Below are 144,179 nucleotides of genomic sequence, written 5' to 3'. Positions count from 1 at the left end.
GGGTTATTATTGTGGTAGCTGCTTCAGACTGCGGTTATTTATGTCTGACTTTACTTCTTCTAAAGTTACAAAACAGATGGGGAAAATATAACGTGTTTATACTATATATTATCTTGTCAGCGTTTTATGCTAAATATTATCTTGTCAGCAGAGTTTAGGGAATAGAAGTTTCATTAAAGGAAGTAGATACATTGGATACATGAAAGAAGGCATATCTATATTTGTATCAGTAATGGAAAAGTACTGGCATTTAGTATACAGTATGCTAAAGTATAAAAAACAGGTTTACTGTCCACTACAAAGGCCCACAAATCCAAAATATAGATATATTGGGTTTCCACTACATCACGGTGCGGAATTCCACAGTGGAATTCCGCACCGTGAGCCCTGAGCTATTAGGTTCAATAGAATCTAATAGCTGCGGGCAACGCAGCGGATTTCCGCCGCAAATTACGCGGCGGAAATCCGTTCGTGGGAAGGAGGCCTAAGAATCCGGTTCACCAGAACAGTCTCTTGCCTGTACACCAGGTCTGTAATAAAAATACTTTTCCCCTTTTAGATGGCCTTGTAGCAGTACTTGTCAGCACTTAACTGCTTACCTGGTAACCAGGTTTATTTACATCCAGAAGACCTCCACTAAGGTCAGAGGGCAGGAGGGCGCAAGGCAGCAGTCTGTTCCAAGCAACTGAGCAAAATCAGTACACCAATTCTGAGTTACCACTTATAGGGCAAATATATCTCTGTGCACAGTTTTTTCAGAACATACTCCAAATCACTCTTCTCATCACAACCATCTCCCTGTTCTGAATGCCTTCTGATTTTCAAAAACACCTCGCATTACTTCTGATCCTCCGGCGCTTGTTTCACGTGTGTTGAAGTATCGGAAGGTGTTTTCCATTGATTTAAATGGGAAACATCATATCGCCCACATGTGCACGTTGCATGGCATGCAGTATTTGACTGTTTCATTGAAAACAATGGGCAATGCACTCAAAGGAACACGAAAACATAGGACATGCAACAATTTTTTCCTGGTAGCATAACTGTAAGAAAAAAATCGCTCAAGTGTATGACTCCATACAGAAGAATAAATCAGAAACAAAAGAAAATTAACCAGCGCTCCGGTGTTACGGAAAAGAACAGATCATCCAGGTGAATAAGAGGAGTTCGTGTAATAACGGATATTACTTACTTCGCAGGGGTGCTAATGATTAAGCACCCCTGAATCCAAGATGGCATATAGGATTCAAAAGATGTGTACGAAAAATTCTTTTATTGCGACGCGTTTCGGCCGTAATCTCGGCCTTTCTCAAGCATAAAAAACACATACAACATACCTGCATTATATAGTCTCATGAGGCAGTACAATATACACAACAACTTCCCCCAGAAACTCTGTTAGTTTAATCACTATAGCAATGGGGATCTTATGGGGCAAATTGCTAATAGAACACCACGGCCCAACGCTATCATTGTAAAATCCCCCCCTCCCCCCAACGAGTTACCATAACAACCGGAATACGCTGGGAGGTTATCATGTGCTCACGGGACTATCACGTGCCGAACGCCGACTCTTTAAGATCTATGGGTTACCATAACAACTGGTACACAACGAGATGAACCGCTGAGGATCATCACGTGTCCAGCGTTACCTCACTAAAGCCCCCCCCCTCACCCTTGTGTCATCTAGATTACGCAAACACTGCGGGACGGAGCACCTTGTCTTTATATAAACGTCACCGGGGAATTACCATGGCAACGGTAACGCCACAAGATGGAGCGTCTTACCTCCACCGTGAAGGTTGTTGGAGACACGCTTGTTTACCTCCTCAGCGGCAGCAGGCAACCAGTTTCTGAGACCCCGTGGGTATTGTACTCATGTTCTTGATCCTGGTGGTGCTTGCTGTGTTTGTGACGTGACTATAGCACCATGACCATGTGATAGGTGCATATATTATAGCTACCCCCTATAGATAACATCACAGGGCGAGAGCAAAACTCTGGCATTATTTTAACCCCACAATAATATACAGAGGAACTTCTTAATTTATATATCATTCAGCCCACATCCCCCGGGAGTAATATATAAACAAGCTGACTACCTAACATATGAGCTAATATATATATATATATATTCTATTAAAGGACAATTAACTTAGATTTGCTGATGCATTATCCATTCCATGTTTTTTATTTTACCCATTGTAACACCATCTGTGCAGGTCATGCAATTATGTGTCCATTACCTGCACTATATAATGCAGGTATGTTGTATGTGTTTTTTATGCTTGAGAAAGGCCGAGATTACGGCCGAAACGCGTCGCAATAAAATAATTTTTCGTACACATCTTTTGAATCCTATATGCCATCTTGGATTCAGGGGTGCTTAATCATTAGCACCCCTGTCTAGTAAGTAATATCCGTTATTACACGAACTCCTCTTATTCACCTGGATGATCTGTTCTTTTCTGTAACACCGGAGCGCTGGTTAATTTTCTTTTGTTTCTGATTTGTTCTTTATCCCGCGGTGTTTTCTTCACCGCTGGGAGTAACCAAGCTGCTCTCATCAAGATGTCTTTTGGGACCGATGCAAGGAACTATCATTGTGGATTGATACGCTATCTCGGACATTGACGCACGGGCGCCTTCATAACGGGCCCGGCGTCACGGGGTGAGTCATCTTCAATTTTTTAAATATTTTTTTACCATATTTTCATTATATTGTTATATATACTCTCTCTTGACAACTATTCCCCATCCATTTATTGGAGCGCTATCCATTTTTTACTTCCATACAGAAGAATGGAATTCATATTCATGCGAGTTTTGTGCATCTTGCAATGTGCAAAACTCATGTGAGATTCCCACTCATGGGAATGTAGCCTAACTGTATCAGTTTTATCTTGTAAAAAGGTCATCACAGAGGTGAACTTTTATTAATCTTGTAAATTAATAACACAAAGACAATACAAATAATGGCACAGTCTTTCCAAGAACTGTGCAATGCAGATGTTGCATGATCAGGGCATGATCAGGAATACTGTGCCATAATGAATGCAAGAATTATAAAAGCAACATCAGAATTAAAAAAATAAATTAGAAATATTTTGTATAGTGGGGGTTGAGAGCTAAAATGAATGAGGAAGAAAGGTGGAGTTGACTTTATCAGAGTGGATTGGAACTGCCCTTATAGGGTCATGAAGGAATTTGCTTTTCCTGAAAATCTATTTGCTGCCTGTTTTTCAATTATAGGCAAAATTGTCTCATTTTTTTTGCGTTTTGTTACCCTACTGCTGTAAATTTTAAAACTATGTAACTATGTTCTTCTACTACATTTTATATTTTATTGTCCGGTCATTTCACCATTCACAAGGTTTCCATGACAGCAATATTAAAATGTTGTAAAGATTCCTTTAATTGCTATAAATATTTTACCATTTTGTGCTTAATGTACTTGTTACAAAATATTGAGGAGCCCTGTCACCTGTTAAAGGAGATGTCCCGCGCCGAAACGGGTTTTTTTTTTTTTAACCCCCCCCCCCGTTCGGCGCGAGACAACCCCGATGCAGGGGTTAAAAAAACCACCCGCACAGCGCTTACCTGAATCCCGGCGGTCCGGCGTCTTCATACTCACCTGCTGAAGATGGCCGCCGGGATCCTCCGTCTTCGTGGACCGCAGCTCTTCTGTGCGGTCCACTGCCGATTCCAGCCTCCTGATTGGCTGGAATCGGCACGTGACGGGGCGGAGCTACACGGAGCCGCTCTCTGGCACGAGCGGCTCCATAGAAGACTGCTGAAGACCCGGACTGCGCAAGCGCGGCTAATTTGGCCATCGGAGGCCAAAAATTAGTCGGCACCATGGAGACGAGGACGCTAGCAACGGAGCAGGTAAGTATAAAACTTTTTATAACTTCTGTATGGCTCATAATTAATGCACAATGTACATTACAAAGTGCATTAATATGGCCATACAGAAGTGTATAGACCCACTTGCTGCCTCGGGACATCTCCTTTAAATACTGGACTGTGTTTGAAAACCTATTTGTGGTGGGACTGTCTAGTTTGTTGAATGTTGGACCAAATATAATTTTGATTTCATAATATTGGTACGTCTAATAGGCTTTGTAAACTGACAAGAAATTGTTTGTTTTTTTTACAACAGTTTCTTTAAATTTCTGTGCCCCCAGGTACTGGATGAGTGATATGATGATGCAGAGTGGGAATTAGGCAGAGGGGATTGCCTATTATTAGGCAGCCGCCAAGAGAATAAAGTTCCACAGAGTAGCGTAAGTAGGTGTAGTGATATAGCAGTTATTGCTTCGGGCAGAAGGGAACATGCTTGAATTCATGAATGGGTGTGAGTGAGAGCTTCCCCTGATTGGTCCCTGCGCTGAGCCAATCAGAGGCAGCACTCACTCACCCATTCATGAATTCATGAATGGGTGTGAGTGAGAGCTGCCTCTGATTGGTGAGGCTGGGACCAATCAGAGGCAGCTCATTCAGCAGGCGGGGATTTTAAATCCCCAGCTGCTGAATACTACTCAGAGCAGTTCAGGAGAACTGCCGGCCAGACGCGGCTGAACTCCGGCTTCAGCGGAAAGGTGAGTATACATCTTTTTTTTTTTTACACATTTTAGGATGATTTTCAGGTAAGGGCTTATATTTTTAAGCCCTTCCCCAAAAATTCATCCCGCGCTCGCTGGCAGCCCATTGCTTTCAATGGAGCCGGCTGTATTGCCGGCTCCATTGAATTTAATGGGCTAACATCGTTCTTCTCTGCCACAGCTGTTACAGCTGTAGCAGAGGAGAACGATCTTTATGCTGACAGTGCGGGGGGGGGGGGGGGGGGGTCTCACTCTTGCCACTATTGTGGCTCAATAGTGAGACCTCGGAGCCCGAAATGCAGCCCTGCATGTTGCTCCTCGTCTGCCCTATCCATTTCTGTGTTTTTTACATGACTTTGGTGATTTGCTAAGATTTTCACAAATGAAAACCTTAGCGGAGCACCAGTCATATACAAAAATGCTCGAGTCGCCCATTGACTTCAATGGGGTTCGTTACTCGAAATGAACTCTCGAGCATCACTGAAAGTTCGACTCGAGTAACGAGCACTCGAGCATTTTGGTGCTCACTCATCTCTAATACTAGTACTTTATTTATGAGTTAAATTGCATTAACTAAACTAATTACCTTTTATGAAATAAAAAAAACTATACTATATTAGTATTAAAAGTATGATAAAAATTAACCTTTGTGTTTAACAAAAAAAACTTGGAAAGACACCCAGCTTTCCTGTTCACAAACTATCCCAGTTATTCCTGGATTATTTAAGGTAGCTTCCCCAACTGCAAGTAGTCTGAGCAAAAGATTACTAGTGTTCAAAGAAAACGAATTCCTGTAATTTGCATGCTACTCAGTTTAGACCCTGCCTGTGTACCCAGTATTCATGGACTTTGCCTATCCTGACCTCAACCTGTTTTCTGATGTATTATATTGCATGAACCTCATCTGCTCTGACCTTGGCCTAATATATCCTCATACCTCCCAACATTTTTTGATGGCCAAAGAGGGTCACCTGTGGTTCACTTTGTGGCAGATCCATTTTTGCACTGTATGATGGAATAATATGCAAACTCACATCTCAGATACAGAAAAGAACCATGCAGATAGTTTATGGAGCAATATGGAAAGTTTATTAATGCAAATCTGTTTCCATGATCAAAAAGAGGTATATTTAAGAACCAAAGTGGGACAAAGGGACTTGGATCAAAGATAGGGACTGTCCATCCAAAAGAGGGACACTTGGGAGGTATGCATTCTTGGCTGTTCCTCTGGTACAATGCCCAGTGCCTTTTGGCCCACCTTTGTTAGCTGTCACTGCACTGAGACTACATCTGGGGAAATGACCTGGGATTCTTTGCAGCTAAAAGCAGATCCCTCTTAAGGAGTTGCCCAAAGCCAAATCAGTTAGTGACATAGTGAGTCCACACTCAATGCATTCTACTCTGCATACTTGCTCTTTAACTCACACACGTCTGTGTCCCCTCTCCACGCTCCTCCAGACTTTTGTCCACAGTACTACTGAGGAAGACCGCTATTGCCTCAAAACACATCTACTGTATGCTGGCATTACAAATAAAGGAAGAAGTCAGATCAAAATCTTGAGAATTTGTGCATTTTAATACAATTATCAGGTTGTGCCATATTCACAGTGATTTTTTGGCTTCTACATTAATGAATTGAGACCTCTCACTGGACTACTAAAGCTCCCCTTGGGGGTTCAAATCTTTGCACTCAATCATGTGTCAGATAACTACAGTTTATATCAATCTGTTTAGCGCATCTTGCTCTATAACCTGATGCTTGCATAAAGGACAACAACGTGACATGTTCAAGCTGAGCCATGTGACACCCGCTAGAACATATGCTACCAGTACATCATCATCACGCGGTTCTATTTTGAACCGTGTCAAATTGAAAATAATGATAATTTAGAGATTATTTTTTAATATGTTTAAGATGTTAATCTATGGGATGAACCTACACTGTGATTTTTGTCCTCTTTGAAGATCTAGATGAGTGACAGGCGTGAAATTATTTAATTTTAAAGAATTGTTTGTTGCTTGAGAAAGTGCATGAAACTGTATGTTCAAACTTAAAAAAGGCAAATGAATATCATAGCTTCAATATATTATAGTGCATGGCAGAGCGGTATACCCAATTCCTGTACATAGGCTCATGAAGTCCCATCAGCTCAATAGTACTGAGATGTAGGCTGTATGGTACCATACTAAACACCATATTACATAGCTTTTTATAAACCTAGCATCATAAGTAGAAGTGACTGACCCCCGTAGCAAAGTTTTGAATGCTACCCTCCCCAGAACATTTATTAGCTCCATATGAGTTACTGTGTTGGCAACCTTGCAGACCCACTAAAAATAAAAAATATACAACTCCCAGCATGGTCTGACAATTGTTTATCTTCAGACTAGATCTACATTGTACCACTACATAAGAGACACCAAATTAATGTGGTTGTCCAGATGAAAACTACTGTTGGCCTATGCTTAGGATAAGTAATCTTTCGTAGATTGCTAGCGGTCCATCATCAAGGATCTGCTATTCTCTGGGTTGGAATGCTCATGCATTGAGTTGATTTCTGCAGGAAGCAGAAAGCTCCATTTCCACTGCAGACTTAAAGAAAAATCAATTCAGACCCCAGACCAGACTTCTCCACTTCTTTACCATTTTTTGTTCCTGATTTAGGGCCCTTTTAGACTGAACAATTATCATATAACCCCTTAAGGACTAAGCTGTTTTGTACCTTAAGGACCAGACACTTTTTAGGGATTTTACCCATGTGGTGGTTTTCCTGCCCTATTTTTTTTTCCTTTAGCTATCAAAATTATTTCTGCTGTGTTTTGTTTTCCATGACATATAGGGCTATTTTTTAATATCTTTTTCACTGACTTTTTTTCCCGTTTTTTAGTTTTATTGTGGGTAAAAAGCTAAAAAAAAGATTTTTTTACATTTCTAGTTATTTTTTTTAATTAGTATATTTACACTAAAATAAAGTATGGGAACATATTCCTCATTTTGTTTCGGACGTTTTAATATATAATATGTATGGTTTTGGATTACAGGACGCTTATAGCGACGTTTTAGTTTGGCATCGGTTTGGGGTATTTTCTTTCTTATGTATGTATTGTTGTTTTATTCTGGAATTTTGTCTTACTCATGTATGTAATTATGTTTTTTTACTATCTATGTCCCCCATGATGTCATGTAAGACCTCTGGGGGGCATTCACATGTTTTTTAAAAATTTTTTATTTGACACTTTCCCACTGTAGCTGGGGCATTCATAGGCGCCCCAGTTACAGGGGAAAACAACCCCTGGAGTGACATTAGTCACTGGCAGAGCTGGCCAGGGTCTAGTATGGCCCTCCAGCTCTTCTGTAGCAGGGGACCCTAGCAGTCACGTGCCCCCCCCCCCCCTCCAGCTCCCGGAGTGAAAGTTACACTCTACTGTAAGGCGTTAAATACTCTCCTGCCTTCTCCTCCAGGTTATCAGCTGTCACTTAAAGCTGATAACTTTAAGATTGTATGGAGAAATACTACGAAAGCCAGCATACAATATGTGCAACCTATTAAACTGTACAGGCGCCCACTAAATGTTGCAAATGGACATTTTAAAAACATCAGAACTAGAGATGAGCGAGCGCACTCGTCCGAGCTTGATGCTCGTTCGAGTATTAGGGTGTTCTCTAGTATAATTTATAAACCGCTGCTAATTATAATAAACATAATTAATCCAGTCAACATTTTATTTACCATAATGATCAGAAAAATGGACTCGAATCTAGCTTTAACGTGGTCTCTAAGTTTTTTAAAAACTCGTCAGGTACCCCCCTTGGCTGTCCTATGACGTCAATGTACACATGTAGATCAAAACTACCACCAGGAGCCTCTCTTCTCACTCTAGTGTACTGTTACAATACTAGTGTGCACAGGTACGCACGGCGTGGGACTCCTTGATCTTCACCCACACCAATGTCCTTCCTGGAGATGGCCCTGAAGGTGGACAGGTCCAGGCCGCCAACACTGACCCTACACTACCTAGTTACAAGACTGGAAGGAACCGCCGTACCTATGCAGAAAACAAGGATAGACCAATATGACAAGAAAACCACAAAACACAGCAGAGTTGGATCGAGATAAAGTAACTATTGTGGGTAACCTCATTATCCTCAATGCTGTCTGTCAGGATGTGGAGGAGCATAAGGGCTTCACTAAGGCACACTCCTCTGTCCAATTACCTTCCAGGCGGGTCCTCCACCTCATGTCTCCACAAAGCCAGTAAACGTCTCCTAAGGACTGGACCTGATTCTACTTCCATTCCCCTCCTACTGTACCGTAGGAAGAGCAATACCCGTTAGTGAGTTCCTCAAAAATCTCCCTCCACCCTGCCCATTTGTCTGGCAGGTGTAGTTTCCAGGGTAGTCAGTAATACTCTCTCCGGTGCAAAACACTTAAGTAGTTATAGAGTATTCCGTCTTCCACTTCTCCCTTTTTAGCGTGCCACTAAGTCTCTCCACCTTTCCACTACTCTAAGGATGGTAGAGTGTGTAAAAGGCCAGGGATACACCCAGAGCAGACATGATGTCACATTATTTCACCTATGAAGTGTGTACCTTCGTTTGACTCATTCACTTCCGGTACCCTGTATCTGCAGATTACCTCATTCATGAGCTTCTGTGTGGTTACCTGCTCATTTACCTTAGTATCAGGGTGGGCCTCCAACCTGAAAAAGACTCCAACAACAACAAGCACATATTCATACTCCCCAACAGGAGTGAGCTGAATGTTGTCAAATTGGCGTCCAGGCAAGTGTTGTATGGCCACCTTACTTCTGTCCTGACTCGCATATGGCAAAGATCATGCAAACTGGACAAATGATGCAGCAGCTACAGAGAACCCAGGTGTCACTCATTCTCGTTCAGTGTCGACGTCATTGCTGCTTTGATTCTGTGTACCTGTTGGGCCATCATGGGGGACAGGGACCTCTGTAGGCAAGTTCTGCTGACTGTTCGCCATACGCCATCCTGTTCTGTTGCTCCCATCTTTTAGCCCATTTTGCTTTCCTTCCTCGTTGGCTTGTAACTGTAAAGTCCTTGGCATATCAATGTCCAAAGTTTTATCAATGTCCAAAGTTTTATCAATGTCCAAAGTTTTATCAATGTCCAAAGTTTTATCAATGTCCAAAGTTTTATCAATGTCCAAAGTTTTATCAATGTCCAAAGTTTTATCAATGTCCAAAGTTTTTTTTATCACTAACTCATGCTGTCAGTATCTTTTCTTCTTTCTTCCATGGCTTGAGGGCTGCTGCCTTTGCTGTGCTGTCGGCGAGGGTGTCGTCTCTCGCTTCTCCATTATAGGAATCGGTGTGAGCTCTCCATTGCCAGGTAGTAGTAGTAGGGTTTCCATGAGACTCTGTACCGCTGCACCATTCTTAATTGGCTGTCCTACTGAGATAAGAAGCTGTCTGGCCTTCCATATTGGGCCGTAATCATGAGCTACGCCAAATGCATACCAGGAGTCAGTGTAAAGGGTTGCCGTCTTACCTTCTACCACTCTACACGCCTCAGTGAGGGCCTTCGGTTCCGCTTCTTGCACAGAGGCATGCGGAGGCAGAGCTTCTGCGTTTAGGACATCTTGTTGTGTAACCTCTGCATATCTGGTTTGGAGTCATCAATCCTCACCCTGGTACCATCTACAAAAAAAAAAACTCAAAATATGCATCATTAACAGTGGGTTCTAATAACAGTTTTTTATCAGAATCTTGTTGCAAAGAATTTAAAAATGTAAAAAATAGCTGATCTGCCATATTCAGATCACCTATGCCTCCCCTCCCCCATTTGAACCGGAATACCTGATTAAAAGAAGAGTAGCCAGGTTCAAGGTAGTACAACATCGGAAAGAAATATTGGGGGAGGCATGGAAAGAGCACATTGTAGCCGGATCTAATAGGCCAGAGATAAGTGCCAATACCAACTTAGAAGATTTGTCAACCATTGCCTGTACTGCTGCCACCGCACAAACACAAAAGGGAGCTCCTCGAGTCACTGGATCCAACCTCATGGAGTAGTATCTCAGTGGCCGTGGTTGTCCTCCGTGCTTTTGTGTCAATACTGTCGTATGGGCGGCAGTATGAAACAAGGCCCAGAAAGGTGCAGAGTTTGGCAACGGATGTAGGTACAGGTATTGGCTGGACAGCAGCCTTTTGTTCCTCTGTCAGATGTCTATTTCCCTGGCTAAACAATGATCCAGGAGAACAACCTTTCTTGCAGAACTGGAGTTTGTCTTTGGAGGCCTCCATGCCTTACAGCCATTTTCTGCAAGGGAAATTAACAGTGAAATTGTGGCCGGTCGGCAGTTTTTCCAAAGCATCAGCACACAGCACCTAACATGTGTGGCTGACCCTTCACCCCTTTTTTTTTCTTCTTTTCACTAAGGGGATACTGTTTGACCCAGGAGTGGGTATCCGGGTCTCATATATATTATCATGGTGGGTACATTCAGATGTATTATGATTAGAGATGAGCGAACACCAAAATGTTCGGGTGTTTGTTATTCGGAACGAACTTCCCGCGATGCTCGAGGGTTCGTTTCGAACAACGAACCCCATTGAAGTCAATGGGCGACCAGAGCATTTTTGTATTTCGCCGATGCTCGCTAAGGTTTTCATGTGTGAAAATCTGGGCAATTCAAGAAAGTGATGGGAATGACACAGAAACGGATAGGGCAGGCGAGGGGCTACATGTTGGGCTGCATCTCAAGTTCACAGGTCCCACTATTAAGCCACAATACCGGCAAGAGTGCCCCCCCCCTCCCAACAACTTTTACTTCTGAAAAGCCCTCATTAGCATGGCATACCTTTGCTAAGCACCACACTACCTCCAACAAAGCACAATCACTGCCTGCATGACACTCCACTGACACTTCTCCTGGGTTACATGCTGCCCAACCGCACCCCCTCCCCCCCACAGCGCACACCAAAGTGTCCCTGGGCAGCCTTCAGCTGCCCTCATGCCACACCACGCTCATGTCTATTTAGAATTGCGTCTGCCATGACGAGGGACCGCAGGCACACACTGCAGAGGTTGGCACGGCTAGGCAGCGACCCTCTTTAAAAGTGGCGGAGCGATAGCCCACAATGCTGTACAGAAGCAATGAGAAATAGAATCCTGTGCCACCGCCATCAGGAGCTGCACACGTGGGCATAGCAATGGGGAACCTATGTGCCACACACTATTCATTCTGTCAAGGTGTCTGCATGCCCCAGTCAGACCGCGGTTTTTTATAAATAGTCACAGGCAGGTACAACTCCGCAATGGGAATTCCGTGTGCACCCACAGCATGGGTGGCTCCCCGGAACCCACCCGCTGTACATAAATGTATCCCATTGCAGTGCCCTGGGAAGCAGAGCTAACGTCAGATGAAATGCAGGTGGGCTTCGGCCCACACTGCATGCCCCAGTCAGACTGGGGTTCTTTAGAAGTGGACACAGATGCATTTACAACTCCCTGTGGACCCACAGCATGGGTAGCTCCCTGGAACCCACCGGCGGTACATAAAAATATCCCATTGCATTGCCCATCACAGCTGAGGTAATAATGTCATGTTTAATGCAGGTGGGCTTCGGTCCACACTGCATGCCCCAGTCAGACTGGGGTTCTTTAGAAGTGGACACAGATGCATTGACAACTCCCTGTGGACCCACAGCATGGGTGGCTCCCTGGAACCCACCGGCAGTACATAAAAATATCCCATTGCATTGCCCATCACAGCTGAGGTAATAATGTCATGTTTAATGCAGGTGGGCTTCGGTCCACACTGCATGCCCCAGTCAGACTGGGGTTCTTTAGAAGTGGACACAGATGCATTTACAACTCTCTGTGGACCCACAGCATGGGTGGGTGCCAGGAAGCCACCGGCGGTACATAAATATATCCCATTGCAGTGCCCAACACAGCTGATGTAACATCAGCTGTAATGCAGGTGGGCTAAAAATTAATTTGGTTACACTGTAGGCGAGGGCCCCCAAAAATTGGTGTACCAACAGTACTAATGTACATCAGAAAAATTGCCTATGCCCAACCAAGAGGGCAGGTGAAACCCATTAAATCCCTATTGTGAAGTCCCTGTTGACCCACAGCATGGGTGGCTCCCTGGAACCCACCGGCGGTACACAGAAATATCCCATTGCATTGCCCAACACAGCTGAGGTAGTAATGTCGTGCTTAATGCAGGTGGGCTTCGGCCCACACTGCATGCCCCAGTCTGACTGGGGTTCTTTATAAGTGTACAGATGTAGTAAAAACTCCGTGTGCACCTACAGCATGGGTGGGTGCCAGGAAGCCACCGGCGGTACATAGAAATATCCCATTGCATTGCCCAACACAGCTGAGGTAGTAATGTTGTGCTTAACCCTTTCCAATCCAATTTGTATATGGTTTTCCTAGGGGGCTTACTCTTTTTCTGCCGTTATACAACGGCGCTATATGCTGGCTAAAGCCAGTACTGCATGAGCTGACACGTAGGATAGGCTCCGACAGCAGAGAGGCTGGCAATATACAGTAAGAGAACCCCGACGGACGTCTACCAACAACGGAGCTGTACAGCCTTAAACCCTAATGTCTTCACAGGTCACACAGTGGACTGGAAAGGGTTAATGCAGGTGGGTTTCGGCCCACACTGCATGCCCCAGTCAGACTGGGTTTCTTTATAAGTGGAAACAGATGCATTTATAATTCCCTGTGGACCCACAGCATGGGTGGGTGCCAGGAAGCCACCGGCGGTACATAGAAATATCCCATTGCATTGCCCAACACAGCTGAGGTAGTAATGTCGTGCGTAATACAGGTGGGCTTCGGCCCACACTGCATGCCCCAGTCTGACTGGGGTTCTTTACAAGTGGACACATGTAGGTTAAACTCCCTGTGGACCCACTGCCTGGGTGGGTGCCAGGAAGCCACCGGCGGTACATAGAAATATCCCATTGCATTGCCCAACACAGCTGAGGTAGTAATGTCGTGCGTAATACAGGTGGGCTTCGGCCCACACTGCATGCCCCAGTCAGACTGGGGTTCTTTAGAAGTGGACACATGTATTAAAAACTCCGTGTGCACCTACAGCATGGGTGGCTCCCTGGAACCCACCGGCGGTACATAAAAATATCCCATTGCATTGCCCAACACAGCTGAGGTAACGTCAGCTGTAATGCAGGTGGGCTAAAAATTAATTTGATTACACTGTAGGCGAGGGCCCACAAAAATTGCTGTATCAACAGTACTAATGTACATCCCAAAAATTGGCCATGGCCAGCCAAGAGGGCAGGTGAAACCCATTAACCGCTTTGGTTAATGTGGCTTAAGTGGTAACTAGGCCTGGAGGCAGCCCAGTGTAACGAAAAATTGGTTCAAGTTAAAGTTCCAACGCTTTTAAGCGCATTGAAACTTATAAAAATTGTTCAGAAAAATTATTTGAGTGAGCCTTGTGGCCCTAAGAAAAATTGCCCGTTCAGCGTGATTACGTGAGGTTTCAGGAGGAGGAGCAGGAGGAGGAGGAGGAATATTAGACACAGATTGATGAAGCAGAAATGTCCCCGTTTTGGATGGTGAGAGAGAACGTAGCTTCCATCCGCGGGTGCAGCCTACGTATTGCTTACGTATCGCTGCTGTCCGCTGGTGGAGAACAGAAGTCTGGCGAAATCCAGCCTTTGTTCATCTTGATGAGTGTTAGCCTGTCGGCACTGTCAGTTGACAAGCGGCTACGCTTATCTGTGATGATTCCCCCAGCCGCACTAAACACCCTCTCCGACAAGACGCTAGCCGCAGGACAAGCAAGCACCTCCAGGGCATACAGCGCTAGTTCAGGCCACGTGTCCAGCTTCGACATCCAGTAGTTGTAGGGGGCAGAGGCGTCACCAAGGATGGTCGTGCGATCCGCTACGTACTCCCTCACCATCCTTTTACAGTGCTCCCGCCGACTCAGCCGTGACTGGGGAGCGGTGACACAGTCTTGGTGGGGAGCCATAAAGCTGGCCAGGCCCTTAAAGACTGTTGCACTGCCTGGGATGTACATGCTGCTCGATCTACGCACATCCCCTGCTACCTTGCCCTCGGTACTGCGCCTTCTGCCACTAGCGCTGTCGGCTGGGAATTTTACCATCAGCTTGTCCGCAAGGGTCCTGTGGTATAGCAACACTCTCGAACCCCTTTCCTCTTCGGGAATCAGAGTGGGCAGGTTCTCCCTATACCGTGGATCGAGCAGTGTGTACACCCAGTAATCCGTCGTGGCCAGAATGCGTGCAACGCGAGGGTCACGAGAAAGGCATCCTAACATGAAGTCAGCCATGTGTGCCAGGGTACCTGTACGCAACACATGGCTGTCTTCACTAGGAAGATCACTTTCAGGATCCTCCTCCTCCTCCTCCTCCTCCTCAGGCCATACACGCTGAAAGGATGACAGGCAATCAGCCGGTGTACCGTCAGCAGCGGCTCAAGCTGTCTCTTCCCCCTCCTCCTCATCCTCCTCATGCTCCTCCTCCTCCTGTACGCGCTGAGAAATAGACAGGAGGGTGCCCTGACTATCCAGCGGTATACTGTCTTCCCCCGCCCCCGTTTCCGAGCGCAAAGCAGCTGCCTTTATGGTTTGCAGGGAATTTCTCAAGATGCATAGCAGAGGAATGGTGACGCTAATGATTGTAGCATCGCCGCTCACCACCTGGGTAGACTCCTCAAAATTACCAAGGACATGGCAGATGTCTGCCAACCAGGCCCACTCTTCTGAAAGGAATTGAGGAGGCTGACTCCCACTGCGCTGCCCATGTTGGAGTTGGTATTCGACTATAGCTCTACGTTGTTCATAGAGCCTGGCCAACATGTGGAGCGTAGAGTTCCACCGTGTGGGCACGTCGCACAGCAGTCGGTACACTGGCAGCTTAAAGTGATGTTGCAGGGTGCGCAGGGTGGCAGCGTCCGTGTGGGACTTGCGAAAATGTGCACAGAGCCGGCGCGCCTTTACGAGCAGGTCTGACAAGCGTGGGTAGCTTTTCAGAAAGCGCTGAACCACCAAATTAAAGACGTGGGCCAGGCATGGCACGTGCGTGAGGCTGCCGAGCTGCAGAGCCGCCACCAGGTTACGGCCGTTGTCACACACGACCATGCCCGGTTGGAGGCTCAGCGGCGCAAGCCAGCGGTCGGTCTGCTGTGTCAGACCCTGCAGCAGTTCGTGGGCCGTGTGCCTCTTATCGCCTAAGCTGAGTAGTTTCAGCACGGCCTGCTGACGCTTGCCCACCGCTGTGCTGCCACACCGCGTGACACCGACTGCTGGCGACATGCTGCTGCTAACACATCTTGATTGCGAGACAGAGGAGGAGGAGGAGGAGGGTGCTTTAGTGGAGGAAGCATACACCTCCGCAGATACCACCACCGAGCTGGGGCCCGCAATTCTGGGGGTGGGTAGGACGTGAGCGGTCCCAGGCTCTGACTCTGTCCCAGCCTCCACTAAATTCACCCAATGTGCCGTCAGGGAGATGTAGTGGCCCTGCCCGCCTGTGCTTGTCCACGTGTCCGTAGTTAAGTGGACCGTGGCAGTAACCGCGTTGGTGAGGGCGCGTACAATGTTGCGGGAGACGTGGTCGTGCAGGGCTGGGACGGCACATCGGGAAAAGTAGTGGCGACTGGGAACTGAGTAGCGCGGGGCCGCCGCCTCCATGATACTTTTGAAGGACTCCGTTTCCACAACCCTATACGGCAGCATCTCAAGGCTGATGAATTTTGCTATGCGGACGGTTAACGTTTGAGCGTGCGGGTGCGTGGCGGCGTACTTGCGCTTGCGCTCCAACAGTTGCGCAAGCGACGGCTGGACGGTGCGCTGAACTACACTGCTGGATGGGGCCGAGGACAGCGGAGGTGAGGGTGTGGGTGCAGGCCAGGAGACGGTAGTGCCTGTGTCCTGAGAGGGGGGTTGCATCTCAGTGGCAGGTTGGGGCACAGGGGGAGAGGCAGGGGTGCAAACCGGAGGCGCTGAACGGCCTTCGTCCCACCTTGCGGGGTGCTTGGCCATCATATGTCTGCGCATGGTGGTGGTGGTGAGGCTGTTGGTGTTGGCTCCCCGGCTGAGCTTTGCGCGACAAAGGTTGCACACCACTGTTCGTCGGTCGTCAGGCGTCTCTGTGAAAAACTGCCAGACCTTAGAGCACCTCGGCCTCTGCAGGGTGGCATGACGCGAGGGGGCGCTTTGGGAAACACTTGGTGGATTATTCGGTCTGGCCCTGCCTCTACCCCTGGCCACCGCACTGCCTCTTGCAACCTGCCCTGCTGATGCCCTTGACTCCCCCTCTGAAGACCTGTCCTCCTGAGTAAGCGTTGCACACCAGGTGGGGTCAGTCACCTCATCGTCCTGCTGCTCTTCCTCCGAATCCTCTGTGCGCTGCTCCCTCGGACTTACTGCCCTTACTACTACCTCACTGCAAGACAACTGTGTCTGATCGTCATCGTCCTCCTCACCCACAGAAAGTTGTTGAGACAGTTGGCGGAAGTCCCCAGCCTCTTCCCCCGGACCCCGGGAACTTTCGAATGGTTGGGCATCAGTGACGATAAACTCCTCTGGTGGGAGAGGAACCGCTGCTGCCCAATCTAAGCAGGGGCCCGAGAACAGTTCCTGGGAGTGCTCCCGCTCCTGAGCAGGTGTTATTGTAGTGGAGTGAGGAGGCTGGGAGGAAGGAGGAGCAGCAGACAGAGGATTCGGATTGGCAGCAGTGGACGGCGCAGAAATGCGGGTAGACGATAGGTTGCTCGAAGCACTTTCTGCCATCCAGGACAGGACCTGCTCACACTGCTCATTTTCTAATAACCGTCTCCCGCGTGGATTCATTAATTGGGCGATGAATGTGGGGACGCCAGAAACGTGCCTCTCTCCTAATCGCGCAGCAGTCGGCTGCGACACACCTGGATCAGGAGCTTGGCCTGTGCCCACACCCTGACTTGGCCCTCCGCGTCCTCGGCCGCGTCCACGTCCTCTAGGCCTACCCCTACCCCTCAGCATGCTGTATTACCAGTGATTTGATTTCACAGGCAGGAAATAAATTGGCGCAAGACTGCAGGCCAAATATAATTTTTTCCCTTTTTTGAAAACGAAAGGCCCCACTGCCTCTAGTGAATGAATAATCTAAGTTTAATAACTGTGCTGTTTTCCTGCTAATGTGTCACAGAACGTGAGGGTAGCAGAGTTATTAACTGTGGCAGAGCAGGTATTTTTTTTCCCAATTAAGTAAAGCAAATGGCGAAGCCAGGAGTAAAACGTAGCTGGGTGCGTATGATTTTTAAAGGTGTCACACGCAGCCGACACGTGTCCACCGGCGTTAGGACGGACAGAGGCCGGACAAATAGAATTATTTTCCGTTTTTTGGCACCAAAAGGCAGCACTGCGTATATTCTATGAACATGAGAAGTTTAATAACTGTGCTGTGTCCCTGCTAATATGTCACAGAACGTGAGGGTAGCAGAGTTATTAACTGTGGCAGAGCAGGTATTTTTTTTCCCAATTAAGGAAAGCAAATGGCGAAGCCAGGAGTAAAACGTAGCTGGGTGCGTATGATTTTTAAAGGTGTCACACGCAGCCGACACGTGTCCACCGCCCTTAGGACGGACAGAGGCCGGACAAATAGAATTATTTTCCGTTTTTTGGCACCAAAAGGCAGCACTGCGTATATTCTATGAACATGAGAAGTTTAATAACTGTGCTGTGTCCCTGCTAATGTGTCACAGAACGTGAGGGTAGCAGAGTTATTAACTGTGGCAGAGCAGGTTTTTTTTTTCCCAATTAAGGAAAGCAAATGGCGAAGCCAGGAGTAAAACGTAGCTGAGTGCGTATGATTTTTAAAGGTGTCACACGCAGCCGACACATGTCCACCGCCCTTAGGACGGACAGAGGCCGGACAAATAGAATTATTTTCCGTTTTTTGGCACCAAAAGGCAGCACTGCGTATATTCTATGAACATGAGAAGTTTAATAACTGTGCTGTGTCCCTGCTAATGTGTCACAGAACGTGAGGGTAGCAGAGTTATTAACTGTGGCAGAGCAGGTATTTTTTTTCCCAATTAAGGAAAGCAAATGGCGAAGCCAGGAGTAAAACGTAGCTGGGTGCGTATGATTTTTAAAGGTGTCACACGCAGCCGACACGTGTCCACCGCCCTTAGGACGGACAGAGGCCGGACAAATAGAATTATTTTCCGTTTTTTGGCACCAAAAGGCAGCACTGCGTATATTCTATGAACATGAGAAGTTTAATAACTGTGCTGTGTCCCTGCTAATGTGTCACAGAACGTGAGGGTAGCAGAGTTATTAACTGTGGCAGAGCAGGTATTTTTTTTCCCAATTAAGGAAAGCAAATGGCGAAGCCAGGAGTAAAACGTAGCTGGGTGCGTATGATTTTTAAAGGTGTCACACGCAGCCGACACGTGTCCACCGCCCTTAGGACGGACAGAGGCCGGACAAATAGAATTATTTTCCGTTTTTTGGCACCAAAAGGCAGCACTGCGTATATTCTATGAACATGAGAAGTTTAATAACTGTGCTGTGTCCCTGCTAATGTGTCACAGAACGTGAGGGTAGCAGAGTTATTAACTGTGGCAGAGCAGGTATTTTTTTTCCCAATTAAGGAAAGCAAATGGCGAAGCCAGGAGTAAAACGTAGCTGAGTGCGTATGATTTTTAAAGGTGTCACACGCAGCCGACACGTGTCCACCGCCCTTAGGACGGACAGAGGCCGGACAAATAGAATTATTTTCACTTGTTTTACAAGCAAAAGGCAGCACTGCATATATTCAATGAATAATAACTGTGTTGTGGCCCTGCTTATACAATTCTTTCCCTGCAGTATCAATGGAGGGTGCAATGCTCTGCAGAAGCGATTTTGAGAAGCAAAAAAAAAATGCAGCACAGCTAACAGCAGCCTGGACAGTACTGCACACGGATAAATATGGCCCTAGAAAGGACCGTTGAGGTTCTTGAAGGCTACACTCACTCCTAACACTCTCCCTGCCTATGCAGCACTTCTGTCCCTAATGCCAGGTGCAACGGTCTGCAGAGGCGATTTTGAGAAAAAAAAAATTGCCACTGCTAACAGCAGCCAACACACAGCTATCAGTGGCCCTAATAAGGACCTTTGGGGGGTCTTGAAGCCTACACTAACTACCAATTCTTTCCCTACAGCAGCTCCGGTACAAACAGCACTGTCCCTCATCTAACTCACACGGCATCTGAGGCGAACCGCGGGAGGGGCCGACTTTTATGTTCGGGTGACACCTGATCTTCCCAGCCACTCACAGCAGGGGGGTGGTATAGGGCTTGAACGTCACAGGGGGAAGTTGTAATGCCTTCCCTGTCTTTCAATTGGCCAGAAAAGCGCGCTAACGTCTCAGGGAAGGAAGTGAAAATAACCAGAACACCGCATGGTGTTCGTTACGAATAACGAACATCCCGAACACCCTAATATTCGCACGAATATCAAGCTCGGAAGAACACGTTCGCTCATCTCTAATTATGATGGATCCATTTGTAAAATATCAGTGCCAATAACAGAGACATGCCTTCCATCCGGGCAGCCATATTTAAAATGTGATATTCTTTAAGAGAATTCATTATTAATTTAATCTGATCCTGCCTGCAATGTCTCATCAAATTTGAGACAGGAGAAAAAAACAAAACTTTTCCTGGCTATCTATGATTCTCACCCCCTCCTTGGACAAGAGACCCATTACGTATTCTTGCATCATCTAGCTCCACCCCTCTGAATTTGGCTGATCACTTGCTTCCCCATTTTCTCATTCAACGTTTGCAGTCCTCGGATACACATCACAACCAAATAAAGTCTTATGCATCACACAATTTACATTTTACAAATTACGGGTCAACCTGCCCCATCCCTCCTGTGGATACCAGGCCTTATCGTTACCTGCTTGTTTCCCATTCTTTGGCTTCTCTGCTTAACTTAGATCTACCTCTTGCTCTCTGTAATGTATTTATTTTTATACTGTCTGCAAATTTATCTTCGTTATCGGCACCAGTAACTTCCTCTTTTTAAAATCTCTCCCTCCCGTGACAGCCCCTCCCTTCTCTAACACAGAATGGAAGAGACAGATAAACAGGATTATAAGGTAGAATGTGGCTAATTTTACTTTTACAACAGTTTTGTCCCAGACTGCTGAGTGACTGAGATATTATTCTATTTCCTTATTTACTGAACTGTTATGTTGAACGCTGGGTTCTTTGGCATGCGTTGGTATCGACGCCATTCCAGCCCGCCTTCTCTCCCTCTGAGTGACATTCAGGGAAATTCTAACGTCTAATGTATGTCCCGCCCTAGAGTCTCTAGCATTTCTGTCGCTACACAGTTTAATAATCTACCCTCAGACAGAGGGATCCACTCATGAACGTTCAAACGATAAACAAATAAGTGTGGATAGTAACCCTCAACCAGTGGACCATAGTCACACCGGTGAGCGGGGTAGGGGTTATAAACGGGGCAAGACATGGAGGTGGGACGTACACACAAATAGACAGAACACCAGTACGGCTGGCTTAGTCTCACTGCCCCTCGGGATCCTGTCTGGTAGTTTCCTTCCTCCTAGGTCTATTACCAGACTTTTCCGAAGTGGCGATACCTGTCCAGATGTTTGACAGTTCCCTTACTCTTAGGTTTTGTAACCAAACCTCACCCGAGCAGAGACGCCTCTACAGGGTCTCCCCCCCCCCATCCTTAGGGCAACTTACTGACCTCGCCAATCGACCAGTACTCTCAAGACAACAGGCATGCAAACATTCCTTTTATATCTTATGACAGGTTCTATTGAGTGGTCGAGACTTAAAATACCTGTCGTGCGGATCCAAAGCGATCGGCCTTGACACGGCACATAGGCAAGCTTGGAGTCAGCCACACAGGTATAGATAATTAATTTATCTTACTGTGTTCTGATGATTTGTTGGGCCCGCCAAGTCCAAGGTTGCCTATGTCCACGCCTTTTTTACGATTGTCTCTAGATCCTATCGACCACTCCCCGTACTGGCCACCAACTGTTGTGGATTTCCTTTTGCGTCCAACAACTTACTCAATTAGGAATGTTTACACCCTTCCAGATTAATTATGAATTGATTATGCGCATAAGAAGATTTCACACTGACACAGGTTCAGCATGCATAAACTTCCTCCATTCTGCTTTATTGTTGGGCGCACAGCTTCTTTTAAAGAGTTTAACATATCTGCCCATCTGGGCAGGTCAAAGATTACATAGATACAACGTATTGTTTAATTATTGGATAAGCATCTTGAAATTCTTCCATCCTCCGGTCATCTGTGATTGGCCATCATGTGGTAGCAGGACGAGATGAGTGGGTTGTCTTGGACCCACGTGTGGTTCCTCCGATATGATTGGATATTACAGCTTGAACTATTAATTGCATAAATTTACCGTGTTATTTGCATAAGTTTCCAGTAAAACTGCTTGGGTTATTATTGTGGTAGCTGCTTCAGACTGCGGTTATTTATGTCTGACTTTACTTCTTCTAAAGTTACAAAACAGATGGGGAAAATATAACGTGTTTATACTATATATTATCTTGTCAGCGTTTTATGCTAAATATTATCTTGTCAGCAGAGTTTAGGGAATAGAAGTTTCATTAAAGGAAGTAGATACATTGGATACATGAAAGAAGGCATATCTATATTTGTATCAGTAATGGAAAAGTACTGGCATTTAGTATACAGTATGCTAAAGTATAAAAAACAGGTTTACTGTCCACTACAAAGGCCCACAAATCCAAAATATAGATATATTGGGTTTCCACTACATCACGGTGCGGAATTCCACAGTGGAATTCCGCACCGTGAGCCCTGAGCTATTAGGTTCAATAGAATCTAATAGCTGCGGGCAACGCAGCGGATTTCCGCCGCAACTTACGCGGCGGAAATCTGTTCGTGGGAAGGAGGCCTAAGGATCCGGTTCACCAGAACAGTCTCTTGCCTGTACACCAGGTCTGTAATAAAAATACTTTTCCCCTTTTAGATGGCCTTGTAGCAGTACTTGTCAGCACTTAACTGCTTACCTGGTAACCAGGTTTATTTACATCCAGAAGACCTCCACTAAGGTCAGAGGGCAGGAGGGCGCAAGGCAGCAGTCTGTTCCAAGCAACTGAGCAAAATCAGTACACCAATTCTGAGTTACCACTTATAGGGCAAATATATCTCTGTGCACAGTTTTTTCAGAACATACTCCAAATCACTCTTCTCATCACAACCATCTCCCTATTCTGAATGCCTTCTGATTTTCAAAAACACCTCGCATTACTTCTGATCCTCCGGCGCTGGTTTCATGTGTGTTGAAGTATCGGAAGGTGTTTTCCATTGATTTAAATGGGAAACATCATATCGCCCACATGTGCACGTTGCATGGCATGCAGTATTTGACTGTTTCATTGAAAACAATGGGCAATGCACTCAAAGGAACACGAAAACATAGGACATGCAACAATTTTTTCCTGGTAGCATAACTGTAAGGAAAAAAATCGCTCAAGTGTATGACTCCATACAGAAGAATGGAATTCATATTCATGCGAGTTTTGTGCATCTTGCAATGTGCAAAACTCATGTGAGATTCCCACTCATGGGAATGTAGCCTAACTGTATCAGTTTTATCTTGTAAAAAGGTCATCACAGAGGTGAACTTTTATTAATCTTGTAAATTAATAACACAAAGACAATACAAATAATGGCACAGTCTTTCCAAGAACTGTGCAATGCAGATGTTGCATGATCAGGGCATGATCAGGAATACTGTGCCATAATGAATGCAAGAATTATAAAAGCAACATCAGAATTAAAAAAATAAATTAGAAATATTTTGTATAGTGGGGGTTGAGAGCTAAAATGAATGAGGAAGAAAGGTGGAGTTGACTTTATCAGAGTGGATTGGAACTGCCCTTATAGGGTCATGAAGGAATTTGCTTTTCCTGAAAATCTATTTGCTGCCTGTTTTTCAATTATAGGCAAAATTGTCTCATTTTTTTTGCGTTTTGTTACCCTACTGCTGTAAATTTTAAAACTATGTAACTATGTTCTTCTACTACATTTTATATTTTATTGTCCGGTCATTTCACCATTCACAAGGTTTCCATGACAGCAATATTAAAATGTTGTAAAGATTCCTTTAATTGCTATAAATATTTTACCATTTTGTGCTTAATGTACTTGTTACAAGATATTGAGGAGCCCTGTCACCTGTTAAATACTGGACTGTGTTTGAAAACCTATTTGTGGTAGGACTGTCTAGTTTGTTGAATGTTGGACCAAATATAATTTTGATTTCATAATATTGGTACCTCTAATAGGCTTTGTAAACTGACAAGAAATTGTTGTTTTTTTTTACAACAGTTTCTTTAAATTTCTGTGCCCCCAGGTACTGGATGAGTGATATGATGATGCAGAGTGGGAATTAGGCAGAGGGGACTGCCTGTTATTAGGCAGCCGCCAAGAGAATAAAGTTCCACAGAGTAGCGTAAGTAGGTGTAGTGATATAGCAGTTATTGCTTCGGGCAGAACGGAACATGCTTGTCTCCCGAGTGTTGCCAGAATTTTCTACGGCCATCTTCACTGACTCAGTATATCTGATTGAGGGCTGAAAGACTAAGCATTATAACTGAGCAATAATTAACCTGTCTGTAATAAAGAGCCTTGCACTATCTATCACGCACGTCCAGCACCAGGTGACCCTGACATCTTACTGTGAGACAGTTACGGTGTTCCTTCATGCAAAATAAAAGTTGACACGTTTAAGCAAAGATGTGGTCCATCCAAGGGGATGTTACAACTCGCTGTCAGATTCCAACGAATTCCAAGGAAGTGATATGGAAAAGAGAGGTATTGAGGAGCAAATCTAAGCAAGGCTCTTTTCATATTCATATGGCATTTAGTCCAGTTCTTCTCAAACTGTGAGAAGCTCTCTAGTTGTTGGCAAGGGGCAACTGGGGATGCAGTGTCAATGTCTCACAGAAACCTTATTTGACCTTATGTGAGACATATTACATAGAATAGAATATACAAAACTATTTAGAAAATGCAAATAACATGAAAATGCAAAAACACATACACACACCGCCCTTATCAACCTAAAACAATGTCATAGCTACTTTACTTCTTTCACTCTAAATATAAATATATTGTAAATGACTAAAACATAATAGGGAACACATACTAGTTAGAGATGAGCGAGCATACTCGTCCGAGCTTGATGCTCGTTCGAGTATTAGGGTGCTCGAGATGCTCGTTACTCGAGACGAGCACCACGCGGTACTCGTCTCGATTAAACGAGCACTGACCATTGAATTCAATGGAGCCGGCAATACAGCCGGCTATCTCAGGTTGAATTTTCGGGAATGGCTTAAAAATATAAGCCCGTACCTGAAAATCATCCTAAAATGTGTAAAAATAAAAAAATAAAAATTATGTCAGCATAAAGATCGTTCTCCTCTACCATAGGTGTAACAGCTGTGGCAGAGAAGAACAATGTTAGCCCATCGAATTCAATGGAGTCGGCAATACAGCCGGCTCCATTGAAAGCAATGGGCTGCCGGCGAGCGCCGGATTAATTTTCGGGAAGGGCTTAAAAATATAAGCCCTTACCTGAAAATCATCCTAAAATGTGTAAAAATAAAAAAAAAAATGTATACTCACCTTTCCGCTGAAGCCGGAGTTCAGCCACGTCTGGCCGGCAGTTCTCCTGAACTGCTCTGAGTAGTATTCAGCAGCCGGGGATTTAAAATCCCCGCCTGCTGAATGGGCTGTCTCTGATTGGTCACAGCCTCACCAATCAGAGGCAGCTCTCACTCACACCCATTCATGAATTCATGAATGGGTGTGAGTGAGAGCTTCCCCTGATTGGTCCCTGCGCTGAGCCAATCAGAGGCAGCACTCACTCACCCATTCATGAATTCATGAATGGGTGTGAGTGAGAGCTGCCTCTGATTGGTGAGGCTGGGACCACTCAGAGGCAGCTCATTCAGCAGGCGGGGATTTTAAATCCCCAGCTGCTGAATACTACTCAGAGCAGTTCAGGAGAACTGCCGGCCAGACGCGGCTGAACTCCGGCTTCAGCGGAAAGGTGAGTATACATCTTTTTTTTTTTTACACATTTTAGGATGATTTTCAGGTAAGGGCTTATATTTTTAAGCCCTTCCCGAAAATTCATCCCGCGCTCGCTGGCAGCCCATTGCTTTCAATGGAGCCGGCTGTATTGCCGGCTCCATTGAATTTAATGGGCTAACATCGTTCTTCTCTGCCACAGCTGTTACAGCTGTAGCAGAGGAGAACGATCTTTATGCTGACAGTGCGGGGGGGGGGGGTCTCACTCTTGCCACTATTGTGGCTTAATAGTGAGACCTCGGAGCCCGAAATGCAGCCCTGCATGTTGCTCCTCGTCTGCCCTATCCATTTCTGTGTTTTTTACATGACTTTGGTGATTTGCTAAGATTTTCACAAATGAAAACCTTAGCGGAGCACCAGTCATATACAAAAATGCTCAAGTCGCCCATTGACTTCAATGGGGTTCGTTACTCGAAACGAACTCTCGAGCATCACTGAAAGTTCGACTCGAGTAACGAGCACTCGAGCATTTTGGTGCTCACTCATCACTAATACTAGTACTTTATTTATGAGTTAAATTGCATTAACTAAACTAATTACCTTTTATGAAATAAAAAAAACTATACTATATTAGTATTAAAAGTATGATAAAAATTAACCTTTGTGTTTAACAAAAAAAACTTGGAAAGACACCCAGCTTTCCTGTTCACAAACTATCCCAGTTATTCCTGGATTATTTAAGGTAGCTTCCCCAACTGCAAGTAGTCTGAGCAAAAGATTACTAGTGTTCAAAGAAAACGAATTCCTGTAATTTGCATGCTACTCAGTTTAGACCCTGCCTGTGTACCCAGTATTCATGGACTTTGCCTATCCTGACCTCAACCTGTTTTCTGATGTATTATATTGCATGAACCTCATCTGCTCTGACCTTGGCCTAATATATCCTCATACCTCCCAACATTTTTTGATGGCCAAAGAGGGTCACCTGTGGTTCACTTTGTGGCAGATCCATTTTTGCACTGTATGATGGAATAATATGCAAACTCACATCTCAGATACAGAAAAGAACCATGCAGATAGTTTATGGAGCAATATGGAAAGTTTATTAATGCAAATCTGTGTCCATGATCAAAAAGAGGTATATTTAAGAACCAAAGTGGGACAAAGGGACTTGGATCAAAGATAGGGACTGTCCATCCAAAAGAGGGACACTTGGGAGGTATGCATTCTTGGCTGTTCCTCTGGTACAATGCCCAGTGCCTTTTGGCCCACCTTTGTTAGCTGTCACTGCACTGAGACTACATCTGGGGAAATGACCTGGGATTCTTTGCAGCTAAAAGCAGATCCCTCTTAAGGAGTTGCCCAAAGCCAAATCAGTTAGTGACATAGTGAGTCCACACTCAATGCATTCTACTCTGTATACTTGCTCTTTAACTCACACACGTCTGTGTCCCCTCTCCACGCTCCTCCACACCTTTGTCCACAGTACTACTGAGGAAGACCGCTATTGCCTCAAAACACATCTACTGTATGCTGGCATTACAAATAAAGGAAGAAGTCAGATCAAAATCTTGAGAATTTGTGCATTTTAATACAATTATCAGGTTGTGCCATATTCACAGTGATTTTTTGGCTTCTACATTAATGAATTGAGACCTCTCACTGGACTACTAAGGCTCCCCTTGGGGGTTCAAATCTTTGCACTCAATCATGTGTCAGATAACTACAGTTTATATCAATCTGTTTAGCGCATCTTGCTCTATAACCTGATGCTTGCATAAAGGACAACAACGTGACATGTTCAAGCTGAGCCATGTGACACCCGCTAGAACATATGCTACCAGTACATCATCATCACGCGGTTCTATTTTGAACCGTGTCAAATTGAAAATAATTATAATTTAGAGATTATTTTTTAATATGTTTAAGATGTTAATCTATGGGAAGAACCTACAATGTGATTTTTGTCCTCTTTGAAGATCTAGATGAGTGACAGGCGTGAAATTATTTAATTTTAAAGAATTGTTTGTTGCTTGAGAAAGTGCATGAAACTGTATGTTCAAACTTAAAAAAGGCAAATGAATATCATAGCTTCAATATATTATAGTGCATGGCAGAGCGGTATACCCAATTCCTGTACATAGGCTCATGAAGTCCCATCAGCTCAATAGTACTGAGATGTAGGCTGTATGGTACCATACTAAACACCATATTACATAGCTTTTTATAAACCTAGCATCATAAGTAGAAGTGACTGACCCCCGTAGCAAAGTTTTGAATGCTACCCTCCCCAGAACATTTATTAGCTCCATATGAGTTACTGTGTTGGCAACCTTGCAGACCCACTAAAAATAAAAAATATACAACTCCCAGCATGGTCTGACAATTGTTTATCTTCAGACTAGATCTACATTGTACCACTACATAAGAGACACCAAATTAATGTGGTTGTCCAGATGAAAACTACTGTTGGCCTATGCTTAGGATAAGTAATCTTTCGTAGATTGCTAGCGGTCCATCATCAAGGATCTGCTATTCTCTGGGTTGGAATGCTCATGCATTGAGTTGATTTCTGCAGGAAGCAGAAAGCTCCATTTCCACTGCAGACTTAAAGAAAAATCAATTCAGACCCCAGACCAGACTTCTCCACTTCTTTACCATTTTTTGTTCCTGATTTAGGGCCCTTTTAGACTGAACAATTATATAACCCCTTAAGGACTAAGCTGTTTTGTACCTTAAGGACCAGACACTTTTTAGGGATTTTACCCATGTGGTGGTTTTCCTGCCCTATTTTTTTTTCCTTTAGCTATCAAAATTATTTCTGCTGTGTTTTGTTTTCCATGACATATAGGGCTATTTTTTAATATCTTTTTCACTGACTTTTTTTCCTGTTTTTTAGTTTTATTGTGGGTAAAAAGCTAAAAAAAAGATTTTTTTACATTTCTAGTTATTTTTTTTAATTAGTATATTTACACTAAAATAAAGTATGGGAACATATTCCTCATTTTGTTTCGGACGTTTTAATATATAATATGTATGGTTTTGGATTACAGGACGCTTATAGCGACGTTTTAGTTTGGCATCGGTTTGGGGTATTTTCTTTCTTATGTATGTATTGTTGTTTTATTCTGGAATTTTGTCTTACTCATGTATGTAATTATGTTTTTTACTATCTATGTCCCCCATGATGTCATGTAAGACCTCTGGGGGGCATTCACATGTTTTTTAAAATTTTATTATTTGACATTTCCCACTGTAGCTGGGGCATTCATAGGCGCCCCAGTTACAGGGGAAAACAACCCCTGGAGTGACATTAGTCACTGGCAGAGCTGGCCAGGGTCTAGTATGACCCTCCAGCTCTGCTGTAGCAGGGGACCCTGGCAGTCACGTGCCCCCCCCCCCCCACCCCTCCCCCCTCTCCAGCTCCCGGAGTGAAAGTTACACTCTACTGTAAGGCGTTAAATACTCTCCTGCCTTCTCCTCCAGGTTATCAGCTGTCACTTAAAGCTGATAACTTTAAGATTGTATGGAGAAATACTACGAAAGCCAGCATACAATATGTGCAACCTATTAAACTGTACAGGCGCCCACTAAATGTTGCAAATGGACATTTTAAAAACATCAGAACTAGAGATGAGCGAGCGCACTCGTCCGAGCTTGATGCTCGTTCGAGTATTAGGGTGTTCGAGATGCTCGTTACTCGAGGCGAGCACCACGCGGCACTCGACTCCATTACATTTCCTTCCCTGAGAAATTTGCACCCTTTTCTGGCCAATAGAAAGACAGGGAAGGCATTACAACTTTCTCCTGTGACGTTCCAGCCCTATCCCACCCCCCTGCAGTGAGTGGCTGTCGAGATCAAGTGACCCCCGAGTATTTAAATCTGCCCCGCCCGCGGCTCGCCACAGACACACGCTAAGAGAGATGAGGGACAGTGCTGCTGATGCTACTGCTGCTATAAGGACAGTGTTAGCATCTTCAAGAACTACAACGACCCTTCTTACGGCCACAGCTCACCTAGTGCATTACTGTTGTGGCTGCTGTGAGCAGTTTTGGACAATTTATTTTTTTTTATGTATATCGGGCGTGCAGGCTGTAGCGTTCCCAGGCTGCAGTCTGTACTTCAGTATAGGGGCAGTATTGGTCAGGCAGGGACAGTGGTAGTGTAGAATCCTGTCTACAAGTACCCCAACGGTTCTTCTTAGGGCAGCCTGCGACCGTGTGCATTGAACTCCGTGGTTGCTGGGTGTTGTAGTACCTGTAGTGGGTGCTGTGATCACTTTTGCACTAATTTTTTTTTAATGTATATCGGGCGTGCAGGCTGTAGCGTTCTCAGGCTGCAGTCTGTACTTCAGTATAGGGGCACTATTCGTCAGGCAGGGACAGTGGTAGTGTAGAATGCTGTCTACAAGTACCCCAACGGTTCTTCTTAGGGCAACCTGCGACTGTGTGCATTGAACTCCGTGGTTGCTGGAAGTTGTAGTACCTGTAGTGGCTGCTGTGATCACTTTTGCACCGATTTTTTTTTAATGTATATCGGGCGTGCAGGCTGTAGCGTTCTCAGGCTGCAGTTTGTACTTCAGTATAGGGGCACTATTCATCAGGCAGGGACAGTGGTAGTGTAGAATCCTGTCTACAAGTACCCCAATGGTTCTTCTTAGGGCAACCTGCGACCGTGTGCATTGAACTCCGTGGTTGCTGGGAGATGTAGTACCTCTGCATTGCACTGCCTAGCCTGTGTGCAGCCTTCATTTAGAAATATTTTTCTGTCCGCACTTCGTGTAGCGTCACTTCAGTCTGCCTCTGTACGCCAAGAAACCGCACATTTTCTACAACACTCTGTTATACGTGTGCTGTCTCAGACACTCACGGTCTGCCCGACGCCCATAGATTGAAAGCGCAATACACACTGCCTAGCCTCAGGCTGCATTGCAGAGTAAAATAAGGAGATTAAAGGGGTTGTCCCGCGGCAGCAAGTGGGTCTATACACTTCTGTATGGCCATATTAATGCACTTTGTAATGTACATTGTGCATTAATTATGAGCCATACAGAAGTTATAAAAAGTTTTTCACTTACCTGTTCCGTTGCTGGCGTCCTCGTCTCCATGGTTGCCGTCTAATTTTCGCCATCTAAAATGGTCGAATGGCCAAATTAGACGCGCTTGTGCAGTCCGGGTCTTCTGTTTTTCTGAATGGGGCTCCATGTAGCTCCGTGTAGCTCCGCCCCGTCACGTGCCGATTCCAGCCAATCAGGAGGCTGGAATTGGCAATGGACCGCACAGAAGAGCTGCGGTCCACGGAGGAAGAAGATCCCGGTGGCCATCTTCACCTGTAAGTATAGAAGTCACCGGAGCGCGGGGATTCAGGTAAGCGCTGAGCGGTTTTTTTTTAAAGTCCCTGCATCGGGGTTGTCTCGCTCCGAACGAGGGGGGGGGGGGGGTTGAAAAAAAAAAAAACCGTTTCGGCGCGGGAAAACCCCTTTTAAAAAAAATTTCCTTTTTACGGCTAACGGTTACCCAGTGCCTGTACCTGCGTGGCCTGTGGGACTTTACGTCCATCCAAACTGCATAGTTCACAGCCTAGCCTGCATGCAGCCATCCTTATAATTTATCTCTGCCTTCATTTAGCGTCATATTACCGCTGGCAGCCAGCAACTGCGCGGCAATAATTCACAAACATTTTTACACCGCTCTGTCTCTGCTCGATTCTTAATCCAGCATGTTAAGGGGTAGGGGTAGGGGCAGAGGACGTGGACGCGGTCGAGGATGCGGAGTCCCAAGTGAGGGTGTGGGTATAGGCCGAGTTCCTGGTCCAGATGAATCGCAGCCGGCTGCGGGAGTAGGAGAGAGGACAGTTTCTAGGGTCCCCAGCTTCATATCGCAATTTTTGGGTCCACGACGTAGACCTTTATTAAAAACCGAGCAGTGTGAGCAGGTCCTGTCGTGGATGGCAGAAAGTGCATTCCACAATCTATCGACCACGCTGTCTTCTACGCCGTCCACTGCTGCAACTCTGAATCCTCTGGCTGCTGCTCCTTCTTCCTCCCAGCCTCCTCACTCCATGAAAATGACACATTCTGAGGAGCAGGCAGACTCCCAGGAACTGTTCTCGGGCCCCTGCCCAGATTGCGCAGCGATGGTTCCTCTCCCACCAGAGGAGTTTGTCGTGACCGATGCCCAACCTTTGGAAAGTTCCCGGGGTCTGGGGGATGAGGCTGGGGACTTCCGGCAACTGTCTCAAGAGCTTTCAGTGGGTGAGGAGGACGATGACAATGAGACACAGTTGTCTATCAGTGAGGTAGTAATAAGGGGAGTAAGTCCGAGGGAGGAGCGCACAGAGGATTCGGAGGAAGAGCCGCTGGATGATGAGGTGACTGACCCCACCTGGTGTGATAAGCCAATTGAGGACTGGTCTTCAGAGGGGGAGGCAATGGCAGCCGCAGGATAGGTTGGAAGAGGCAGTGGGGTGGCCAGGGGTAGAGGCAGGGCACGAGCGAATAATCCACCAGCTGTTTCCCAAAGCACCCCCTCGCGCCAAGCCACCGTGCAGAGGCCAAGGTGCTCTAAGGTGTGGCAGTTTTTCACGGAGATGCCGGACGACCGACGAACAGTGATGTGCAACCTTTGTCGCGCCAAGATCAGCCGGGGAGCCACCACTACCAGCCTCACCACCACCAGCATGCACAGGCATATGATGGCCAAGCACCCCACAAGGTGGGACGAAGGCCGTTCACCGCCTCCAGCTTGCGCCACTGCCTCTCCCCCTGGGCCCCAACCTGCCACTGAGATCCAACCCCCCTCTCAGGACACAGGCACGACCGTCTCCTGGCCTGGACCCACACCCTCACCTCCGCTGTCCTCGGCCCCATCCAGCAATGTCTCTCAACGCAGCGTCCAGCTGTCGCTAAGAGAATCGTTGGAGCGAAAGCGCAAATACGCCGCCATGCACCCGCACGCTCACGCTTTAAATGTCCACATAGCCAAATTGATCAGCCTGGAGATGCTCCCCTACAGGCTGGTGCAAACTGAAGCGTTCAAAAATATGATGGCGGCGGCAGCCCCGCACTACTCTGTCCCCAGTCGCCACTATTTTTCACGGTGTGCCATTCCAGCCCTGCACGACCACGTCTCACGCAACATCGTACGCACCCTCAACTCTGTTACTGCCAAGGTCCACTTTACTACGGACACCTGGACAAGCACAGGCGGGCAGGGCCACTATATCTCCCTGACGGCACATTGGGTGAATTTAGTGGAGGCTGGGACTGAGTCAGAATCTAGGACCGCTCATATACTACCCACCCCCAGAATTGCGGGCCCCAGATTGGTGCTGGTATCTGCGGCGGTGTATGCCACCTCCACTAAACCTTTCTCCTCCTCCTCCTCCAATGCAACCTCTACCTCTCAATCAAGACTTGTCACCAGCAGCACGTCGCCAGCAGTCGGTGTCGCGCGGCGCGGCAGCACAGCGGTGGGCAAGTGTCAGCAGGCCGTGCTGAAACTACTCAGCTTAGGAGAGAAGAGGCACACGGCCCACGAACTGTTGCACAGTCTGCCAGAGCAGACCGACCGCTGGCTTTCGCCACTGAGCCTCCAACCGAGCATGGTCGTGTGTGACAACGGCCGTAAGCTCGTGGCGGCTCTGCAGCTCCGCAGCCTCACGCATGTGCCATGCCTGGCCCACGTCTTTAATTTGGTGGTTCAGCGGTTTCTGAAAGGCTACCCACACTTGTCAGACCTCCTCGGCAAGGTGCGCCGGGTCAGCACACATTTCCGCAAGTCCAACACGGACGCTGCCACCCTGCGCACCCTGCAACATTGGTTTAATCTGCCAGTGCACCGACTGCTTTGCGTGGTGCCCACACGGTGGAACTCTACGCTTCACATGTTGTCCCGGCTGTATGAGCAGCGTAGAGCTATAGTGGAATACCAACTCCAACATCGGCGGCGAAGTGGGAGTCAGCCTCCTCAATTCTTTACAGAGGAGTGGGCCTGGATGGCAGATATCTGCCAGGTCCTTGGAAACTTTGAGGAGTCCACCCTGATGGTGAGCAGCAATGCTGCAATCATTAGCGTCACCATTCCCCTGCTATGCCTGTTGAGAAGTTCCCTGCAAAGCATAAAGGCTGATGCTTTGTAGGGAAGAAACGGAGGCGGGGGAAGACAGTATGTCGCTGGATAGTCAGAGCACCCTCATGTCTATATCTCAGCGCGTTGAGGAGGAGGAGGAGGAAGGGGAGGAGCCTGAGGAGGAAGAGACAGCTGGGCCCACTGCAGAGGGTGCCCATGCAGCTTGCCTCTCATCCATTCAGCGTGTATGGCCTGAGGAGGAGGAGGAGGATACTCAAAGTGATCGTCCTAGTGAGGACAGCCATATGTTGCGTACAGGTACCCCGGAACCCATGCCTGACTTTATGTTAGCATGCCTTTCTCGTGACCCTCATTTTAGACGCATTCTGGCCACTACGGATTACTGGGTGTACACACTGCTTGACCCACGATATAGGGAGAACCTTTCCACTTTCATTCCCGAAGAGGAAAGGGGTTTGACCCATCTGACAGTGCTTATGGCAGAAGGCGCAGTTCCGAGGGCCACGTAGAAGGGGAGACGTGGAGATCAGGCAGCATGTTCAGCGCAGGCCGGGAAACACTCTCCAAGGCCTTTGCCAGCTTTATGGCTCTCCAGCAAGACTGTCTCACACCTCCCCAGTTTAGGCTGAGTCGGAGGGAGCACTGTAAGTAGATGGTGAGGGAGTACGCAGCCGATCGTACCACCGTCCTTCGTGACGCCTCTGCTCCGTACAACTACTGGGTGTCAAAGCTGGACACGTGGCCCAAACTCGCACTGCATGCCCTGGAGGTGTTGGCGTGCCCTGCGGCTAGCGTCTTGTCAGAGAGGGTGTTTAGTGCAGCTGGGGGAATCATCACGGACAAGCATACCCGCCTGTCAACTGACAGCGCCGACAGGCTTACACTCATAAAGATGAACAAAGCCTGGATTTCCCCAGACTTCTCTTCTCCACCAGCGGACAGCAGCGCTACCTAAAGAACTTTGTCAATCTGTGTATGGTATTCGTCCTCCTCCTCCAGCTCCTCCTCCTGAAACCTCTCGTAATCACAGCGAATGGCAATTTTTCTGTGGGCCAAAAGGCTCATATAACTTTTCTAAATAATATTTATCAGTTTCAATTCTCATTAAAGCATTGAAACTTCCACCTGAACCAATTGTTTTTTAGACTGGGCTGCCTCCAGGCCTAGTTAAAAATTAAGCCACAGTACGCTAAGCGATTAATGGGTTTCACCTGCCCTCTGTGTTGGGCATGGGCAATTTTTCTGGGGTACATTTGTACTGTCGGTACAACAATTTTTTGGGCCCTCGCCTACAATGTAATCCAAGTAATTTTGATGGGCTTCGCCTGCACTCATGGTACACCACTGTGTCTGGGGTTGGCCTACACATTTGCTACAGAAATGTAACTCTGTTCTGCCCACCTATACTTCTGCCACAGTAATGCTACAGGGGTCTGACTATACTTCAGCAACAGAAATGTTACTTCGGTCTGCCAATACTTCTGCACCTGAAATGTTACCTTGGTTGGTGTATACTGTTACTACTCTAATTCTACTAATACTGGGCTCTGCCCATAATGCTTCAACGGAAATGTTACTGGGGCAGGTCTATACTGCTATAACAGAAATGTAACTAATAGTGACCTTTGCCCATACTGCTTCTACGTTACTGTTGCTGGGGCCTGTCTATACTCCTACTAATGAAATCTTACCAATACTATGCTCTCGCTACACTGCTGCCAGGGAAATGTGAATCTGCTGCTTTGTCTCTACTGCTTCTGCGTTGCTGTTGCTGGGGCCTGTCTACACTCCTACTACTGATGTCGTACCAATACTACGCTCTCCCTACACTGCTGCCAGGGAAATGTGAATCTGCTGCTTTGTCTCTACTGCTTCTACGTTACTGTTGCTGGGGCCTGTCTATACTCCTACTACTGAAATCTTACCAATACTATGCTCTCCCTACACTGCTGCCAGGGACATGTTTTTCTGCTGCTTTGCCCATACTGCTTCTACGTTACTGTTGCTGGGGTCTGTCTATACTGATACTACTGAAATGTTACTGGGGTCTGTGTATACTGCTGCAAATGAAATGTTAGTGGGGTCTGTCCTCACTGCTGCCAATGAAATGTTACAGGGGTTTGTGCATACTCTTACCGCTGAAATGTTACTAATTCTCGGCTCTGCCTATACTGCTGCTACTGCAATGTTACAGGGTAGTGGAAACGGAGGCTTCCCAAAGACATGGTGGTGGCGAGGCCACGCTACTAAGTTCCACAGGCGCGACAACTTTTCAGCGACGTGGTCACTGGGAAGGTGCATATAACCACGGACACGGGGACAGGACACGTACTGCCTCGAAAACTTTCACGTCCTCCTCCTCCAACTATGAAAACATTCTTGGCCGAAGCCCACCTGTATTTAATCTGACGTTAGCTCTGCTGTCCAGGGCACTGCAATGGGGTATATTTATGTACCGCCGGTGGCTTCCTGGGACCCACCCATGCTGTCGGTCCACACGGAGTTGTACTGCATGTGTCTACTTATAAAGAAACACAGTCTGACTGGGGCATGCAGTGTGGGCCGAAGCCCACCTGCATTAAATCTGATGTTACCTCAGCTGTGCTGGGCACTGCAATGGGGTATATTTATGCACTGCCGGTGGGTTCCAGGGAGCCACCCATGCTGTGGGTCCACAGGGACTTCACATAGGGGATTTGTATCTGCCTGTGTCTATGTATTAAAAACCCCGGTCAGGTTGGGGCATGCAGTGTGGTCCGAAGCCCACCTGTATTTAATCTGACGTTACCTCAGCTGTGCTGGGCAATGCAAAGGAATTCATTTATGTACCGCCGGTGGCTTCCAGGGAGCCACCCATGCTGTCGGTCCACACGGAGTTGTAACTGCATGTGTCTACTTATAAAGAACCCCAGTCTGACTGGGGCATGCAGTGTGGGCCGAAGCCCACCTGCATAAAATCTGACGTTACCTCAGCTGTGCTGGACACTGCAATGGGATATATTTATGTACCGCCAGTGGGTTCCAGGGAGCCACCCATGCTGGGGGTGCACACGGAATTCCCATTGCGGAGTTGTACCTGCCTGTGACTATTTATAAAAAACCCTGGTCTGACTGGGGCATGCAGTGTGGGCCGAAGCCCACCTGTATTTAATCTGATGTTAGCTCTGCTGTCAGAGGCACTGCATTAGGACAAACTACAGGAGCAATACAGCGCTAATGAGACGTGCACAGCTACGCCTCTGCAGTGTGTGTCTCCGGTTCCTCCTCATGGCTGACCCACTTATAAATAGAAATGAGGGTGGTGTGGCTGTGAGGCCAGCGTGTAGCATGAGGGCAGCTGAAGGCTGTGCAGGGACACTTTGGTGTGCGCTGTGGACACTGGGTCATGCGTGGGGGTTGGGCAACATGTAACCCAGGAGAAGAGGCAGGGGTGTGTCCCGCAGGCAGTGCTTGTGCTTAGTTGTAGGTAGTGTGGTGCTTAGCTAGTGTGCCTTCCTAATGAGGGTTTGTCCGAAGTAAAAATTGTTAGGGGGGGGGGGCGCTATTGTGGCTGAATAGTGGGACCTGGGAACCTGAAATGCAGCCCAGAATGTTGCCCCTCGCCTGCCCTATCCGTTTCTGTGTCGTTTCCATAACTTTCTTGGGTTTTGCAGATTTTCACCAATGAAAACCTTAGCAGAGCATGGCTGATATACAAAAATGCTAGAGTCGCCCATTGACTTCAATGGGGTTCGTTACTCAAAACGAACCCTCGAGCATCGCGGAAAGTTCGACTCGAGCAACGAGCACCCGAGCATTTTGGTGCTCGCTCATCTGTAATCAGAACTTATCTAGATATGTAATAAATATAGTCACTTATACTCTCACCCAGTACTATAATATAGAACTAGGACATTATGGTCCCAGTTGTTGTGTAACTGCAAAATTTCCCACACTGCCAAGTTTATTATTGTCTCTCTTTGTATTCATTTTGTTGCCTATCACTTTATGGACTCTGTTCAAGTTAATAGGGGTTGTAAAACAATTATACAGAAGTCAGCACCACAGTATTTCTGCTTTATATGGTATCCTATAGGTTTTGTTTCATTTTAATTGCCGGAGGGGTAATACTGCAGAAGGCATCTTCAGTTCTAAAGGCCATCTTCACACTGTGTGCTCAGCTGTTTTCATAAGTTGCACACATAGTGGAGAGAGACACATACATGCATGGCAACCTCTCCATACATTGCAGTCTAGGTATGGTGGCCACCTCACCAGGTTTGAACAGGCTTGGAGGAACCACTTCTAGAGATTGGTGTGGGTCCCAGAATCTAACAATTGTACAATGTCAGAAGGATAAAGAAAAATGTGAACCTTGGCCTGAAAAACATGTGAATATTACAGAGGATAATTTGTAATGGGTTGGCTACTTTTGCAGTCAATAATGTATTGTTTCATGCTGTTTTTAGGTCTACTGTTCTTTTTGTATTCGTATTATTTCTTTAAAGGGGTTGTCTCGCGCCGAAACGTTTTTTTTTTTTCCATAGGCCCCCCGTTCGGTGCAGGACAACCCCAAAGGATGTGTTAAAAAAAAAAAATTTATTACTTACCCGAAACCCCGCTCTGCGACGTCTTCCTTCTGCCTTCTTCTTCCTTCACCAAGATGGCCGCCGGGATCTTCACCCACGATGCACCGCGGGTCTTCTCCCATGGTGCACCGTGGGCTCTGTGCGGTCCATTGTCGATTCCAGCCTCCTGATTGGCTGGAATCGGCACACGTGACGGGGCGGAGCTACGAGGACCAGCTCTCCGGCACGAGTGGCCCCATTCACCAGGAAGAAGACCGCACAGCGCAAGCGCGTCTAAAAAAGCAAGAAGACATCAGAATTAGACGGATCCATGGCAACGGGGACACTAGCAACGGAGCAGGTAAGTGAATAACTTCTGTATGGCTCATATTTAATGCACGATATATATTACAAAGTGCATTAATATGACCATACAGAAGTGTATAACCCCACTTGCTGCCGCGAGACAACCCCTTTAAGGGTCTTGCTTGCCAGGTGGATGAAAAGGAGTGCTGGCTCTAGTTATTTCTTGAGACATAGCAAGATGGTGCAATCCTATAAAAAAGCCCACACAGAATTCATGCTGTGTGTGACGCAGCTAAAATTTACTCAACTAAGCAGAAGGGAGATGTATGGTGCCATGGATTGCCATGGATACATACTGAAGCCAAAGTACACTGACCTGTCTAAAAATATTAGCAGTGATCAGAGTTGTGATGAGCAGAAGGATGAAGGAACTGCAGTCCAGAAAAACAACATCAGAGAAGACTGTCCAAATTCAAGGCAGCTTACTGAGAGGCTGCCCTCATAATATTGAAGCCTGGCGCTGGACCACTGGAGCATGGTGATATCAATGCCAAAGATTTTACTAGCTGCCGTGCCAAATCCAAATTAAAGTTCTGTTGCAAGTTGTTAAAGACTTATGATGTGGCCACTACTTCTGAGATTTTTAGTAGCATAATGCCTCACGTAGCTACACTGCCAACATAGGTCCATCAGGTTGATGGCTAACCAGACCTGACACCTCATGAGCAATGCCTATCCCTGAATGCTTTCAATAGATTAAAAAAGAATGGTGCAAATCTAAAGCTGGTTTATTCGTACATAAATTGATAAACAAAAGCCATAATAACATAAAAAATAGAAGAACTCTTCAAGTTTTGATTCCACCTTTACAGATGTTCGATGTTGGCCCAGAATGGTGCAATACTAAGCTGATTTATTCATACATGAATTGACATAAAACAGTCAGATTGACATGAAAAGAGAGAAGAACTCTTCAGGTTTTTAATGCACCTTACAGATGTTCCATTCTTGGCATCATTAATGACACGGTAGATGACAAGTCAGTAGTTCTGTTCTGCCCAGACACGTCGGCACTACAGATGAGCGAGCACCAAAATGCTCGGGTGCTTGTTACTCGAGACGAATTTTTCGCGATGCTCGAGGGTTCGTTTCGAGTAACGAACCCCATTGAAGTCAATGGGCGACTCGAGCATTTTTGTATATCGCCGATGCTCGCTAAGGTTTTCATTTGTGAAAATCTGGGCAATTCAAGAAAGTGATGGGAACGACACAGAAACGGATAGGGCAGGTGAGGGGCTACATGTTGGGCTGCATCTCAAGTTCCCAGGTCCCACTATTAAGCCACAATAGCAGCAAGAGTGGGCCCCCCCCCAACAACTTTAACATCTGAAAAGCCCTCATTAGCAATGCATACCTTAGCTAAGCACCACACTACCTCCAACAAAGCACAATCACTGCCTGCATGACACTCCGCTGCCACTTCTCCTGTGTTACATGCTGCCCAAACCCCCCCCCCCCCACGACCCAGTGTCCACAGCGCACACCAAACTGTCCCTGCCCAGCCTTCAGCTGCCCTCATGGCACGCCACCCTCATCTCTATTTATAAGTGCGTCTGCCAGAGGAAAAGCAGGCACACACTGCAGAGGGTTGGCACGGCTAGGCAGCGACCCTCTTTAAAAGGGGCAGGGCGATAGCCCACAATGCTGTACAGAAGCAATGAGAAATGCAATCCTGTGCCACCTCCATCTGGAGCTGCACACGTGGGCATAGCAATGGGGAACCTATGTGCCACACACTATTCATTCTGTCAAGGTGTCTGCATGCCCCAGTCAGACCGCGGTTTTTTATATATAGTCACAGGCAGGTACAACTCCGCAATGGGAATTCCGTGTGCACCCACAGCATGGGTGGCTCCCTGGAACCCACCGGCGGTACATAAAAATATCCCATTGCATTGCCCATCACAGCTGAGGTAGTAATGTCATGTTTAATGCAGGTGGGCTTCGGCCCACACTGCATGCCCCAGTCAGACTGGGGTTCTTTAGAAGTGGACACATGCAGTTACAACTCCCTGTGGACCCACAGCATGGGTGGGTGCCAGGAAGCCACCGGCGGTACATAAATAAATCCCATTGCATTGCCCATCACAGCTGAGGTAGTAATGTCATGTTTAATGCAGGTGGGCTTCGGCCCACACTGCATGCCCCAGTCAGACTGGGGTTCTTTAGAAGTAGAAACAGATGCATTTACAACTCCCTGTGGACCCACAGCATGGGTGGCTCCCTGGAACCCACCGGCGGTACATAAATATATCCCATTGCATTGCCCATCACAGCTGAGGTAGTAATGTCATGTTTAATGCAGGTGGGCTTCGGCGCACACTGCATGCCCCAGTCAGACTGGGGTTCTTTAGAAGTGGAAACAGATGCATTTACAACTCCCTGTGGACCCACAGCATGGGTGGGTGCCAGGAAGCCACCGGCGGTACATAAATATATCCCATTGCATTGCCCAACACAGCTGAGGTAGTAATGTCATGTTTAATGCAGGTGGGCTTCGGCCCACACTGCATGCCCCAGTCAGACTGGGGTTCTTTAGAAGTGGACACATATAGTTACAACTCCCTGTGGACCCACAGCATGGGTGGCTCCCTGGAACCCACCGGCGGTACATAAAAATATCCCATTGCATTGCCCAACACAGCGGATGTAACGTCAGCTGTAATGCAGGTGGGCTAAAAATTAATTTGATTACACTGTAGGCGAGGGCCCACAAAAATTGCTGTATCAACAGTACTAATGTACATCAGAAAAATTGGCTATGGCCAACCAAGAGGGCAGGTGAAACCCATTAATCGCTTTGGTTAATGTGGCTTAATTGTTAACTAGGCCAGGAGGCAGCCCAGTTAAAATAAAAATTGGTGGAGGTGAAAGTTTCAACGCTTTAATGAGCATTGAAACGTATAAGAATTGTTTAGAAAAATTATATGACTGAGCCTTGTGGGCCTAAGAAAAATTGCCCGTTCGGCGTGATTATGTGAGGTTTCAGGAGGAGGAGCAGGAGGAGGAATATTATACACAAATTGATGAAGCGAAAAGGTCCCCGTTTTTGATGGGGATACAGAACGATGCTTCCATCCGCGGGTGCAGCCTACCTATTGCTTAGGTATCGCTGCTGTCCGCTGGTGGAGAAGAGAAGTCTGGGGAAATCCAGGCTTTGTTCATCTTGATGAGTGTTAGCCTGTCGGCACTGTCGGTTGACAGGCGGGTACGCTTATCTGTGATGATTCCCCCAGCCGCACTAAACACCCTCTCTGACAAGACGCTAGCCGCAGGACAAGCAAGCACCTCCAGGGCATACAGCGCGAGTTCAGGCCACGTGTCCAGCTTCGACACCCAGTAGTTGTAGGGGGCAGAGGCGTCACGGAGGACGGTCGTGCGATCGGCTACGTACTCCCTCACCATCCTTTTACAGTGCTCCCGCCGACTCAGCCGTGACTGGGGAGCGGTGACACAGTCTTGCTGGGGAGCCATAAAGCTGTCAAGGGCCTTAAAGAGTGTTGGCCTGCCTGTGCTGTACATGCTGCCTGATCTCTGCGCCTCCCCTGCTACCTGGCCCTCGGAACTGCGCCTTCGGCCACTAGCGCTGTCAGATGGGAATTTTACCATCAGTTTGTCCGCCAGGGTCCTGTGCTATAGCAACACTCTCGAACCCCTTTCCTCTTCGGGTATGAGAGTGGAAAGGTTCTCCTTATACCGTGGGTCGAGCAGTGTGTACACCCAGTAATTCGTAGTGGCCAGAATGCGTGTAACGCGAGGGTCACGAGAAAGGCATCCTAACATGAAGTCAGCCATGTGTGCCAGGGTACCTGTACGCAACACATGGCTGTCCTCACTAGGAAGATCACTTTCAGGATCCTCCTCCTCCTCCTCCTCCTCCTCAGGCCATACACGCTGAAAGGATGACAGGCCAGCAGCATGTGTACCCTCACCAGTGGGCCAAGCTGTCTCTTCCCCCTCCTCCTCATCTTCCTCCTCCTCCTCACCGCGCTGAGATATAGACAGGAGGGTGCTCTGACTATCCAGCGACATACTGTCTTCCCCCGGCTCTGTTTCCGAGCGCAAAGCGTCTGCCTTTATGCTTTGCAGGGAACTTCTCAAGAGGCATAGCAGAGGAATGGTGACGCTAATGATTGCAGCATCGCCGCTCACCACCTGGGTAGACTCCTCAAAGTTTCGAAGGACCTGGCAGATGTCTGCCAACCAGGCCCACTCTTCTGAAAAAAATTGAGGAGGCTGACTCCCACTGCGCCGCCCATGTTGGAGTTGGTATTCCACTATAGCTCTACGCTGCTCATAGAGCCTGGCCAACATCTGGAGCATAGAGTTCCACCGTGTGGGCACGTCGCACAGCAGTCGGTGCACTGGCAGATTAAACCGATGTTGCAGGGTGTGCAGGGTGGCAGCGTCCGTGTGGGACTTGCGGAAATGTGCGCAGAGCCGGCGCACCTTTCCGAGCAGGTCTGACAAGCGTGGGTAGCTTTTCAGAAAGCGCTGAACCACCAAATTAAAGACGTGGGCCAGGCATGGCACGTGCGTGAGGATGCCGAGCTGCAGAGCCGCCACCAGGTTACGGCCGTTGTCACACACGACCATGCTCGGTTGGAGGCTCAGCGGCGCAAGCCAGCGGTCGGTCTGCTCTGTCAGACCCTGCAGCAGTTCGTGGGCCGTGTGCCTCCTATCTCCTAAGCTGAGTAGTTTCAGCACGGCCTGCTGACGCTTGCCCACCGCTGTGCTGCCACGACGCGCGACACCGACTGCTGCCGACGTGCTGCTGCTGCTGACACATCTTGATTGCGAGACAGAGGTTGCGTTGGAGGAGGAGGAGGAGGGTGGTTTAGTGGAGGAAGCATACACCGCCGCAGATACCACCACCGAGCTGTGGCCCGCAATTCTGGGGGTGGGTAGGACGTGAGCGGTCCCAGGCTCTGACTCTGTCCCAGCCTCCACTAAATTCACCCAATGTGCCGTCAGGGAGATATAGTGGCCCTGCCCGCCTGTGCTTGTCCACGTGTCCGTTGTTAAGTGGACCTTGGCAGTAACCGCGTTGGTGAGGGCGCGTACAATGTTTCGGGAGACGTGGTCGTGCAGGGCTGGGACGGTACATCGGGAAAAGTAGTGGCGACTGGGAACTGAGTAGCTCGGGCCGCCGCCGCTATCATACTTTTGAAAGTCTCCGTTTCCACAACCCTATACGGCAGCATCTCCAGGCTGATAAATTTGGCTATGTGCACGTTTAACGCTTGAGCGTGCGGGTGCGTGGAGGCGTACTTGCGCTTGCGCTCAAACACTTGTGCTAGCGACGGCTGGACGCTGCGCTGACAGACATTGCTGGATGGGGCCGAGGACAGCGGAGGTGAGGGTGTGGGTGCAGGCCAGGAGACGGTAGTGCCTGTGTCCTCAGAGCGGGGTTGGATCTCAGTGGCAGGTTGGGGCACAGGGGGAGAGGCAGCGGTGCAAACCGGAGGCGGTGAACGGCCTTCTTCCCACCTTGTGGGGTGCTTGGCCATCATATGCCTGCGCATGCTGGTGGTGGTGAGGCTGGTGGTGGCTCCCCGGCTGATCTTGGCGCGACAAAGGTTGCACACCACTGTTCGTCGGTCGTCTGCACTCTCAGTGAAAAACTGCCAGACCTTTGAGCACCTCGGCCTCTGCAGGGTGGCATGGCGCGAGGGGGCGCTTTGGGAAACAGTTGGTGGATTATTCGGTCTGGCCCTGCCTCTACCCCTGGCCACCGCACTGCCTCTTGTAACCTGCCCTGCTGCTGCCATTGCCTCCCCCTCTGAAGACCTGTCCTCAGTAGGCGTAGCAAACCAGGTGGGGTCAGTCACCTCATCGTCCACCTGCTGCTCTTCCTCAGAATCCTCGGTGCGCTCCTCCCTCGGATTTAATGCCCTTACTACTACCTCACTGATAGACAACTGTGTCTCATCGTCATCGGCCTCCTCACCCACTGAAAGGTCTTGAGACAGTTGCCGGAAGTCCCCAGCCTCATCCCCCGGACCCCGGGAACTTTCCAATGGTTGGGCATCAGTGACGATAAACTCCTCTGGTGGGAGAGGAACCACTGCTGCCCAATCTGAGCAGGGGCCCGAGAACAGTTCCTGGGAGTCTTCCCGCTCCTCAGAATGTCTCATTTTCATGGAGTGAGGAGGCTGGGAGGAAGGAGGAAGGAGGAGCATCAGCCAGTGGATTCTGAGTTGCAGCAGTGGACAGCGCAGAACTCTGGGTGGACGATAGGTTGCTGGAAGCACTTTCTGCCATCCACGACAGGACCTGCTCACACTGCTCATTTTCTAATAAAGGTCTACCGCGTGGACCCATTAAATGTGCTATGAATGTGGGGACGCCAGAAACGTGCCTCTCTCCTAATCCCGCAGCAGTCGGCTGCGATACACCTGCATCAGAAGCTCGGCCTGTGCCCACACCCGGACTAGGGCCTCCGCGTCCTCGGCCGCGCCCACGTCCTCTAGGCCTACCCCTACCCCTCAGCATTCTGTATTACCAGGAATGCAGAAACACAACACTGTAATTAAATGTGCCGCTTATTGGCCTGTGGTTTGAGGCTGAGTTCGCTTACGGAACGCCAGGAAATAATTTGGCGCAAGCCTGCTGTAACACTTAGCTGGCTGCATATTTATTTGGAGAAATTTTACCCCCAGCAGACACGGACCCAGAACACTGAGCAGAGTGACAGGCAGGCCAAATAGATTTTTTGCAAATCTTTTTTTGCAAAAGGACCACTGCGTATATTCAATCTATAAGATGTCTTCTGGCCCTGCCTACACAATTCTGTCCCTGGACTGTGTGACGGAACTGCAGTGTTGCACTGTTATTAAGTGCAACAGAGCGGTGATTTCAGAGCCAGGAAATAATTTGGCACAAGCCTACTGTAACACTTAGCTGGCTGCGTATTTATTTGGAGAAATTTTACCCCCAGCAGAAACGGACCCAGAACACTGAGCAGAGTGACAGGCAGGCCAAATAGATTTTTTTCAAATCTTTTTTTGCAAAAGGACCACTGCGTATATTCAATCTATAAGATGTCTTCTGGCCCTGCCTACACAATTCTGTCCCTGGACTGTGTGACGGAACTGCAGTGTTGCACTGTTATTAAGTGCAACAGAGCGGTGATTTCAGAGCCAGGAAATAATTTGGCGCAAGCCTGCTGTAACACTTAGCTGTCTGCGTATTTTTTTGGAGAAATTTTACCCCCAGCAGACACGGACCCAGAACACTGAGCAGAGTGACAGGCAGGCCAAATAGATGTTTTTCAAATCTTTTTTTGCAAAAGGACCGCTGCGTATATTCAATCTATAAGATGTCTTCTGGCCTTGCCTACACAATTCTATCCCTGTAGTAGTACTGCAGGGCGCAATGCTCTGCACGGCCGATATACCAAAAAAAAAAAAAAAGTGCAACACTGCTAACAGCAGCCTCCACACTACTGCACACGGTTAGATGTGGCCCTAAGAAGGACCGTTGGGGTTCTTGAAGCCTACACTAACTCCTAACACTCTCCCTGCCTAACCACCACTTCTGTCCCTGTAGTATTACTGCAGGGCGCAATGCTCTGCACGGCCGATATAGCAAAAAAAAAAAAAAGTGCAACACTGCTAACAGCAGCCTCCACAGTACTGCACACGGTTAGATGTGGCCCTAAGAAGGACCGTTGGGGTTCTTGAAGCCTACACTAACTCCTAACACTCTCCCTACAGCAGCTCCAGCACGATAGCACTTTCCCTCAGCTAAGTCACAACGCATCTGAGGCGAGCCGTGGGAGGGGCCGATTTTTATACTCGGGTGACACCTGATCTCCCCAGCCACTCACTGCAGGGGGGTGGTATAGGGCTTAAACGTCGCAGGGGGAAGTTGTAATGCCTTCCCTGTCTTTCAATTGGCCAGAAAAGCGCGCTAACGTCTCAGAGAGGAAAGTGAAAGTAACTCGAACATCGCGTGGTACTCGTTACGAGTAACGAGCATCTCGAACACGCTAATACTCGAACGAGTATCAAGCTCGGACGAGTACGTTCGCTCATCTCTAGTCGGCACATATCCTTTGTTATAAATCCCACTGCAGCAGAGATATGCTGTTTTAGGTTGTCTAGTGTTCAAGTCACAAACCCATAAAAGAATTTGGGAATATAAATTGATAACTTTTGACACGCTGAATACTGGGTTAAATTATTCCCCAGGATTTATGTGTGAATGGGAGGTGTGAGACATTTATTGCACAGATAAGACTGCTGGCCTGGTGAAAACCCCCATCAACAGTAATTCAGGGACCATAAATTTATAATCCCTTATCAGTGTCTAGTTAAAAATGTTTGTGTACCTCTTGTAGCATTCCTGGCCTGACGACACCCCCCCCCCCCCAACAGTAATTCAGGGACCATAAAACTTTCACTCCGCTATCAATTTGTTTTCTGTTGCAGAATTTCTTTTAAATGCAAACCAATCACATCCATGTACGTACCTTGTCATAAGTATGTATGTTATAAGTGTGTATAAATATTCATGCCTCTTCAGATCTATTCCATTTTTAGCCTGACGAAGAGCCCGAGAGGTTCGCAAGCTTGCTATTACATCATGTATTTTTGTTAGCCATTAAAAGGTATCATATCTACAAGATCATGTGGTTTCTCTTGCTGGGAACATTTTGCTCTACTGGCTAACACTGAACACTGTACCAAATCTTTGTTCTCGTGTCACCAACAGCACACAGAAAAGAACATCTGTAAGGTGCATTAAAAACTTTAAAATTTGCATCTTTTCATGTCCTTCTGGCTGTTTTATCATGTTGTTTATGTATGAATAAATCAGTTTTACTTTTTGACCAATCTTTTCGAATCACACTGTAGAAGAGATTGAATTTCTTTTATAATGTCTTCCTCCTGGTCTGTCTGGATGAAATTAGCTAACTCTACATGTTTGTCTCTTCTGATGTTGCTTGCCAGTTGTCCTTTTGGCATTATTACTTAGACTGGTAATGACCTTAGAGTGAGTTGACATTGGCACTTAAAGGTTGGTTAATAGTTTGCAAATTTTGATGGATACATGAATGAGGTGAACTCTATAAGTTCATTAGAAGCAGTTTAAAAATGTTCCAAAATCTCATCTAAACATGAAGTGTTAGCTCTTTTTCTAAAAAAAAAATCTGCACAATATTATGTAAAAGAATTTATGCAATAATCAAAATCTAGAAAGAATTAGGAAACAAGAAATTCAGCAAAACAGTTAACAAGAAATATTTCTGTTTATAAATGAGGTCCAAAATTCTTTGTTGATGAATATGTGACTCTAAATTTGCATTCAGTTTTTTATACAGATGTCTAAAGCTATGCAGCCAGCCTTGCTGATCGGAGGACGTAACAGGTGATCTTTAAAGGGTGTGCACCATAATAGGCTTTTATTCCCTATGCATGGGATAGGTGATAAAAGTGTGATTGATGGGGGTATCAGTGCTAAGACTGCTGCTGATCCTGAGGGGGTCCTGTGTCTCGACCCTTGCAATCACTGCAAGCTTGCTGCACTCACCTGCAGTGATGTCGCCAGAAACACACACATTGCAGTGGCCCAGGATGGTATCGCAGGTACAGTTCCTATTCACTTAATTGGGAACTTTGCCTGCAATACCATCGTAGGCCATAACTGTGTACAGAGCTGTGTGTTTCTCGTAACACATCGACCCAATGCGACATAGTGATCAGCTGATCAGAACACTGCCAATCAGCTATTTATAACATACCGGGGATCGTTTATCAATACTTTGGTCCTGGAAAACCCATTTAACTCTGCTGAGCTCTAATTGCTATACAGATATGTTAAGACATTAACTGTCACTCTGGTGATTTTTTTTCATTCCATATGTAACTAGTGGCCCAATATATATAAGGCAGCTAGTATTACCTTGGTTAGTTATTCCTTTCTATCTGAAACTCCTGGCCTCCTTCTCTTCAGGTGGACCATGTGATCTCAATTCTGGCCAGCTCAGATTTACATGGGTTTATATATTCTCAAATTAGTTTTGCAGTCAGCATAATATCAGTGTGGTTATATTACATGGTCCATACCAATAGAGGGGTACACAGAAATTCCTATCATAGTTAGAGCTGATGATTAGAGGCTCCTGTCACACAGTTATAATGAAGGAGATCACAGCTCATTCTTCTTACTATATGATTATGGTCCGTAGCTTATTTAAGTTAATACACAATGTAATGGCAGCATTCTCCCTTAAATGGTACAGTCTCTAGCTGCTTATGTAATGCTGTGCTGATGCATCTTAGGACTGATAGTACAGTATAGCAAAAATGAGCTGTGAGAAATGTCAGCATCAAGACAATGTCTGATAAGTATCAGACAGAAGGTTACACTGCATGGAAGTGATTGCAATGTAAAGTGTAATATTTAGGTGAGGGGGCCAGGGATTGAAAAATATGTTTTCACTGGAGTGGCCCTTTAACAAGCATAGAATTTTGGACCTAAAATTAAAGTCATAAAAGCTACAGATTCACTTTAAGATTCTGCACTGTGTTCCAGGATCTTAATGATGTGTTAATTACAAATACCAAATGCACCTATTTATTTGGGCGTATTTTTGCATAATTTCAGTTCATGATAATGACTTGAATCTAAAAATGATCATACATTGGTTGCAATTATGTCTTGAAAATATTAAAATGTTTAGAGTTTTTGTAAAACATGAATCATATAAGCCATTTGCTTATTGATTTTTGATATCACCAGATGATTATAGGAGGACTACAGTACCACATGTACAAAATAAAATTCTATGGTGTTCACTTAAAAATAGAAAGCAATTTTTAAAGGAAACTCCAGGTAAAACTAATACACCATGTGATACCTAGTACTGTACTTGGCTTTAAGGGAACCTATCACCTCCAAACAGCACCATAAACTAAGTAGTCTAAAAGTGTCAGATTTTCAGACCACATGTGAACCTCACTGGCGGACAGTGTGGGAATAGTTAAAGTGGGTGAGTATAGAAATTACATCCCCCAGCGCCCTGTCACCTGTATGAACAGCCCAAAAACTTAATTTATGGTGTTCTTCAGAGGGGCCAGGTTCTCTATATGTTGAAACACTACCACAGAATTAAGCCATGCTTTGCAACATCAAACCCTGCACTAGATATAACATGAAAGACTAGTTTTACTTCTTAGCAGTACTTGAAGTTGTAGTACCAAAGCCTGTAACTTTTCTGTTCTGCGTTCTAATGACAACACTCGCTTCTTACATTCCATTGGCTGAGGTATATTATGGGGACACGTAACCATCTATATCAATATCCATTAGAGATGAGCGAACCTACTCGGCCACGCCCCTTTTTCACCCGAGCGCCGCGATTTTCGAGTACTTCCGTACTCGGGCAAAAAGATTCGGGGGGTGAACAGGGAATGCAGAAGACAAGTAGGACCGCTAGTTTTCTGTTTACAGCTCTTTTCTTCTCAGACAGATCAGCTGGTATACAGCTGAGCGCGGTATGCAGAAGATAAGTGGGTCCGCTTGTCTTCTACATACAGCTGTTGTCGTCTTAAAGCCCTCAGCTGGTATACAGCTGAACGCTCTGAGCAGGGTATGCAGAACACAGCTAGAGTGCTGTCTTCTTCACGCTTCGGCTGTGTTCTCCGAGCGGGAAAACAGCTGAAACAATAGTATCAGCAGTATCCTGCTAAGAACTCAGCGCGTGGCACTAACAAGGCTTATCATTTTCTTTCAGCTTGCTGGAAGAGAACGATGAACGACTCGTTAACAAAAACTGCACGATGTCCGTGCAGTTAGACCCAACGATTCTCTCTAAAAAGACAGCTTTGAGCGATTTTTTAAGTGAGAATCGTTGGATCTAAATGGGCCTCCCACAAGATCAGCACAGTCATCTACTGCTGCCATCACTCTTATTATCCGGTTGGTTGTAGTGTTTTTCTGGATCACTACCTCCTACAAGATCAGAACACTCATCTGCTGCAGATAGTACATCCATGATCTTGTTGGCTATCTAGCGTTTGTTTCCTCCAAATAGATGACACTTCCCCATCAAATATAGCACTCTTGTCACTAACATGTTGACATCTACTGTTTCAACAGGTTACTGCTTCCCACATGACCAGTGTCTTTATCTGCTGCTGCTGTCATCATATTCATGATCTGAGTGGCTACAGAGTGTTCTGTCTTTAACGATTGAATGACACTTCAAAGTCACATGTATTCCCTGGTTTCACTAACATAGTGGTGAAAGGAGTCACTGCCTTCTACAAGATGCTGTCATTACTTCAGTGATATGATTGGCTGCATTGAGTTCAGTCTCCACAACTTATCTGACACATTTCTGTCACAGGCAGCCCTGTTTCCAGTAATATATTGACATCTTGAAACAAGTCACTGCCTGCCACAAGATTATCACACTCATTTTTTGCTGCTGCCATAATTAAAGAGTCCTCCTCCCTCTGTATGAGTAGAATAGTGGTCAAGCATATGCATTGCCACTCCCTTCATCTCTATGGGCCAGCTAAAGATGGCTGAGTGTTGTATTGTGCTGACAACAGAAAAAGTGTAAAGCAGCACAACTTCCAAGTATTCCTAGCAAACTACGATATACCTTTGATATCCTGGTTTGGCAGGAGGAATATCCTGAAGTCCTACTTTTTACCAACAATTCTATACAGGATCAGGATGCTACCAATATATCTCCCCCTAGCTTCTTTAAAGCTCTGATTTTGGCGTCTACGGGATACGTTTGGAGGTACAGGAGGCCGAGACTGCCTTACAGTCTAATGACAAGAAGGAGACTCAAGGGTGGAATGGACCTCCCGAATATACTAGACTACTATCGAGCCTCACAATTGGGCTATTGGATGAACTTGACACATCCGATAAGGGACACCTTATTATATAAATTGGCCACAGCCCATGGCCACAGCGGATCAAGAGAGGATCTGTGGTATCCCAAAAAAAGTAGATACAGAGCAAGAGACTTTAACCCCCTATTAAGAGGCCCCTGTGAAGTATGGGACAGCTTAAAAGAAAACTTAGCTCCCAAACCTTCCCCAGCCACCCCTCTGAGTCTGCTCCATAGACTGCTGGATCACTCACTGGACCCAGTCTCCACCTCGGTGTGGAGGAAATTTAAAGATCTAACAGTAGGAGATCTGCAGGTCCTGGGCCATCTACCGATACAGGAGATAAGTTCATTACTCCCCAACTGGACCCCCTCTTTCCTTCTCCGAGCTACAATTGAAAAAACCATAGAGGAATTCCTCAGGATACACAAATCAACTAGACCCAGGACTCCTTTTGAGTGCTCATTAGCGGACCCAAACTCCAGAACTAGAAAAATTTCTAACTTGCGTCTACAGTTTTCTATACCCCAACGCTCATCCAAACCATCCTTTATGATTTCCTGGGAAAAAGAATTGGGAATATCCCTGTCTCAGAGAGACGTTAAGAACACATTAACCACCTCCTATGGCCTCTCTCCATGTGTCCTAGCCCAGGAATCCCATTACAAGCTCTTAATTAGGTGGTATAGAACCCCGCAGTGGCTCCATGCATACAGGTTGGCATCGCACAACAAATGTTGGAAATGTCACGCCGAAGTAGGCTCCTACCTCCACATTTGGTGGACATTTGAGAAGCTGATGCCCTTCTGGAGGGGAGTGGGTGAGGTGCTGGGAAGAATCAAACAAAATTTTACACTCACACCAGAGATAGTGTTCCTATGGAAAACGTCTCCGGAATTCAACCCGCGAAAAGATATACTGATAGCCTGTCTGACAGATGCGGCCAAGGCTTTGATCCCCTTGCACTGGCGGAGCGAGGCACTTCCCTCCCTATCCCAATGGAAGGTAAAAGTAGATATGATCTACAACCTTGAGGAGCTGGCAAGCTGGCATAAGAAAGCGTACGATAAGTTTCTAAAAACTTGGTATCCCTGGCGCAGCCTGAGGCTTATGGACGTTCTACAGCAGTAAGTAGTGCCTCTCCAGTTGGATCTGCCTGGATCACTCTACTCCCTCCCCACCCGTTCCCGTGCCCTCCTTCCCTTTCTTCCCTTTCCCCCTCCTCCCGCCTCTCCTTTCTTGCTTTCTATTCTTTATTCTACAAGGGTGATGACACTTTCCCCAGATGGAACAAGGGCGGGACGCGGCTCTTTCCGCTCTCCGCCCATAAAGAGCGGATAGTCTGTAGTGTCAAGCCCTATGTTTGTTCCTGTTTTATCACAGTACGACGATGATCCGCGTTCATCCTACTACACAGTGGAATTGTATGTGCTGCCTAGCCTTGTATAGGCCCTGTCATATGTGATTCATCCTATTCCTTTCTTCCTTTTTGTATCACAAATACCTGAATAAAAACTGATTTGAAAAAAAAAAAAAAAAGTATTCCTCTTTCAAAGCTTAAAAAGCATCCTTTATTAAATAACCCACATGCTAAAAAAGCACGACGTTTAAACTGTGGTTGTATTATGCTGTCTTCTTTATGCAAGAGTATTTAAAGGGGTTCTTCTGACTTACCCAATATTTATCTAAAAAGCGCCACCCCCCATGTGTAAAAATAACAAATCAGCAGATACTCACCTTTTCCGACTCCCCTCTGTGTCCAGTGCTGCCACTTTGAGTTTCCCCTGTGATGTATTATCTACAAGCTGCAGCAGCCTGCACATGATATTTCATAAGCTGCTGTAGCCCATGACAGAGCTCAGCAAGCACCTGTGATGTCCCGTACACAGGCTGCTGCAGTCTGTAAACGTTCTATCAGTGAAAAGACCTAAAACGAGGGTGCTAGACACAGCGGGGAACCATGAGAGGTGAATAGCATCGGATTTGATTTTTTTTGCATAGACTCTTGATATAAAAATTTATTAAATTGGACAATCCCTCTAATATCACATGTTTTTTTTATGGCTATCACAGTACAGCAAAATATATGCTATAGTAACCACAAACCCATGGGCCATTGTGTGTAGAACTAAAGATGGAGGATAGGACATGAAGATGAATGCTTGAAGAGCTTTGAGCATTTCTCTCAATGGGACCCAAATACTTCTTATGGCAGTCTTGTCTATATTGGAGGTCAGTGCAGTAACGTAGCAATTGGGGTTGCAGGGGTTGAAATTGCACTGGGCCCATAAGCTACAAGGGCCCAGGACCTCCTTCACCACTAAGATTGCTGGGCTTCACTCCAGAGTTATAGCAGGCTTTTTATCTGTTTTTACAACTTGTGACTTGAAGTGAATGCCATAAACAATGACATAAAAGCTTTCCATAGACTGAACTTTCCTGTGTGGAAGACTCACACGAACTAACAAATGACAGTATACAGTCTATGGATAGAAACAAATATACAAACCTACATACTTACACTAGGAGCAAAACATGAATTTGATAAATGACCCCTGTGTTCTAAGAAGGACACAAACATTGAATATGTGCAGTGTTTGTTTTGCCAAGCCAGACAATTACTAATACATTAACGTCTGTGGCCGGGGAATTGTCAGCAAGATCCATTAAGATTAGTTTGCCCTGTCAAAAAAGACTGAATCCCCATGACCTCATTAAGACAACAATGGCAAATGTGTGCTACTTTCTCTTGTTGACATAGTGATTCAAATGAAAATACCTGATTCCAAATCAAATTATCAATTATAACACTTAATGTCTGTGAAGGGTGTGCCAACAAGTAACCGCAGGTTGAAAAGATCTTTTTAGCCGGAACATCGTGTTTGTGTGCCAAGGACTCCGTTTCCACAACCCTATACGGCAGCATCTCCAGGCTGATAAATTTGGCTATGTGCACGTTTAACGCTTGAGCGTGCGGGTGCGTGGCGGCGTACTTGCGCTTGCGCTCAAACACTTGCGCTAGCGACGGCTGGACGCTGCGCTGACAGACATTGCTGGATGGGGCCGAGGACAGCGGAGGTGAGGGTGTGGGTGCAGGCCAGGAGACGGTAGTGCCTGTGTCCTGAGAGCGGGGTTGGATCTCAGTGGCAGGTTGGGGCACAGGGGAAGAGGCAGCGGTGCAAACCGGAGGCGGTGAACGGCCTTCTTCCCACCTTGTGGGGTGCTTGGCCCTCATATGCCTGCGCATGCTGGTGGTGGTGAGGCTGGTGGTGGCTCCTCGGCTGATCTTGGCGCGACAAAGGTTGCACACCACTGTTCGTCGGTCGTCTGCACTCTCAGTGAAAAACTGCCAGACCTTTGAGCACCTCGCCCTCTGCAGGGTGGCATGTCGCGAGGGGGCGCTTTGGGAAACAGTTGGTGGATTATTCGATCTGGCCCTGCCTCTACCCCTGGCCACCGCATTGCCTCTTGCAACCTGCCCTGCTGCTGCCATTGCCTCCCCCTCTGAAGACCTGTCCTTAGTAGGCGTAGCAAACCAGGTGGGGTCAGTCACCTCATCGTCCTCCTGCTGCTCTTCCTCAGAATCCTCGGTGCGCTCCTCCCTCGGACTTAATGCCCTTACTACTACCTCACTGATAGACAACTGTGTCTCATCGTCATCGGCCTCCTCACCCACTGAAAGGTCTTGAGACAGTTGCCGGAAGTCCCCAGCCTCATCCCCCGGACCCCGGGAACTTTCCAATGGTTGGGCATCAGTGACGATAAACTCCTCTGGTGGGAGAGGAACCACTGCTGCCCAATCTGAGCAGGGGCCCGAGAACAGTTCCTGGGAGTCTGCCCGCTCCTCAGAATGTCTCATTTTCATGGAGTGAGGAGGCTGGGAGGAAGGAGGAGCAGCAGCCAGAGGATTCTGAGTTGCAGCAGTGGACAGCGCAGAACTCTGGGTGGACGATAGGTTGCTGGAAGCACTTTCTGCCATCCACGACAGGACCTGCTCACACTGCTCATTTTTTAATAAAGGTCTACCGCGTGGACCCATTAAATGTGCTATGAATGTGGGGACGCCAGAAACGTGCCTCTCTCCTAATCCCGCAGCAGTCGGCTGCGATACACCTGCATCAGAAGCTCGGCCTGTGCCCACACCCGGACTAGGGCCTCCGCGTCCTCGGCCGCGCCCACGTCCTCTAGGCCTACCCCTACCCCTCAGCATGCTGTATTACCAGGAATGCAGAAACACAACACTGTAATTAAATGTGCCGCTTATTGGCCTGTGGTTTGAGGCTGAGTTCGCTTACGGAACGCCAGGAAATAATTTGGCGCAAGCCTGCTGTAACACTTAGCTGGCTGCATATTTATTTGGAGAAATTTTACCCCCAGCAGACACGGACCCAGAACACTGAGCAGAGTGACAGGCAGGCCAAATAGATTTTTTTCAAATCTTTTTTTGCAAAAGGACCACTGCGTATATTCAATCTATAAGATGTCTTCTGGCCCTGCCTACACAATTCTGTCCCTGGACTGTGTGACGGAACTGCAGTGTTGCACTGTTATTAAGTGCAACAGAGCGGTGATTTCAGAGCCAGGAAATAATTTGGCGCAAGCCTGCTGTAACACTTAGCTGGCTGCGTATTTATTTGGAGAAATTTTACCCCCAGCAGACACGGACCCAGAACACTGAGCAGAGTGACTGGCAGGCCAAATAGATTTTTTTCAAATCTTTTTTTGCAAAAGGACCACTGCGTATATTCAATCTATAAGATGTCTTCTGGCCCTGCCTACACAATTCTATCCCTGTAGTATTACTGCAGGGCGCAATGCTCTGCATGGCCGATATACCAAAAAAAAAAAATGTGCAACACTGCTAACAGCAGCCTCCACACTACTGCACACGGTTAGATGTGGCCCTAAGAAGGACCGTTGGGGTTCTTGAAGCCTACACTAACTCCTAACACTCTCCCTACAGCAGCTCCAGCACGATAGCACTTTCCCTCAGCTAAGTCACAACGCATCTGAGGCGAGCCGCGGGAGGGGCCGATTTTTATACTCGGGTGACACCTGATCTCCCCAGCCACTCACTGCAGGGAGGTGGTATAGGGCTTAAACGTCGCAGGGGGAAGTTGTAATGCCTTCCCTGTCTTTCAATTGGCCAGAAAAGCGCGCTAACGTCTCAGAGAGGAAAGTGAAAGTAACTCGAACATCGCGTGGTACTCGTTACGAGTAACGAGCATCTCGAACACGCTAATACTCGAACGAGTATCAAGCTCGGACGAGTACGTTCGCTCATCTCTAGTCGGCACATATCCTTTGTTATAAATCCCACTGCAGCAGAGATATGCTGTTTTAGGTTGTCTAGTGTTCAAGTCACAAACCCATAAAAGAATTTGGGAATATAAATTGATAACTTTTGACACGCTGAATACTGGGTTAAATTATTCCCCAGGATTTATGTGTGAATGGGAGGTGTGAGACATTTATTGCACAGATAAGACTGCTGGCCTGGTGAAAACCCCCATCAACAGTAATTCAGGGACCATAAATTTATAATCCCTTATCAGTGTCTAGTTAAAAATGTTTGTGTACCTCTTGTAGCATTCCTGGCCTGACGACCCCCCCCCAACAGTAATTCAGGGACCATAAAACTTTCACTCCGCTATCAATTTGTTTTCTGTTGCAGAATTTCTTTTAAATGCAAACCAATCACATCCATGTCCGTACCTTGTCATAAGTATGTATGTTATAAGTGTGTATAAATATTCATGCCTCTTCAGATCTATTCCATTTTTAGCCTGACGAAGAGCCCGAGAGGTTCGCAAGCTTGCTATTACATCATGTATTTTTGTTAGCCATTAAAAGGTATCATATCTACAAGATCATGTGGTTTCTCTTGCTGGGAACATTTTGCTCTACTGGCTAACACTGAACACTGTACCAAATCTTTGTTCTCGTGTCACCAACAGCACACAGAAAAGAACATCTGTAAGGTGCATTAAAAACTTTAAAATTTGCATCTTTTCATGTCATTCTGGCTGTTTTATCATGTTGTTTATGTATGAATAAATCAGTTTTACTTTTAAACCAATCTTTTCGAATCACACTGTAGAAGAGATTGAATTTCTTTTATAATGTCTTCCTCCTGGTCTGTCTGGATGAAATTAGCTAACTCTACATGTTTGTCTCTTCTGATGTTGCTTGCCAGTTGTCCTTTTGGCATTATTACTTAGACTGGTAATGACCTTAGAGTGAGTTGACATTGGCACTTAAAGGTTGGTTAATAGTTTGCAAATTTTGATGGATACATGAATGAGGTGAACTCTATAAGTTCATTAGAAGCAGTTTAAAAATGTTCCAAAATCTCATCTAAACATGAAGTGTTAGCTCTTTTTCTAAAAAAAAAATCTGCACAATATTATGTAAAAGAATTTATGCAATAATCAAAATCTAGAAAGAATTAGGAAACAAGAAATTCAGCAAAACAGTTAACAAGAAATATTTCTGTTTATAAATGAGGTCCAAAATTCTTTATTGATGAATATGTGACTCTAAATTTGCATTCAGTTTTTTATACAGATGTCTAAAGCTATGCAGCCAGCCTTGCTGATCGGAGGACGTAACAGGTGATCTTTAAAGGGTGTGCACCATAATAGGCTTTTATTCCCTATGCATGGGATAGGTGAAAAAAATGTGATTGATGGGGGTATCAGTGCTAAGACTGCTGCTGATCCTGAGGGGGTCCTGTGTCTCGACCCTTGCAATCACTGCAAGCTTGCTGCACTCACCTGCAGTGATGTCGCCAGAAACACACACATTGCAGTGGCCCAGGATGGTATCGCAGGTACAGTTCCTATTCACTTAATTGGGAACTTTGCCTGCAATACCATCGTAGGCCATAACTGTGTACAGAGCTGTGTGTTTCTCGTAACACATCGACCCAATGCGACATAGTGATCAGCTGATCAGAACACTGCCAATCAGCTATTTATAACATACCGGGGATCGTTTATCAATACTTTGGTCCTGGAAAACCCATTTAACTCTGCTGAGCTCTAATTGCTATACAGATATGTTAAGACATTAACTGTCACTCTGGTGATTTTTTTTCATTCCATATGTAACTAGTGGCCCAATATATATAAGGCAGCTAGTATTACCTTGGTTAGTTATTCCTTTCTATCTGAAACTCCTGGCCTCCTTCTCTTCAGGTGGACCATGTGATCTCAATTCTGGCCAGCTCAGATTTACATGGGTTTATATATTCTCAAATTAGTTTTGCAGTCAGCATAATATCAGTGTGGTTATATTACATGGTCCATACCAATAGAGGGGTACACAGAAATTCCTATCATAGTTAGAGCTGATGATTAGAGGCTCCTGTCACACAGTTATAATGAAGGAGATCACAGCTCATTCTTCTTACTATATGATTATGGTCCGTAGCTTATTTAAGTTAATACACAATGTAATGGCAGCATTCTCCCTTAAATGGTACAGTCTCTAGCTGCTTATGTAATGCTGTGCTGATGCATCTTAGGACTGATAGTACAGTATAGCAAAAATGAGCTGTGAGAAATGTCAGCATCAAGACAATGTCTGATAAGTATCAGACAGAAGGTTACACTGCATGGAACTGACTGCAATGTAAAGTGTAATATTTAGGTGAGGGGGGCCAGGGATTGAAAAATATGTTTTCACTGGAGTGGCCCTTTAACAAGCATAGAATTTTGGACCTAAAATTAAAGTCATAAAAGCTACAGATTCACTTTAAGATTCTGCACTGTGTTCCAGGATCTTAATGATGTTTTAATTACAAATACCAAATGCACCTATTTATTTGGGCGTATTTTTGCATAATTTCAGTTCATGATAATGACTTGAATCTAAAAATGATCATACATTGGTTGCAATTATGTCTTGAAAATATTAAAATGTTTAGAGTTTTTGTAAAACATGAATCATATAAGCCATTTGCTTATTGATTTTTGATATCACCAGATGATTATAGGAGGACTACAGTACCACATGTACAAAATAAAATTCTATGGTGTTCACTTAAAAATAGAAAGCAATTTTTAAAGGAAACTCCAGGTAAAACTAATACACCATGTGATACCTAGTACTGTACTTGGCTTTAAGGGAACCTATCACCTCCAAACAGCACCATAAACTAAGTAGTCTAAAAGTGTCAGATTTTCAGACCACATGTGAACCTCACTGGCGGACAGTGTGGGAATAGTTAAAGTGGGTGAGTATAGAAATTACATCCCCCAGCGCCCTGTCACCTGTATGAACAGCCCAAAAACTTAATTTATGGTGTTCTTCAGAGGGGCCAGGTTCTCTATATGTTGAAACACTACCACAGAATTAAGCCATGCTTTGCAACATCAAACCCTGCACTAGATATAACATGAAAGACTAGTTTTACTTCTTAGCAGTACTTGAAGTTGTAGTACCAAAGCCTGTAACTTTTCTGTTCTGCGTTCTAATGACAACACTCGCTTCTTACATTCCATTGGCTGAGGTATATTATGGGGACACGTAACCATCTATATCAATATCCATTAGAGATGAGCGAACCTACTCGGCCACGCCCCTTTTTCACCCGAGCGCCGCGATTTTCGAGTACTTCCGTACTCGGGCAAAAAGATTCGGGGGGCGCCGTGGGTGAGTTGCAGCGGGGAGTGGGGGGAGAGGGAGAGAGAGAGAGGGCTCCCCGCTGCTACCCCCCACTCCACCACAGCTCCCCCCGCCCCCCGGCGCCCCCCGAATCTTTTCACCCGAGTATGGAAGTACTCGAAAATCGCGGTGCTCGATCGAGTAATTACTCGAAACGAGTATACTCGCTCATCTCTAATATCCATACATCACCATTCATTTAATTAAGGATGCAGATATTGATGCTGACATGGATACATATATTGGAGCTGATTTACTTAGACCGCTGTTTCACACATCAGTCTAAGTAAATCCTGTGCCCAGTTAAAACGTACAAGCTTCTTAATACATCAGTAGATTCAAACCTACATCAGCTCCAATCAGGAGTGGGTTTGTTGCTATAAACAATGCCAGTTTCTGGTATAGATTATAGAAAGCGTGATGGGCAATGTGCGGCCACACCCCATAGAGCCAAGGGGTCCATGCACAGCATAAATTACCTAAAGGTCACAGTTTTTGCTTCTGTGCCAAAATTGTACCTTTTAGATGTGGCTTTCTTGTTATTTAAAACTGGAGTGGATATTAATTAATTTTTTGGGGAAAATGGTCTAAAATAGGTAGAAAATTGTTTTTTCTTCATTTTCTGACTTTATGTTTTAAGGTAGTTTGTTCCCTTCCCAAATATGAATCCACTAGTTTTCCTTTGTATAACAACATTACACATGTGTAAATTGTACAGAATATTTTTGAGAACATGTTATAGATAAGAAACTTAGACATGTTCCCCAGATAAGTTGACTGAAAGTCGGCAACGGCTGAACGGATAAATCATCATCATATCTATCTTATATTCTCAGCGGGGTATAAAGCAAATCTTGTAAGGTCGTGGAAGATTTCCCAAACCACTGCTCTCAGGAGTAATGTCAATGTCCTTGTGGTCCACAATAGGCTTTACACTGAAGTTCTGGAGTAAGGTGGTAAAGAAAATGAACAGCTCCATCAGAGCGAGACCCTCTCCAATGCAAACACGTTTCCCTAGAAAAGGACCATGACAGTTACTTTACATATCATAAATATCATCTGCATTTACTTATTTTATTCATCCTTCATTAGTATACAGGTATATTCTTCATCTATCTATCTATGAAAGGCAATACTGTGTACTCAACAGTAAAATACACGCAAAATAATTCTGTGAACAAGCTGGATTGTTTCTTCACCATTGTCCATACAATGTTTCATTCCTGGCTTAGGGCTGTCTTCTAATATTTACATTTTCAAGTGAATTACATCAGTAATTGCACATAACTAAGCAACAATAAAAAATTCTATAAAATTAGAGCGCTATGATACCAAGGCAAAGTACAAGGAGGTATCCAAAAAAAATAAAATCTTCTTCTGGTGGACGGGACATTACTAGTACAGGCTTCTGTGGCTAGGCGAATGTCTATGGAAGCCTTCTCAGGCGGTATGCCAACCAACATTGTTGGGGAAGGTTGCGTTCGGCACCAACGATTTTTTTTTTCCAACAAGCTGTGAAATTTTGTTTCCTTTTCCACTGCTCAAAGTACTCATAAAAAAAAGTTGCATAGAGCAAGACTGGATGAAAAAAAAAATGCTGGGAACAGTTGCAACTTTCCCCAACAATATTGGCTAGCATATCGCCTCAGAAGGGTTCCTCAGATATTTACAGATGTTTGCTGTAGGTCAATAGTAAGATATGATATGCTCTACAAAGGTTGCATTTTTTGTAGGGTTGCGCTTTTTTTTTAACTTTTGATGTTGTTTTTAGGAAAATGTAATTTCCTGACATTTTTCCATTGGCACCTCTATGGGAAAACATGTTAAAGAAAAAAGCATGTGTCATTTTTCAGGCATTTTGTTTTTTTTACTGAAGAATGTTTGTGAGTAGCCTTATGAAGAACAAAAAAGGAAATGTCTGTGAGTAGCCTTAGGGCAGCTTTATATTGGCGTATGTGCAAAAACGCAATCCGTATCACAAGTTATTTGCACTGTGATCGAGTCCTTTTTGCGTCTGTTTTTGCGCATATTACTGTATTTTTGTACTGGCTGGGTCATTTCACTTGGGCATGGGACACAGCCGCACCCTGACTTAAATGGCTATTTAGCCTACTTAGTTCCCAACGTGTTCTTTTCCCTATGGAATTGCGCAACGTATTGAACAGGTATCAGGTGCGCATTCCCCCCCCCCACTCTCTTCCCCCCATAGAATCCCATGTGGACTTTGATGAGGAATTGGTGCTAAAATAGAGCATATTTTTTATGCACACGGAATGCATGCGCAAAAATGAATGATGGGAGTAAGCCCATTGACATCAATGAATTTTATTCTCTGCATATTATGTGCACAAAAGCATGTGCAAAGACACTCGTGTGAGTCAGTCCTTAGTGATATATGTGATTTGAACAGCATATGTGTATTCACTACAGACATGCACACTTTGATCTTGCCATAAACATTTGGTGCTCTGAGGCAACGATTTAATGTTTTTTTTAAATGTATAAAATCTACTTGGATTACTGTAGGTGAGTCTATTTTATGTTAATGATAGGGTGATTTCATACCTTTGCCCAGAGTTATGCTTTCCTGCTCCACTCGGGAAGTAGGAAAGGGGAATCCCTGCGGCCGAACGGCTCTGTTTCAGAATGAAACCAAACAGCACTGAATGGACCCCATTGACTGTAATTGGATCCGTTTGGTTTCTGCTCAACTGCCCACCTTTCCGATAGAAGAAAAAGAACTGCATGCAATGCTTTTCTCCGGTATTTTGAGCTTTATTTGTCATAGAACCTCCGACCGGAGGTTTCCAAACGGATATTAAACCAGACGAAGAGCTCAATCACTGACAAGTGAAAAACATCTAGGGACAGTTTCACATCTGCATTGGAAATTCCGGTTGGAGGTTCCATTCCAGATTCGGCTCAAAATAGTAGAGCCTATGGGAGCTGCCAAAAAGGGAGGTGGGAGGGAGTTTAGAAAACTAGCTCCCATCCTGTCCCACCTCCTCCCAAACCCAGACAGCTGACAAGTGACGGAGAAGGGGAGGAAGTTTAGCAGAGCTAAACTCTCTCCCTCCACCCGATGGTATTCTGAATGGCACATAAATGGGAGATGCAGCCAGGACTTGATCACAGTTGCTTCTTATTCATACGATTTTCGGTCACACCGTGGCCATGACACGACTGGCCGTAAATCGCAGCGCCCGTGTGAAAGCGCCCTAAGATATATATTTAAATGAATGAACTCACAATGCACTTCCATCTTTTATATATTATGAATTGTGACAGTCACCATATATACATAGACTTCACATTATTTGACTGTATTTTTATGAATTTTTTTATTATTGTTTAACCCCTTAAGGACCAGGCTATTTTGTATCTTAAGGACCAGACACTTTTCAGGGATTTTACCCATGTGGTGGTTTTACTGCCCTATTTTTTTTCCTTTAGCTATCAAAAATAATTTTTGCTGTATTTTTTTTCCATGACATATAGGGTTATTTTTTGTATATCTTTTCTCCTGGCTTTTATTTCCGGTTTTTAGTTTTATTGTGGGTAAAAAGCTAAAAAAATGTGTTTTTTTTTACATTTCTAGTTATTTTTTAAAATTAGTAGATTTATGCTAAAATAAAGTATGGAAAGGGGTTCCTTATTTTGTTTAGGATGTTTTGATATATAATATGCATGGTTTGGGATTACAGTGCACATACGGCGACGGTTTTGGTTGGCGTCCGCTTTGGGTTATTTTCTTTCTTATGTATGTATTGTTGTTTAATTCTGTAATTTTGTTTTACTTATTTATGCAATTATTTTTTTTACTATCTATGCCCCCCCTGATGTCATATACAACCTCTGGGGGATATTCCTATGTTTTTTTTAAATTTCTTTATTTGACACTTTCCCACTGTAGCTGGGGCATCCATAGGAGCCCCAGTTACAAAGGAAAACATCCCCTGTGGTGATATTAGTCACTGGCAGAACTGGTCAGGGTCCAGTACAACCCTGCAGCTCTGCTATAGCAGGGAATCCTGGTTGTCACATGACCCCCTGGCTCCCATAGTGGAAGTTACACTTCCACTTTCACTTTTGGAGTACACAGTGCTCTTTGAGTGCTGTGTACTCGGGGAAGGTAAAAGCAGAAAATGTTAAAAAACCCTCCTCCAGGTTATCAGCTGGTACTAACAGCTGACACCCTGTCCTGCCTCTGATTGATTGCAGAGACAAGAGGCTTAAATCCTTGTTGTAATTTTACATATGGCCAGGCTTTAAACCCAGGACCAGGTGCCGTATATTTACTGTGCCTGGTCTTAAATGGATTAATTATGTGCAATTAATTATCTCATTCACTTGAACATATAAACATTCACGCAAGAAAAAAAAAACGTAAAAGGGAGGTATCAAGAAAAAAATAATTATTGTTCAAATTCAGTTTTGTGTTAAAAATATTTGAAATAAAATATTTTGTGGCATTTTTTATTTAAATTTTGCATTTCAGTGCCTATATTAGAAATCATCCTGTAATCATGCAGGTCTCATTCTGGCTACTGAGCATTATAAGAATCTGACATTCCTGTTTTATAGTTTAGAAAACTTCTCAGCAGTCATCTCATTATCATCACAGGCAGGATTACAATGCAGATAACATTTCTATTTTAAAGTTGGGGGAAGATAAAACAGTATCTACCACTGCAAGCTGAGTCATCTCCAGACACCAGGGGGGAATTTATCATGAGAAATTTTTTTTTCTTCCCTTCTTCAGTTTAAAGACATGCTAAAATCTTCTAATATCACACAATGTCCATACATTTGTTGCATCTTTAAATAAGTACAGAGATATGGAGTCACTTTGTACGCCACCCAGTTACTGCAGTGTGACTGTGACAAATTTTGCAACTTTTTAAAAAGTCACGTTTTTAAAAACCCACTCAAATGCTATCACCTTTTCTTAACACTTTTGAAAAGTGGAGTGAGAGGTGTAACATTTGTTTCTTTTGCAGCAAATTAATAGTACATTTCTCTAAATTGATTTGTGCAAAAAAAGTACAATTTTTGCCAGAATTCTGTTTGAAAACCAATAATAAATGTGTCCCATGTTGTCTAAATATTGAAAAGGATTAATATATCTGCCCCATAAAGCAGTTAAAATATATAGATTTGCTACTTTCCTTTAAAGAAATCACATTCTGCCTGATTTTAGTTTTTTACTCATTCCATTGCTAATATTAGAAAAGTAGACAATACCTGCTGAAAATGCCATGAACCCCTCATTTTTCTTGAAAAGTCCATTCTCATCCAAGAAATGTGTTGGGTCAAATGAATTGGGGTTTTTAAACTTTGTGAGATCATACTGAGATGTACATATCAAAGGCATGATGTTAAGACCCTGAAAACAAGAGAATATGGAACCAAAGAAAAAAGACAGTGATTTATGTAGTATTGTTTATGTCAACTTAGTACTGCATCAAAAATGAGTAGGTTAAGGCCCATTTAGACAACGATTCTCACTCAAAAGACATCTTTTGAGCAATAATTGTTGTGTGCATTTACACGGCAAGAGGATTGTTCAAAATTCCCTCAAACGGCAGTTTGAGGGACGGTTTTGAGTGTTCACTTTGAATAAGTATGTAAAATAAGGCTCACGCTGTATGCAGAAGACAAGCGGGACCTCTATCTTCTGCATACAGCTGTTGTCTTCTCGGAGCACACAGATGGTATACAGCTGAGCGCTCCGAGCGAGGTATGCAGAAGACAAGCGGGACTGCTTGTCTTCTGCATACAGCTGTTGTCTTCTCGGAGCGCACAGCTGGTACACAGCTGAGCGCCCCGAACAGGGAATGCAGAAGACAAGTAGGACCGCTAGTTTTCTGTTTACAGCTCTTTTCTTCTCAGACAGATCAGCTGGTATACAGCTGAGCGCGGTATGCAGAAGATAAGTGGGTCCGCTTGTCTTCTGCATACAGCTGTTGTCGTCTTAAAGCACTCAGCTGGTATACAGCTGAACGCTCTGAGCAGGGTATGCAGAACACAGCTAGAGTGCTGTCTTCTTCACGCTTCGGCTGTGTTATCCGAGCGGGAAACCAGCTGAAACAATAGTATCAGCAGTATCCTGCTAAGAACTCAGCGCGTGGCACTAATAAGGCTTATCATTTTCTTTCAGCTTGCTGGAAGAGAACGATGAACGACTCGTTAACAAAAACTGCACGATGTCCGTGCAGTTAGACCCAACGATTCTCTCTAAAAAGACAGCTTTGAGCGATTTTTTAAGTGAGAATCGTTGGATCTAAATGGGCCTCCCACAAGATCAGCACAGTCATGTACTGCTGCCATCACTCTTATTATCCGGTTGGTTGTAGTGTTTTTCTGGATCACTACCTCCTACAAGATCAGAACACTCATCTGCTGCAGATAGTACATCCATGATCTTGTTGGCTATCTAGCGTTTGTTTCCTCCAAATAGATGACACTTCCCCATCAAATATAGCACTCTTGTCACTAACATGTTGACATCTACTGTTTCAACAGGTTACTGCTTCCCACATGACCAGTGTCTTTATCTGCTGCTGCTGTCATCATATTCATGATCTGAGTGGCTACAGAGTGTTCTGTCTTTAACGAGTGAATGACACTTCAAAGTCACATGTATTCCCTGGTTTCACTAACATAGTGGTGAAAGGAGTCACTGCCTTCTACAAGATGCTGTCATTACTTCAGTGATATGATTGGCTGCATTGAGTTCAGTCTCCACAACTTATCTGACACATTTCTGTCACAGGCAGCCCTGTTTCCAGTAATATATTGACATCTTGAAACAAGTCACTGCCTGCCACAAGATTATCACACTCATTTTTTGCTGCTGCCATAATTAAAGAGTCCTCCTCCCTCTGTATGAGTAGAGTAGTGGTCAAGCATATGCATTGCCACTCCCTTCATCTCTATGGGCCAGCTAAAGATGGCTGAGTGTTGTATTGTGCTGACAACAGAAAAAGTGTAAAGCAGCACAACTTCCAAGTATTCCTAGCAAACTACGATATACCTTTGATATCCTGGTTTGGCAGGAGGAATATCCTGAAGTCCTACATTTTACCAACAATTCTATACAGGATCAGGATGCTACCAATATATCTCCCCCTAGCTTCTTTAAAGCTCTGATTTTGGCGTCTACGGGATACGTTTGGAGGTACAGGAGGCCGAGGCTGGCTTACAGTCTAATGACAAGAAGGAGACTCGAGGGTGGAATGGACCTCCCGAATATACTAGACTACTATCGAGCCTCACAATTGGGCTATTGGATGAACTTGACACATCCGATAAGGGACACCTTATTATATAAATTGGCCACAGCCCATGGCCACAGCGGATCAAGAGAGGATCTGTGGTATCCCGAAAAAAGTAGATACAGAGCAAGAGACTTTAACCCCCTATTAAGAGGCCCCTGTGAAGTATGGGAGAGCTTAAAAGAAAACTTAGCTCCCAAACCTTCCCCAGCCACCCCTCTGAGTCTGCTAGACTGCTGGATCACTCACTGGACCAAGTCTCCACTTCGGTGTGGAGGAAATGTAAAGATCTAACAGTAGGAGATCTGCAGGTCCTGGGCCATCTACCGATACAGGAGATAAGTTCATTACTCCCCAACTGGACCCCCTCTTTCCTTCTCCGAGCTACAATTGAAAAAACCATAGAGGAATTCCTCAGGATACACAAATCAACTAGACCCAGGACTCCTTTTGAGTGCTCATTAGCAGACCCAAACTCCAGAACTAGAAAAATTTCTAACTTGCGTCTACAGTTTTCTATACCCCAACGCTCATCCAAACCATCCTTTATGATTTCCTGGGAAAAAGAATTGGGAATATCCCTGTCTCAGAGAGACGTTAAGAACACATTAACCACCTCCTATGGCCTCTCTCCATGTGTCCTAGCCCAGGAATCCCATTACAAGCTCTTAATTAGGTGGTATAGAACCCCGCAGTGGCTCCATGCATACAGGTTGGCATCGCACAACAAATGTTGGAAATGTCACGCCGAAGTAGGCTCCTACCTCCACATTTGGTGGACATGTGAGAAGCTGATGCCCTTCTGGAGGGGAGTGGGTGAGGTGCTGGGAAGAATCAAACAAAATTTTACACTCACACCAGAGATAGTGTTCCTATGGAAAACGTCTCCGGAATTCAACCCGTGAAAAGATATACTGATAGCCTGTCTGACAGATGCGGCCAAGGCTTTGATCCCCTTGCACTGGCGGAGCGAGGCACCTCCCTCCCTATCCCAATGGAAGGTAAAAGTAGATATGATCTACAACCTTGAGGAGCTGGCAAGCTGGCATAAGAATGCGTACGATAAGTTTCTAAAAACCTGGTATCCCTGGTGCAGCCTGAGGCTTATGGACGTTCTACAGCAGTAAGTAGTGCCTCTCCAGTTGGATCTGCCTGGATCACTCTACTCCCTCCCCACCCATTCCCGTGCCCTCCTTCCCTTTCTTCCCTTTCCCCCTCCTCCCGACTCTCCTTTCTTGCTTTCTATTCTTTATTCTACAAGGGCGATGACACTTTCCCCAGATGGAACAAGGGCGGGACGCGGCTCTTTCCGCTCTCCGCCCATAAAGAGCGGATAGTCTGTAGTGTCAAGCCCTATGTTTGTTCCTGTTTTATCACAGTACGACGATGATCCGCGTTCATCCTACTACACAGTGGAATTGTATGTGCTGCCTAGCCTTGTATAGGCCCTGTCATATGTGATTCCTCCTATTCCTTTCTTCCTTTTTGTATCACAAATACCTGAATAAAAACTGATTTGAAAAAAAAAAAAAAAGTATTCCTCTTTCAAAGCTTAAAAAACATCCTTTATTAAATAACCCACATGCTAAAAAAGCACGACGTTTAAACTGTGGTTGTATTATGCTGTCTTCTTTATGCAAGAGTATTTAAAGGGGTTCCTCTGACTTACCCAATATTTATCTAAAAAGCGCCACCCCCCCATGTGTAAAAATAACAAATCAGCAGATACTCACCTTTTCCGACTCCCCTCTGTGTCCAGTGCTGCCACTTTGAGTTTCCCCTGTGATGTATTATCTACAAGCTGCAGCAGCCTGCACATGATATTTCATAAGCTGCTGTAGCCCATGACAGAGCTCAGCAAGCACCTGTGATGTCCCGTACACAGGCTGCTGCAGTCTGTAAACGTTCTATCAGTGAAAAGACCTAAAACGAGGGTGCTAGACACAGCGGGGAACCATGAGAGGTGAATAGCATCGGATTTGATATTTTTGCATAGACTCTTGATATAAAAATTTATTAAATTGGACAATCCCTCTAATATTACATGTTTTTTTATGGCTATCACAGTACAGGAAAATATATGCTATAGTAACCACAAACCCATGGGCCATTGTGTGTAGAACTAAAGATGGAGGATAGGACATGAAGATGAATGCTTGAAGAGCTTTGAGCATTTCTCTCAATGGGACCCAAATACTTCTTATGGCAGTCTTGTCTATATTGGAGGTCAGTGCAGTAACGTAGCAATTGGGGTTGCAGGGGTTGAAATTGCACTGGGCCCATAAGCTACAAGGGCCCAGGACCTCCTTCACCACTAAGATTGCTGGGCTTCACTCCAGAGTTATAGCAGGCTTTTTATCTGTTTTTACAACTTGTGACTTGAAGTGAATGCCATAAACAATGACATAAAAGCTTTCCATAGACTGAACTTTCCTGTGTGGAAGACTCACACGAACTAACAAATGACAGTATACAGTCTATGGATAGAAACAAATATACAAACCTACATACTTACACTAGGAGCAAAACATGAATCTGATAAATGACCCCTGTGTTCTAAGAAGGACACAAACATTGAATATGTGCAGTGTTTGTTTTGCCAAGCCAGACAATTACTAATACATTAACGTCTGTGGCCGGGGAATTGTCAGCAAGTCCCATTAAGATTAGTTTGCCCTGTCAAAAAAGACTGAATCCCCATGACCTCATTAAAGGAGATGTCCCGAGGCAGCAAGTGGGTCTATACACTTCTGTATGGCCATAATAATGCACTTTGTAATGTACATTGTGCATTAATTATGAGCCATACAGAAGTTATAAAAAGTTTTATACTTACCTGCTCCGTTGCTGGCGTCCTCGTCTCCATGGTGCCGACTAATTTTCGCCCTCCGATGGCCAAATTAGCCGCGCTTGCGCAGTCCGGGTCTTCTCCTCTTCTCTATGGGGCTCCGTGTAGCTCCGTGTAGCTCCGCCCCGTCACGTGCCGATTCCAGCCAATCAGGAGGCTGGAATCGGCAATGGACCGCACAGAAGCCCTGCGGTCCATGAAGACAGAGGATCCCGGCGGCCATCTTCAGCAGGTGAGTATGAAGACGCCGGACCGCCGGGATTCAGGTAAGCGCTGTGCGGGTGGGTTTTTTAACCCCTGCATCGGGGTTGTCTCGCGCCGAACGGGGGGGGGGGTTTAAAAAAAAAAAACCCGTTTCGGCGCGGGACATCTCCTTTAAGACAACAATGGCAAATGTGTGCTACTTTCTCTTGTTGACATAGTGATTCAAATGAAAATACCTGATTCCAAATCAAATTATCAATTATAACACTTAATGTCTGTGAAGGGTGTGCCAACAAGTAACCGCAGGTTGAAAAGATCTTTTTAGCCGGAACATCGTGTTTGTGTGCCAAGGATGTATCAAAGCAAAAATTATACAATCGGGATGTCTTAATGATGTCTTGATGATAGTATACTATAAGTGTATCTTTCATTTTAGAGATAATTAGAGATGAGCGAGCACCAAAATGCTCGGGTGCTCGTTACTCGAGACGAAATTTTCGCGATGCTCGAGGGTTCGTTTCGAGTAACGAACCCCATTGAAGTCAATGGGCGACTCGAGCATTTTTGTATATCGCCGATGCTCGCTAAGGTTTTCATTTCTGAAAATCGGGGCAATTCAAGAAAGTGATGGGAATGACACAGAAACGGATAGGGCAAGCGAGGGGCTACATGTTGGGCTGCATATGAAGTTCACAGGTCCCACTATTAAGCCACAATAGCAGCAAGAGTGGGCCCCCCCCAACAACTTTTACATCTGAAAAGCCCTCATTAGCAATGCATACCTTAGCTAAGCACCACACTACCTCCAACAAAGCACAATCACTGCCTGCATGACACTCCGCTGCCACTTCTCCTGGGTTACATGCTGCCAAATCCCCCCCCCCCACGACCCAGTGTCCACAGCGCACACCAAACTGTCCCTGCCCAGTCTTCAGCTGCCCTCATGCCACGCCACCCTCATGTCTATTTATAAGTGTGTCTGCCACAGGAAAAGCAGGCACACACTGCAGAGGACTGGCACAGCTAGGAAGCGATCCTCTTTAAAAGGGGCGGGGCGATAGCCCACAATGCTGTACAGAAGCAATGAGAAATCCAATCCTGTGCCACCTCCATCTGGAGCTGCACACGTGGGCATAGCAATGGGGAACCTATGTGCCACACACTATTCATTCTGTCAAGGTGTCTGCATGCCCCAGTCAGACCGCGGTTTTTTATAAATAGTCACAGGCAGGTACAACTCCGCAATGGGAATTCCGTGTGCACCCACAGCATGGGTGGCTCCCCGGAACCCACCCGCTGTACATAAATGTATCCCATTGCAGTGCCCTGGGAAGCAGAGCTAACGTCAGATGAAATGCAGGTGGGCTTCGGCCCACACTGCATGCCCCAGTCAGACTGGGGTTCTTTAGAAGTGGACACAGATGCATTTACAACTCCCTGTGGACCCACAGCATGGGTAGCTCCCTGGAACCCACCGGCGGTACATAAAAATATCCCATTGCATTGCCCATCACAGCTGAGGTAATAATGTCATGTTTAATGCAGGTGGGCTTCGGTCCACACTGCATGCCCCAGTCAGACTGGGGTTCTTTAGAAGTGGACACAGATGCATTTACAACTCCCTGTGGACCCACAGCATGGGTGGCTCCCTGGAACCCACCGGCGGTACATAAAAATATCCCATTGCATTGCCTATGACAGCTGAGGTAATAATGTCATGTTTAATGCAGGTGGGCTTCGGTCCACACTGCATGCCCCAGTCAGACTGGGGTTCTTTAGAAGTGGACACAGATGCATTGACAACTCCCTGTGGACCCACAGCATGGGTGGCTCCCTGGAACCCACCGGCAGTACATAAAAATATCCCATTGCATTGCCCATCACAGCTGAGGTAATAATGTCATGTTTAATGCAGGTGGGCTTCGGTCCACACTGCATGCCCCAGTCAGACTGGGGTTCTTTAGAAGTGGACACAGATGCATTTACAACTCTCTGTGGACCCACAGCATGGGTGGGTGCCAGGAAGCCACCGGCGGTACATAAATATATCCCATTGCAGTGCCCAACACAGCTGATGTAACATCAGCTGTAATGCAGGTGGGCTAAAAATTAATTTGGTTACACTGTAGGCGAGGGCCCCCAAAAATTGGTGTACCAACAGTACTAATGTACATCAGAAAAATTGCCTATGCCCAACCAAGAGGGCAGGTGAAACCCATTAAATCGCTTTGGTTAATGTGGCTTAATTGGTAACTAGGCCAGGAGGCAGCCCAGTTAAAATAAAAATTGGTTGAGGTGAAAGTTTCAACACTTTAATGAGCATTGAAACATATAAAAATTGTTTAGAAAAATTATATGACTGAGCCTTGTGGGCCTAAGAAAAATTGCCCGTTCGGCGTGATTATGTGAGGTTTCAGGAGGAGGAGCAGGAGGAGGAGGAGGAATATTATACACAGATTGATGAAGCGAAAAGGTCCCCGTTTTTGATGGGGATACAGAACGATGCTTCCATCCACGGGTGCAGCCTACGTATTGCTTAGGTATCGCTGCTGTCCGCTGGTGGAGAAGAGAAGTCTGGGGAAATCCAGGCTTTGTTCATCTTGATGAGTGTTAGCCTGTCGGCACTGTCGGTTGACAGGCGGGTACGCTTATCTGTGATGATTCCCCCAGCCGCACTAAACACCCTCTCTGACAAGACGCTAGCTGCAGGACAAGCAAGCACCTCCAGGGCATACAGCGCGAGTTCAGGCCACATGTCCAGCTTCGACACCCAGTAGTTGTAGGGGGCAGAGGCGTCACGGAGGACGGTCGTGCGATCGGCTACGTACTCCCTCACCATCCTTTTACAGTGCTCCCGCCGACTCAGCCGTGACTGGGGAGCGGTGACACAGTCTTGCTGGGGAGCCATAAAGCAGTCAAGGGCCTTAAAGAGTGTTGCCCTGCCTGTGCTGTACATGCTGCCTGATCTCCGCGCCTCCCCTGCTACCTGGCCCTCGGAACTGCGCCTTCGGCCACTAGCGCTGTCGTATGGGAATTTTACCATCAGTTTGTCCGCCAGGGTCCTGTGGTATAGCAACACTCTCGAACCCCTTTCCTCTTCGGGTATGAGAGTGGAAAGGTTCTCCTTATACCGTGGGTCGAGCAGTGTGTACACCCAGTAATCCGTAGTGGCCAGAATGCGTGTAACGCGAGGGTCACGAGAAAGGCATCCTAACATGAAGTCAGCCATGTGTGCCAGGGTACCTGTACGCAACACATGACGATCCTCACTAGGAAGATCACTTTCAGGATTCTCCTCCTCCTCCTCCTCAGGCCATACACGCTGAAAGGATGACAGGCCAGCAGCATGTGTACCCTCACCAGTGGGCCAAGCTGTCTCTTCCCCCTCCTCCTCATCTTCCTCCTCCTCCTCCTCCTCCTCCTCCTCCTCAACGCGCTGAGATATAGACAGGAGGGTGCTCTGACTATCCAGCGACATACTGTCTTCCCCCGGCTCTGTTTCCGAGCGCAAAGCGTCTGCCTTTATGCTTTGCAGGGAACTTCTCAAGAGGCATAGCAGAGGAATGGTGACGCTAATGATTGCAGCATCGCCGCTCACCACCTGGGTAGACTCCTCAAACTTCCAAGGACCTGGCAGATGTCTGCCAACCAGGCCCACTCTTCTGAAAATAATTGAGGAGGCTGACTCCCACTGCGCCGCCCATGTTGGAGTTGGTATTCCACTATAGCTCTACGCTGCTCATAGAGCCTGGCCAACATGTGGAGCGTAGAGTTCCACCGTGTGGGCACGTCGCACAGCAGTCGGTGCACTGGCAGATTAAACCGATGTTGCAGGGTGCGCAGGGTGGCAGCGTCCGTGTGGGACTTGCGGAAATGTGCGCAGAGCCGGCGCACCTTTCCGAGCAGGTCTGACAAGCGTGGGTAGCTTTTCAGAAAGCGCTGAACCACCAAATTAAAGACGTGGGCCAGGCATGGCACAGGCGTGAGGCTGCCGAGCTGCAGAGCCGCCACCAGGTTACGGCCGTTGTCACACACGACCATGCCCGGTTGGAGGCTCAGCGGCTCAAGCCAGCGGTCGGTCTGCTCTGTCAGACCCTGCAGCAGTTCGTGGGCCGTGTGCCTCTTATCTCCTAAGCTGAGTAGTTTCAGCACGGCCTGCTGACGCTTGCCCACCGCTGTGCTGCCACGACACGTGACACCGACTGCTGGCGTCGTGCTGCTGCTGCTGACACATCTTGATTGCGAGACAGAGGTTGCGTTGGAGGAGGAGGAGGAGGGTGGTTTAGTGGAGGAAGCATACACCGCCGCAGATACCACCACTGAGCTGGGGCCCGCAATTCTGGGGGTGGGTAAGACGTGAGCGGTCCCATGCTCTGACTCTGTCCCAGCCTCCACTAAATTCACCCAATGTGCCGTCAGGGAGATATAGTGGCCCTGCCCGCCTGTGCTTGTCCACGTATCTGTAGTTAAGTGGACCTTGGCAGTAACCGCGCTGGTGAGGGCGCGTACAATGTTGTGGGAGACGTGGTCGTGCAGGGCTGGGATGGCACATCGGGAAAAATAGTGGCGACTGGGAACTGAGTAGCGCGGGGCCGCCTCCGCCATCATACTTTTGAAGGACTCCGTTTCCACAACCCTATACGGCAGCATCTCCAGGCTGATAAATTTGGCTACGTGCACGTTTAACGCTTGAGCATGCGGGTGCGTGGCGGCGTACTTGCGCTTGCGCTCAAACAGTTGCGCTAGCGACGGCTGGACGTTGCGCTGAGAGACATTGGTGGATGGGGCCGAGGACAGCGGAGGTGAGGGTGTGGGTGCAGGCCAGGAGACGGTAGTGCCTGTGTCCTCAGAGCGGGGTTGGATCTCAGTGGCAGGTTGGGGCACAGGGGGAGAGGCAGCGGTGCAAACCGGAGGCGGTGAACGGCCTTCGCCCCACCTTGTGGGGTGCTTGGCCATCATATGTCTGCGCATGCTGGTGGTGGTGAGGCTGGTGGTGGTTGCTCCCCGGCTGATCTTGGCGCGACAAAGGTTGCACACCACTGTTCGTCGGTCGCCTGCACTCTCAGTGAAAAACTGCCAGACCTTTGAGCACCTCGGCCTCTGCAGGGTGGCATGGCGCGAGGGGGCGCTTTGGGAAACAGTTGGTGGATTATTCGGTCTGGCCCTGCCTCTACCCCTGGACACCGCACTGCCTCTTGCAACCTGCCCTTGCCTCCCCCTCTGAAGACCTGTCCTCAGTAGGCGTAGCAAACCAGGTGGGGTCAGTCACCTCATCGTCCTGCTGCTCTTCCTCAGAATCCTCGGTGCGCTCCTCCCTCGGACTTAATGCCCTTACTACTACCTCACTGATAGACAACTGTGTCTCATCGTCATCAGCCTCCTCACCCACTGAAAGGTCTTGAGACAGTTGCCGGAAGTCCCCAGCCTCATCCCCCGGACCCTGGGAACTTTCCAATGGTTGGGCATCAGTCACGATAAACTCCTCTGGTGGGAGAGGAACCACTGCTGCCCAATCTGAGCAGGGGCCCGAGAACAGTTCCTGGGAGTCTGCCCGCTCCTCAGAATGTCTCATTTTCATGGAGTGAGGAGGCTGGGAGGAAGGAGGAGCAGCAGCCAGAGGATTCTGAGTTGCAGCAGTGGACGGCGCAGAACTGTGGGTGGACGATAGGTTGCTGGAAGCACTTTCTGCCATCCACGACAGGACCTGCTCACACTGCTCATTTTCTAATAAAGGTCTACCGCGTGGACCCATTAAATGTGCTATGAATGTGGGGACGCCAGAAACATGCCTCTCCCCTAATCCCGCAGCAGTCGGCTGCGATACACCTGGATCAGGAGCTCGGCCTGTGCCCACACCCGGACTAGGGCCTCCGTGTCCTCGGCCGCGCCCACGTCCTCTAGGCCTACCCCTACCCCTCTGCGTGCTGTATTACCAGTAATGCAGAAACAGAACGCTGTAATTAAATGTGCCACTTATTGGCCTGTGGTTGGAGGCTGACTTCGCTTACGGAACGCCAGGAAATAATTTGGCGCACGCCTGCTGTAACACTTAGCGTGCCTGCGTATGATTTTGTTGAAGTACTACACCCAGCACACACAGACCCAGAACACTGAGCAGCACAGTGACAGGCAGGCCAAATAGACTTTTTGCCCAATATTTTTTTGAAAAGGCCAACTGCGTATATTCAATCAATAATATATGTCTTCTGGCCCTGGAGTGTGTGACAGAACTGCAGAGTGTTGCACTGTTATTAACTGCAACAGAGCGGTGATTTCTGAGCCAGGAAATAATTTGGCGCACGCCTGCTGTATCACTTAGCGTGCCTGCGTATGATTTTGCTGAAGGACTACACCCAGCACACACAGACCTAGAACACTGAGCAGCACAGTGACAGGCAGGCCAAATAGATTTTTTGCCCAATATTTTTTTGAAAAGGCCAACTGCGTATATTCAATCAATAATATATGTCTTCTGGTCCTGCCTCCACAATTCTGTCCCTGGAGTATTACTGCAGGGCGCAATGCTCTGCACGGCCGATATAGCAAAAAAAAAAAAAAAAGTGCAACACTGCAAAAAGCAGCCTCCACAGTACTGCACACGGTTAGATGTGGCCCTAAAAAGGACCGTTGGGGTTCTTGAAGCCTACAATCACTCCTAACACTCTCCCTGCCTAACCACCACTTCTGTCCCTGTAGTATTACTGCAGGGCGCAATGCTCTGCACGGCCGATATAGCAAAAAAAAAAAAAAAGTGCAACACTGCAAAAAAGCAGCCTCCACAGTACTGCACACGGTTAGATGTGGCCCTAAGAAGGACCGTTGGGGTTCTTGAAGCCTACACTAACTCCTAACACTCTCCCTACAGCAGCTCCAGCACGATAGCACTTTCCCTCAGCTAAGTCACAACGCATCCGAGGCGAGCCGCGGGAGGGGCCGATTTTTATACTCGGGTGACACCTGATCTCGCCAGCCACTCACTGCAGGGGGGTGGTATAGGGCTTGAACGTCACAGGGGGAAGTTGTAATGCCTTCCCTGTCTTTCAATTGGCCAGAAAAGCGCACTAACGTCTCAGAGATGAAAGTGAAAGTAACCCGAACATCGTGTGGTGCTCGTTACGAGTAATGAGCATCTCGAACACGCTAATACTCGAACGAGTATCAAGCTCGGACGAGTACGTTCGCTCATCTCTAGAGATAATACATTACTTATTGCTTAAATGAGCTGTAATTATCCTCCCATGTGAATATCTGTTTTTCTAATTTTTCTTTTGGATTTTGGGACCCCTTGGAGACATGGCTATTTTTTTATTTTTTCATTCTTGTTTTTTCCTCCTCAGTTTAAAAAAATCTTTTTTATTTTAATGTTGACATAGGCTTGTTTTTTGCAGGATGAGTTTTTCAGTGGTACTGCAAGAAAAGTCATGGCAGACCTGGCTGGCATAGCAACTGAATGGAACTTTGCAATCTTATTATTTATTTATTTATTTTTTGGGGGGGAGGGGTTGGGGGTAACTCAGGAGACAGAGGGAGCTCCCTTCCTCTGTCAGTGCTGACTGCAGCATCTGAAAGTTAAACATCTAGGATCAGAGTTATATCTAATCCTGGCTGTTGCAGCCAGATGTCAGCTGTCAAAAATGGATGTATTCGACATGCAAATATGTCGAATGTCACCGAGGGGTGAACCATTATGGTCTAGTAAATATGCCAATATAGATACTACTTCTGCTTCTTACTTTTTGCCCTTGGATGATTTCATACATGAATAGTTAAAAGGGTAATCTTTTTCATATATCCTATTTGTGAAAGCTGAGTTAATAGAGCGGGGTCCTCATGTCCTTGACAGAGCGGTGAGTGGTTACATAAAGAATCTTTCTTACTGGAGGACCGGTCCTTCCTGCATTACAAAGACAATCCAGAGATTTGAATGGGCAGTGTGTAATGTTTAATTTTCATTGTGGTGGTGCTGCAGGCAATTTAATCACTCACTGTCAGGTTTCTCCACAGCCTGCAGTTGATCTCTGGAGATCTCAGCAGTGGAACACTTTGTGAACAGCTAATTGTTGAAAAAACCCTCAAAAGAGTAGAAATTGTCCAAAACTGAGAACCCATTTAACATTTCTGTATGCTTTGGGCTATAGGAAAACCCATCTAGGGTAGATTATGACCACTGGAATTTGCCCAATAACCTCTACAGTATCTTGTAAGGTGGTCACAGATATAATATATTTGTTGTCAAATCCAGTCAATTATAATTAATTGATGTGCGGAACTCACAAAAAACAAGATCGTCAACTCCATGATTAGTTGGTCCTGATAAGAAATATCTATGGTTTTTGACCATTGTTAGACAACAGTACAAATAATACAATTATATAATAATACACTCTGGCCCGGAGATAAGGATACTAAATGAGGACCACCCTCAGAAATCCTTTAACCCCTTAGTGACCAAGCCTGTTTGCGCCTTAATGACCAGACCAAGTTTTGCAAATCTAACGTGTCACTTTAACATAGAATAGCTCCGTAAAAGGTTTTGCACATCCAAGTGATTCTGACATTGTTTTTTCGCCACATGTTGTACTTCATTTAGGTGGGAAAAATAATCCCATAGAATTTGTGTATAATTATTAAAAGCGCCAAAATTGGGAACATTTTTTAAAAATTGTCATTTTTTCACATTTTCAATTGTAATATATCAAATATGTACAAACATACTGTACAATTTTTTGATAAGATATATATTTCCATCTGTTTACTTCATTTTGGACACACATTTGAAAAGCTTTTATTTTTTTTAACCATTTAGGAGACGTACAAATTTAACATTGATTATCAACATTTTGAGGAACACTTTGTTTTTGTACACCGAGCCAACATTGCAAAGGCTCATAGGTGTCAGAATGATTGATACCCCCACAAATGACCCTATTTTAAAAACTACATCCCTTAATATATTCACTGAGTGGGGAGCATGAGTATTTTGACCCCACAGGTTTTTTTCAGGAGTTAATGCAATTTAGAGGAGAAAAATAAAATTTCAGATTTATGTATATATGTCATTTTAACCCTTTCCAATCCACTGTCTGATGTCTGAAGACATTCTGATTGAAGGTTGTACAGCTCCGATGTCGGAAGATGTCCAACAGGGTATTTTAACTGTATATTATTGGCCGCTCTATTGTCAGGGGGCCTCTCCAGCATGTCCCATTTTGCAGTACTGGCTCTAGCCAGCAGATGGCACCATTGTATAAAGGCAGAAAGAGAAAGCCCCCTAGGAACCCTGAATCCAAAATTGGATTGCAAAGGGTTAAAGGCAGTTTTTTTTTTCTAGAGTGCACATGAAAATGAAAATTTGCACCCCAAAATGGATACCCCTATTTGTCCCATGTTCGGAAACATACCCACTGTGGCCCTAACCTTCTGTCCAAATGCACAAAGGGGCCCAAACCGAAAGGAGTAGCTGTGCCTTTCAAAACAGAGATTTTGCTTGATGGTGTTTCAGGCCCTTAGCACAATTGTAGAACCATTAATTGGCCAAAACGATGTAGAACCCCCACAAATGAACCCATTTTGAAAACTAGACCCCTTAACAAATTCCTCTAGGGGTGTACTGCTTATTTTAACCCCACAGTTTTTGAATGAATCTAAGCAAAGCAGAAAGAAAAAAAATATGATTTTCATTTTTTTGGCAATTGTGTCATTTAATTTTTTTTTTTTGTACAGCACACTTATGAATGAAAACTTACACCCCAAAATGGATCCCCCTGTTTGTCCTGTGTTCAGAAATATACCTATTCTGGCCCTAATATTATGTCCATATGCACAACGGGGGCCAAAATGAAAGTAGCAACCAGTGGCTTTCAGAACAGACATTTTGCTTGAAAGTGATTTAGGCTCCATTGCTCACTTGTAGAGATCTTGAGCTGCCAAAACAATTGAGCACCCTGGCAAATAACCCCATTTTGAAAACTAGACCCCTTATCGAATTCATAAAGGGGTGTACTGCTTATTTTGACCCCACAGTTTTTGAATGAATCCTAGCAAAGCAGAAGGAAAAAGTTACGATTTTCATTTTTTTGGCAATTGTGTCATTTTAAAAACTGTTTTTTTTGTACAGCACACATATAAATGAAGACTTTCATCTCAAACTGGATACCCCTGTTTGTCCTGTGTTCAGAAACATACCTATTGTGACTCTAAACTTCTGTTTGGATGCACAACGGGGCCCAAACTGAAAGGAGCAGCCGGTGGCTTTCAGAACAGACATTTTGCTTGAAGCTGATTTAGGCCCTATTGCCCACTTGAAGAGCCCTTGAGCGGCCAAAATGATATAGAACCCCCACAAATGACCCCTTTTTGAAAACTAGACCCCTTAATGAATTCATCTAGGGGTGTACTACTTATTTTGACCCCACAATATTTGAATGAATCTAAGCAAAGCAGAATGAAAACATTACAAATGTCATTTTTTTAACAATCATATCATTTTAAAAACATTTTTTTTTGTACAGCGTACATATAAATGAAGACTTGCACCCCAAAATGGATACCCCTGTTTATCTCGTGTTCAGAAATATACTCATTGTGGCCCTAATCTGCTTACAGGACACATAGCTCAGCCTGTGTGACCCCATTTTGAAAACTAAACCCCTTAACAAATTCATCTAGGGGTGTACTATGTATTTGGATCCCACAGTTTTTGAATAAATTTATGCAAAGCATAAGTAAAGTTTTTGAAAATTTTCAAAAAATTTCATTTTTTTGGCAATTGTGTCAATTTACAAATGTTTTTTTTTTTGGTACAGTACACACATGAATGAAAACTTTCACCCCAAAATGGATACCCCTGTTTGTCCTGTGTTCAGAAACATACCCATTGTGGCCCCAATCTGCTTACAGGACACATGGCTTGGCCCATAATGGCGGAAACACCTGTTGGATTTCAGGGCACAACTGAATAAATTCCAGGCCCCATTGCCCACTTGTGCGGAAAAAAATGGACTTCCTAAAAATACTCCCCCCCCTCCCTCTCTCTCCCGTCATCCCTATTTTTTGTCATTCCCTAAATCTTAGATTAAATTAATAATGTAAACTGCATTTTATGTCCGAAAACGGGGGTAATTACGGAGGCTGGTTGGAATGGGCACATGGGGCAAGAAAAACGTGAATCCCTCTTCCTCCCATGCTTTTTTGGTGGTATTTCTTGACCTCTGCAGCGGGGATGGGGTGTAAAGAGTGGCGCTCTGTGAGGCTTCGTACGTTGGCTGAGGTGCGGCGGTCTCACACAGAAGACGCTCAACAAGCTGCTACTGGAACTGCAGGAAGGCGAGCGTTCCCGGGGCTTCTTGTAAATTACGTATTACAGGTAGTGGTCTGAATAACGCCGGGCTCATACAGCCATATGTGGAATCGGCATGCGGAGGCCCGCAGTGAACCCCAGCCACGTAATGTACTGCGTATAACTGCATACTCACACAGGCGGTCACGCGCAGTACACCTTTTTTTGTTTGCATTTCCCGCGCTGTCGCTTAGAGATGACCCGTGTACCTGCAGCCCATACACAATGTATTTGCATATGGGCTGCGGGTATATCAGCGACCATAGAGCACAATAGGCTCTAGGTCACGGATATCCGCGGTAAAATATAAAATGCTGTGTTCTGTTTTCTGCGAGTGGATTACGTAATTCGGACCCGCTAATTGGGGGGAATTGTGTAATCCAATGTATGTGATTGATCCATAAATTGCCTCATGTGAGACCTGCCTAATGTTAGATCGCTACTTTTTTATCACTTGACCGGGGACCGCTCAATGAGGCCACCAGTCACTGCTCCAAGCACTCAGTGACCGTCGGTCGCCGAGAGCAAGAAGATTTAAAATTTCCTGGGCTCCCCGGCTCCTGCGAATGTGTCTGGTATTTTGCCAGCGGGCACATGTGCAAAAGCCGGAAGGCTCCATGGGAGATAATCGCATCTGGATTCAAATGCGGAAGCCTCTGAGAAGATGTTTCATCTCCTCTCACTGATCGCATTTTAAAGAACTTTTACATGATCGCCATTATGCATTGGATAACGGTGATCACATGACCAGTAACCGCACCCCGCAGCCTGGGATGACAGCTCCATGCTGTCGGCTACCTGCAGGCACCGAAAGCATGGAGCTGTCACTTCCAAAGCCCACGTGGCATTAATCCCTGCAGGACACATGTTATTAAGGCCCACTTGGGCAGGACGTAAAAACACTATGGGCTGGTCACTAAGGGGTTAATAGTGTACATGTAAATCTTTTTTTAAAACTGAACAATTGCTTTAAGTCTAGTTACTATGTTACCAGTGCTACTACTTGAGTTACTGCCATCCATTTTTTTCCTCCAAATTTTTTTTATAGATGCTTTACTACATCCTTAAAGCAATAAATGTACCTCAGGTAAATCATAGCCACGGAAAGTCATATCCCTTGTTACAGTATGTGGAACACTCATGGGAACTATGTCAGCAAATCTCAGGATCTCATACAGGACAGCCTCTGTATATGGCATCTTGCTTTTATCATTCATGCATGGGCTTCTGTCCCGGCCAATTACTAGGTCAATCTCTTCTTGAACCTTTTCTGTTTGGAAACATTAGTATTGTTATAAACAAAGTTGCTAAATCATTAGCTATACCATAACTTGGAGTTTAATGTTAGTAGTTCCTTTCTGTAGTCCAGCAGTAGATGATACATTTCCATTGTATATAGACTTTAGTCTGTGTACATATTAAGCATACATCTTTCTGATATTGATGTATCCTTCCTTACCTTTCCTATTGGTTCAATATATCCCAAGATTTGCAGCACCAGGTGACCAGCTTTCAAAAATAATATGATTTTATGACACTGTGTCAGGATATGCATATGCTAAATCTGCCCATATGTGACCACTCAGTGGTTGTAATGGGAATTGAAGCCATTGCAATGAAATAGAATTTGTATCATGAAAAACTGAAATCCTTAACAAAATTCTAGTAAAGTTAAGGGTTGACACATCTGTATGTTTTCCCCATACAGGTCTATTGGTATGTAACAGTATGCCTCAATGCATTTTTCTAAATAACTTGACTTTTAGGGCTAGGATCAAACAAGCCCTGTGATGAGCAGGACACATGTGTTGTATGAGTAATACTAGTAATTATTAGAAAGTTATGGAGCAATGCGCCACACTGCTGTGCTACATTGTATATCCATTATGATCCCCACACATCACACACACAGTTCTATTAATGCATCCTGATTCGCACAGATCACACACAGCTGTGGTACATCCATGCTGATTTCCAGACATCACCAGCTCAGCAGACTCCTGGATACAGTGATCAGCACTTGATCACATGATCCCTGACTCCACCCATACAAGTGATCACATGACAGTGATGTCATCACAGGTCCTGGTGGCTGCTGTCGGCTTATAGAGTATACTGTACTTTCTACCAAACTGCACAATGGCTCCTCCCACAGCAGTGACATCACCGCAGGTCCTTCAGCCTACTGAATCTCTTTTACCAAACTGCACAATGGCTCTTCCCATGACAGTGATGTCATCGCAGGTCCTTCAGCCCACCTGATATCTGTGGTGGCGTAACCAGGTGCGGAGTGATGATGTCACCAGGGGCAGGGCATGAGAAGCACCCACACACAAAGATACATACTCATTAGCAAGTGGTCGTTAGTGAATTCCCTGCAGTGACAGCTTTAAGAAAAAAAAAAATGTGTTGCTACTCCTGAATGATTTGAAAAGGTTATCCAAGGTATTTTTTTTTTCTAAAACTTGCTGCTTATCCTTAAAATTAGAATATGAAAATATATATTCATGCATTCCGCTGAACACTACAGCTGCGGCGCCTCACCTCCCATTCTCCCCACAGGTGCCCTGTTTACACCCTGCTGTCAGTCTGTGAATGAAACATCACAAACTGCTTTTGCCAATCACAGGCCTCAGCAGTCCACTGCTGAGGTACGTGATTGGCTGTAGCAATCAGAGATGTTCTGTGGGAAGGCTGATTGGAGCTTATAAACAGAATGCCTTAGGAAACAAAGCAGAGGAGAAAGATGTACGGCAAGAAATTACTCTACCCACAAAGAACTGTGTAGGAAGTGCACAGAGTGCTCTTGAATGGTGAAAAAGAAGTGCTGTTGTGAAGAAGAAGAAGAGGAGAGTGGTGGTTGTAGGGGATTCCCTATTGAGAGAAACAGAGGCTGCTGTCTGTAGACCTGACATAACCTCATGAGAGGTGTGCTGTCTTCCACATGCACAAATCAAAGGTGTGTCTGATAGGCTGTCAAGACTTTTCAGTCTTACAGAACATCACCTATTCCTACTAATACATGCAGGAACAAATGACACTGCAAAAAAGGACCTTGCAACTATCTGCAGAGATTTTGAAGACCTTGGAAAGAAGGTGAAGGAACTAGGAGCACAGATGGTCTTCTCATCCATCCTCCCAGTGGATGGCCATGGAATAAGAAGATGGAACAGGATTCTAGAGGTGAACAACTGGCTATGTCGATGGTGCCGTCAGCAAAGATTTGGATTCCTAGACCATGGAGTGAATTACCTATATGGACTGATTGCTAGAGATAGGTTGCACCTTACAAAAACCGGTAAGCATATTTTTGGTGGGTGCCTTGCTTCACTCATTAGGAGCGCTTTAAACTAGAACAATATGGGGAGGAAAGTGAAAAGCCAGGTAAAAATATACAGCTAATTAATACATCTGAGACCCTAGCTACTAGAAGTGGAAAGAAAGAACAAAGACAAAAAATTCAAAAGACAAGTGGAGGAGCAAGAGACACCGATCACAAACTAAAATGTTTTTATACAAATGCACAGAGCATGGGAAACAAACAAGGAGAATTAGAGCTTCTAACACAGGAAGAGAAATATGATGTCATAGGCATTACGGAAACTTGGTGGAATGATACACATGATTGGAACACAAGGCTTGAAGGATACAACTTATTTATAAGAAACAGACCAAAAAAAAGGGGAGGAGGTATTACGTTGTATGTTATGAAAACATTCATCTCCACAGAGATTCAAGCTTCAGAGCATTGGAGTTCAGTAGAAACTGTTTGGGTAAGAATACAAGAAAAGAACAGCAGAAACTACCCAATTGCAGGCATTTACTATAGGCAACCTGGAGAAGCAGAAAATATTGATGAACTCTTTCTGCATCAGATGGCCAAGCTCTCCAAAAAGCATGACATAGTGATTATGGGAGATTTTAATTATCCAGGCATTTGTTGGGAATCTCTCTCAGGTAAAAGTAATGGATCCAACAAATTCTTATCCGTTCTTGCTGACAACTTTATCTTCCAAAAGGTTGAGGAGAAAACAAGGGGATCTGCTATCTTGGACCTAATACTTACCAACAGGGAGGAAATGGTTGAGGAAGTAAGGGTGGCAGGGTCCTTAAGAGGCAGTGATCATCCTATCCTTGAATTTTGGAAAAAAGGGGAGGAAGACCTGAGAAAACTCAGACCTCAAAGTTGGATAGCAGAAAGGCAGATTTCAAAGAACTCAGAAAGAGGGTAGAAGAATCAAATGGCTGGATGTTCTTAAGGACAGAAATGCCCAAGAAGGATGGGAAATATTGCGAAATGAGGTTCTCAAAGCACAATCGTTAACAAAGCTCTGCATGGCGCTGCACCAGCATACATCGCCTCCCTCCTGTCAGTACATCCCCCAGCCCGCTGATCCCGATCGGTTAACACACTCAGACTAAACACCCCTGTAATACGAACCTCGCATGCTCGCCTACAGGACTTCACCAGAGCAGCACCCATCCTCTGGAATGCTCTACCCCAAGGCATCTAAACAATTCCCGATGCACGAAATTTCAGACGTGCCTTAAAAACACACCCCTTCAGGGAAGCATACCAAATCTCCTGACCTAGTCCCCTGCCCCTCTCTATGGTGCCCCAGCCCGTTTGCCTTCTAATAATTGATCTGCCCATGAAATTTCTTATTGCCTGTGTTCCCTACCCCTTGCACCTCCTGTACCATCCCCCAACCCATTTGTGTCTAACCCAATGTACCTCACATTGTACTTATTGTATTGTTTTGCATTTATCCATGCCTGAAAGTGCTGCGGAATAAGTTGGCGCTATACAAATAAAGATTATTATTATTATTACAATCCCTAAAAGAAGGAAGAATGGGAAGCATTTAAAGAAACCAGGATGGATGAACGCAGAACTTGCACACATGTTAAAAACAAAGAAAAATATGTTTATCAAATAGAAAGAGGGGGAAATATCTAAAGAAGAATGTAATGGGGTCTGCAGAAACTGTAGGGCAAGTCTCAGAAAAGCTAAAGCTAATAATGAATTGAGGCTTGCAACAGAGGCCAAAATCAATAAAAAAGGATTGGGGGGGGGGGGTATGTCAAAAGCAAAAGAAAAGTCAAAGATGCAGTTTGATGCTTACAAGATGAAAATGCTGAATTGGTTAAGAATGATTTTGAGAAGGCTGAACTTTTAAATTCCTATTTTGTATTTGTTTTCTATCAGACAGTAGATGGAACATCAACTGATCTTCCCTGTGCTATTGGGGGAATAAAAGAATGCAGGCTATCTGTAAGCAGAGAGATGGTGAGGGAACACTTAGCTAACTTAAATGAATTCAAGTCTCAAGGTCTAGATGAATTACATCCTAGGATACTAAATGAAGCAGTAGAGGTAACTGCTGACCCACTCCCCATAATCTTTGAAAATTCCTGGAGAACAGGAGAAGTCCAAGAAGATTGGAAAAGGGCAAATGTTGTCCCTATCTTCAAAAAAGGGAAGAAGGTAGATCCAGGAAACTATAGGCCTGTGAGCCTGACTTCTATACCGATAAAGATCTTTGAACAAATTATTAAATAGCATGTATGTAGTACTTGGATGAAAATGGAGTAATTAATCAGAGTCAGCATGGGTTTGTAAAAAACAAGTTGTGCCAGACTAATCTAATTTCCTTCTATGATAGTATTACTGACTGGGTTCATCAGGAAAATGCGGTGGATATAGTTTTTCTTGACCTTAGCAAAGCACTTGCAAAGTATCTCATACTATACTTATTGAAAAAATGACCAAATATGGGATTGACAAGGCAACTGTTAGGTGGATTTACAACTGGCTGAGTGATCGTACTCAAAGAGTGATCATAAATGGCTGCACATCAAAGTGGAAGAATGTATCAAGTGGGGTACCACAAGGCTATGTCCTAGGCCGAGTGTTGTTCAACATTTTTATAAATTATCTGGAGAAGGGAATTGACGGGAAACTGATCAGATTTGCTGATGACACAAAGCTAGGAGGATTAGCTAACACTAGGGAAGAGAGAGAGAGTATTCAAAAAGATCTAGAAAAGCTTGCACAGTGGGCAGCAACTAACATAATGGTATTTAACAAGGAGAAATGCAAAGTTCTACATCTGGGCAAGAAAAATGAAAAAAGTACATACAGAATGGGAGGAATTGAGCTAAGCAGCAGCACATGTGAAAAAAGACTTGGATATACTAATAGATCATAGATTGAACATGTGTCAACAATGTGATGCAGTAGCCAATAAGGCAAACACAATTCTAGGATGTATTAAGAGAGGCATAGAGTCTAGATCACCTGAGGTCATTATCCCCCTTTACTCTTCCTTAGTCAGACCTCATCTGGAATACTGTGTCCAGTTCTGGGCACCCCACTTTAAAAAAGATATAGGCAAGCTGGAGCAAGTTCAGAGAAGAGTTACAAGATGGTAAGCGGTCTGCAAATCATGTCCTATGAAGAACAGTTAAAGAATCTGGGAATGTTTAGCTTGCAAAAAAGAAGGCTAAGAGGAGACTTAATAACGTTTTACAAATATATGTAGGCTTGTCACACTGCAGAGAAATCAGCCCTATTCTCATTTGCACAAGGAAAGACTAGAAGCAATGGGATGATACCAATCACTCACCATCAGGGTGGTTGGCTTGCTGTTGCTCTATCCTTTTTTATTTTACTGATCTACCTGCTATTTAGTGCGATACTTTTTGCTATCTTGTAATCAGAGAAGCATTAGGAATAAGGCACTAATAGAATCTAATTAGCGGAGAGAGATAGTAGTTAGAAATTATCCAGTGTGTGACCTAAAAACTATTAGGTAACATTGTTACCACCGGTAGATAGGAATTAGTAAATATATAGGTGCCAGCAAGCTATCAAGGTAGATGCAAGGCATGGGTGTGTAAAGTCCATGCAGCACTGTCTCTTGCACAACGCGAGACTCTGATACATGGCTTACTCTGAACTTTTCAGCAAAAATTTTTTTTGAAGAAAAAAATTTTTTTATAAAAAAATTTTTTTTTTTTTACCATATTAAGAGGTATTATATACTTCATTGCAGATAACATCTGATCTGCAAGATATATATTTACCTGCGACCAACTGAATGCTCACTATTTGGTTATTATGCAATTGCTCTTAAGATCCTGAGAGGCATATTAAATATTCACAAGAGGTCCCTGAGGAGCTCAAGTTGAGCGAAACGCGTCGGACCAAGGACCAGATATTGATTAAGCCTTCTTGGTGCTAATACCAAGCACAAATAATCTCGGTCTTGGGCACTATCAGTTTCCCAAGACTGTAGATACTACCGTTGTGGGGGTGTATTATCACCCTAAAACGGTTATTCGTTGCCTCGAATAGATACCAGTTAAGGCATCACACTATACCTAGAAAGCACGATATATGGCATCTACATTTTCAAGATTCCTCTGAGATACACTTCCAGAGTTATTAATATTTTTCTTTATGTATTATGTGTGTCAGTCTTTGTGAGTACTATTTTAAATTTTAATTGCTTTATTAAAGGTTATGTTTTAAAGTCCTAGCAGTGAAGAGAAGCAATGGGATGAAACTAAAAGGAAAAAGACACAAATTAGATATTAGAAAAAACTTTCTGACGGTGAGGGTGATCAATGAGTGGAACAGGTTACTACGGGAGGTGGTGAGTTCTCCTTCAATGGAAGTGTTCAAATAAAGGCTGGACAAATATCTGTCTGGGATGATTTAGTAAATTCTGCACTAAGCAGGGGGTTGGGCCCGATGTCCCTGGAGGTCCCTTCCAACTCTACCCTTCTATGATTTTATGAATGGGAGCTGTGGCGATGACGCTGCAGGGTTTGGAGATTGGTGAATATATCTTATTATTCTAGTTATAAGAATGACCAACAGGTTTAAAACCCCTTTAAGTGTTTATGTACAGATGCAGCAACCAGTAACAATACTGGCACATCATGATAACTCTATTCATATGATTATAGTGCATTGCACTTCAGTTATTATAACTTGTTAAATGCCAGATTAATGTTTGTTACATCTGTATCAAACTACTAACGACAACTTGTCTGTGAGTATGTATGTGTGTGTGTGATATTTTTATGCTCCACCCCTGGTGATGTCATCGCTTTGCCCCCTGGTGATGTCATATATAAAACAAGGAGTTGACCGACAGAAGAACGTCACAGTTAGGGCTCTTGAAAAGGGGAGGACCGACATAACAAAATGAGAATACAACTAAACTGCTATTATGTCAGACACAACTCAGCAATTCTGACAGAACACACTGACCTGCCTCCACCACAGAGATCAGGTGGGCTGAAGGACCTGCGGAGATGTTACTGCTGTGTGAGTCTACTGTTTGTCTTGTGTGGTAATCAAGCTGTTGTGTGTGGGATGTGTGGGGATCATAATTCATGTACCATGTAGCAGAGCTGTGTAGCGCATTGCGCCACTAGAAACACTGATACTATAATTTCCTACACAACTCAGCAATCTTGACAGAACGCACTGACCTAGCACCACCTCAGAGATCCGGTGGGCTAAAAGACCTGTGGTGATGTCACTGCTATGGGAGGAGCCAAGCTGTGTTTTGTCTTGTGTGGTAATCAAGCTACTGTGTGTGTGTGATGCGCCAACAGAAACACTGGTACTATAATTTTCTAATAATTACTAGTCTCTACATAACAGTCATGCAAGAGATGAATCACACAGAAATTGCATTCAACTTTGAATAATTTCCATGCTTGGAGCCACAATTTAGCGATAGATAGATAGATAGATAGATAGATAGATAGATAGATAGATAGATAGATAGATAGATAGATAGATAGACAGACAGACAGACTATTTGGCCAAAAGTATTTGGACACTGCATCTTTTTCAGGAAAAAGTGCTTTATTATTTAGTAACGTGTCGGCTCTCATTATGCTGGTATTACAGCAGCAACACATTGAGGCATACTTTTCACAAGTTCTCTGTAAGTCTGGGCAGGAATAGCTCGCCATTCCTTGTGCAAGGCTGTGAGAAGAGATTTTTATGAGGATGGGTGAGGGTGGTGGTGTCGTACCCGAGGCTCCAGTTCGTCCCACAAGCACTCAATCGGATGAATAAATAGTTATTACAAAATGAGCAGCTTTTTATTTTAAAATGCTCGGCAAACTCAGTATTTGCATATTTGATGATTTCCCACAGTGTCCAAATACTTTTGTCCATATAGTGTAGATGATAGATAAATGCAAGATACATACAATCAGACAAGTCTTAAGTAAATCTTATTACCTGCTACTTTGGGGTGCTTCAACATGATCAGGAATCCATACCTCAGGGTAGACCCAACTGTTTCAGTACCAGCAAAGAAAACATTGACTGTTGTTTTCAACATTGTCTCATAGTTGAAGTGAGAATTTGGGTTTTTCTTTTCCTTCAAAGGAAGTGAATAAAGATAAATTTGTGTCCATTGTCTAGAGCTATTTAAATGGTCACTGCAGTGTAAGACAACTTGTGTAAATATCATAGTCAATTTGATAACTTGCAAAAATACAAATCTATGGTAAACAGATGGGGTGGGAAGCTGATAAATAGAGAGGGCAACTCATACAAGAATGCAGTTAGTAATAAGTGATTTACTGTGTTATAGCAACTTGAATCACGTCAACACTGCTTAGTACTGCTGTATAATTTCCTCCATGATGATGTTATGTCTCAATGTATGTGTTACAGACAGTTAGGGTGCAGAATCTGCTGTTTTCAACATGTGCAGTGTATAAAAAACAGTATAACAGCAGTCTACAATCACTATTTCAGAGAAGAAGGACTATCACAGATGCAGCCTACAGGGGGCAAACTGATGATTATTGCAGGATACAAGTCTTATGATGGTCATATATAGTATTATTCCTAAAGTACGCAAGGATAGCATATTCTGAAAAGTCATCTGAAAGTGTGGGTACAAGTGGGTATCTATATCTGTGCATGCAATAAACATCTCTGTATAAACAAAGGGATGAATATTATTCAATGTCTTAATTGTTGGCCATGATTTCTATTCAGGATATGACTATGTTTAGACCTACAGTATCATTATTAGTCAGATGCCCCAGCTACAGGATCTTTTACATGGTCAAACAAGAGTAAATACCTAAAGGTCAATTCTTAGGCATCAATATTAGATTAAGAGTAGAACAGGGTTACTTGAAGAATGCAATGTCAAGTAAATAGGTCACTTACTTGCTCGATCTTTATGAGAAAACAGTCAATGAAATCACGCAAATTGTTTGGGTCAAATGTTTCTTTATTCATTCGAAGTCTCTTGGCCACAAAAGCCCCGAGTTTCACATAGTTTTTATAAATTTGTCTGTGTGGGCCTGGAATATGCTTCATGATTTTAGGAAAAACAAAGAGAAGCTGCAAACAAAATGAATAATATACCATGAATTGGGCACACTTCAAAAAAAAATAAAAAATTCTGGTGGGAATTGTAGACTTAAACTGACCTGTCCCCATGTGGAGCTCATTAGGTGCCAGCTGTTGTTGATGAGATAGAGCAAAGTCAGAAATTCTTCATCTCTATAGTCAAACCTCTCCCCGAAGACCAGAGAGCAAATTATATTGGAGCCAGCTGAGCTGAAGCCAAAAGTTGGGTCTACAGGCTTCCCTGTTAAGAGATATGAACTTATGAATATAGGTCCTTATCTTCCTTCCACATATGTCTTGTTAAATTTACTCATGGGAAGCTGCCATTTTCTTTCTAAAAGAAATGTAGCCAGATGGCATATCTGACGATATGCCATCACTTAACATCATGTAAGACATAGCACCATTCAGTAATGTTATAAATATATTTACCGACTCAATACCTTTGAAAGGAATTTTGCATACTTGGCCCATCCTTGGGACAAGCATTCAACATATATTGTGGAGGTCACACACTCAGGTAACCATCATGATAACAAAAATGAGCAGCCCCTTCTCTGCAGTACCAATACAATAACACACTTGTCCATGCAACTGTGTCTTATGCTGCAGTTCAACCCTTTTTACCTGAAGAGGCTATGCTGTGAAGGGGCTGAGGTGCTACCAAGAACAATACTGCACCCTTGTTTTCTTGATCAGATTGAGTCCCGGCTATGATCATACATTGATAAACAATCCCAGAAAACACCTTTAAGTGGGAGTTCAACTAATATATGCTTAAATATGTTGTTTACAGAATGACTTTTATGACATACCAGCTCACCCGTCGCGCGTTGCTGCGAAGACAGACAGACATACATTCGTTTTTATATATCTAGATAACAACCAATCACAGCGCAGCTTTTTTAGGTTACCTCAGTGGTATAATATATAACAACCAATCACAGCGCAACTTTCATGTTACCTCAGCTTTATAATATATAACACCCAATCACAGCGCAGCTTATATGTTACCTCAGCAGTATAAAATATAACAACCAATCACAGTGCAGCTTTCATGTTACGTCAGCAGTAAGAGAAATAACAACCAATCACAGCCCAACTTTTATTCTGTCTCAGCAATATAAAAAATAGCAACGAATCACAGCGCAGCATTCATTTTACCTCAGCGGTATAATATATAGCAACCAATCACAGCACAGCTTTTATTTTACCTCAGCATTCTCAATATCCAGGAATTGTTTTGTGATACGTTCGGCGGATGCATCATTTTGTAGTTGAACACGCATCCCGTTGCTCGTAATGCCTTTTGCTTTTGTGCTTGAGATGGAAATCAAACGATCTTTGTCTGGGGGGGCATAACTGTCGACGACGCTCGCATGCGCGCGCGCCACCTATCGTAGGATAGATGTACTATGCCAGTAATCTTCCCAGGAGTGTACTCAACAACTTCCCATTAACTTTTCCTATTTATGACATAATCAATGAGCGTGCCAAATTTCGAGTTTTGTATTACATTGGGTAGCGAGAGAATTCGATTCTGTGAGTAAAATTTGGACGCTAATTCTTTTGCGCATAGAATTGAATAATGGAGTTGGGACCCATTAGCTTTTCATATTTATAACATATTGAATGCCCGTGCCAAATTTCAAGTTTCTATGTGAGAAAATTACATTCCGTACGTAAAATTTGGACGCTAATTCTTTGGCGCATAGGATTGAATAATCGAGTTGGGACCCATTAGCATTTCCTATTTATGACACATTCAATGCCCGTGCCAAATTTCAAGTTTCTATGTGAGAAAATTACATTCCGTACGTAAAATTTGGACGCTAATTCTTTGGTGCATATAATTGAATAATCGAGTTGGGACCCATTAGCGTTTTCTATTTATGACATATTCAATGCCCGTGCCAAATTTCAAGTTTCTATGTGAGAAAATTACATTCCGTACGTAAAATTTGGATGCTAATTCTTTGGCGCTTAGAATTGAATAATTGAGTTGGGACCCATTAGCGTTTCCTATTTATGACATAATCAATGCTCGTGCCAAATTTCAAGTTTCTATGACATTGGGAAGCGAGAAAATTACATTCCGTACGTAACATTTGGACGCTAATTCTTTGGCGCATAGAATTGAATAATCGAGTTGGGACCCATTAGCGTTTCCTATTTATGACATAATCAATGCTCATGCCAAATTTCAAGCTTCTATGACATTGGGAAGCGATAAAATTAGATTCCGTACGTAAAATTTGGACGCTAATTCTTTGGCGCTTAGAATTGAATAATCGGGTTGGGACTCATTACCTTTTCCTATTTATGACATAGTCATGGCTCGTGCCAAATTTCAAGTTTCTATGACATTGGGAAGTGAGAGAATTAGATTCCGTACGTAAAATTTGGACGCTAATTCTTTGGCGCTTAGAATTGAATAATCGAGTTGGGACCCATTAACTTTTCCTATTTATGACATAACCAATGCTCCTGCCAAATTTCAAGTTTCTATGACATCGCGAAGTGAGAGAATTAGTGGCAGTGATGGAAATCAAACGATCTACGTGGGGGGGGGCGCAACTGTCGACGACGCTCGCACGCGCGCCACTTATCGTAGGATAGTTGTACTATGCCTATAATCTTCCCAGGAGTGTACTCAACAACTTCCCAAAGTTTCATGGCGATCGGATGAATGGTGTAGTAGCGCATAAAGGACACACACACAGACAGACAGACACGCAGACATACATTCAATTTTATATATAGAGAAGAAAAGATGGCCTGATGGAAATCTATAAGCTAGAAGCAGAAACCAAAAATGGAAACAACACATAATATACATTTACTATCAGAGATATACATACCTATAATCAATACTCTAACCACATTAAATAATGCAAGGTTATTGGTATATAATTTGATCAAATTACATTGGCCCATCTACCAATGTCCAGGTGAGAGCTTGGTTTAATGTGCACCTATATATTTCTATTGAGATATATTTCCATTGGGTAATGCTGACCTATTTTATCTTTTTTTGTACAAATATTGTGAAGTTTTGGCTGCCTTCACTTGGTCGTGCACACCTGCCGCCCATTTATCTTCTGTCCCCCCTACTGAAGCATATGAATGGTATCCTACCTTCCCTGGTTTTATTTGTAGGCTTAGTCCCAAGAGAGGAGCATTCTGAGAGGTAGGAACCCAACTTTCCCAGGTTGAGATTTACCACCTGGTATTAGCGTTAGGACTAGAGATGAGCGAGCACCAAAATGCTTGGGTGCTCGTTACTCGGGACGAAATTTTCGCGATGTTCGAGGGTTCGTTTCGAGTAACGAACCCCATTGAAGTCAAAGGGCGACCCGAGCATTTTTGTATATCGCCGATGCTCGCTAAGGTTTCCATTTGTGAAAATCTGGGCAATTCAAGAAAGTGATGGGAACGACACAGAAACGGATAGGGCAGGCGAGGGGCTACATGTTGGGCTGCATCTCAAGTTCCCAGGTCCCACTATTAAGCCACAATAGCGGCAAGAGTGCCCCCCCCCCCAACAATTTTTACTTCTGAAAAACCCTCATTAGCAATGCATAGCTTAGCTAAGCACCACACTACCTCCAACAAAGCACAATCACTGCCTGCATGACACTCCGCTGCCACTTCTCCTGGGTTACATGCTGCCCAACCCCCCCTCCCCCCGCCACGACCCAGTGTCCACAGCGCACACCAAATTGTTCCTGCGCAGCCTTCAGCTGCCCTCATGCCACACCACCCTCATGTCTATTTATAAGTGCATCTGCCATGAGGAGGAACCGCAGGCACACACTGCAGAGGGTTGGCACGGCTAGGCAGCGACCCTCTTTAAAAGGGGCGGGGCGATAGCCCACAATGCTGTACAGAAGCAATGAGAAATCCAATCCTGTGCCACCTCCATCTGGAGCTGCACACGTGGGTGTGAGGAGGGACCGTACTCCCACGTGGTGAGGCAACCATGATGTATAGCCGTAGACAAAGACGTTGGATGCTTTTCAGTACCTAGGGAAGCTGGGTGCTGAAATACCTTTGAAGTAGACTTCACAAAGGGCTGTTACACTTCTCCCCCAGGGGGGTCTCTGATGCCCTACAGCCCCTCTGAAGCCAGAGCCAGCAAATGTTTACATTAGGAAATAAGGGGAGGAAACAGGCTTCACACCTCAGTAGCTCTAGGTGAAGGAGCTGGGTGCTGGAATACCTTTGCAGTAGACTTCAGAAAAGGTTTTTACACTTTCCCCCCAGGGAGTCTCTGATGTCCTACAGCCCTCTGGAGCCAGAGATAACGAGAGGAAACAGGCTTCACACCTCAGCAGCTCTTTCCCTTGTTACGGGTCCAAATGGTCGTAACTGACCTGATAAGTTTTGGAGGCAAAGTCAACAAAAGAACGAAAAATGTAAGACCTGTACGTCGCAGCCCGCGGACGAGGATATTTTATGGAACGTCGCATCCCCACAAATAAGATGCAGAGACTCCTACATTTGCACGACGCTCAGGAACCGAGAATTGCGTATCTCGGATCAGAGGCGTCCAAAACTACTCATGCGTGGGCTCAAAACACACGTAAAATCACAACAGGAAACATCGTTGTCATATTTTCATGGTGGGTCACACCCCCATGGAGTTATAAAAGAATATGTATTTCAGGGAATTATGTGTACCAAGATAAGCCAGCCCCTAAGGGGGCTGGAAGGAACTAAAGGGGAGTTACCACCGTGAGAGTTTAAAAATCGCACACAATGTGTGCTCAGGGTCAGCCCCTTGGAGGTCACTATACGTGAGGTCTGGTCCGCAGTTCTGGCGCGACTCCACGCCACAGAATGCTAACTCTCTTCTTTTAATCCTTGTTATTTTACTGTTTGTGATATCATATGTAAGTCTCTTGCCATTTATCTTATAACATCATTTTCGTATTTTTTCTGTAAATAAGCACTGCTCTTTTCTTTGAGAATTAAACTTTAAATTAATTAGTGAGCCTCGTCCGTGTTAACACGAAACCATATTCTCCGAAGATTGTATTCAGAAATCGGGTTCCAATTTACCGTAACCAAATTGGTGGTGGCAGCGTTTTGTATGCATATTGTAGAGCTCTGGAGTGCATTACAACTGACCAGGTGGGTGATTTGAGTTTCCGCTTCGCATGCGTGCAGAAGTCGGAGAACGCGAGATACAAATCAGCCTGTATTCTAACAACTGCCAGCTTGCAATACTGCAGAGTGTCTGAGGACCAGAGCCGGGATCGATAGGTATCGTCCCTTACCCTCTCTCCTCTTGTCCAGTGAGGGACAAATTGTTAATAAGTGCAGGGCCAGGTGGGTTGCTGTAGAGTTGTGGCTGTGGCTCATGGTCGCTTTTCAGGAGTCTGGAAAGTTGGGTGCCAGTCACTCCACAACCTAAGAGCCTTTCCTTCCTCGCCCTGCATACGTGACAGTGGGCATAGCAATGGGGAACCTATGTGCCACACACTATTCATTCTGTTAAGGTATCTGCATGCCCCAGTCAGACCGCGTTTTTTTTATAAATAGTCACAGGCAGGTACAACTCCGCAATGGGAATTCCATGTGCACCCACAGCATGGGTGGCTCCCTGGAACCCACCGGCTATACATAAATGTATCCCATTGCATTGCCCATCACAGCTGAGGTAATGTCATGTTTAATGCAGGTGGGCTTCGGCCCACACTGCATGCCCCAGTCAGACTGGGGTTCTTTAGAAGTGGACACATGCAGTTACAACTCCGTGTGGACCGACAGCATGGGTGGCTCCCTGGAACCCACCGGCGGTACATAAATATATCCCATTGCATTGCCCATCACAGCTGAGGTAATGTCATGTTTAATGCAGGTGGGCTTCGGCCCACACTGCATGCCCCAGTCAGACTGGGGTTCTTTAGAAGTTAACACATGCAGTTACAACTCCATGTGGACCGACAGCATGGGTGGGTGCCAGGAAGCCACCGGCGGTACATAAATATATCCCATTGCAGTGCCCAGCACAGCTGATGTAACGTCAGCTTTAATGCAGGTGGGTAAAAAATTTATTGGATTACACTGTAGGGGAGGGCCCCAAAAAATTGGTGTACCAACAGTACTAATGTACGTCAGAAAAATTGCCCATGCCCAACCAAGAGGGCAGGTGAAACCCATTAATCGCTTTGGTTAATGTGGCTTAATTTGTAACTAGGCCTGGAGGCAGCCCAGTTAAAATAAAAATTGGTTCAGGTGCAAGTTTCAACGCTTTAATGAGCATTGAAACGTATAAAAATTGTTCACAAAAATTATATGACTGAGCCTTGTGGGCCTAAGAAAAATTGCCCATTCGGCGTGATTACGTCAGGTTTCAAGAGGAGGAGCAGGAGGAGGAGGATGAATATTAGACACAGATTGATGAAGCTAAAAGGTCCACGTTTTTGATGGTGATAGAGAACAATGCTTCCATCCGCGGGTGCAGCCTACGTATTGTTTAGGTATCGCTGCTGTCCGCTGGTGGAGAAGAGAAGTCTGGGGAAATCCAGGCTTTGTTCATCTTGATGAGTGTAAGTCTGTCGGCACTGTCGGTTGACAGGCGGGTACGCTTATCTGTGATGATTCCCCCAGCCGCACTAAACACCCTCTCTGACAAGACGCTAGCCGCAGGACAAGCAAGCACCTCCAGGGCATACAGCGCGAGTTCAGGCCACGTGTCCAGCTTCGACACCCAGTAGTTGTAGGGGGCAGAGGCGTCACGGAGGACGGTCGTGCGATCGGCTATATACTCCCTCACCATCCTTTTACAGTGCTCCCGCCGACTCAGCCTTGACTGGGGTCGGTGACACAGTCTTGCTGGGGAGCCAGAAAGCTGTCAAAGGCCTTAGAGAGTGTTCCCCTGCCTGTGCTGTACATGCTGCCTGATCTCCACGCCTCCCCTGCTACCTGGCCCTCGGAACTGCGCCTTCGGCCACTAGCGCTGTCGGATGGGAATTTTACCATCAGTTTGTCCGCCAGGGTCCTGTGGTATAGCATCACTCTCGAACCCCTTTCCTCTTCGGGTATGAGCGTGGAAAGGTTCTCCTTATACCGTGGGTCAAGCAGTGTGTACACCCAGTAATCTGTAGTGGCCAGAATGCGTGTAACGCGAGGGTCGCGAGAAAGGCATCCTAACATGAAGTCAGCCATGTGTGCCAGTGTACCTGTACGCAACACATGGCTGTCCTCACTAGGAAGATCACTTTCAGGATCCCCTCCTCCTCCTCCTCCTCCTCCTCAGGCCATACACGCTGAAAGGATGACAGGCAAGCAGCATGGGTACCCTCAGCAGTGGGCCAAGCTGTCTCTTCCCCCTCCTCCTCATCCTCCTCATGTTCCTCCTCCTCAACGCGCTGAGCTATAGACAGGAGGGTGCTCTGACTATCCAGCGACATACTGTCTTCCCCCGCTTTTGTTTCCGAGCGCAAAGCGTCTGCCTTTATGCTTTGCAGGGAACTTCTCAAGAGGCATAGCAGAGGAATGGTGACGCTAATGATTGCAGCATCGCCGCTCACCATCTGGGTAGACTCCTCAAAGTTTCCAAGGACCTGGCAGATGTCTGCCAACCAGGCCCACTCTTCTGTAAAGAATTGAGGAGACTGACTCCCACTGCGCCGCCCATGTTGGAGTTGGTATTCCACTATAGCTCTACGCTGCTCATAGAGCCTGGCCAACATGTGGAGCATAGAGATCCATCGTGTGGGCACGTCGCACAGCAGTCGGTGCACTGGCAGATTAAACCGATGTTGCAGGGTGCGCAGGGTGGCAGCGTCCGTGTGGGACTTGCGGAAATGTGCGCAGAGCCGGCGCACCTTTCCGAGCAGGTCTGACAAGCGTGGGTAGCTTTTCAGAAAGCGCTGAACCACCAAATTAAAGACGTGGGCCAGGCATGACACGTGCGTGAGGCTGCCGAGCTGCAGAGCCGCCACCAGGTTATGGCCATTGTCACACACGACCATGCTCGGTTGGAGGCTCAGCGGCGCAAGCCAGCGGTCGGTCTGCTCTGTCAGACCCTGCAGCAGTTCGTGGGCCGTGTGCCTCTTCTCTCCTAAGCTGAGTAGTTTCAGCACGGCCTGCTGACGCTTGCCCACCGCTGTGCTGCCGTGCCGCGCGACACAGACTGCTGGCCACGTGCTGCTGCTGACACATCTTGATTGCGAGACAGATGTTGCGTAGGAGGAGAGTGGTTTAGTGGAGGAAGCATACACCGCCGCAGATACCACCACCGAGCTGGGGCCCGCAATTCTGGGGGTGGGTAGGACGTGAGCGGTCCCAGGCTCTGACTCTGTCCCAGCCTCCACTAAATTCACCTAATGTGCCGTCAGGGAGATATAGTGGCCCTGCCCGCCTGTGCTTGTCCACGTGTCCGTTGTTAAGTGGACCTTGGCAGTAACCGCGTTGGTGAGGGCGCGTACAATGTTGCGGGAGACGTGGTCGTGCAGGGCTGGGACGGCACATCGGGAAAAGTAGTGGCGACTGGGAACTGAGTAGCGCGGGGCCGCCGCCGCCATCATACGTTTGAAAGCCTCCGTTTCCACAACCCAATACGGCAGCATCTCCAGGCTGATAAATTTGGCTATGTGCACGTTTAACACTTGAGCGTGTGGGTGTGTGGCGGCGTACTTGCGCTTGTGCCCCAACACTTGCGCTAGCGACTGCTGGACGGTGCGCTGAGAGACATTGGTGGATGGGGCCGAGGACAGCAGAGGTGAGGGTGTGGGTGCAGGCCAGGAGACGGTAGTGCCTGTGTCCTGAGAGGGCGTTGGATCTCAGTGGCTGGTTGGGGCACAGGGGGAGAGGTAGCGGTGCAAACCGGAGGCGGTGAACGGCCTTCGTCCCACCTTGTGGGGTGCTTGGCCATCATATGTCTGCGCATGCTGGTGGTGGTGAGGCTGGTGGTGGTGGCTCCCCGGCTGATCTTGGCGCGACAAACGTTGCACACCACTGTTCATCGGTCGTCTGCACTCTCAGTGAAAAACTGCCAGACCTTTGAGCACCTCGGCCTCTGCAGGGTGGCATGGCGCGAGGGGGCGCTTTGGGAAACAGTTGGTGGATTATTCGGTCTGGCCCTGCCTCTACCCCTGGCCACCGCACTGCCTCTTCCAACCTGCCCTGCTGCTGCACTTGCCTCCCCCTCTGAAGACCTGTCCTCAGTAGGCGTAGCAAACCAGGTGGGGTCAGTCACCTCATCGTCCTGCTGCTCTTCCTCCGAATCCTCTGTGCGCTCCTCCCTTGGACTTACTCCAATTACTACTACCTGAGTGATAGACAACTGTGTCTCATCGTCATCGTCCTCCTCACCCACTGAAAGCTCTTGAGACAGTTGCGGAAGTCCCCAGCCTCATCCCCCGGACCCCGGGAACTTTCCAAAGGTTGGGCATCGGTCACGACAAACTCCTCCAGTGGGAGAGGATTCGGAACCATTCCTGCCCGAGAACAGTTCCTGGGAGTCTGCCCGCTCCTCAGAATGTCTCATTTTCATGGAGTGAGGAGGCTGGGAGAAAGGAGGAGCAGCAGCCAGAGGATTCAGAGTTGCAGCAGTGGACGGCGCACAATTCTGGGTGGTCGATAGATTGCTGGATGCACTTTCTGCCATCCACGACAGGACCTGCTCACACTGCTCATTTTCTAATAAAGGTCTACCGCGTGGACCCATTAATTGTGAGATGAATGTGGGGACGCCAGAAACGTGACTCTCTCCTAATCCCGCAGCAGTCGGCTGCGATACACCTGGAGCAGGAGCTTGGCCTTTGCCCACACCCTGACTTGGGCCTCCGCGTCCTCGCCCGCATCCACGTCCTCTAGGCCTACCCCTCAGCATGCTGTATTACCAGTAGTGCAGAAACAGAACGCTGTAATTAAATGTGCCGCTTATTGGCCTGTGGTTGGAGGCTGACTTCGCTTACGGAATGCACAGCAGAGCCAGGAAACAATTTTGCGCACGCCTGTAGTGAGATGTAGGTGCGTATGACTGAGCTAGTGGAATTCACAGCGCAGAAGCAGTCAAGTGGCCAAAGGCCAGTAGTAGGCCTTAAGTATTTTGCTTCTATTTTTTTTAAAATGCTGAGCTGATACAGCAGACAGATACTGTAGGCAGCGTATAATATTATGTATACTGTTTCCCCAACTTCTCATTCCCGCCTCCAAGACTTCTCCAGAGCAGCACCGGTCCTCTGGAACGCACTACCAAAGGCTACCCGAGCAATCCAGGACTTGCAGAACTTCAGGCGTGCTCTAAAAACGCACCTCTTCAGGGAGGCATACCGCATTCCCTAAACAAACCTCTCTGTACTCCGCCTGATAACATGCTCCCTGACCTACTGACTGCAATCCCTGCTAGCCATCATAAACCGCTCCTGCGGTCATACCGTTTCTGCCGTCACATGGCTAAATGTCTGACCATTGTCTATGTGTAGAGCATCGCTCACTCTTCACCTCGCCATACCGTGCACATCTCCTGCCCCTTTACCCTCTGTATCACCCCATTACTTGTAGTATGTAAGCTCGTTGGAGCAGGACCCTCACCCCTATTGTTTCCATCAACTGATTACTATATGTAACCGTGGTTCTGTTATGTTTGTATTTTGTCTTTCTGTATTCCCCCCTGTCTATGTAAGCGCTGCGGAATATGTTGGCGCTATACAAATAAAGTTTATTATTATTATTCCCTCTGGCGGGATGACAGCGGTGATGTAACAGAGACAACAGAGCCAGGAAACAATTTTGCGCAAGCCTGCTGTAACGCTTAGCTGCGTATTAATTAGGACTACTACCCCCAGCAGATAGATACTGTAGGCAGCGTATAATATTATGTATACTGTTTCCCTCTGGCGGGATGACGGCGGTGATGTAACAGAGACAGCAGATCCAGGAAACAATTTTGCGCAAGCCTGCTGTAATGCTTAGCTGCGTATTAATTAGGACTACTACCCCCAGCAGACACGCAGTAAACTGAAGACGGTCACAGGCAGCCCAAATAAAGTATTTTTCCCCAATTTTTTTGAAAAAGCCCACTGCCTATATAGCCTGAATATCTCTTTCCCTGCCTCACCAGTACTGGCCCTATACTCTGTACAATGACTGCAGACTGAGGACTAGAGATGAGCGAACGTACTCGTCCGAGCTTGATACTAGTTCGAGTATTAGCGTGTTCGAGATGCTCGTTACTAGAGGCGAGCACCACACAATGTTCGAGTTACTTTCACTTTCATCTCTGAGACGTTAGCGCGCTTTTCTGGCCAATAGAAAAACAGGGAAGGCATTGCAACTCCCCCCTGCGACGTTCAAGCCCTATACCACCCCCCTGCAGTGAGTGGCTGGCGAGATCAGGTGTCACCCGAGTATATAAATCGGCCCCTCCCGCGGCTCGCCACAGATGCATTCTGACAGAGATCAGGGAAAGTGCTGCTGATGCCGGAGCTGCTATAGGGAGAGTGTTAGGAGTTATTTTAGGCTTCAAGAACCCCAACGGTCCTTCTTAGGGCCACATCTGACCGTGTGCAGTACTGTTGAGGCTGCTTTTTGCAGTGTTGCACTTTTTTTTTTTGTATATCGGCCGTGCAGTGCATTGCGTCCAGAGCATTGCGTCCTGCAGTAATTTTACATAGTCCAGGGCCAGTAGTGGTGGTGAGGCAGGGACAGTGAAAGACATATCCAGTCTATATAGGCAGTGGGCTTTTCCAAAAAAATTTGGGGAAAAAAATCTATTTGGGCTGCGTGTGACCGTCCTGACTGTACTGCGTCTCTGCTGGGGGTAGTTGTCCTTATTCATACGCAGCCAGCTAAGTGTTACAGCAGGCTTGCGCAAAATTCTTTCCTGCCTCTGCTGTGCGTTCCGTAAGCGAAGTCAGCCTCCAACCACAGGCCAATAAGCGGCACATTTAATTACAGCGTTCTGTTTCTGCACTTATGGTAATACAGCATGCGGAGGGGTAGGGGTAGGCCTAGAGGACGTGGACGCGGGCGAGGACGCGGAGGCCCAAGTCAGGGTGTGGGCACAGGCCGAGCTCCTGATCCAGGTGTATCGCAGCCGACTGCTGCGGGATTAGGAGAGAGGCACGTTTCTGGCGTCCCCACATTCATCTCACAATTAATGGGTCCACGCGGTAGCCCTTTATTAGAAAATGAGCAGTGTTAGCAGGTCCTGTCATGGATGGCAGAAAGTGCATCCAGCAATCTATCAACCACCCAGAATTCTGCGCCGTCCACTGCTGCAACTCTGAATCCTCTGGCTGCTGCTCCTCCTTCCTCCCAGCCTCCTCACTCCATTACAATGGCACATTCTGAGGAGCAGGCAGACTCCCAGGAACTGTTCTCGGGCCCCTGCCCAGAATGGGCAGGAATGGTGCCGAATCCTCTCCCACTGGAGGAGTTTGTCGTGACCGATGCCCAACCTTTGGAAAGTTCCCGGGGTCCGGGGAATGAGGCTGGGGACTACTGGCAACTGTCTCAAGAGCTTTCAGTGGGCGAGGGGGACGATGACGATGAGACACAGTTGTCTATCACTCAGGTAGTAGTAATTGGAGTAAGTCCGAGGGAGGAGCGCACAGAGGATTCAGAGGAAGAGCAGCAGGACGATGAGGTGACTGACCCCACCTGGTTTGCTACGCCTACTGAGGACAGGTCTTCAGAGGGGGAGGCAAGTGCAGCAGCAGGGCAGGTTGGAAGAGGCAGTGTGGAGGCCAGGGGTAGAGGCAGGGCCAGACCGAATAATCCACCAACTGTTTCCCAAAGCACACCCTCGCGCCATGCCACCCTGCAGAGGCCGAGGTGCTCAAAGGTCTGGCAGTTTTTCACTGAGAGTGCAGACGACCGACGAACAGTGGTGTGCAACCTTTGTCGCGCCAAGATCAGCCGGGGAGCCACCACCACCAGCCTCACCACCACCAGCAGCATGCGCAGGCATATGATGGCCAAGCACCCCACAAGGTGGGAAGAAGGCCGTTCACCGCCTCCGGTTTGCACCGCTGCCTCTCCCCCTGTGCCCCAACCTGCCACTGAGATCCAACGCCCTCTCAGGACACAGTCACTACCGTCTCCTGGCCTGCACCCACACCCTCACCTCCGCCGTCCTCGGCCCCATCCACCAATGTCTCTCAGCGCACCATCCAGCAGTCGCTAGCGCAAGTGTTGGGGCGCAAGCGCAAGTACACCGCCACGCACCCGCACGCTCAAGCGTTAAACATGCACATAGCCAAATTTATCAGCCTGGAGATGCTGCCGTATAGGGTTGTGGAAACGGAGGCTTTCAAAGGTATGATGGCGGCGGCGGCCCCGCGCTACTCAGTTCCCAGTCGCCACTACTTTTCCCGATGTGCCGTCCCAGCCCTGCACGACCACATCTCCCGCAACATTGTACGCACCCTCACCAACGCGGTTACTGCCAAGGTCCACTTAACAACGGACACGTGGACAAGCACAGGCGGGCAGGGCCACTATATATCCCTGACGGCACATTGGGTGAATTTAGTGGAGGCTGGGACAGAGTCAGAGCCTGGGACCGCTCACGTCCTACCCACCCCCAGAATTGCGGGCCCCAGCTCGGTGGTGGTATCTGCGGCGGTGTATGCTTCCTCCACTAAACCACCCTCCTCCTCCTCCTCCTCCTCCTCCTCCTCCTCCTACGCAACCTCTGTCTCGCAATCAAGATGTGTCAGCAGCAGCACGTCGCCAGCAGTCGGTGTCGCGCGGCGTGGCAGCACAGCGGTGGGCAAGCGTCAGCAGGCCATGCTGAAACTACTCAGCTTAGGAGAGAAGAGGCACACGGCCCACGAACTGCTGCAGGGTCTGACAGAGCAGACCGACCGCTGGCTTGCGCCGCTGAGCCCCCAACCGGGCATGGTCGTGTGGGACAACGGCCGTAACCTGGTCGCGGCTCTGCAGCTCGGCAGCCTCACGCACGTGCCATGCCTGGCCCATGTCTTTAATTTGGTGGTTCAGCGCTTTCTGAAAAGCTACCCACGCTTGTCAGACCTGCTCGGAAAGGTGCGCCGGCTCTGCGCACATTTCCGCAAGTCCCACACGGACTCTGCCACCCTGCGCACCCTGCAACATTGGTTTCATCTGCCAGTGCACCGACTGCTGTGCGACGTGCCCACACGGTGGAACTCTATGCTCCACATGTTGGCCAGGCTCTATGAGCAGCGTAGAGCTATAGCGGAATACCAACTCCAACATGGGCGGCGCAGTGGGAGTCAGCCTCCTCAATTCTTTACAGAAGAGTGGGCCTGGTTGGCAGACATCTGCCAGGTCCTTGGAAACTTTGAGGAGTCTACCCAGATGGTGAGCGGCGATGCTGCAATGATTAGCGTCACCATTCCTCTGCTATGCCTCTTGAGAAGTTCCCTGCAAAGCATAAAGGCAGACGCTTTGTGCTCGGAAACAGAGGCGGGGGAAGACGGTATATTGCTGGATAGTCAGAGCACCCTCCTGTCTATATCTCAGCGCGTTGAGGAGGATGAAGAGGAGCATGAGGAGGATGAGGAGGAGGGGGAAGAGACAGCTTGGCCCACTGCTGAGGGTACCCATGCTGCTTGCCTGTCATCCTTTCAGCGTGTATGGCCTGAGGAGGAGGAGGAGGAGGATCCTGAAAGTGATCTTCCTAGTGGGGACAGCCATGTGTTGCGTACAGGTACACTGGCACACATGGCTGACTTCATGTTAGGATGCCTTTCTCGCGACCCTCGCGTTACACGCATTCTGGCCACTACGGATTACTGGGTGTACACACTGCTCGACCCACGCTATAAGGAGAACCTTCCCACTCTCATTCCCGAAGAGGAAAGGGGTTCGAGAGTGTTGCTATACCACAGGACCCTGGCGGACAAGCTGATGGTAAAATTCTCATCCGACAGCGCTAGTGGCAGAAGGCGCAGTTCCGAGGGCCGCGGAGATCAGGCAGCATGTACAGCGCAGGCAGGGGAACACTCTCTAAGGCCTTTGCCAGCTCTATGGCTCCCCAGCAAGACTGTCACCGCTCCCCAGTCAAGGCTGAGTCGGCGGGAGCACTGTAAAAGGATGGTGAGGGAGTACGTAGCCGATCGCATGACCGTCCTTCGTGACGCCTCTGCCCCCCTACAACTACTGGGTGTCGAAGCTGGACACGTGGCCTGAACTCGCGCTGTATGCCCTGGAGGTGCTTGCTTGTCCTGCGGCTAGCGTCTTGTCAGAGAGGGTGTTTAGTGCGGCTGGGGGAATCATCACAGATAAGCGTACCCGCCTGTCAACCGACAGTGCCGACAGGCTTACACTCATCAAGATGAACAAAGCCTGGATTTCCCCAGACTTCTCTTCTCCACCAGCGGACAGCAGCGATACCTAAACAATACGTAGGCTGCACCCGCGGATGGAAGCATTGTTCTCTATCACCATCAAAAACGTGGACCTTTTAGCTTAATCAATCTGTGTATAATATTCATCCTCCTCCTCCTGCTCCTCCTCCTGAAACCTTACGTAATCACGCCGAACGGGCAATTTTTCTTAGGCCCACAAGGCTCAGTCATATAATTTCTGTAAACAATTTTTATACGTTTCAATGCTCATTAAAGCGTTGAAACTTGCACCTGAACCAATTTTTATTTTAACTGGGCTGCCTCCAGGCCTAGTTACAAACTAAGCCACATTAAACAAAGCAATTAATGGGTTTCACCTGCCCTCTTGGTTGGGCACGGGCAATTTTTCTGACGTACATTAGTACTGTTTGTACACCAATTTTTTGGGGCCCTCGCCTACAGTGTAATCCAATTAATTTTTTGCCCACCTGCATTAAAGCTGACGTCACATCAGCTGTGCTGGGCACTGCAATGGGATATATTTATGTACCGCTGGTGGCTTCCTGGCACCCACCCATGCTGTCGGTCCGCACGGAGTTGTAACTGCATGTGTCCACTTCTAAAGAACCCCAGTCTGACTGGGCCATGCAGTGTGGGCCGAAGCCCACCTGCATTAAACATGACATTACCTCAGCTGTGATGGGCACTGCACTGGGATATATTTATGTACCGCCGGTGGCTTCCTGGCACCCACCCATGCTGTCGGTCCACACGGAGTTGTAACTGCATGTGTCCTCTTCTAAAGAACCCCAGTCTGACTGGGGCATGCAGTGTGGGCCGAAGCCCACCTGCATTAAACATGACATTACCTCAGCTGTGATGGGCAATGCAATGGGATATATTTATGTACCGCCGGTGGCTTCCTGGCACCCACCCATGCTGTCGGTCCACAGGGACTTCACAATAGGGAGTTGTATCTGCCTGTGTCTATGAATTAAAAACCCCGGTCAGGTTGGGGCATGCAGTGTGGGCCGAAGCCCACCTGCATTTAATCTGACGTTAGCTCTGCTGTCCAGGGCACTGCAATGGGATACATTTATGTACAGCCGGTGGGTTCCAGGGAGCCACCCATGCTGTGGGTGCACACGGAATTCCCATTGCGGAGTTGTACCTGCCTGTGACTATTTATAAAAAAAACGCGGTCTGACTGGGGCATGCAGACACCTTGACAGAATGAATAGTGTGTGGCACATAGGTTCCCCATTGTTATGCCCACGTGTGCAGCTCCTGATGGCGGTGGCACAGGATTATATTTTTCATTGCTTCTGTACAGCATTGTGGGCTATCGCCCTGCCCCTTTTAAAGAGGGTCGCTGCCTAGCCATGCCAACCCTCTGCAGTGTGTGCCTGCGGTTCCTCCTCATGGCAGACGCACTTATAAATAGACATGAGGGTGGTGTGGCATGAGGGCAGCTGAAGGCTGCGCAGGGACACTTTGGTTTGCGCTGTGGACACTGGGTCATGCGGGGGGGGGGGGGGTTGGGCAGCATGTTACCCAGGAGAAGTGGCAGCGGAGTGTCATGCAGGCAGTGATTGTGCTTTGTTGGAGGTAGCGTGGTGCGTAGCTTAGGTATGCATTGCTAATTAGGGCTTTTCAGAAGTAAAAATTGTTGGGAGGGGGGGGGGCACTCTTGCCGCTATTGTGGCTTAATAGTGGGACCTGGGAACTTGAGATGCAGCCCAACATGTAGCCCCTCGCCTGCCTATCCGTTGCTGTGTCGTTCCCATCACTTTCTTGAATTGCCCAGATTTTCACAAATGGAAACCTTAGCGAGCATCGGAGATATACAAAAATGCTCGGGTTGCCCATTGACTTCAATGGGGTTCGTTACTCGAAACGAACCCTCGAGCATCGCGAAAATTTCGTCCCGAGTAACGAGCACCCGAGCATTTTGGTGCTCGCTCATCTCTAGTTAGGACCTATCGGAAATCTAAAAGCTATGACCCTCACTGATTTTGAAAATGAGTTGATGCCAGTGGAGCCCATCAAAGTGGGAAATGAATATTGGTCATGGAGACCTTTACATGCTATCACCTATCGGGTTCTCTAGCTTCCATCTATTTCAAAGGAGAGTCACTTATTCATTGATAGTAATATCAGCACCAGCCTATTTTCAGGATAGGTGTGCATTCCCAATGCCTGTCCTTGGATTTCTCTGCCTGTGTAGACTTTTTCTCACAAATTCCAAAATGATAAGACTAAATCAATAAATTATGATAAAAGTCCCAATTGATTTTACATTGTCATCTGCTGTTATCAGCAGCTTTTCAACTTCCAAAAGAGTAACAACTACCTTTGCTTTAACCTTTGGACTTTTTTTTATATTTACTGGTAGATGCAATTATTTCATCTTTAGTTATCAACTTTATGTTAAATAAGTTTCTATTAATACTACCTTCACTTTTTCTGAACTCAGCTATCAAATACTGGGCCTCTTCTGTCACTCTTTCCTCCAGACTTCTCTTTCCCATGCCGAAGTTCTTCAAAGTAGTGATAGCAAAACGGCGAAGCTGCCTCCATCTTTCTCCAGTCCCATACACAATACCTAAACAGATAAAGCTCATTAGATGCTTTTAGTTGGATTAATTTATTTCTGGTAGGTTATTTGCTGCCAACATCTTCTGCAGCACTGCACAGGGTTTATCGCCATACACAACAGTCTCAGACACACACAGACTGGGGTCAATTTCATAGGAAGTCAATTTACCTGTCAGTAATGTTTTGGGAGTCGGAGGAAACCCATGAAATACATAGAAACTGCAGATGTTGACCTTGGCTGCATGTGAACTCAAAACCCTAGTGCTGCATGGCAACTGTGAGTGCATGCCTGTGGGTGCGTGCCTGCAAAGATAGGACATGCATGCACCATTGGGAATGCACGCATAGTTTGCAATGGAGCCACCGGCACCCCTGCATTCTTTTTTAGGGAAGGGCTTAACATAAACGCCCTTACCTGAAAAAGAAACATTTTAGTGTAAAAAAAAGGAAAAAAAATACTTACCTCTCCGCCGCTGCCGTGACCCCTGCGGGGATGCAGAACACATCTGCCGCACGCGGCAGATGTTTCCTTCACCCACGCTAGTTAAAAGAATTCCATGCTGCTACATCTGCCACATCTGTGGCAGATGCAGCAGATGAATTCTTCAATTCTCTACCGCAGCTGCTGATAGCTCAGCAGCGCTACAGAGTTGGGGACAGCAGCAGAAGTCACCGCTGAGCCCCGACAGCCGTCAATGGATTTCAGGGAAGGGCTTCCTAAGCATCCCTAGCTGCTGATAGCTCAGCAGTGCTACAGAGCCGGGGATTGCGGCAGAAGTCGTGGCTGAGCCCGGCAGATGAAGGCAGGTGAGTATGCTTTTTTTTTCTTTCTTTACACTATTTTAAATGGATTTTCAGGGAAGGGCTTATGAAGCCCTTCCAAGAAATCCATTGATGGCTGCCGGTCTGTAGCACATACAGCGCCCCTCTTCCTTTCCCTGACAGGTGCGGCCTCCAAACGTCTTACATCTCGCTCTGTGTGTCAGATGGTAATCACCGCTGCAGGGGAATCAGTAGGACGATTCAATAGTTTCACAGACTGAAATTCTTTGTTAGACTAAAACTTAACCTTTATTAAAGTTTAAATAAAATTCTTTCTCTACCTGATAAAACCAGTAGAGAATACGTAATTCGGTCTTCTGGGCATTTGGGCCAAGTAGTCCGACCAAGGTGCAACAGAACAAAAAGAACCATCTGGAAAGAGATCTTTCTATCCCTATACGTCCTCTTTATGAGGCCCTTGTTTTTAATAAAGGTTATCTGAATTTTATTTAAACTTTATTAAAGGTTAAGTTTTAGTCTAACAAAGGATTTCAGTCTGTGAAAATAGTGTGTCAGATGGTGGATCCCTGACACAGTTCCCTCTGTCAGCTCAGTGGCTGTCTGTCTTTCCCCCCTGTATGAGGACGCTTGGACTTGCTGTGATTTTCATCTGTGTGCATGTGAGCTTTGGGTGGAGTCTGTGTGGTTTGCCCTATATGTTGTAGTCTGCTGTAAGCCGCTGCCTGTAATTCATTGCCTGTTAGTCAGTATCCTGTTGTCTGTCCTGTACAACCTGCGGTGTTACTTGTGTTCAGTTGTCTGTGCTGTTGCAGTTTGTGGTGTGAACTGTGTCCGGTTCCTCTGGACTCCTGGTTAGTGTAAGGACTAGCTTTATAGTCAGGGGCCTTGAAATGGCCTGCTAGCTTCCATGTTTTGATCAAAATGTCAACTAATATTTGGTATTTATATTCAGTTTTACTATCTGCTATAAGTGTTTGCATTTTGGCTGCTGTATCTTCTTGTTCTGTCCACTTATCCCTGTCATGTGGCATGTTTATGTATCTTGTTCTGGTGCGTGATTCCTATGAGCAGCTAGGGCCCAGTTCCAAAGACTGCTGGGCCACCCTTAATCAGGGCGATGTCCTCTCAGGTAGGGCCATGTCATCCTCCATGTAGCACAGGGCTAGTTGTCTGAAACCCATGTGTATCCATCTTAGTCACTATCGTGTGGGCCCCGTGCTTTTTTGCCCACATGATTGTAACAGCCGACTCCCCTTATTCCTGTAAAATAATGTTCACTGCCTAGCAGGAAATGCCAAATGCTTTAGTCTTGCCGCTAGTATTTCACATACTATCTGAATCACTAGCGGCGGGATATCGCGCTTGCGCACTAAAGCAGGCTTACAATGTTTCAGCATTCCTTGCTAGGCAGTGAATGCAATATCACTCGTAGCATTCACTGCCCTGCAGGAAGTAAACTGCAGCTAATGGACGCTCCAAAACAGGAAGAAGAGGATCCGGCCGTCTGGAGGTGACGTGACCTGGGGGACTGGAGGAGCGATTGTTTTCAATGTCACAATTATACACAAATACAATCAGGCACATTTCATTTGTAATCACAGCAGAACCCAGGTAATCCCTACAATTGCCTGTAATTTTGTTTAGGAGTTGGGTGTTACGATGATGACTTGGCAAGTCTTTGCAGAGGCAAGTAGGACACTTGGCGTCAAACAGCTTTCCCATAAAGTCATAATTAATGAATTCTGAGGGCTGTTTTGTAACTGTTGTCTCCCTTTTACTGCTTCTATATGAATATTTGCAGTTCTGTGAGGACTGTGTATACTCCAAACTTTGTAGAAATGTGAGGGGTGCTGGTGAACATATGTGAGGTTACTGATGGCATTCTGGGGAACTGTGGGCAATGGTGTATAGGCTAATGCACATGGAGAGATAAAAGAGCTTAAGTGGGTGTGCATCCTGACTAGCAGGGGTACTCATTAGGTTGCACCAGTATATGCTAAGATGAAGAGATAAAAGACAGGGATAAATATAAGGGGTATTGAGGTTGTGGTCTTATTAGGAACCTGAGCAGGCACAAAGATTGCTCCATCCCATTGAACGAGACTATTACTGATGATGGCTTTATCCCAGATCTTACATTCGGGACCCTAAACTTTTACCAGAGATATTTATAGGCTCCCTAGTTTTTGTATTGTACCCACACTCATGATTAAAAGTTATTTCAGAGGTAGCAGAGCTGATAATGTTATTTGCCAAAACTCATTGTTGTAAACAGTGGCATACATAGAAAATAGGGGTGTCATGGCAAAGATTAAAATAGGTCCCTTATTATGTTATTGGTATAAATCAATGAGGCAGAGGGATACAGAAAAGCGCCTAAATAAATTCACTGTGTGAATCCCCTAAAATATAACCTTTATTAAATATTTTTTTTAAAGTGATGCCTCACAAACACAAACAATAGACAAAAAAGACAAAAACTAAATTAACTTCAAACAGAACTAGAGCCGAAAGATAACAACCCTTAAACCGAATAGGTGAGTAAAAAACGAGTATTCGGTTAAATTATTCTCCTGACCAATACGATCTTGATGATGCTGTAATGTCTATGGTGTTACATTTTCAGAATAGGGTCAGAGTGATGATTGAAATATATCACCTTAATGATGCAGTATAAAGGGCTAGTGACACAAAGACGGTCACTTGTTGAAACTAGTTCAGGGTAATCAATTGATGACTGATTTAATATTGATCAGTTGGGACTGGTATATCGCCCAATTGTTCAATTATAATTGGTTCGATGACTGGTTTGATGTTGATCAGTTGTGACTTAATTCACAACCTGACTGTTCAGTTGTAGCTGGTTCAACGCGTTTCTGTCAAACTATTGACTCATCAGGAACCAATATGTATAATGACTGTCATCTAGTGTGCAGGAAAACGTACACTGCTTATTACTGATAGCCTAATTCTGGTGCAATAACCAGCAATGCAGATAGGAGTATCGCTGTTACACGTCAGCATTGGGTGCCCATCAGTGTAAGTATAAGGGCGATCAAAACAACAATTCGTTTGTAATGGTCGCCTTTTTCTGAGAGCCCCCACAAACAACCTCTAAGGTTCTATTGTAACCTTAAGAATGCAACCCTGATGGTTACAAAAACAATATCTAACCTAGAGGAATCCCTAGTTAAACTGGGACAATGCCCAGATAAAACCGATATTCAATGCTAGACTAACTAATAGGGATGAGCCCCAGTTAGACCCCAACTAGTTCAGGCATATTAGGGAAGGAACGACGAGACAGCATCTCCAGCCTGGATGGTAGACTGGAGAGTAATGTGGTCTGTATGCCGATGTGTCTCTTAAATGAGGCAGAAAGGCTACTGCCCCCCTAGGGGAGTTGTCCTTATTCCCCAAACACTGATTACTTACCTTATAGTGCGTCCCCCAATGGGTGGGACCAAAAATGGGTGACCTGGAAAATGCGGCAATCCGCTTGTAATAAGTGTGATACTGGCCTAAATTTAGGCTGGGGCTGTGCATAGAGGAGCCACAATGGACTACCCATTATCCCGGCTGAGCCCCAATGGGCCCGATCTCTAGCGCTGATTAGCAGCGATGCGGATGAAAACAACGAGTTGCGTCATCACGTCCGTGTGTGACCGCGTCATAACGCGATGACGCGTAGAGGAGGAGTCTCCTCGGATGAAGCATCCTGATCACCATGGAAATGGCGATGCTCATGATACGTGTCTCTCTGGTAGCCAAAAGAATCCGGTTACCTAGGAGACGCTGGTATACTGTTGGTTTAGCGAAATATAATATTGGAAACTCGATAAAGTAGCCACGAGATACTGGTTGACATGAATAGATTTATGATGGATACAAAATCCATAAAGACAGTGCTAAAGCCTATAACCACACAGGACAGAAGGGCCTACTGTTTGTTTCCCCATCCACACCGTCCATAGCCCATAAGTCAATTTCCTACCCCTTTGTTTGTAAACAACACAGTTCCTCAGGTGAAGGGAGTAATGTGCAGGTTCTCACCACCCTGTAGTAAAGGGGCTGGTATCCACCGGTTCTGGGCTTCCCCTATATTATGTACTCCCTTGGGTGCGATATTATGATGTTTTCCAGTTGTGAAACTAACATTCAAATGACAAACTCAGCTTTGTTCTTTGTAAGTCAATCGATGCTCTTTGATCATTGGACACTGCAACGACTAGCTACATGCAAGTGTTTTTATCAATCAAGCTGAAATACAGAATATCCCATACATACATATATCTTGTATAGGTGACCTTAACTTACCATTTCCTTTGCTATACTGCTGTACTGCTGGAAATTCTCCTCTGCCACTAAACTCCTCAGCATGGTCAATTAGTGCTTCCTTCAGTATCTGGTACCCGCACAGCACAACGGTGGGACGTGACCCCAAATAGAAAGTATACATGGGACCATATTTTTTGCTGAGCTATTAAAATGAATAGGGAAAATAATTCCATGTAAGGTGAAATTACAATATAGAAAGGGAAGAATCAGCTCAGCAGCCCACTCCAGATCTACAGCAGAGCATGAACTTGTATGACCATCCAGACAAGCAAGTGACTTTGAAAGAAATTCCAGTTCATGCAAAGACCCAGAAAAAAAATCCACACTATTTCCTAAATATTAGAAGTGAAAGATGACCGCCATTACAAAAACTAAATATTAGAAGTGAAAGATGACCGCCATTACAAAAATGTGGTTCCACTGCAAAACTGTGGCCTAAGGCCGCTTTCATGTGGCTGAAATACCCATGCAAGATTTTTGCATAGCAATAAGCACAAATCTCACCTAAATATGAACAGCATTCTTTTGAATGGAGTCATATACATAAGTGATGTTTTCCAATACAGCGTGTTTGCGCAGGCACCACTCATTCACACAGGCGGAGGAATTACCTTGTGCTGATTTAAAAGGTTAATTTGCCTAAGAAGGTGCCCATGTGGGCAGATGTGTGTATTTGAGTACCTCCCATAGGCCTCTATGGTGCACAAACACTCACAAGATAGGGCAGGTCCTGTTTTTTTGCTGAAGAAATGGACGCAAAAAAAAGATGTGAGAATAGGTTCTATTTTCTACATTATGCAGATGGGAATTTACCATGTGCATAATCGCTGTGTATCACGCTCATCCATTTAAACCCTAGCGCCTTTTTTACACAACCATATGTATTTTTACGACTGCCCATATGCACCATAAAATTGCATGAATGAAGAATAGCCGTGATCAAGTCCTAATCTTTAGCAGCGTATTTTTTGCCGTTCACACGGGCTGCAAAAAATATCATTAAAAATTACACTGCAGCGTGGAAATCCCTCGATCGGCAGAAATTCTCGGAATGACTACTAGTGCCTAAATAGAGCCAACTGTCTTTGTTTCCCAATGTTGGACGCAGCTAAACTCCCTTTCTTTTTTGCAGCTCCCTTAGAAGCCTAAGGGAGCCTCCAGCGTATCTCATCAAAAGATAGGGCAAGACTTATCTTTGGACGCAGCATATAAAATGTGATATTTTTGCCGGCGCAAATTTTTTTTATGTGGCTAAAAATAAAGTGGAAATTTTTGGGGGTCTCTAGATGAGCTGGAATTACTTTCAGGGCTCAGTCACACGGGCGCATCCGGGTTCATTGCCGGTCATGTGTTCTTTCTTTCGGCGGTGCCGAGAGTCGTCCACACCTGCAGTGCAGCCGTCTTCTTCGTGCAGTAACACGGGCGCATCGGCGCCCGGATGCACCCGTTTGACTGAGCCCTTAAAGTCACAAAGTGAGATTACACCAAAAGACACTTCTACTATTATTTCATTGTTGGCCAACTTGTGCCATTATGTTATGTCTACTACAGTATACTACAAAAACTGGTACAACCAGTACACAGAGGAGTTCCATGTGCTGTACAAGTTTTCCCACACATTGAATTTACAAATATTTCTGTGGCAACAATCAGACAACTATATATGAATATATAATGAACACTGTTTGTCCAACTCACCTCAACCAAAGACTTAATGAGGTCAGTCATGTTAACCTGGTGCATGTTCCCGATAAATGGAAGTGGAGTGGGACCAGGAGGTAATTTTCCCCTCAATTTCCTTTGAGATAGAAATATCATGGTGACCAGAAAGATGAAAATGATAATAAGGATTCCACTGAGGTCCATGGTGACAACAGGAGAAGGACTGATAGAGTCTATGAACACAGCATTATCTACTCAGACACCTGGAATCTTATTACTGTCATATAACTGAGAATTTCACCACTTGTTCAGCAAACATCTTTCACTGTTACATATGTCACTCGGTCATTGTGCTTGTTACAATGCCAGTTTTTTTTTTGCAGACAAACAGAATGAAGATAATGGGGCATATTTAATGCAGTTCACACTCCGGTCTAAGTAAACTACGTACCAATGCCCCTGCTACAATCATATAAAGCAGTGGTGTCCAACCCTTTGGCATCTCTGGGCCACATTGGAAGAAAAAAAGTTGTCTTGGGCCACATATGAAATACACAGACACTAACATGCTAACATTGCAGGATATCATCCATATTCAGTTTGTATGGATCCCCTTTCTCTTTGGGCTGCAATCATAGGCATCCTGGGCCACGGGTCGGACACTCCTGGTATAGAGGTTTTATAGAGACTTACACCTCTTACTACATTTGCCACATCTAGTGTCACCTCTGTGTGCCAGAGGGAAACTTATGCCAGCTTCAAACTTGTATAGATTTCTGCCATAATGTATGCCAGTTTCTAGCATACATTACAGTAAATGTGATGAATTATGCACACTCATGCCCCCTAATGCTAGGCCCCATTCACTTTTTGAAAAGTGGTGGACCTGGAAAGCTTTGATTTTGGTGTGTGCACCAAATTTGCGATTTTGCATGCCAGAAATCTGGTAGTGCAACGTCCCAATGGCCACCTAGACACAAGGCCCACACTGAGAATCTAGCGGGGTAAAGTTGGCACTTGTTTCGGTGGTTCTACCAGACTCCTCCCCGGAGGGACACACGGAACCTCGGCCCAAGTACCACTGGGACAGCGGTTACCTGTATATGTGTGGTAGACTTTAGATTTGTCATGCGTGACGCTACCGTTCCTTTCACACCGTTGATGTATCTGGCGGCTGAATAAAGAGAGTCCACACACACAGTTGAAACTTGATAACCTGGTCACTGGGAACAGACAATGACTGGTGAACTTTACTTGAAGCTTTGCAGAGTACAGCTTTACACACCAGTGCAGGTAGGACAGTAGACTTTGAGGTCAGGGAGGAGACACAGGATGACACCAGTCCTACAGGCCAAGTTATCTATAAGGTACTGCTCCTGGAAAGGGGAACAATCCAGAGGAGGATAGGGGTAGGAACACTCCGCAGACACTCACTCAGTACTTCTAGACAGCTCTGAACGGCGGACTCCTCACTTCACTCGTTCTTCAGAGGGGGGTCCTGACATGGAAGACTTCAGGATACCTCTCCTCTTCTATCACTTCACTACATGAAGGGTTGAAGGTACCACCATGTGGCCGGCACTCCACTCTGCACTCAACCGTAGAAGATGATGAAAGACTCTACCACACTGCAATCGCTCACATTTATAGGGTGCAGATACCACATGACTAGACAGATATTGATAGTTTTCCAGACATATTTCAGCCACTTTCAGACATTAACCTTTTCACATGCTGCAGCTGTGCAATACACATAACAGCAGACAAGACACTTTGCACAGTGCATTCACATTAAAGACATGATATGTATGACAATTATGGAGGGGCCAGAATTAGGTGTTTTGGACCACTACAGTAGTATTCATGCCCAAGAAAAGAGCTAGTAAAAATGAAACAATTGAAATCAATGTTTTTGCTTCATCCTGTTATGTGTCCGGGACTACAGCACGTTCCTCTGTTTAAGCCTTTAGGAAGTACTAGGGGATGTTGTTTGTAGGGCAGCAACATATTCTGCAGAGATTCAAATCAGGTCTCCTGATTCATCGCAACGTATTTGAGCAGTAAACAAATTTTGATGGGGTAGATTTGCGTGTGTATCAATGCATAGTGCTCTACTTTTTGCGCATGCAGAGCTAGTTCACACATGCGCGACGCAACCCATCTGTGATTTAAAGGGCTAATTAGCCTAATGAGGTCAAGAAGTGTTGTTTTTGCCATATTTACGCACTTCTAGTAGACTTCTATGGGGCCCTTGGTACGGAAATATGCTGGAAAATTTTAACCTATTAAGGCTTCTTGACACGAGTGTGAGTGCAAAACGCAATGTTTGTGTGCCATGAAGGGGTCTTTTTTGCGCATTTACCTGTTTAAATTTGAGAGGGGTGCTTCCCACACCCATGCGAAGTAGTGGTGCCTGTGCAAATAAGCACATCATTTGTGCAGGCATACATGCAAAAAAGACTCCATCACAGCACAAAAGCGTTGCACTACCGTGTGAAAAAGCCCCTAGCACCATGCACTGAAAATGGGTTTCTGTGTTGGATCCTGCCTGCGGCAACAGCCAGGCTCAGTGAGAAGTCAGGTCTTTGTATGGGTGGTTTCACATGGGCATATTTGTGCATGCAATATGCAGAGAATAGAACCCACAGTTTTCATTCTCATTTTTTGTGCAAAAAAAACCCTGCAGCATGCTCTATTTTAGATTGCATTTGTGCACCAAAGGGCCTTTGGGAACCTGATATCCGCAAAATTGTGCAATACGTACTAATAAGGCTGCACAGTAGAGATGAGCGAGCACCAAAATGCTCGGGTGCTCGTTGCTAGAGTCGAACTTTCCGCGATGCTCGAGGGTTTGTTTCGAGTAACGAACCCCATTGAAGGCAATGGGCGACTCGGACATTTTTGTATATCGCCGATGCTCTATAAGGTTTGATTGGTGAAAATCTGCAAAACCCAAGAAAGTGATGGAAATGACACAGAAACGGATAGGGCGGGCGAGGGGCAACATGCTGGGCTGCATTTCAGGTTCCCAGGTCCCACTATTAAGCCACAATAGCAGCAAGAGTGCCCCCCCCATAACAATTTTTACTTCGGACAAACCCTCATTTGTAAGCCACACCTTAGCTAAGCACCACACTACCTACAACTAAGCACAAGCACGGCCTGCGGGACACACCGCTGCCTCTAAACCTGGGTTACATGCTGCCCAACGACCCAGTGTCCACAGCGCACACCAAAGTGTCCCTGTGCAGCCTTCAGCTGCCCTCATGCCACACGCTGGCCCCATAGACACAACACCATCATGTCTATTTATAAGTGCGTCTGCCATGAGGAGGAACCGGAGGCACACACTGCAGAGGGTTGGCAGGGCCAGGCAGCGACCCTCTCTAAAAGGGGTGGGGCGATAGCCCACAATGCTGTACAGAAGCAATGAGAAATCCAATCCTGTGCCGCCTCCGCCAGGAGCTGCAAACGTGGGCATAGCAATGGGGAATCCATGTGCCACACACTATTCATTCTGTCAAGGTGTCGCATAGCTCAATCGAAATTGCAAGGAGAAAGCCGTCTGCGCTCTGCCCCCTACCCAAGTCAGTCAGTGTCTTTGTGCCAGACAGGTCAAACACTGCGATGGGAACTAAGTTTGCACCAACAGCATAGGTGGGTCCTAGGAAACCCAAGAAATGAACAAAAAAATTGATCTAATCGGCAAAACATGGCAGACTTGCACCGCGCCCACGGCATAGGCCTCGGCCCACAGATTCAGCAATCCTAGGCAGGAAGCGAATTTCCACTGCACCCAGGACATAGGCCTCTGCACAAACCCTCAGCAATCACGGCCTACAGCGGACTCCAATGCTAGCCTAGCTGTACACATCTCATTAGCGCTGTATTGCTCCTGTAGTTTGTCCCAATGCAGTGCCCCGGATAGTAGAGCTAACGTCAGATTAAATACAGGTGGGCTTCAGCCTACACTGCATTCTCCAGTTAGACTGGGGTTTTTAATAAGTATACACAGGCAGGTACAACTCCCTAATGTGAAGTCCCTGTGGACCGACAGCATGGGTGGCTCCCTGGAACCCACCGGCGGTACATAAATAAATCCCATTGCATTGCCCAGCACAGCTGAGGTAACGTCAGATTAAATGCAGGTGGGCTTCGGCCCACACTGCATGCCCCAGTCTGACCGGGGTTTTTAATACATAGACACAGGCAGGTACAAATTCCCAATGTGAAGTCCCTGTGGACCCACAGCATGGGTGGCTCCCTGGAACCCACTGGCGGTACATGAATAGATCCCATTGCAGTGCCCTGGACAGTAGAGCTAACGTCAGATTAAGTACAGGTGGGCTTCGGCCCACACTGCATGCCCCAGTCTGACTGGGGTTTTTTATAAAGTCACAGGCTGGTACAACTCCGCAATGGGTATTCCGTGTGCACCCACGGCATGGGTGGTTCCCTGGAACCCACCAGCGGTACATAAATAAATCCCATTGCAGTGCCCAGCACAGCTGAGGTAACGTCAGATTAAATGCAGGTGGGCTTTGGCCCACACTGCATGCCCCAGTCTGACCGGGGTTTTTAATACATACACACAGGCAGGTACAACTCAATAATGTGAAGTCCGTGTGGACAGACAGCATGGGTGGCTCCCTGCAACCTACCGGCGGTACATAAATAGATCCTATTGCAGTGCCCAGGACAGCAGAGCTAATGTCAGATTAAATACAGGTGGGCTTCGGCCAAGAATGTTTTCATTGTTGGAGGAGGAGGACGGGGATGTTTTTGAGGCAGTACGTGTCCTGTCCCCGTGTCCGTGGTTATATGCACCTTCCCAGTGACCGCGTCGCTGAAAAGTTGTCACGCCTGGGTACCTAGTAACGCGGCCTCGCCACCATCATGTCTTTGGGAAGCCTCCGTTTCCACAACCCTGTAACATAGCAGTAGCAGCAGTATAGGCAGACCCCTGTAACAGTTACCTAGAAGCAGTATGGGCAAAGCAGCAGATTCACATTTTTCTGGCAGCAGTGTAGGGAGAGCACAGCATTTGTAACATTTCAGTAGTAGCAGTATAATCAGACCCCAGTAACATTTATGTAGAAGCAGTATGGGCAAAGCAGCAGATAAACATTGCCCTGGAAGCAGTGTAGGAAGAGCATAGCATTGGTAAGATTTCAGTAGTAGCAGTATAGACAGGCCCTAGTAACATTTATGTAGAAGCAGTATGGGCAGAGCCCACTATTAGTTACATTTCTGTTATAGCAGTATAGACATGCCCCAGTAACATTTCCGTTGAAGCATTATGGGCAGAGCCCAGTATTAGTAAAATTACAGTAGTAACAGTATACACCAAACAAGGTAACATTTTAGGAGCAGAAGTATCGGCAGACCGAAGTAACATTTCTGTGGCTGAAGTATAGTCAGACCCCTGTAGCATTACTGTGGCAGAACTATAGGTAGGCAGAACAGAGTTACATTTCTGTAGCAAAAGTGTAGGCCAACCCCAGACACAGTGGTGTACCATGAGTGCAGGCGAAGCCCATAAAAATTACTTGGATTACATTGTAGGCGAGGGCCCCAAAAATTGGTGTACCGACAGTACAAATGTGCCCCAGAAAAATTGCCCATGCCCAATCCAGAGGGCAGGTGAAACCCATTAATCACTTAGCGTACTGTGGCTTAATTTTTAACTAGGCCTGGAGGCAGCCCAGTCTAAAAAACAATTGGTTCAGGTGGAAGTTTCAATGCTTTAATGAGAATTGAAACAGATAAATATTATTTAGAAAAGTTATATGAGCCTTTTGGCCCACAGAAAAATTGCCCATTCGCGGTGATTACGAGAGGTTTCAGGAGGAGGAGCCGGAGGAGGAGGACGAATATCATAGACAGATTGACAAAGTTCTTTAGGTAGCGCTGCTGTCCGCTGGTGGAGAAGAGAAGTCTGGGGAAATCCAGGCTTTGTTCATCTTTATGAGTGTAAGCCTGTCGGTGCTGTCAGTTGACAGGCGGGTATGCTTGTCCGTGATGATTCCCCCAGCTGCACTAAACACCCTCTCTGACAAGACGCTAGCCGCAGGGCACGCCAACACCTCCAGGGCATGCAGCGCGAGTTCGGGCCACGTGTCCAGCTTTGACACCCAGTAGTTGTACGGAGCAGAGGCGTCACGAAGGACGGTGGTACGATCGGCTGCGTACTCCCCCACCATCTTCTTACAGTGCTCCCTCCGACTCAGCCTGGACAGGGGAGGTGTGAGACAGTCTTGCTGAGGAGCCATAAAGCTGGCAAAGGCCTTGGAGAGTGTTCCCCTGCCTGCGCTAAACATGCTGCCTGATCTCCGCGCCTCCCCTTCTACTTGGCCCTCGGAACTGCGCCTTCTGCCACTAGCGCTGTCAGATGGGAAGTTTACCATCAGTTTCTCCACCAGGGCCCTGTGGTATTGCATGTCTCTCAAACCCCTTTCCTCTTTGGGAATGAGAGTGGAAAGGTTTCCATTATACCGTGGGTCAAGCAGTGTGTACACCCAGTAATCCGTAGTGGCCAGAATGCATCTAACGCCATGTGTGCCAGGGTACCTGTACGCAACATATGGCTGTCCTCTCTAGGAAGATAACTTTGAGTATCCTCCTCCTCCTCCTCCTCAGGCCATACACGCTGAATGGATGAAAGGCAAGCTGCATGGGTACCCTCTGCAGTCGGCCCAGCTGTCTCTTCCTCCTCAGGCTCCTCCTCCACGCGCTGAGATATAGACATGAGGGTGCTCTGACTATCCAGTGACATACTGTCTTCCCCGCCTCCATTTCCGCCCGCAAAGCATCAGCCTTTATGCTTTGCAGGGAACTTCTCAACATGCATAGCAGGGGAATGGTGACGCTAATGATTGCAGCATCGCCGCTCACCATCAGGGTGGACTCCTCAAAGTTTCCAAGGACCTGGCAGATATCTGCCATCCAGGCCCACTCCTCTGTAAAGAATTGAGGAGGCTGACTCCCACTTCGCCGCCCACGTTGGAGTTGGTATTCCACTATAGCTCTACGCTGCTCATACAGCCGGGACAACATGTGAAGCGTAGAGTTCCACCGTGTGGGCACGTCGCAAAGCAGTCGGTGCACTGGCAGATTAAACCGATGTTGCAGGGTGCGCAGGGTGGCAGCGTCCGCGTTGGACTTGCGGAAATGTGCGCTTACCCGGCGCACCTTGCCGAGGAGGTCTGAAAAGTGAGGGTAGCCTTTCAGAAACCGCTGAACCACCAAATTAAAGACGTGGGCCAGGCATGGAACATACGTGAGGCTGCCAAGCTGCAGAGCCGCGACTAGGTTACGGCCGTTGTTACACACAACCATGCCCGGTTGGAGGCTCAGTGGCGAAAGCCAGCGGTCGGTCTGCTCTGTCAGACCGTGCAACAGTTTGTGGGCCGTGTGCCTCTTCTCTCCTAAGCTGAGTAGTTTCAGCACGGCCTGCTGGCGCTTGCCCACCGCTGTGCTGCCGCACCGCGCGACACCGACTGCTGGCGACGTGCTGCTGCTGACACATCTTGATTGCGAGGTAGAGGTTGCGTTGGGGGAGGAGGAGGAGGAAGGTTTAGTGGAGGTGGCATACACCGCCGCAGATACCAGCATCGATCTGGGGCCCGCAATTCTGGGGGTGGGTAGTACATGAGCGGTCCCAGGCTCTGACTCGGTCCCAGCCTCGACAAAATTCACCCAATGTGCCGTAAGGGAGATATAGTAGCCCTGCCCGCCTGTGCTTGTCCACATGTCCGTTGCGAAGTGGACCTTGCCAGTAACCGAGTTGGTGAGGGCGCGTACGATGTTGCGTGAGACGTGGTCGTGCAGGGCTGGGACGGCACACCGTGAAAAATAGTGGCGAATGGGGACAGAGTAGCGCGGGGCTGCCGCCGCCATCATGTTTTTGAAAGCCTCCGTTTCCACCAGCCTGTAGGGGAACATCTCCAGGCTGATCAATTTGGCTATGTGGACGTTTAAAGCTTGAGCGTGCGGGTGCGTGGCGGTGTATTTGCGCTTTCGGTCCAAGATTCTTTTAGCGACAGCTGGACGCTGCACTGAGAGACATTGATGGATGGGGCCGAGGACAGCGGAGGTGAGGGTGTGGGTGCAGGCCAGGAGATGGTCGTGCCTGTGTCGTGAGAGGGGGGTTGGATCTCAGTTGCAGGTTGGGGCCCAGGGGGAGAGGCAGTGGCGCAAGCTGGAGGCGGTGAAGGCCTTCATCCCACCTTGTGGGGTGCTTGGCCATCATATGCCTGCGCATACTGGTGGTGGTGAGGCTGGTGGTGGTGGCTCCCCGGCTTATCTTGGCGCGACAAAGGTTGCACACCACTGTTCGTCGGTCGTCTGCCGTCTCAGTGAAAAACTGCCACAACTTAGAGCACCTTGGCCTCTGCACGGTGGCTTGGCGCGAGGGGGTGCTTTGGGAAACAGCTGGTGGATTATTCGCTCTTGCCCTGCCTCTACCCCTGGCCACCCCACTGCATCTTCCAACCTGTCCTGCGGCTGCAATTGCCTCCCCCTCTGAAGACCTGTCTGTTCACTTGGCTTATCACACCAGGTGGGGTCAGTCACCTTATCATCCAGCGGCTCTTCCTCCGAATCCTCTGTGCGCTCCTCCCTCGGACTTACTGCCATTACAACTACCTCACTGGTAGACAACTGTGTCTCATCGTCATAGTCCTCCTCACCCACTGAAAGCTCTTGAGACAGTTGCCGGAAGTCCCCAGCCTTATCCCCCGGACCCCGGGAACTTTCCAAAGGTTGGGCATCGGTCATGACAAACTCCTCCGGTGGGAGAGGAACCATTGTTGCCCAATCTGGGCAGGGGCCCGAGAACAGTTCCTGGGAGTCTGCCTGCTCCTCAGAATGTGTCATTTTCATGGAGTGAGGAGGCTGGGAGGAAGGAGGAGCAGCAGCCAGAGGATTCAGAGTTGTAGCAGTGGACGACGTAGAAGACTGGGTGGTCGATAGATTGCTGGATGCACTTTCTGCCATCCACGACAGGACCTGCTCACACTGCTCATTTTCTAATAAAGGTCTACGACGTGAAGCCAAAAATTGCGATATGAAGCTGGGGACCCCAGAAACTGTCCTCTCTCCTACTCTCGCAGCAGCCGGCTGCGATTCACCTGGACCAGGAACTCGTCCTATGCCCACACCCTCACTTGGGACTCCGCGTGCTCGACCGCGACCACATCCTCTGCCCGTATCCCTCAGCATGCTGGATTAAGAATCGAGCAGAGCCAGAGCGGTGTAAAAATTTTTGTAAATTATTGCCGCGTAGTTGGTGGCTGCCAGCGGTAATATAACGCAAAATGAAGCCAGAGATAAATTATAAGGAAGACTGCACTTAGGCCTAGCTGTGAACTATGCAGTTTGGATGGACGTGAAGTCCCACAGGCCAAGCAGGCAAATGCACTGGGTCACCGGTAGCCGTAAAAAGGAATTTTTATTTTTTTTTAAATCTCCTTATTTTTCTATGCAATGCAGGCTGAGGCTATGCAGTGTGTATTGCACTTTCAATCTATGGCTGTCGGGCACACCGTGCACTTGTGAGACAGCACACGTATAACACAGAGCGTTGTAGAAAATGTGTGGTTTCTTGGCGTACACTTAGAGGCAGACTGAACTGACGCAACGCAAAGTGCGGACAGAAAAATATTTAAATGAAGGCTGAACTTAGGCCCAGCTGTAAACTATGCAGTTTGGATGGACGTGAAGTCCCACAGGCCACGCAGGCGAATGCACTGGGTCTCCGGTAGCCGTAAAAAGGCATTTTAAAAAAAAATCTCCTTATTTTTTTATCCAATGCAGGCTGAGGCTATGCAGTGTGTATTGCACTTTCAATCTATGGCTGTCGGGCACACCGTGCACTTGTGAGACAGCACACGTATAACACAGAGTTGTTGTAAAAAATGTGTGGTTTCTTGCCGTACACATAGAGGCAGACTGAACTGACGCAACGCAAAGTGCGGACAGAAAAATATTTAAATGAAGGCTGCACTTAGGCCTAGCTGTGAACTATGCAGTCTGGATGGACGTGAAGTTCCACAGGCCACGCAGGCAAATGCACTGGCTCTCCGGTAGCCGTAAAAAGGAATTTTTTTTAAAATCTCCTTATTTTTCTATGCAATGCAGGCCGAGGCTATGCAGTGTGTATTGCACTTTCAATCTATGGGCGTCGGGCACATCGTGCACTTGTGAGACAGCACACGTATAACACAGAGCGCTGTAGAAAATGTGTGGTTTCTTGGAGTACATTTAGAGGCAGACTGAACTGACGCAACGCAAAGTGCGGACAGAAAAATATTTAAATGAAGGCTGCACGCAGGCTCTGCTGTGCAATACAGAGGTACTACAACTCCCAGCAACCACGGAGTTAAATGCACACGGTCACAGGTTGCCCTAAGAAGAACCGTTGGGGTACTTGTAGACAGGATTCTACACTACCACTGTCGCTGCCTGACCAATACTGCCCCTATACTCAAGTACAGACTGCAGCCTAAGAAAGCTACAGCCTGCACGCCCTATATACCTAAAAAAAAAAAAAAATTGTGCAAAAGTGCTCACAGCAGCCACTACAGGTACTACAATTCTCAGCAACCACGGAGTTAAATGCATACGGTCACAGGTTGCCCTAAGAAGAACTGTTGGGGTTCTTGTAGACAGCATTCTACACTACCACTGTCCCTGGCTGATCAATACTGCCCCTATACTGAAGTACAGACTGCAGCCTGAGAACGCTACAGCTTGCACACCCGATATACATTTAAAAAAAAAGCCACAACAGTAATGCACTAGGTGAGCTGTGGCCCTAAGAAGGACCGTTGTGGTTCTTAGGGACGCTAACACTGTCCCTATAGCAGCAGCAGCAGCATCAGCAGCACTTTCCCTGATCTCTCTTAGCGTGTGTCTGTGGCGAGCCGCGGGCGCTGCAGATGTAAATACTCGGGGGTCACTTGATCTCGCCAGCCACTCACTGCAGGGGGGTGGGATAGGGCTGGAACGTCACAGGAGGAAGTTGTAATGCCTTCCCTGTGTTTCTATTGGCCAGAAAAGGGCGCAAATTTCTCAGGGAAGGAAATGTAATGGAGTCGAGTGCCGCGTGGTGCTCGTCTTTAGTAACGAACATCTCAAACACCCTAATGCTCGAACGAGCATCAAGCTCGGACGAGTGCGCTCGCTCATCTCTACTGCACAGCCTTTTAAATCATGGGTACGTCCCGCGCCTATGTAAATGGATCCCGAATTGCAAAAAGTACTGTAAAATGTGCAGATACATGTGTGATAGTGAGACATTTACAGCAGAAACACATTGTGCTATTGTGTGCATTATTACTCTTATGCGGTGTGAATATGCCCTCAGGGCTTTGACAGACAAACGTATGCACAAATATGCTCACTGCAACTGCACATGGACAAAGGTTGTCCTCAGGGTCACCCTCTTCCTCTTGTTTTTTTAACCTGCCATAGAGTTTTATGGCAGCTTTCTGTGTAACACACAGAAAAATGGGGCACGTCCTACCTTTTCTCACATGTATTAATTGCTCCCAAGAAACACGCTCATTAGAACAAGCCCATTGAAATCAATTGGTTTGCTTTGTCATGTTTTACAGGCAAGAGTTTCATGCGCGTCAAAAATGTGCGCAAACACGTTCATCTGTTTAAGCTCTAACACTGAAAACCAACTCTGGCCTCTGATCAGATGTCTCTATCTGTAAGGCAACTTACAAGAGCAGAAGCCCTCCCTCATTGCTCTGTCTACAATGGATCAGACATGCTATAGCCTTTTACCCTTTTAGAGCCCAGTGTTAGACTACCTTGTTTTACTGCATTTGTGCAAGTCATAGAATCATAGAATGATGGAGTTGGAAGGGACCTCCAGGGTCATCGGGTCGAACCCCTTGCTCAGTGCAGGATTCACTAAATCATCCCAGACAGATATCTGTCCAGCCTCTGTTTGAAGATTTCCATTAAAGGAGAACTTACCACCTCCTGTGGTAACCTGTTCCACTCATTGATCACCTTGAATGTCAGAAATGTTTTTCTAATATCTAATTTGTGTCTCCTCCCTTTCAATTTCATCCTATTGCTTCTAGTCTTTCCTTGTGCAGATGAAAATAGGGCTGATCCCACTGCACTGTGACAGGCCTTCAGAAATTTGTATACAGCTATTAAGTCTCCTCTCATTTTTTTTTTTTGCAATGGGTTCATTCTCACTTTCTTTTTTTGAGCCAGCAGGTGCAAAAAGAGTAGGAACGGCTCAATTTTGTGTGTATTTGTGCACCAAAGAGCCCCACAGAGGTCTATGGGAAGTGCACAAACACATATCTGCAGGCAGGGGTATGTGTAAAACCCTGCACATGCCCATTATCACTGACATCTTGTTAGGCTAATTAGCCATGTAAATGAGGGTGGGGTGTTCCTTGCCCATGTGAATGAGCAGTGCTGGTGCAAGTATGCACAGTATTTGTGAAAGCACGCATATAAAATACACTCCATCTCTGTGCAAAATGTTGAGCAGGAGCGAGTATATTTTCATATATGCTCATCTGTTGCCGCCCTGAATCTGGTTTTAATGTGCTGGTGTCAGTGTGTATGGAGCTGGAAGCTCACAGCTCCGTACACATGGTAGTGGTCAGGCTTAGTATTGCAGTCATGGTTCCTATTGAATTCAAAGAGAACAGTAACTGCAATACCGACCCATGCTGCTGCCAAGTGTACAGTGCTGTCAGCTTAATGTTCCATACATACTGACAGTGGCCCAGGAAACAACTGATTGTTCCCAATCTGCTACTGATGACCTATCCTGAAGATAACTCATTAACAGTTAAAAAAAGACAAGCCCTTTATGGAATGTGCAAGTGTTTTTTTTTTTTACCTGTTGACTTTTAGCATACATTTCTAAGTTTAATGTTCCTTTGATCTTGACTATCCATATACGGTATTCTGTTGTCAGAACATACTTAACTGCTTTAGATAACATTTTCATCCCATGAAGTGTTATCATAATAACATGCAATTGTTTTATAATATGCAGTATACTAGTTTTATAGAGTCATTTCCGAAGGATAGCTATAGACAATTAACCTGATGTTTAAGGTTAATTTGGATTTTTATAAGACTTTCTCAAAAAGTATGAAATCGTAATTCAGTGAAAAACCTATAAAAATTGAAATGTAGCTGTAAAATAAAAAGTGGCTTTTACATTTGATATAGTTTGTAATGGGCCAAGTTCATGAACTTTATTTCTTTGTTTGTCCAAATATGTCTTGTAGAGTAGTTGTGTGTGATAAGATCTAAGATAATAATAAACTCCCACGCAGATTGTGTTTTACAAGCTGCAGCACTTTGAAAATATCCTGATGCTCAGTAGGTCTATGCTCACATTGCACTCAATTGACAAAAATAAGGCACAGTGCAGAATAGATGGAGATTTCAAACTCCATGCTCCACAGAAAAAGCCAGACTGTGTGTCAGATCTTCAGATAGACCACAAGTGCTTTTATTTTGAATATTTAAATAAACAGAATATAAACTTAACACCACCAAATAATGGCAATGGTGCTTTTGTAGGACCCTTTTGGATCACTGCAACGCCCCCCCCTCCCCCATCTTTAATATCAGCCATCCTCGACATTATGCCAAAAAGGGATGGAACTGGTATATGACTGGGTTCCGACAACTTGTCTCACGCAAGGATCCTTAACCAATGAACAATGGATTGCGTAGGGGCTGAACCCTAAATCTCCATGGGTCATGGGACACTTAGATATACTTCTCCACACAGTCTAAACCATGCAGCAAATTTTATCATCCATTATAATGACATCATAACAATAATATTGATGACAAATGGAAGCGATTCACCTGTGGGTGAAGAACAAAGGTATTGTTCATCACATTATATCAGGGCATTAGCATATAGTGAGGACATTTAAGTCTATAATCTTGTCTGTGTTCTTTGGAGGTGAAATTAATAGCCTATATAATGGGGCCTAGGTGTCACACGTTAGGCCTAAGTAGACAGCCTTACTACCCTCTTTCATGATATCATTCCCAGGCACAGTTTGTGGCACACAACATTTGTTGCTGCATCGACTGTAACAAGTATTTGTAATCCAAGAAGACGGATAGATGGTAACTTTGGAATGGATCACTGAGTAGTTTCTCAGGTAAATTTCTTGAAACGTTACAAATAGAGATGAGCGAGCACCAAAATGCTCGGGTGCTCGTTACTCGAGACGAACTTTTCGCGATGCTCGAGGGTTCGTTTCGAGTAACGAACCCCATTGAAGTCAATGGGCGACCCGAGCATTTTTGTGTATCGCCGATACTCGCTAGGGTTTTCATTTGTGAAAATCTTGGCAATTCAAGAAAGTGATGGGAACGACACAGAAACGCATAGGGCAGGCGAGGGGCTACATGTTGGGCTGCATCTCAAGTTCCCAGGTCCCACTATTAAGCCACAATAGCGGCAAGAGTGGCCCTCCCCCTCCCAACAATTTTTACTTCTGAAAAACCCTCATTAGCAAGGCATACCTTAGCTAAGCACCACACTACCTCCAACAAAGCACAATCACTGCCTGCATGACACTCCGCTGCCACTTCTCCTGGGTAACATGCTGCCCAACCCCCCCCCCACACACACACACATGACCCAGTGTCCACAGCGCACACCAAAGTGTCCCTGCGCAGCCTTCAGCTGCACTCATGCCACACGCTGGCCTCATAGCCACACCACCCTCATGTCTATTTATAAGTGCGTCTGCCATGAGAAGGAACCGCAGGCACACACTGCAGAGGGTTTGCACAGCCAGGCAGCGACCCTCTTTAAAAGGGGCGGGGCGATAGCCCACAATGCTGTACAGAAGCAATGAGAAATCCAATCCTGTGCCACCTCCATCAGGAGCTGCACACGTGGGCATAGCAATGGGGAACCCATGTGCCACACACTATTCATTCTGTCAAGGTGTCTGCATGCCCCAGTCAGACCGGGGTTTATTATAAATAGTCACAGGCAGGTACAACTCTGCAATGGGAATTCCGTGTGCACCGACAGCATGGGTGGCTCCCTGGAACCCACCGGCGGTACATAAATATATCCCATTGCATTGCCCATCACAGCTGAGGTAACGTCAGGTTTAATGCAGGTGGGCTTCGGCCCACACTGCATGCCCCAGTCAGACTGGGGTTCTTTAGTAGTGGACACATGCAGTTACAACTCCGTGTGGACCGACAGCATGGGTGGGTCCCAGGAAGCCACCGGCTGTACATAAATATATCCCATTGCAGTGCCCATCACAGCTGAGGTAACGTCCGATTAAATGCAGGTGGTCTTCGGGCCACACTGCATGCCCCAGTCTGACCGGGGTTTTTAATACATAGACACTGGCAGGTACAACTCCCTAATGTGAAGTCTCTGTGGACCCACGGCATGGGTGGCTCCCTGGAACCCACTGGCGGTACATAAATATATCCCATTGCATTGCCCATCACAGCTGAGGTAACGTCAGGTTTAATGCAGGTGGGCTTCGGCCCACACTGCATGCCCCAGTCTGACCGGGGTTTTTAATACATAGACACTGGCAGGTACAAATCCCTAATTTGAAGTCCCTGTGGACCCACAGCATGTGTGGGTCCCTGGAACCCACCGGCGGTACATAAATAAATCCCATTGCAGTGCCCAGCACAGCTGAGGTAACATCAGGTTTAAGGCAGGTGGGCTTCGGCCCACACTGCATGCCACAGTCAGACTGGGGTTCTTTATAAGTAGACACATGCAGTTACAACTCCGTGTGGTCTGACAGCATAGGTGGGTCCCAGGAAGCCACCGGCGGTACATAAATATATCCCATTGCAGTGCCCTGGACAGCAAAGCTAACATCAGATTAAATGCAGGTGGGCTTTGGCGGTACATAAATGTATCCCATTGCAGTGTCCTGCTCAGCAGAGCTAACGTCACATACAATACAGGTGTGCTTCGGCCCACAGTGCATGCCCCAGTCAGAGTGGTAATATGTACCTTAACAGTAACCGCGTTGGTGGGAATGTGGTGGCGACTGCGGACCTAGTAGCGCGGTTTTATTTAGTTGGTTTTCGGAATGTGGCCAGGATTAAGTGGGCCGTGGCGGGGGGATGGTGGGGGGGCTCTCTTGTTGTGTCGGTAAAGGTGAAATTCTTGGACTGCCACCAGACGGACCTATCCAAAGGTATTTGCCAAGAATGTTTTCATTGTTGGAGGAGGAGGGGGATGTTTTTGAGGCACTACGTGTCCTCTCCACGTGTCCGTGGTTATATGTACCTTAACAGTAACCGCGTTGGTGGGAAATGGCCTCGCCACCATCATGTCTTTAGGAAGCCTCCGTTTCTACACCCTAGTGACATAGCATTAGCAGCGGTATAGGTAGAGCCCAGAATTAGTAACATTTCAGCGGTAGCATTAGGGACAGGCCCCAGTAACATATCACTAGCAGCATTATAGGGGGAGCACAGTATTAGTTCCATTTCAGTAGTAGTAGCAGTCCAGACAGGCCCCAGTAACAATTCCAAAGCAGCAGTATAGGGGGAGCACAGTCTTAGTTCCATTTCAGTAATAGTAGCACTCAAGACAGGCCCTGGTAACAATTCCGAAGCAGCAGTATAGGGGGAGCACAGTCTTAGTTCCATTTCAGTAATAGTAGCACTCAAGACAGGCCCTGGTAACAATTCCGAAGCAGCAGTATAGGGGGAGCACAGTCTTAGTTCCATTTCAGTAGTAGTAGCAGTCAAGACAGGCCCCAGTAACAATTCCGAAGCAGCAGTATAGGGGGAGCACAGTATTAGTTCCATTTCAGTAGTAGTAGCAGTCTAGACAGGCCCCAGTAACAATTCCGAAGCAGCAGTATAGGGGGAGCACAGTATTAGTTCCATTTCAGTAGTAGTAGCAGTCTATACAGGCCCCAGTAACAATTCCGAAGCAGCAGTATAGGGGGAGCACGGTCTTCGTTCCATTTCAGTAGTAGCAGCAGTCAAGACAGGCCACAGTAACATTCCCGTTGCAGCAGTTTAGGAAGATAACAGTCTCTTGCACATTTCAGTAGTTGCAGTATAGACAAAGCCCCAGTTACATTTATGTAGCAAAAGTGTAGGCCAACCCCACACACCTTGCTGTACCATGAGTGCAGGCGAAGCCCATAAAAATTACTAGGATTACACTGTAGGCGAGGGCCCAAAGAAAAAGGTGTACCAACAGTACTAATGTACCTCAGAAAAATTGCCCATGCCCAACCAAGAGGGCAGGTGAAACCCATTAATCGCTTTGGTTAATGTGGCTTAATTTGTACCTAGGCCTGTAGGCAGCCCAGTTAAAATAAAAATTGGTTCAGGTACAAGTTTTATCGCTTTAATGAGAATTGAAACGTATAAACATTGTTTACTAAAGTCATATGACTGAGCCTTGTGGGCCTAAGAAAAATTGCCCATTCGGCGTGATTACGTGAGGTTTCAGGAGGAGGAGCAGGAGGAGGAGGATAAATATAATACACAGATTGATGAAGCTAAAAGGTCCCCATTTTTGATGGTGATAGAGAACAATGCTTCCATCCGCGGGTGCAGCCTACGTATTGTTTAGGTACCGCTGCTGTCCACTGGTGGAGAAGAGAAGTCTGGGGAAATCCAGGCTTTGTTCATCTTTATGAGTGTAAGCCTGTCGGAACTGTCGGTTGACAGGCGGGTACGCTTATCCGTGATGATTCCCCCAGCTGCACTAAACACCCTCTCTGACAAGACGCTAGCCGCAGGACAAGCAAGCACCTCCAGGGCATACAGCGCGAGTTCAGGCCACGTGTCCAGCTTCGACACCCAGTAGTTGTAGGGGGCAGAGGCGTCACGGAGGACGGTCGTGCGATCGGCTACGTACTCCCTCACCATCCTTTTACAGTGCTCCCACCGACTCAGCCTTGACTGGGGAGCGGTGACACAGTCTTGCTGGGGAGCCATAAAGCTTTCAAGGGCCTTAAAGAGTGTTGCCCTGCCTGTGCTGTACATGCTCCCTGATCTCCGCGCCTCCCCTGCTACCTGGCCCTCGGAACTGTGCCTTCGGTCACTAGCGCTGTTGTATGGGAATTTCACCATCAGTTTGTCCGCCAGGGTCCTGTGGTATAGCAACACTCTCGAACCCCTTTCCTCTTCGGGTATGAGAGTGGAAAGGTTCTCCTTATACCGTGGGTCAAGCAGTGTGTACATCCAGTAATCCGTAGTGGCCAGAATGCGTGTAACGCGAGGGTCACGAGAAAGGCATCCTAACATGAAGTCAGCCATGTGTGCCAGGGTACCTGTACGCAACACATGGCTGTCCTCACTAGGAAGATCACTTTCAGGATCCTCCTCCTCCTCCTCAGGCCATACACGCTGAAAGGATGACAGGCAAGCAGCATGTGTACCCTCACCAGTGGGCCAAGCTGTCTCTTCCCCCTCCTCCTCATCTTCCTCCTCCTCCTCCTCCTCACCGCGCTGAGATATAGACAGGAGGGTGCTCTGACTATCCAGCGACATACTGTCTTCCCCCGGCTCTGTTTCCGAGCGCAAAGCGTCTGCCTTTATGCTTTACAGGGAACTTCTCAAGAGGCATAGCAGAGGAATGGTGACGCTAATGATTGCAGCATCGCCGCTCACCACCTGGGTAGACTCCTCAAAGTTTCCAAGGACCTGGCAGATGTCTGCCAACCAGGCCCACTCTTCTGAAAAGAATTGAGGAGGCTGACTCCCACTGCGCCGCCCATGTTGGAGTTGGTATTCCACAATAGCTCTACGCTGCTCATAGAGCCTGGCCAACATGTGGAGCGTAGAGTTCCACCGTGTGGGCATGTCGCACAGCAGTCGGTGCACTGGCAGATGAAACCGATGTTGCAGGGTGCACAGGGTGGCAGCGTCCGTGTTGGACTTGCGGAAATGTGCGCAGAGCCGGCGCACCTTTCCGAGCAGGTCTGACAAGCGTGGGTAGCTTTTCAGAAAGCGCTGAACCACCAAATTAAAGACGTGGGCCAGGCATGGCACGTGCGTGAGGCTGCCGAGCTGCAGAGCTGCCACCAGGTTACGGCCGTTGTCACACACGACCATGCCCGGTTGGAGGCTCAGTGGCGCAAGCCAGCGGTCGGTCTGCTCTGTCAGACCCTGCAGCAGTTCGTGGGCCGTGTGCCTCATCTCCTAAGCTGAGTAGTTTCAGCACGGCCTGCTGACGCTTGTCCACCGCTGTGCTGCCACGCCGCGCGACTGCTGCCGACGTGCTGCTGCTGCTGACACATCTTGATTGCGAGACAGAGGTTGCGTTGGAGGAGGAGGAGGAGGAGGGTGCTTTAGTGGAGGAAGCATACACCGCCGCAGATACCACCACCGAGCTGGGGCCTGCAATTCTGGGGGTGGGAAGGACGTGAGCGGTCCCAGGCTCTGACTCTGTCCCAGCCTCCACTAAATTCACCCAATGTGCCGTCAGGGAGATATAGTGGCCCTGCCCGCCTGTGCTTGTCCACGTGTCCGTTGTTAAGTGGACCTTGCCAGTAACCGCGTTGGTGAGGGCGCGTACAATGTTGCGGGAGACGTGGTCGTGCAGGGCTGGGACGGCACATTGGGAAAAGTAGTGGCGACTGGGAACCGAGTAGAGCGGGGCCGCCGCCATCATTTTTTTGAAAGCCTCCGTTTCCACAACCCTATACGGCAGAATCTCCAGGCTGATCAATTTGGCTATGTGCACGTTTAACGCTTGAGCGTGCGGGTGCGTGGCGGAGTACTTGCGCTTGCACTCAAACAGTTACGCTAGCGACGGCTGGATGCTGCGCTGAGAGACATTGCTGGATGGGGCCGAGGACAGCGGAGGTGAGGGTGTGGGTGCAGGCCGGGAGACGGTCGTGCCTGTGTCCTGAGAGGGGGGTTGGATCTCAGTGGCAGGTTGGGGCACAGGGGGAGAGGCAGTGGTGCAAACCGGAGGCGGTGAACGGCCTTCATCCCACCTTGTGGGGTGCTTGGCCATCATATGCCTGCGCATGCTGGTGGTGGTGAGGCTGGTGGTGGTGGCTCCCCGGCTGATATTGGCGCGACAAACCTTGCACACCACAGTTCGTCGGTCGTCTGCACTCTCAGTGAAAAACTGCCAGACCTTTGAGCACCTCGGCATGGCATGGCGCGAGGGGGCACTTTTGGAAACAGTTGGTGGATTATTCGGTCTGGCCCTGCCTCTACCCCTGGCCACCGCACTGCCTCTTTCAACCTGCCCTGCTGCTGCACTTGCCTCCCCCTCTGAAGACCTGTCCTCAGTAGGCGTTGCAAACCAGGTGGGGTCAGTCACCTCATCGTCCTGCTGCTCTTCCTCCGAATCCTCTGTGCGCTCCTCCCTCGGACTTACTCCAATTACTACTACCTGAGTGATAGACAACTGTGTCTCATCGTCATCGTCCTCCTCACCCACTGAAAGCTCTTGAGACAGTTGCCGGAAGTCCCCAGCCTCATCCCCCGGACCCCGGGAACTTTCCAATGGTTGGGCATCAGTCACGACAAACTCCTCTGGTGGGAGAGGAAAGATTGCTGCCCATTCTGGGCAGGGGCCCGAGAACAGTTCCTGGGAGTCTGCCTGCTCCTCAGAATATGTCATTGTAATGGAGTGAGGAGGCTGGGAGGAAGGAGGACCAGCAGCCAGAGGATTCAGAGTTGCAGCAGTGGACGGCGTAGAAGTCTGTGTGGTCGATAGATTGCTGCATGCACTTTCTGCCACCCACGACAGGACCTGCTCATACTGCTCATTTTCTAATAAAGGTCTACCGCGTGGACCCATTAATTGTGAGATGAATCTGGGGACCCCTGAAACTTGCCTCTCTCCTAATCCCGCAGCAGTCGGCTGCGATACACCTGGATCAGGAGCTCAGCCTGTGCCCACACCCTGAATTGGGCCTCCGCGTCCTCGCCCACGTCCTCTTCCTCTAGGCCTACCCCTACCCCTCAGCATGGTGTATTACGAGTAGAGCAGAAACAGAACGCTGTAATTAAATGTGCCGCTTATTGGCCTGTCTTCGCTTACGGAATGCACAGCAGAGCCAGGAAACAATTTTGTGCACGCCTGTAGTGAGATGTTGGTGCGTAGGACTGAGCTAGTGGAATTCGCAGCGCAGAAGCAGTCAAGTCGCCAAAGGGCAGTGGTACGCCTTAAGTATTTGGCTTCCCTTTTTTTAAATGGTGAGCTGAAACACCAGACAGATACTGTATGCAGCGTATATATTCTATACTCTTTCCCTCTGGCGCTGTGACGGCGGTGATGTAACGGGCACAGCAGAGCCAGGAAACAATTTTGCGCATGCCTGTAGTGAGACGTAGGTGCGTAGGACTGAGCTAGTGGAATTCACAGTGCAGAAGCAGTCAAGTCGCAAAGGGCAGTGGTACACCTTAAGTATTTGGCTTCCCTTTTTTAAAATGGTGAGCTGAAACACCAGACAGATACTGTACACAGCGTATATATTGTATACTCTTTCCCTCTTGTGCTATGACGGTGGTGATGTAACGGGCACAGCAGAGCCAGGAAACAATTTTGCGCATGCCTGCTGTAACGCTTAGCTGCGTATTAATTAGGACTACCACCCTCAGCAGACACGCAGTACACTGAAGACTGTCACAGGCAGCCCAAAGATAGTATTTTTCCCCAATTTTTTTGAAAAAGCCCACTGCCTATATAGACAGTATATCTCTTTCCCTGTACCACTGTCCCAGCCTCAGCAGTACTGCCCCTATACTCTGTACAATGACTGCAGACTGAAGACGCAATGGTCTGCACGCCCGAAATACAAAAAAAAATAAAATTGTGCAACACTGCTAAAAGCAGCCTCAACAGTACTGCACACAGTTAGATGCGGCCCTAAGAAGGACCGTTGGGGTTCTTGAAGACTAATATAACACCTAACGCTCTCCCTATAGCAGCTACAGCAAGAAAGCACTTTCCCTGATCTCTGTCACCATGCATCTGTGGCGAGCCGCGGGCGGGGCAGATTTTAATACTCGGATGTCACCTGATCTCTCCAGCCACTCACTGCAGAGGGTTGGTATAGGGCTGGAACGTCACAGGAGGAAGTTTTAATGCCTTCCATGTCTTTCTATTGGCCAGAAAAGCGCACTAATGTCCCAGAGATGAAAGTGAAAGTAACTCGAACATCGCGTGGTGCTTGTCTTGTGTAACGAGCATCTCGAACACCCTAATACTCGAACGAGCATCAAGCTCGGACGAGTACGCTCGCTCATCTCTAGTTACAAACAAACCACTGAGTAGCCCCCCAGGGCACAATTCTTGTAAAGCATTGCAAAATCGATAGAAATGGGGAAGCAAAAAAGAGTATAACTGTAAGGAACAGGTTTAGCAATTTCTGTATCTCACAGGTGGCCGGCAAATGTTGCTCCTCTAAGGGCGTCCAACAGCCTGGAAGTTGTTGTCTTCTACGGACTAATTTGGGTTCCCTATTGTCTTGGGCGATACAGTACAAGTCTTTATCAGGGAATGGTAAACCCAGTACAGTGAATGGTTTAGCTTCCCAATGGGTATTGAGTTTGGCTGATCTTTGCTCTTTCTTAGGGCGCCCACCCACTGGCGTTTGCGATTTTCTTGCGTGAAAAACGCAGCGTTTTCCGCGCGATTTTCGTGGCGTTTTTGCGGCATTTTTGCGTCTTTTTCGCACCTTTTCCATTGACATTCATGGGTGCATTAAGAGAAAAATAGGGACACATATGCAACTGACAGTTCCTATGTTAAAAATTGCAACGGACCGAAAAAAAAAACCGCCAGTGGGCAGGAACACATTCAATTCTAATTGCTCTTGAGAAAAAACGCAAAGGAAAAAAAATAGCCAGTGGGTGGGCGCCCTTAAGCCATACTGTTTCTCCTTCTTGTAATGGCTCTGCCTTGGATAGACGGTTGAAGTCAGTCTGTTGCTTTTGACACACATCTTCCATAAAATGGTCCATTTTCTCTTGAGCTGCTTAGAGGGGCCTTTGATGACCATGTACCCAGCCAGTGGTAGGTAAAGGGTTGATATCATCTGTTACTTGTACACCTAAGGACAGGTCTGCTGGTAATTTTCCTTGTCTGACACAAATGAGATAATAGGGAGTGTATCTGGTAGAGCAGTGCATGGTATTATTATAGGTGCAGATTAATTCTGGTAAAATGATGGGCCAATCTGCTTCCTTGTCTGCTGGGATGGTTCTGAGTAGATTTAATATTGTTTGATTCATCTTTTCACATAACCCATTCCCTTGAGGGTGGTAAGCAGTTGTACTTATTTTTGTGCACTGATTACAGAGTTCATAGAACAATTGGGACTCAAATGCTGATCAATAGTCGATTAAGATCTTTTCTGGGCATTCATAGGGGGGGTAGGAAATTTTTCCATAGCACATTAGCAGAGGTTTTAGCTATTAAATCTCCAATCGGCACTGCAACAGTGAACTTTGTGTAGTGGTCGATGATTGTCAACACATAGGTACATCCAATTCTGCTTGGCTTAATTTTTAGATGATCTAGAGGTTGTCTGGTCATTATTGAATGTAGTGGAGCCTTTTGATCTGGCTTAGTTGTTCTTCTTATTTCACAGATTTGACACATTGGTGCCAGGTTTCTTAATCTTACCTCTTTCCTATCCAATAAAATCTTTTTCGGATAGCGTTTTCTATTTTGTGTATCCCATAATATCCGGACTGATCATGATATGCAGTAAGGACAATATGTACGTCTCTTCTCGGAATTAAAATTTGGTGTACTCTGTTGCCTGTCATAGGTTCAATTGTCCCTCTGTATATTAAACCTCTTTTTATTAATAGTCTCTTTTTTTGTCTCCATATTGTCTCCTGTGAAATTCAGGATCAGTTTTTCCTGTCTTGATCCTTGTGAGAGTGGTACTGTGTACTAGAAACTCTTGTAATTCTCCAATCGTTCTACTATAGAGATGAGCGAGCGTACTCGTCCGAGCTTGATACTCGTTCGAGTATTAGGGTGTTCGAGATGCTCGTTACTCGAGACGAGCACCACGCGATGTTCGAGTTACTTTCACTTTCATCTCTGAGACATTAGCGCGCTTTTCTGGCCAATAGAAAGACATGGAAGGCATTACAACTTCCTCCTGTGATGTTCCAGCCCTATACCACCCCCCTGCAGTGAGTGGCTGGGGAGATCAGGTGACACCCGACTATTAAAATCTGCCCCGCCCGCGGCTCGCCACAGATGCATTCTGACAGAGATCAGGGACAGTGCTGCTGATGCTGCTGCTGCTATAGGGAGAGCGTTAGGAGTTACATTAGGCTTCAAGAACCCCAACAGTCCTTCTTAGGGCCACATCTGACCGTGTGCAGTACTGTTGAGGCTGCTGTGAGCAGTGTTGCACATTTTTTTTTTTTTTTGTATATTGGGCATGCAGAGTATTGCGTCCTCAGTCTGCAGTCATTGCACAGAGTATAGGGCCAGTACTGGTGAGGCAGGGACAGTGGTACAGGGAAAGAGATATACAGGCTATATAGGCAGTGGGCTTTTTCAAAAAAATTGGGGAAAAATAGTATATTTGGGCTGCCTGTGACTGTCTTCAGTGTACTGCGTATCTGCTGGGGGTAGTAGTCCTAATTAATACGCAGTTTAGCGTTACAGCAGGCTTGACTGCTTCTGCGCTGTGAATTCCACTAGCTGAGTCATACGCACCTACGTCACAGTGCAGGCGTGCGCAAAATTGTTTGCTGACTCTGCTGTCTCCGTTACATCACCGCCGTCATCCCGCCAGAGGGAAACAGTATACATAATATACGCTGCCTACAGTATCTGTCTGCTGTACCAGCTCAGCATTTAAAAAAATAGAAGCAAAATACTTAAGGCCTACTAGTGGCCTTTGGCCACTTGACTGCTTCTGCGCTGTGAATTCCACTAGCTGACTCATACGCACCTACGTCACAGTGCAAGCGTGCGCAAAATTGTTTGCTGGCTCTGCTGTGCGTTCCGTTACATCACCGCCGTCATCCCGCCAGAGGGAAACAGTATACATAATATACGCTGCCTACAGTATCTGTCTGCTGTACCAGCTCAGCATTTAAAGAAATAGAAGCAAAATGCTTAAGGCCTACTAGTGGCCTTTGGCCACTTGACTGCTTCTGCGCTGTGAATTCCACTAGCTGAGTCATACGCACCTACGTCACAGTGCAGGTGTGCGCAAAATTGTTTGCTGGCTCTGCTGTCTCCGTTACATCACCGCCGTCATCCCGCCAGAGGGAAACAGTATACATAATATACGCTGTCTACAGTATCTGTCTGCTGTACCAGCTCAGCATTTAAAAAAAATTGAAGCAAAATACTTAAGGCCTACTAGTGGCCTTTGGCTACTTGACTGCTTCTGCACTGTGAATTCCACTAGCTCAGTCATACGCACCTACGTCTCAGTGCAGGCGTGCGCAAAATTGTTTCCTGGTTCTGCTGCGCGTTCCGTAAGTGAAATCAGCCTCCAACCACAGGCCAATAAGCGGCACATTTAATTACAGCGTTCTGTTTCTGCTCTACTCGTAATACACCATGCTGAGAGGTAGGGGTAGGCCTAGAGGACGTGGACGCGGGCGAGGATGCGTAGACCCAAGTCAGGGTGTGGGCACAGGCCGAGCTCCTGATCCAGGTGTATCGCAGCCGACTGCTGCGGGATTAGGAGAGAGGCAAATTTCAGGGGTCTCCAGATTCATCTCACAATTAATGGGTCCACGCGGTAGACCTTTATTAGAAAATGAGCAGTGTGAGCAGGTCCTGTCGTGGATGGCAGAAAGTGCATCCAGCAATCTATCGACCACACAGACTTCTACGCCGTCCACTGCTGCAACTCTGAATCCTCTGGCTGCTGCTCCTCCTTCCTCCCAGCCTCCTCATTCCATTACAATGACACATTCTGAAGAGCAGGCAGACTCCCAGGAACTGTTCTTGGCCCCTGCCCAGAATGGGCAGCAATGGTTCCTCTCCCACCGGAGGAGTTTGTCGTGACCGATGCCCAACCTTTGGAAAGTTCCCGGGGTCCAGAGGATGAGGCTGGGGACTTCCGGCAACTGTCTCAAGAGCTTTCAGTGGGTGAGGAGGACGAAGACGATGAGACACAGTTGTCTATCAGTGAGGTACTAGTAATGGCAGGTCGTCCGAGGGAGGAGCGCACAGAGGATTCGGAGGAAGAGCAGCTGGACGATGAGGTGACTGACCCCACCTAGTTTGCTAAGCCTACTGAGGACAGGTCTTCAGAGGGGGAGGCAAGTGCAGCAGCAGGGCAGGTTGGAAGAGGCAGTGCGGAGGCCAGGGGTAGAGGCAGGGCCAGACCGAATAATCCACCAACTGTTTCCCAAAGCGCGCCCTCGCGCCATGCCACCCTGCAGAGGCCGAGGTGCTCAAAGGTGTGGCAGTTTTTCACTGAGAGTGCAGACGACCGACGAACTGTGGTGTGCAAGGTTTGTCGCGCCAATATCAGCCGGGGAGCCACCACCACCAGCCTCACCACCAACAGCATGCACAGACATATGATGGCCAAGCACCCCACAAGGTGGGACAAAGGCCGTTCACCTCCTCCGGTTTGCACCACTGCCTCTCCCCCTGTGCCCCTACTTGCCACTGAGATCCAACCCCCCTCTCAGGACACAGGCACTACCGTCTCCCGACCTCGGCAGCCTCACGCACGTGCCATGCCTGGCCCACGTCTTTAATTTGGTGGTTCAGCGCTTTCTGAAAAGCTACCCACGCTTGTCAGACCTGCTCGCAAAGGTGCGGCGGCTCAGCGCACATTTCCGCAAGTCCAAGACGGACGCTGCCACCCTGCGGACCCTGCAACATCGGTTTAATCTGCCAGTGCACTGACTGCTGTGCGACGTGCCCACTCGGTGGAACTCTACGCTCCACATGTTGGGCAGGCTCTATGAGCAGCGTAGAGCTATAGTGGAATACCAACTCCAACATGGGCGGCGCATTGGGAGTCAGCCTCCTCAATTCTTTACAGAAGAGTGGGCCTGGTCTGCCAGGTCCTTGGAAACTTTGAGGAGTCTACCCAGATGGTGAGCGGCGATGCTGCAATCATTAGCGTCACCATTCCTCTGCTATGCCTCTTGAGAAGTTCCCTGCAAAGCATAAAGGCAGATGCTTTGCGCTCGGAAACGGAGGCGGGGGAAGACAGTATGTCGCTGCATAG

At 46.6% G+C, this 144,179-nt stretch overlaps 1 protein-coding gene across 1 annotated transcript; it reads right to left on the bottom strand.

The window, feature by feature from the left end:
- Positions 1 to 61,068: 61,068 nt before the first annotated feature.
- LOC136579743 (cytochrome P450 2F2-like) lies at positions 61,069 to 117,192 on the bottom strand. The gene is made up of 9 exons (XM_066579804.1): positions 117,025 to 117,192; positions 115,306 to 115,468; positions 110,063 to 110,212; positions 92,392 to 92,552; positions 92,126 to 92,302; positions 91,178 to 91,319; positions 82,986 to 83,173; positions 65,481 to 65,622; positions 61,069 to 61,250 (listed from the first exon to the last, which is right to left on the bottom strand). Exons 1-9 carry the CDS (start codon positions 117,190 to 117,192, stop codon positions 61,069 to 61,071), a joined length of 1,473 nt encoding a protein of 490 aa, XP_066435901.1.
- Between the last annotated feature and the right edge of the window lie 26,987 nt (positions 117,193 to 144,179).

The sequence above is a fragment of the Eleutherodactylus coqui genome, chromosome 10 (genome assembly GCF_035609145.1).
Source record: "Eleutherodactylus coqui strain aEleCoq1 chromosome 10, aEleCoq1.hap1, whole genome shotgun sequence".
NCBI classification, from domain to species: Eukaryota; Metazoa; Chordata; class Amphibia; order Anura; family Eleutherodactylidae; genus Eleutherodactylus; species Eleutherodactylus coqui.
Note: the sequence above shows the minus strand (reverse complement) of the source record. Positions and strands in the feature narration are given on the sequence as shown.

What these genes read in the sequence shown, in the direction of transcription:
- LOC136579743 (XM_066579804.1), bottom strand. Translation starts at nt 117,192, where the DNA reads ATGGACCTCAGTGGAATCCTTATTATCATTTTCATCTTTCTGGTCACC. An exon ending in TGAGCTCCACATGGGGACAG is followed by an intron (nt 92,303 to 92,391) that starts GTCAGTTTAAGT and finishes TTTTGTTTGCAG; the next exon opens with CTTCTCTTTGTTTTTCCTAA. An exon ending in GTTCATGGCATTTTCAGCAG is followed by an intron (nt 61,251 to 65,480) that starts GTATTGTCTACT and finishes GTCCTTTTCTAG; the next exon opens with GGAAACGTGTTTGCATTGGA.